Here is a 121,896-nt window from a genome sequence, read left to right on the forward strand (position 1 = left end):
CAGATACACTGCCCAGCCCTACAACCAAGGATTATAATGTTGTTTATAATACAGAAGGCAAATAGTTAATTCACAGGATTTCATTTCCTCCAGTGCAATATTATGAATCTCTGCAATTCCTCTAAATAAGCTTGATGTAGCAGTTTTCAAAGAATCACTTGTGCTCAGGTGCATGATGTAGTCTTGTGGGACTTAAAGTCCTTGAGTTGTATGTGACCCAGTACTATAAGACAGAAAAATATTATACGCTTATAATAAAGTAGCTGAATGTTAAAATGCATACAGTACAAAACACCAAACCATTTTTAGACACATAATTTCCCCATGATTTTTAACACCTGAGATGTTTCTGCGGCGTTCTCTCACATCTTTGCACTTAGTACTCGGCGATGCTGGTATAAGCAGTGGGCGCTCATGTCCTCTAAAATCAAGTTTCTACAGCCATTGCTTTTCTCTTTGCTGCTCAGGTCCACTGTGTGTGGAAGCAAGGGACGCTAACTGAATGTCCACTGTGGGATTTCCAATGTGGCCCTACCTCAACATGCAGGAGCTGTTTTCTTTTTCCTCATAATTGTTCTGTGTTTTCTCCTTGATGAAGCAACTATACCAGTTGAACAGGATGTTCCAGAGCAAAAGTCAGACTGTGTATTTGTACGATGATTGCTACCAAGCCACTGTGATATCTCTATTATCTGTTAATGAACCAAATGTCACTTAGACTCCAAAATCAAATTTGGCAGATCCAGTTGGCTGCCCACAGTTGTTAACGCTGTGCCATAAAATACTATGAAGACAGTCATTAAGCTTTTTTCTTTCCTTTTTTTAAGGCAATGGCTTCAACTTCCTGGGGCCAGATTCACAAAGATATTTTACAATGGTCTGTGGTTATAGACCGTTGTTCATTTGTTAACTTGTTGTCACATTTATAAGTTTCTCAAAAGTAAAGACTGACTTTTTTTAATCATAAAAGGTTAACCAAAACACCCCCAGGCTAACTTAGAACTAAGAGCCACATTTCAGTGGTAACAATCAGTGACAACTGCTGAGTAGTGGCACCAAATGACAAAGGGTTTTAGAGACCACAGTAACTCATTGGAAACATACTGCAGATTTTGGTTTTATTTGCCCAAGGAAGCTACCCTGAACCTGACTGATGAGTTAATAAAACTACTGAGTCAAGATACATTGAGAAGCTACAGCGTCTCAGCTCTGTTACAGGCCTACACTGTGCAGAAGTTTTCAGTATCTCGGGGCGTCGGTAGCGTAGTGGATAGTGCTGGCGCCCCATGTACAGAGGCATTGCCTTGCTGCAGCGACCGCGGGTTTGAATCCGGCTCATGGCCCTTTGTTGCATGTCAGTCCCCACTCTCTCTCTCTGTCTTCCCATTTCACCCTCTGCCCTGTCAATAAAGCCAAAAAGCCAATAAAAATAATCTTAAAAAAAAAAAGAAGTTTCTGGTATCTGGGGCGTCGGTGGCTTAGTGGTAGAGCAGGCGTCCCATGTACAAGGCTGTTGCCGCAGCGGCCCGGGTTTGACTCCAGCCTGCAAGCCCTTTGCTGCATGCCACTCCCTCTCTCTCTCCCCCTTTCACGCTTGTCTGTCCTATCAAATAAAGGCTAAAAGTTTGGCGCACACACACACTACAGATGTGTTTTTACGTGTGCAATGCCACGAAACTGACTTGAGGGCTCCTAGCTTTGTGGCACTGTTGACTGTTACGGTGATGCTAATGTGTAGCCACGGGTTAGGAGTTTTTAATGTCTTTATTGCCTCCCACATTGTCAGTGGCAGCACATTACAGCTTAACAATGTCCGTTCTTACCTTTCACAATAAAAGCTCTTACATATAGGCTACACTGCATCACTGCTCACCAGACAGAACTTATTCACATGCTGAGGCTGTGGTGATGAATGGTTCGATATATTGAAAAGATTTTGCTTCAAATTTTGCTCTGGCCTCTGGACTCAGTGTCTGAAAAGGGAAGAGGTGTGGGACAGACCAGCGGCTTGTGACAGTTGAAGAGACAGGGTCCTTACAGCCTGGTCCTCATGACAGAATTAGTGGGAAGTTTCAGTAATCAAAGATACAACTTTTTGAGGCCGAGTTTGACTAACGTCAGGCTACTTAACGCACTGTCAAGCATTGAGGCTGATTAGCCAACACTTAGTCTTCAAATTCACATTGATGTAAGTTAAAACTTAGACACTCGGGCTGCCTGTTGAAAGACTGAGATTCAAATTATCAATTGACTGAGGTTGCTTCAAGTTGAGCAGTTGGGGTTGCACTGTACTTTTGCTGCCGAGTGAATGCTCTTGACTTTCACGCTACTCTTTGGTACAGACAGCTGCAGACACAATGCAGCGGCATGGAGGAGGAGAGACTTTGCTTTAACAGCAAAAAATATTGCTGCACAGTTATGATGCCGCTGTCACACTGTACCTCCTGCTGAACCCTGCTCAAAGTTTAAAACTCTGTATGAAAAAAAAAATTGTTTTAAACAGCCAAATCTGATTTGACGGACATAATTCTGAGTAGGGAACAGCCCCTAATAGACACTTTGGTTTTTATTATCAGTGTCTTTTGTTTAAATGTTTTATTCTATGTTCACACTACGAGCAACAGAATTACAAAACACCCAAGCATGGCCAGATAAATTGTCGCTGATTTGCTGTTGAAGTGTGCTGCAGGTCAGTCAGTTGGGTTGAAGTTGGTAATGCTAACGGGCTTAAGATTGTGTTTAATAATCTTCTGCAGTACACAGTGCATAAAATAAGCACAGCAGACACGTTGGATTGGTCAGACAACTGGTATATATCTTTAAACACTACAGTTAGAGCTGAAAATGACAGATATAAACAAGTTAGCAGATTTCAGGAATCTATGCAATTGAAGTCAGTTGCCAGTTGTCTACAAAGAAGTGATTGTTTTTGTTAGCGTGCAGCACGGTGATTTGGCTTGTTGGTTAGACCAGTGGTCGGCAAAGAGCCATTTTTGGTCAAAAATAATTTAAATTGTCTGGAGCTGCAAAACATATAAAGGGAACACAGCCTTTTGAGTCGAATGTAGCCTATCATCACTCCCAATACATCTAGTAGCATTCATTATTTGTCTTAGCACAAGGTGGCTATTCCTCAATGGGCTGTTTATGATTATTTGATACTTTAACTTTGCTGCGTTGCCAGTGAAAGCAAACAAATTTGTCCAAGTGCTATTAAATTCTCTATTTTCCCCTGAGACTTTTCCCTTTTTGGATTTTGAATCAACAGTGCTAAGATGACTCAAGACTACTGCAGCCATTGCTTGTGATCTTTTTAGAGGACAAGGCGCCAGGCCACAGACATATGATGCACATTTTGGTTGACGAAATGTTAAAACATGTTTTTTAATCGGTGTATAGGCTACACATCTTCACAGTTGAACAATGAAGGCATCACTTCAGGCCTACAACAATAAATGAATTATATTTATTATATTTCCATATAATTTTCTGTCCAAAGCCACAGAGAGTCACTGAAGAGGGGCCAAAGAGCCGCATGTGGTCTGGAGCTGCAGGATGCCTACCCCTGGGTTAGATTTAAGCCATAGTCGAAGTCTGTCTTTGTGAATCTGGATCCTGGAGCTCCTGTTGGAAGACAGGCAGGAAATGCAGCTTTGTAAGGCCTGTTGCCCTCAGTGTCCTGTGTTCATCGTTGCTGGTTTCCCCCCAAAAATACCCACTGGAACAGATAACTACAGCTTACACTCACCAAATTTGTAGATGACATGAAAATCCCACTCAGGAGCAGACAACAGTGAAAGGCACAGGAAGAAAAAGCTGTCAGCTAATGAGTTCTATTATCACTGAGTGAAAACAGTAACAGTAGCACCTGTGCTGTTACTGCTGCCATGTTTATGCTGGCTATGCTGATGACAGTATGACAACAGAGTGAAAATTAGCTTGATGCTTTGTTACGTAACAGTTTTGTGTCAAAATCTCTTGCACATTTCTATACAAGTGTAAAGAAAGAGAGTACAATTACATGCTTACTTGTACCTCCGTGGCACACAGGGGGTTTAGTATTGTAGTGTCCAGTTCATAAGACAAACCTATAGGGAACAGTCCTCATTATTTGTGCTTTAAAGCTTTATGATGACGTCTCATGAAGAAGCTGAGGTTCTGCTCCTCTCAGAGTCCACTTTTAAAAGGAGGATGTACTTGATTACAACCCTGGTTTTTCATTTGTGTCCATGGAAATGGCTCAAATGCAAAAATTTACAACCTATTTCTGTGGTCATTTTGTGGGTGGGTGTGGCTGCATCTCAGCACAAGCAAGGAAAAAAGCATGCCACTTGAAGTAATGGGCACTTTTTAAACTCTGCACCATTCAGCAAAATCCATAGAGAGAGCTATAGGAGGTTGGGTGGTTTAGGTTGTGAAGTGAGTACACTTATATTCTCTGTGCATGCTTTATTTTCACCCCTAAATACTTGACATGTACTGTAAAACAGGCACGAGTGAATGAAAGCCTTTTCATAGTCTAAAATGCATTACAGTACATCATACAAATGTGTTTAAATGCATTATGTTGTACTGATTGTTTTAGGACTACTGTAAGTGCATTTTACCCCCTCTGTTTAAATCAATTCACGATTTAATGCTTTATGTCACACACATTTATTTAGATATACTATACAGTACATCATACACACAGTCTTCAGAGTGTACTGTACAATTCCCAGATGAAGCATTGGAATTTTAATTGTGAACAGTCACACTCCAGGTGAGAAGACAACAAAGGAAGAGCTGAAGCTTTGAACACGTACAGTACCTTGTAACCAGAATCAGTCCAGAACTCATTAGATGATCCATGCATAAAGCAGCAGAGACATTAATTCTTCTGCAGAGCCAGTCTAGGGACCTGGACCAGCACAGCATCACTACATCCTGCCAGTCTGTCTCCTCTGATGATCAATAGCGGTGAACAGAAGGCAGCTGGAAGCTCGCTTCTCAAAACTTCTGTAGTGTGCCAACTCATTTTGGTTGGCACTCCTCGATTAGTCTTTAATCTTACTGGCCTTTGCTAAATCCTATTCATCATTGATAAAATAAACTGTCAGCTGAGAAATCGTAAGCCTGCACAATAAAATCAGGACACTTTGGATACCTCTGCAGGTTATTTATGTTTAAGTGCAAAAAGAAATCACTGAGTTAAAACAGTTGGGGTAGTGTGAATGGTGGTATGTGTTGTAGGGCACATTCGTTTTGGTTGGTGTTTTTTTAAAAGGCTTCATTTATTGTTGTTTATTTTGAGTGTCAGTGTTGAGATTGTCTGCAAGACAACAATTCAACATTACATGCACAACGTTATGTTTTCATGCCTTAGTGCTGGTGATAGCTGTGGCCAGAGGCATTATGTTTTCAGGTTGTCAGTCTGTCCGTCCATCTGTCCCATCTGTCCCATTCTTGTGAACATGATATCTCAAGAATGTCTTGAGGGAATTTCCTCCAATTTGGCACAAACGGCCACTTGGGTTCAATAATAAACCTATTACATTTTGGTGGTAATAGGCCAAAGGTCAAACTCACTGCAACCTTGTCTGTCACATTCTTGTGAACACAATATCTCAGTAACATCATGAGGAATTTGGGACAAACGTTCATTTGGAATCAACAATGAACTGATTAGATTTTAGTGGTCAAAGGTCAAGGTCACTGTGATCTTGCATCCATCTTATTTTTGTGAATGCAAAATCTCAATAAGGCCAGAAAGGATTTTTCTCAAATTTGGTACAAATGGCCACTCAGACTCAAAAATGAACTGATTAGATTTTGGTGGTCAAAGGTCAAGGTCACTGTGACCTCATAAAACATGTTTTTGGGTCAGGCACTTAAAGTTAAGTTACATACTTATGGTAGAGATATGTAGGTTAAGAAACTTGGTGACGACGTACCTTAAAACACCTCAGTGTTCACTTGGTCTTACACAGGACATGAACACCAATCTCATTGGTTTGTGTGTTTGTTTGGCCCATTCACCATCAGAAAAAGATAATGTTTTGGCTTAAAAAAAACCATCATTTGGTGGCACAAAAATTGCTAAAAATGAAGGGACGGGTCTGTGAAAAACACCCAGGGTCGGTGGCTCAAACGCCGCTGTGAACGCCGTCAAGGGTTGGTAGAAACAACTGGGATCCATAGCTCACTTCTTTCGGTCTTTCATTTTGTTCAGTCATTTGTTCACAGATTCTAATTCTGTGGGAAACACTGGACATTTTTCAGAATAGCAGGGCTACGGAGTTTTAGGCCGTAAGATCAATGGCATGGCACTGCTTTTTGTGGTTCTCAACAAAATAGTCTAAGTGCATGAGAACCGCCTGTTTGCATAACCAGCAGCTTTATGTCTCTCCTCCCCCATTTTCTGAATTGTCTGAGACTGACTCTGTATCACAACAGTTATTGGTTAGCATGCTCGTGTTGCTTAGACTCAACAGACTCAGCTAAAAACACAACATAGCCTAAGTGGAGCTTGATGTTGCTTTGAGCAAAAGTTGAGCTAAAAATGACAATCATAGCTGAGTTAGATGTCCTAAATTTGCAACCACACAGGCAATAAAAAGTTCATTTTGGTAACAGACTTCCACTGGTGCCTAACCATATTTTTTATTCCCCTACTTGCAGTGAGAGCATAGCAGAGCAATCGCCCCATTTTTCAACCATCCAACCATATTATTGTCTGATGTGTAATGAGCATTAAAGAGCTCATGAGGCTGTTAGTGTGGCTATAGACCTTTCATCCTGCTTCTATGTAATGGACAGTTATAATGAGCATTTCAGGTGCACTCACTTTCAGTTCCAGATATGTGGTTTAGCTAATGACTTACGTAACCGCTTGTGTCTGCTGTTAAATTGTTGAGTAAAATGTTACCATAACAGATAGGAAGGATGGCGGAAACTACAAATATAAGACTCAACTTATAACCATTAACAAAGATAAAAAGCATTTACCTAAGATTGTAGGAGCTTCAGTGACCGAACTTTACCCATATTTTAGCAGCATTTCACACTGATATTGTTGTCAGTGTGTTATATATTCAATACAAAGATATACTGACGGCAAACATAATCTGTTTAATCAGTTTCTCCCCAAAATTCGCTTGTGTACAAACATAAAGCACAGGACATAAAGCTGCAGTGCCTCTCCTGGTCACCTCTCTGTTCCCAGCTTCACAATCATCGTGTCTTTTATGTTACTGATGCTTTTGCCCTTGTGCACGGATTCATAAAAGATAAGATGAGATGAAACTTTATTGATCCCTGTGGGGAAATTCTGTCACTGCAGCAGCAGAGAATTGGGGTTCAGCGGGAAGAAAAGAGGAAACGGAACACAAGAACACAACTAGAATATATAAAAAAAAAACAACTAAAAAATAAAATATTAAAAAAAACAAAGCAATTTATAAAGAGTATAAACATTTGTGGGGTTTTGCAATTTTAACAGTAGATTGTTAAAGTGGGAAATGCGGGAGAGAGATAGATTTACCAACATTAATGGATTAATTTGCACTTGTTACAGCTGTCTTGACTGCTTACATAAATATTGATTTGTTGATTTGGAGTAAAAGTTGTATATAAAAGCAATTTATCTGAAATGTTTGTTCCCATTGTTAAATCAAGTCCAATTTTTCCTCCATATAAAGAGCTTTTAATAGAGTTTGTCAGCCTTGTAGAAAAAAAGGGCACAAATGTGAAAGGAAATAAAGAATAATAAAAAAGAAAGGCTATATGTGCACACTGCAAGAAGAGCTGAGCATTGCCAAACAACCAGTGAATGCCTTGTTTTGTTTATGTGCATGATTTCAAGCTTCCAGCCAGCGGGGACTTGGTGTGTATTGGTGTTTGGTTTTGTCTAGACGGGGAGGGTCATGTTCGCTGCAGGCGTACAGCTCACTGCATCACCCCCCTCCCTGCTCTCTCTGCCTGTCTCACTGTTTCTGTCTCCCTCTGTCTTTGTCTCACTGTCTCTCTCAGTGTCTCTGTATCACCACATTCTGTCTGAACAAGGGGAGGATGACTGGGAATATGTCATCCTCTCTCTGTCTCTGTTATCTCTGCAGGGGGGTGTCAGTATGAACAGGGGGGAGTTCTGTCCCTCACAGCTCCTGAGCTGGCAGAGTTTGACACTGTTGGAAAGAAAGCTCTGTATTACACCTATACTGAAGTGTCACACATGTGCTTTATGAGAAGTTTGAAGGAGACAAAGTGGTTTTTTGGTAGAGTTCGTTCTGCAGGAGGCTGCTGGTGGAAGCTGGTGCTGGTGTACGAACAGGTGACCTGCAGAGAAATGTGCATCTGGCTATCTGGCACAGCTGTATCCTCATCCTATAAAGGCCTGTCTTTTTTGAAAACAAAGCTCTGTTTTTCCACATGTTTGTGTAGTGTTACTGTACGTTCACACCAACAGCGACCAGAGCTTCCAAAATGGCGGAAGTTATTCATTTTCAATGAGAGCCCAGTGACTTGGGTGACTCGGGCGACCTGGTCGTCAGCCGCACTTCTTGGGCGACCAAAGCGTCCGGAGTTAAAACTCATTCAACTTTACGGTAATGAGCTCTGACGCGGTTCTGCAGCAACCACTTGGAATGCTGACGTGCTTCGATGAAGATGGTCCTAGAGAACAAGCCATGTAACTTTGGTTCCTACAGCACACTTGTTCCGACAATGGATATCGAGAAGTTTATTAATTGTGTTCGCGCCCACTCAGTCCTTTATAATGTGTCGCTGTTCGGTTACAGAGACCAAAATAAAAAGAATGAGGCTTGGGACCGCGTCGTAGAGGTAGTTGGTTGGTCTGGTGAGTTTTAAAGTGTGTAATGTTACTAACAGAGGAGAGAATTGCAGGCTAATGTTGTGACGTAGCATACAAGTCTTCCTTGCTCGGTTTGAATGGGATGACATACGTTTTCTGTTTTCATTGAACAAACATAGCTTTCTGTAGGCCAACTATGAGCTTTTTAACTGGACAACAGCAAGCAGCAACTACGCTGCTTTCAAGCCAGTAGTCCGCTTTGCGGCTCCTTTAAATTGACAGGCACGATCGTTCAATGATTCACGTGATGAGCGACTAGAGCGACCAAATACAAATATTTTTGATAGTCGTGCTTCTTGGGCATCCGCGACAAACTTTGCCTCTTTGGAAGCTTCTGGTTTGAACATATAGTTACAGTTTGGGGGGTATAGCCTGACTGATAAAAGATTTTTGAAGCTGTTACTGATGTTGGTGTGTAGGAGTTTTAAAAAATTTTTGTGCATTTGAACACAATTGTAAAAGTCGAATTACATTTAATATAGACCCTTTTAGGGCCAACGTCACAATATCATTTCATTAGCTGGAGGCAAAACAGGACTCTCCATCACACGGCTGTAGGCTACATAGGAGTCTTAAAATGTGGTCTTGTTGTGTTATTGGGAGCCAGAATAGAAGGAGTCATGGCTCAAAACTTAAACTTTATCACATACCAGCCGCCACTGCCCATCAGCAAAGACAAAGACAACTATGATTAAATGTGATAAGACCAAAGGACTGGATGGAGAAAATCGTGAAAAAATGCTCACATGTGCAGTGCACACTTCAAGGGTTATCATGTCCACCTCATCAGAAACTGGGGAGGTATTGATTTTGACTGATATCTCCGTAACGCTAACTTTTTGGTGCATTAGCTAATGTTAGCTTCGATAGCAAATCGTTCAAGTGTCGTCCTCCTTTGTAAGATTGGCAGAGTAATCACCCACAAAGCTTCCTGTGACATCATCTATCCACTGAGTGAGAGCATATGGGTCGACCAGTCTGGTCCTGTTGGTCTGTGTTTACTTATCCCAGTAACACTCACGGTCCCAGATATATCTGCTTTGATCTGATATCGGCCTGGTCAGTTATCAGTCAGCTCTAACTAGTAGGGTTGGGTAGGTATGATAAAAAAAAAAAAAAAAAAAACGGTCTGGTTTTTGTAAAAAACAGCATCAAGTCTGTAATACCGGATTTCCGCCACTTGGGGGCGCAATTGACTCATTTAAAATATAAAACGACCTTGGGACAACAGAGTGACAGTAACAAGATGTTTCTTTTATTCCTTACAAATAAATTTTGCAGCTTACTCAATCAGTGCAGACAAGGGTTGCCTCCTTCGTCTGGCTCAAAGCCAAAGTGTTGCCACAGTGGCGCATTCAGCTCAGTCCCCGCCCCACCCCCACCCCCTCTCTCTCCTGCTCGCTGTGCACTTGGCGAAGAGGCAGACACAGGTGCTCACAGACTTGGCGGAGCGGACTCAGTGTAAAAATGTCCTTGAAAAATCCCCGCAATGTGAAAAATACATGCCAAACAGTCTTTTGTGTGAAACTGGTGCGCGGAGCGGAGTCTGCTCAGTCGTGCTTTGCGCGCGCAGGGCTTGCGGACGTCCACTTTTACCAGGCGGACCTCCGCGGTGTCCGCTCCACCTACGTTCCGCCCGAGTATGCGGTCCGGTCGGTATCAAAAAAAAAACAAAACAAAAAAAAAACGGTCCAAGACAGAGTACCGAACCGAATTGGTATTACCGAGAACCGACCCAGCCCTACTAACTAATAGGGATGTTGACACTTGATTCATCATTGAAGGTGTTCACGTTCTCACCAAAGTACAGTACAAAGGAAACACCCTCAGTGCTGATTAAATTGCTGTCTGCTAAACTGAAGGAGGAATCATACCAGGGGACACAAAGGTCAGATGACCCAAAATCAGTGTTTGTATCAGGATGGCTTTATGTTGAACTGACAAACAGTTTGGATGTTTTAGGGACAGGTTGTGCATTGAACAAGTACTGTGTTCTGTTTCTCCCTCCGCCTGTTTCTCTCTCCCTAAAACCTCTCAGCATTCATACATTTCACTGTCAGCCTTTCATCTACATTCTGCAGCTCCTTCTGCATTAGTAATTCAGTACACAGTAGATCATTTATAAACATTAAAATTTCAGAACCTCTAACTTTTTGCCCAAGCTGGTCTTGGCAAATATTTGGATGCATGTGCACAGGAAAAAATGCTGTACATAGGTTTGGAAAAAGCATGAATTTTTTTTACAGGAGAGTGTTTAACAGCATGTTAAGTAGTTTTCTAACAGGAATCAGATCTCAAGACTGTTGAGACAATACTGCATGAAAAGAGACGGATTTAGCAGTTGTGCATTTTTAAAAGTGATCTGTAAGATCTTGGCTGAACTACGACATTCACCTCAGTAATTCATTCAAAAATAGTATTTATAATGCCTCATGAATTTAACAACATCTCATAAAGCACTGAAATCGTAATCCAATTTAAAACTGTTTCCCCAAGATGGATGACAACATAAGTCGTTTCAGCAAGAAGACGCCAGTAAATGTTTAGTTACAAAGCCCTCTAGTGGCCGTGATGGTTGAAAAGGAGGGTGACGTTATTATAGAGTGACAAAATCTGCTTAGGGAAGAGGTTGGGATGAATGGGTTAAACAAAACATTAGAGTTTTGAGGAGTTAGCTGTCCTCTCTTTCTGTACCCTTAACCACATGTTTGATTGTAACCATGACGATTAATGTCCCCGATTAATGAAATTATTTTACCTTAAACCATGATGTTTTCCTAACCTTTACAGTCGTGTTTGTGCCTGAACCAAGGTCTAGTAGTGTCACAAAATAACGCTATCAGAAAACGCTACAATGTGTTGTTCTATAGAGCGAGAAAAAACTGGGTTCTTTGTTGTTTACTTTGAAGGACTTGTTGTAAATGATCATTTCTAGCTGACTGGCAATTCTCTTTAAAAACAGTATAGAAATACAGATAGTTCTAATGCACTGTTTGTATGTTTTCCTGCGAAAAGTAATGCACCAGAGTTCAAACATATCCTGTGTAGGTCAGATGTCGGGGTGGTGGATGGGTCAAAAAAACACAGGACTTTCCACAGGAGACTGATGTTCGGAACTGGGTGAACTTCAAGTCATTTTAAAGTATATTGTCATCGTGTTTCTTTTCCCTCAACCTAAACACAGTAACTTGACTTGCCTAAACCTAAAGACGCCCACCCATATTTCGTTTATTAAACCTAGCCACTGTAACTTTATTTGCCTGAACTTTTCGTTAAGTACAGAACGTCATTCGTGGGGTGCTAATTCTTAGGATATCAAACGGACCGTTATAAATGAGACACAAACATAGTTTACATAAACTACAGTTTAATTAGAGTACTTTAAACTGCAAGAAACCATGGCAACAGTAACTGTTACAATTTATTCGCTAACAGTTAAGCTAACACTTCCTTGTGAAAAGAATCCAACCATTGGTTTAGCTGACTAAAAACTTTAAAGGGGACCCATAATGCTTTTCCTTATTTTCTGTCATTTATGTAACGTAACTATTACAAATGTTAATATTAAACATGGCCAAAGTCTTAAATAATGAGGCAAATGTATGTAAGAGTAATCTCTGTTAGCAAAAAGCTCAGGCTTCACACTGTTCTGAGCGCTATTTCTAATGTTGTTTTTTCAACTTTAGGACAAGTAGATGTCAGTTCATCATGGATTTCTTGATATGCTCATCTGCTCTATAGGCACACTATTGCAAGTTTTTACATTATGTACACTGCTACATGTAGCTACATGCTAACGTTAGGGAAGCATGTAATCTTGGTTGCTGATATTGATAATTTCTCCCTGATTTTGGCTCATGTTCCTGCCGAAAAATGTCCTGTTGTTGTCCTGTTTAGAAGCTTTTATTGATGATTTTTCATGGTTGAAAGTGCCGCTAACTCAGTTACAGTCATGGCCTGGCTGCAAGTACACTGCTACATGTGGCTACATGCTAACATTAGGGAAGCATGTAATCTTTGAGCTGATTTTGGCTCATATTTCTGCTGGGAAATGTCTTGTCGTGAAAATTTTGGTTGACACGGTTTTCCCTGCCTAGCTAAGACAAAGGCGGGCCACCTGGGTGATTTTGGCTGCCGCCTTGGTTAAAGCGTGTGTGTGTGTGTGTGCATGGGGGGCGTTTGGATGTAGCATCTTTTGTGCGCACAAACCCATTACTTTCAATGTAGACGTGCCTCATGCTCGCTCTCAACCCAACGCGATGCCGTAGCGGCGCGCATTCGGTGCGACCGCTTGTTTTTTCATCTAGCGCACAACTCCACGGACCTGCTCCTCCCTATGGTGTTGTGTCAGATCCCAGTTCTGCATCGGGCTGTATCTCTCTTACTGTTTCCCATGGAGCTCTGCCCCATTTGAAAGATGAAGGAAGCGCGTATGTGGAAAGACGTCGCCTCTGAGATGTAGAATGTGTATCATAGAAGAGAAACACACATTTCAGGACTGCTGACTTGTATCATCAGAACAGACATGTCCTGGGATTTTCAGCCTCCTTTCATATTTAATAGAGGGGGGGCAATATCTGACAGTAATATTCTCAGCTGTCAGGATGTGCCTGCTGTAAAAGGTAAATATAATCATAGAAGGCTGAAAATCACAGGACATGTCTCTTCTGATTATACAAGTCAGCAGTGTAAAGCTCAAGCATGTGGGGCCCTCCTTTCATATTTAATAGGGGAGGGGGGCGTATCTAAAAGTACAGCTGTCAAAATGCCCCCCACCACAGGCCTGTGCCACCTTGGTCTTGAAAAAAAACAGGGAAAACCCTGGATTAGAGGAATAAAAGGTCTTCCAGCACAGACAGTATGAGAAAATTTAAGGGTTTTTTGACCATTGACATGTAAGCATGCTCTAGTTGAGTATGAGCACAACATGTTGCGAATGTGATACAAAACATAACAGACAAATAGGCGAATTTGGAGGATGCACTGATGGCAGTGTGCCAGTGTTTTCTCTGTTGTATATTCCCATTTCTTAGTTTTCTTTAAATAATGTCACTAATATTCCTCAACACAGAAACAAAGGGGTTTTCCTGGACTACAGGTTTATGTTGTGGGCATCAGTTATAATTATTTTAATCTTTTCTCTGTGAAATCATCTTTTTCTCCATCAGTTTGTTATGGCAGATGGGTCTAAATACTATGATGCCCTTGAACTTCAGCCAGTGTTGCTGTGGAGAAGAGGCCTGTCAGAAGCGAGAATCAGAAATGGAGCAAATTCAAAACTCTTTGTTGTTGCTTTTGGGGGGGAAAAAACACAGAGCCATAGTTACCAAATTCATCCAAAAGTGACCCAGAATCTGAAAGTGAACTGATTTTAAACTACTGAATGTTTAATCAGGTTTCCACAAAGCATAATCTTTAGTTTCCATTATAACAACAGAATTTAATGCTTAGTGATTGTGTTCAGAAGCCGTGTTCGCTCCTCTCCTTCTTTTATTGTACCTTTTGACTTTTAATCAAAGATACTTTTTAATGCAGTTGCTCATCTTGTGTAGCTTCATACTATGCAAGCCCTCAAAGTACTACTCTACAATCTCAGTGGAGGAAATGCCACTTGTCACCTCCATCTGGTCTGTTATTATTGTATATGAAGACATCTTGCTGTGTGTTGTTGCACACTTAACCCACCTAATCTCTTGAGCATGAAGCTGTTCTATTCCCTGTATTTTTAGAGTATGTCATATTGTTTTTAAAACACGACGAGGCGTGAGAACGGCGTCGTCTTCAGACTTGTACCCAGTTATTAAATAAATCCATGAAAATTGTGTATCAGATAAACCACTTGACTTTGAACCATGTAAACATCAGAATCGATAAACGCTGATTTAGGTGATTTCTCCTGGTAATTGGCGCCATGGTGTGCATGTAAATATGCTCAGTGTTGGGAAAAAAGCCCTTCTCAAACCCATACCACGTCAAGTGTGTCAGGAAAAAGGCCTGTTGACATTTTATATTTGCAAGAGCAATGTGATAACAGAAGAAGAGTTGGACTGGATCGCTGTAAGTGCAGATGGAACATTGACTACCCATCTACAGTGTAAAGCTGAGGGCAAGTGTTCATTTAAATTCTCTCCGTTGTCTACATGCAGCAAGTAAACAGCGCAAAAGGCCATCTTGTGTCGTTTGGAAACAGCATCTGTGGAAGCCAGAGGTCAGGAGTCTTATGTACCCAAACATGTGGTGAAAAATAGCTAGGGGAGGCGATTTTAACATCACATATCATTAGACCTTAATTAGTAAAGTGGGCTTTAGGGACCGCGCTTCCCATCTGCCTCGGTTTGACATACCTCGTCCTTCACATCTCAGCCAGCAGAAGAAAGTTGGAGTGGCTGCCTGTCACTGAATTACCGCATGGAATCAAGTTTATCTGGCTCATTGGGGCCGGTGAGTGTATTAATAATGCAATTTGTGTTAACTGCATAACATCTGTCCCGGGTTGCTGTACGGTTGGCTCCAGGTGCACCTGCTGTCTTTCATCATTTATTCCTCTTATCAGCTCTGCTGACGTCAGAGTTTAGCTGCCCAGAGGGAAACAAAAGCACAGTTCTTTTTAAAAAAAGGAGTGAATAGGTTTTTTATTTGAAGTAAATACTTTATTTGAATAATCTGTGACTTGTTTGTGAGGCTGGTTTTAAGTGTTTGTGTGGTTTTTGTTTATATTCTATTATCTTGTGGACTTTATTTTGGGGTTTTCTGCTTGTGTCCTTCCTTGTTTCATGTTATTCATTCATGTTTATTGTGTTTCCTGTTTTATTTTGTAGATTATCTGTGCCATGTCTGGATTTACTTCCTGTCTTCAGGTAACCATCACACACACCATCACACCTGTCTTCCTTCAGTCTCGTTAGTCCCTTCTCTGTTCCCACAGTCTTCCCTTCACACCAGTTCTGTATTAGTCTTGTTTGCTCCACCCTAGTGTTTCCCACCACGCCCTTGTTGTTAGTCAATCCCCATTTCCCTCCTTTTGCCTGTACCGATATCTACCTGTGTGTTTCCTTTGTTCCTTGTCAGTTCGTCTGTGTTCATGGTGGCATTCCTTGCTCCATTTCCTGCCTGGTGTCTTGCGTTCTGTTTTGGATTTCATAAGTTTCGTAAGTGTTGCTTTTCCTGGTTTTAATAACTTTGTTACAGTAAAGTGATGTCATTTTCTGGACTTATTGGACTGTTGTAGCCGATCTGTTATTAGCCTTTACCCACTTAGTCATTATATCCACATTACTGATTTTTTTAAATAAAAAAAATCTCATTGTGTATAAGTATTATGTGAAAGCATTACAATATAGTCTCTTTGTCTCTGTTCAAAAGACACGGTGCATGTAATTAGTGTAAATTGACACACTGTCCCTGAACATTGAAAAGTGATGCAAGAGCGGTACCTAGCACGTCATATGGTCGCAGGCCACTGACCAAACATTGGTATTCAACAAGTTGGGAGTGACAGTGTGTTAGCGTTGAGCACCCCAAGTGAACTGCCATCTAGTTTCTTTATATTCGAGGAAAGGTAGACATCTCTACACCTCATTTCTCCAACATTCACCCAAACAGTCTAGATTGATAAATAGCACTACAAGTAAGAGGGGAAAATAGGTATTTTTGATTTGGGGGTGAATGGCCCTTTAAATTAATCAAACAATGCCTTATTCGCGTGTATATAGACAAAATGAAATATGATTCAGAAAGTTCAATCAGCACAAACTCATTTGTGTTAATCGCTTTGGCTACGTTTTTAGAAGCTGTCTGATTATATATTTATAAGAATGTATTTACAAACAGGATTACCTGTGTCGCTGTATAGCTCCACTGTATTTTAAATCATTTTCCCGCCAAAGTGTCCTCCACAGCTTGAAGAACAAGCTCTACTTTGCTGCTGTGCTGCTCTGCTGCTGTTGCATCATCAGAAGTAGCGGTGGAGAAACAGTCCTATCCACCTAGTACTCAGCGGGCCTACCACCATCACAGTGTCTGCTCATGTTGAACAAAATGGACAGAGGAGTATCTAAAGGCTTATCACTGGCATTGTATTACCCAGAATTCCTTTTGCCTGTGTTATGCTCATCTCTCTTGCTCCTGATCCACATTTGGCATGGCTGGATGGTCATTTTGCCAGGGGAGAATTGGAAGAGATTGTGTGCAGGCCTTCAGTATGTTCTCCCTTCAAGTCCTCTGGATGTGTCTGTGGAGCAGGGAAGCAGCTAAACAACAGTCCAGCAAGAGGTAATTGCTTCCCGGTGATGAGATGAATTGACATTCGCTTTGCCGCCGTGCTGTTTATTTCCCCATCTGCCCTCTCCGCCGAACACAGAAGCCAAGTCAGGAGTGTGTGTGTGTGACTGAAATGCATCACCTCTTTTTTGAATTAATACAATAGATGGATCTGTGACTAGGCTATTCAAATAGATACAGAATTGTCCATCCAAAGTGAAGGAGAGTGGTTTCTCCTTGGTTAACGCACTCTTTGATGGTATCTCTTACCATCATGCTTCGGTGCGTCTGAGCGTTCCTTGCCTCCAGACGCAGTGAAGAGAAAAGAACACGTCCTGCACAACTGACAGGGTTTATTCTTTTTACTGTCAGAGCTATTTGTAAAACAACTCCTTTTTGGTGACAATTCTTTGAATATTAACAATGTGCACTTCATTTTACACTTCCCTTTTTTTTTTTTAAATCTCCACCAGAAGTTTTTACTCTATATAGTGAAAGCTGAATGCAGGCAACACCAAAATAGACTGACAGCTTCTCTGAGGTTTACAGATGTGGAGGCTGCAGGTTGGGGAGGAAGAGGACGATGAGGAGGAGAAAGTGGGGGAAACTTCTGACAAACATTTCTCTAACATTACCTTCACAGTGTGGCATTCGTCAGCTCAATGACTCCTCGTGCCTGCTTCTTGTCAAGCGCTGCCGTCACTGCTGTTGCATGTTTGCGGCTTTACCGCAAAAATTCATTAGCAGGGTGGGAAGCTGAAATGAAATAAACGTCTTTTCCTGCCTCATCAGTAAGATTCAAACTGAGCGTGAGTTACGTAAGCACTGCTAAATTTATCAATGCTCATTTTATGCAAAGCCTGAGCTCCCAGGCGCAGACTGTGTGATGTTCAGAATGGGGGAAGGCTTTTGTTTCCCTGCGAGCCATTTGATTTCTATTTTTGTGCCTGGAAAAACAAGATTTTAAAAAGGTCATGCTAATTTTAGCTCTGTTTTCTTGAAGGAAAGGAAGATGTGTGGCTTTACGCTCAAACGCGCACAGACAATCAAAGCAGACTTCTGACAGTTTACAGCTGCGGTTGCGCAGGGGATTACAGTCAGGAGTGAATGGCAGGCACATGCTATGTCTGCATGCTGCTTTCTTCAGTCACTCTCTTCTTAAGCGCGCGTGTGTGAATGAGGCAGAGAAGAAGAGTGTGTTTTTCTGGTGTGTACCAGGTGTCTCTCAGTGTCTCCACATTCGCAGTGAAGTCTGAAAGTTGTCAGATCCAAAAGTGGAGAGTCCCAGATCTCACACAGGATCTTTGTAGACAAACAAGGCGGCTTTCCTGCTTTTTGATATGCTGTCTCTTCCTCCTCCGTGAAACACACAAACACACACATTTGTCTCACTACACTTCTGGCGACCTCCACTGACAGCATTCACTCTTTAAACCGTAACCTAAACCCTGCCTGTTCCTAATTCCATGCTTTAATCCCCATCCTAACCTAAAGTTAATCCTAATTCTGTCAGTTGGCAGGTTATTTTCCATTTCAAGCCTTAAACTTCAGGATTTTATATGCGTCACTTGTGTGAGGTTTGTTTAATTTTTTTTCATCCATCCATCCATCAGTCATTTCTATCCACTTATCCAGTTCAGGGTCATGGGGAGCTCGCACAGGGCAAGAGGTGGAGTAAACTCTGGAGATGGCCTATCTATCAAAAACATATATACAGACGATCAGTCACACTCACATTTGCATCACCGAGCAATTTAGAGTTTCCATTTCACTTCACCTGCATGTCTGTGGGCTGTTGGAGGACATCCACACAAACAAAGGAAAACAAGCAAATTCCCCATTTTCATTGCTGTAATTTAATGCTAGCAACCGAGCCATTGTGTCACTCTTAATTTAAGTTTTGGACTTTTCTATTTAATTTGAAAATAATAATGAGTATCAGAGAAGTAAAACAAACCTGGTCATCATTTACTACCCACGTGGAAATCTTATCTCTAACATAAATTGTGGTATTCTCATGACTGTTGACAGGTGCACTCGCTGATAAAGGGAAACACAAATAACATTTATTATCTTAAATTAGTCATGGAATTCTATTAATATTTGTCATTATTTATTACAAGCTGTGTATTGATTTAACCTTGTGAGTGCGTGTGTGTGTCATCATGGGAAAATGTGGTCCCGGTGACACTAGTTGTAGCGGAAACTACCACAGTAGCTATTGTGAATATTTTGCCAGGTGTTTATACTGTTTGTCTGTCTGTCTGTAGACAGATTTTGTCAATACGATAATGTTGCACTCGTGCAACATAGGGCCCAGTTCAGACCGAAGATTCGTGACAAGACAAGTTGAAACATGCAACTACTTGCAACAGGCCAATCTGCAATGTTCTTAAAACCTGCCGGTTCACACCAATGCAACTAGATGAGAAGGTGTATCATCTCTATGCAACAACTCTCTGTACTTCAGTTCTGATTTCCAGTTTTTCAGGTTTATTTTGTGGCTGAATATAATTTGTTGCTTCTTATATTATGAATGAGGATAGTGATAGTGAGATACCGACTACAGTTGCATTTGTAGTAGTGATGAAATGGCGAAAAACATGAGCATCAGATGGACTGCATTCATAATAATTACACCACAATAATATAAGTAAGTAGCGTGAATTAGTTAGTCAGTGAGAATGTATGTGAGGGGGCATAAGCACATACAGTGAGCAGCAGCAGCGACCCACCGTCTGACACCAGCACACTCTGAGGATGGAAACAGAGGGCTCGGCTGGGATGGAGCACCTGCCACAGCAAGCGAACACCCCGTCTGCCGTCATTCTGACTTGACCAGTGGACTTAACAAAAAGTTGATTGGCTGTAAAAACAGGTCACGTGCTTTACGTTCTAAAACCAGCCACCGGCGATTTGTCCAGCTGAGTTGCAGGTGACACCATCGGCAAGCTTGAGTCTAGCTCAAATCAGCTAGTTCACATCTCACAACTTTTCTCTGCAACGTTCTTAAAAGGTTTCATCATGAATCATTGGTCCGAACTGGGCTTTAAAGTTAAATGATGAAATTTTCTGAATTCTGAATGCTGTTCTATTATTTGTGGTTTCGTCTCATCACGAGTCATTGGTCTGAACTATAGATTGGTCTGGACTATAGAGTCACAAAACTTTACAGGTGTGTAGTTGAGGTCAAAACAAAGGCTGAGTTCAAAGATGGCTGTGGTCTGAGAAAGGGATCAGGAAGTGAGGAGCAGCCCCCAACCACCACCCACCCCAACTTTACACCCTTGGCCAACAGTTGCTTTTACTCACAGATCACTACATCCTGGCTAGAGGCTAGTCTAGGTTTGTTTTTCTTGTTTTGAGTATGTATCCATGTTTGTAGTTCTTTTTTTTTTTTTTTTTTTTTAACATATTCTCTCATTTTTACTTTTGTAGTCTAATTGAAACCCTGATAATGGTCACCTGAAAGAAAGGTGGGGGTGGAGTACAATCACGTCATGTCTACTCTACTTTCTGAATTCTTCTGATGGAAAACTTATATTGTTAAAAAAAAAAAAAGTTGAAAAATACAAAATAAAAATAATTTAATTCAACATGGATAAAACCAAGCACTAATAATCCCTAATAAAATCGCTTTTGGAGTCCATTTAACTTATGCAATTTGATGTAGATACTGGCTTGGGAAATAGATGGTTTTTTTTTTTACTTGTGGCAGTATAAAAGTATTTATATTTTAAACTTGGTGATGAGCAAAGCTCATCTTTTATCCAGGACTATAAAAAAAGACATTTGACATTTACAGAAAATGAGTAATATGGCAAAATACCCAATAAGTTGTCCTTTTAAATATCACTCCAACTTTCAGACCATTGCTAGGTAGCCTCTTTATTAAAATGAATAAAAAATAAGTCATGCAGTCAAGATTACTTAAAGGGACGGTATGCAAAAACCTGTCAGTTGTACAGACATGGCTCTTAACATAGTGATGGCCGAGCTGGCGGCTAGCAGCTAACAGTGCTAACTCCATGAACAACGCTAAAAACAAGCAACACTGCTAACAGAGCTACCAGTGCTTCTGCAATGACGTCATCCAGGTTTACCACAACAAATCACAGAGAAGTGAAATTTTAACACACACAGAGGTTGCGTGAGTTCATTCTCTGCTCAGGACGCCTTTACTCCACTATTCTTTACACAGCAAATAGCAGTTTGCTGCTGTATTAATGCTCTGCATGTCATATACAGAACCTTTTAATAAGGGTATGCCTTCACACTTAATAACTGCCTCTCAGTCTGTTAAGGAGTTTCCCCACCCATTGATATATTCTGATTATAAAACAACCCCAAAGTGGCAAGTTTAAAAGATAATATAATGTAAATGCCACCGATATTTCTTTATACTTCTCTTGTCCTTACAGCACATGTTATGAGACCCTGCAAAAAGCAGGAATAAGCAGGATAAAGGTTCAGATCCTGCTGATTTTAGTCCTCCAGGTACCAGCCAGCCCTGCAGAGACACAGTGTTAATTCTGCAGAACTGCCCACTGTTTAAATGGGCTGAGAAAATATTTCTGTAATCCAAATACATAATTGCAGTAATCATGACAAGTTAAGCATTCACAAGTCACTGAAAATATTTGGGTACCACCCAACACTGTTTATAATGGTATTTATGTGGTTCTATTCCTCAGACTGTCAGAATCTGACGTTGTTGGGTATCACCCTTACAGTAAATGTTTCTGTTGTTGACATGTTTCTTCTCACACCTTTACGCATGGTCGCACTGAAATCCCACACACCATAAAAAGAAACATCTTCCTCACGCTCCCCACAACAATTCAGTGACTCACCTCCCATTTATGAAGCCTACATCCACCCTGATAGTACTACAGCCCAGTCTTACATATGAAACTCTCCCTGCTCCTCTTCAGCTCTGCTGATCTGTATATCTCATATGATTCGAAGCATCACGAATCATTAAACATTTGCAACACAATCAGTGTTCCCACGTTCAAAATGGAGGAGGGGAGCTGTGCTGCGAGGAGCCGCTGGATCCTGATCAAGCCTCTATGCTAGGGATATGTTTTTGCTACAGACCACACTGCCTGTTACCATGACAACAAACAGAAATTTCCCTTCGTACACTTCACCCAAGTGCTTCTCAACACTGAAACCATCCTCCCCTCGCCTCCCTCCCCACTCCCTCGAAGTTACTACCCGCATCTCTGCTCCCAGCATCCTCGGGAGTTTGGGGAATACACTTCAATTGATCTCCTGCAGACGAGCGGAGCGAGACCGATCACATGACTAATTCAGATGTCAGTGAGATCACTGCCTCATTTCTTCTCTCTTTTCAGGCGGCATTAATTTGAGGGCGAGCTGCTGTGGCGGTGACTGAATCGCACAATCTGCAACAGAATGAATTGAGCCACTATTCACAAACGTGTCGTAGCATTAAGGTGCTCAGCGGTGACCCAGCTGTGCGACCACTTCGGGCTATCATGCATCACGTTCTGGGGAAGCTGTGCGGGGAAACGGAGGTATGAGTGATGTGGAAAAGGATACACTCGGTCACCTGTTTGGTCTCTTCCACCACACGAGCAGAGAAAACACTTTTTTTTTTGGGTCTCCACACAGAAATAGACTCTCCTCCACCTTACCTTGGAGACAGCGGCAGTGATGGGTTTTTAGGATTCACTTACACACTGTGGGAGGCCCCGACACTGGGATGCCAGACCTGATGAGTGCAGATGCCACACCAGACCTGGGCCTGTTTTGAACACTTCGACCCTTGACCCTGCTTCCATTCTCACACCTTGAAGTGTCAGAGATGGATGAAGATCTGTCAGAGGCTCTATTCTGGGTGGAACACAGCGCTGTGCATCTCAGATTTGACATTTTGACAACGGCTGGCACTTTTACCTTGGAAGGTTCTTTCACAGAAAAAAAAAAGAAGTAGAAAACATAAACATTGAAGCACCATGAATATGTGGATGACACAGTTCTTAATAAACACACCAAAGAAACGTCTGACAGCATCCACTTCCTCACTGTTTGTAAGAGAGCTGCAAGAAGTACATTTGGATTGGATTCACACTTAGGACAGTCTTATCAGATTAATAACACCTTATCCTGACAACCCAAACTGTGATTCCTTCTCACTTTGTGTGCTGAAAGATTTGAAAACTAACAAGCTGCTTAAGCCTCTCAACTTCAAAGCAGCTGTTGGGCTGTGAGATAAATCCAATGGAAATCACTGATGGTTCGATGCAGCTTGGCTGGTTTGAGATTCTGCTGCTGTTTCTTGTCCGTTTCCGCAGCTCACTTTTCCTGAGAGTTGAGGTTATACTGCAGTTTGACAGGATGTTTGCATTTAGTTATGTTTTTGTATTGATCTGTCTCAGTGGTTCTCAACCTTTTTGTGTCAAGGACCCCTAAACTGATACACATCACGTCACAGACCCCCATTTGTGAGACTTTGCTTCAGGGACCTCCATCTGAATATATGTTGGTTGTTAGATATGATTAAGACCAGGATCCTACAGTTGTCAACTACAGTTGAGGAGGTAACAGGGGAGGAAGAGAACCTATGATCAGACTAGTCACACTAATGTGACTTATGATGTGTTCACTCTGAATAAAACAGTTTGCGTGAGTGAATTACATGTAATGTGAACTCAGTGTAAATTCGTGATGAATTCTTGCCGGGCGGTGCGATGGACGTGCTGTGAATGACATGAAATATGCAAATTAAATGGCATGAATGAAGCGAGTAGTGCAATTTCGCGTCATACACTTACTTGCAAGTTGAAAAATCGGAACTTCAGTGACCAATTTGTGCCACGATCGCCAAACAGCGATCCTCGTGGGACATATGATGCCGAGGATGTACTGGCATCAGTTCTGTCATCAGTTCAGTGATTTCATGGCGTATGATGCGAGTCAACACAAAATATTCTAGCGTTCAAACTCGTGTAAGTAACACGACATGAAAATTCGCATCGTGTTTGGTGTGAACACGACATTAGGCTCTGTTTTCACCTTGTATTAACATCGTTGTCTTGGGTGATTAGATCACAAGTAGACAACTCTAAGTACAGGTGTTCACGCAATGTGTTCCCAGTGCTTTTTGGGATCAGATTGCTCAGACCAGATTCAGAGGTGGTCTTGGCTGCATGGCTGCAACCTCTCAGCAGTGTGTATGCTAATGTGTCCTGGGTCACATTGAAGGACCAACTATTAAGCTGACACTGTCGGATAAGCAAACTGTTGGTGCTGTTATATGTGAGACCAGCAGGATTTCTGTGGATCCTTAAAAAGTCTTAAAAGGCACTGATTTCATTATCTTAAAAAAGGCCTCAATTGGTATTAATATGTCTTAAGTTAATCTTTCAAAAATCTTAAAAATACAAGCAAATGGGAAGTAGAATTTTTAGGCATCGTTTTCTGACGTATTGTAAAATCTCAAAATAAAGGGTAACTTTAAAATAGCAAAACAGTATAAAGCCATGTGATATGTTATAATTAATATCTGAGCAAAATCCTCCCCAACCGTAAGTTAATGATGTTGGTTAATGTTTTTTCCTTTAATGGTTTTTGTGAAATTATTCTTCAGTTTAATTCCAGGCCATTAAAAACACCGTAAAAACTTTAATATCTAACTTGTCTTCAGCTGTGGGAACCCTGGCCAGGCTGCCAGTAAAAATGTTAATTATTATAACTTCATATAGCACAATTCATGCACAAAATGCAACACAAAGTACAGAACATAAAAGACAAAAAAAGATGATAAAATACATAATAAAATAACAATAATAATAAATAAACAAAAAATACAAGATAAAGTAAGTATTAAGTTAAAACTATAGACTCGGTTAAGATAAATTTCAAGCAAGTGCACTGGGCTTTGAAGCCAATTTACCTAGTGGCCAAATAGTAGATTTACAACTTCCAAGTCATTGCGTGACACCATTGGGCCCATGAAGACTTTGGCCTCTAGTTTCGCAGACCGGGCGAGGCAGAGGTGCACCTGCGCTTCGCCAGCTGGGTGTGGCCAGGCTGATTTTGCAAGTTGAGCACACCGTGCGTGCTGGTGCAGCTACTCCTCTTTCCCACCTCCGTCCCTCCTACCTGCGCAAGGATTTTACACACATCACACCAATCAAATGAGCCCCTCTCCTCGCCTTTAAATGCGCCGCGCGAAGGCGTAATGAGAGTTTACTCAATTCGCCATGGCGGAAGAGAGCAGCAGCGTCAGACGGCCAAACTTCTCCCAGGAGGAAACTGATGTTTTGGTCCGGGAGGTCTGCTCGCAGTGTCCGAATATACGGAACTGCGAGCAGACCTCCACGGGCTGATGATGCAAAGGTAGCCTGGGAGGAGGTCACCACAATTGTAAATTAATGTTGCGTTTCTCTCGTGCACGCGCGCGCTCTCTTTCTCTCTCGCAGTCTCACTCTGTTTCTTTTCTTTTGACTTTTCTAAGATGACAGATGCTGAATATATACTCCCTGTCTGATGCTGTGGCTGTTTGTGGTTGGCTGAGAGGGATGTGAGCTCATTAGTTTGCAGCTGTGTTAATCAAATCAGGTTGGATTTCCATTACGCGTGCCAAACATGCCAAACGGTGCCAATCCCCTTTGATCTGACATCAGATGTGACGGGACAGTCGATATAGAGATACATTTATGTGCTGATTGCAGATAGTTGCATTGAATAGTGGTTTTTGAGTGTTTATTGCATTGTTAATGTGCCTGACACTCTGGAAACCTGCCTGTGAGGTTTTGGTGACGTGTGCGCACTGTCCACCGGTCGGCCAAACTTCGGCTTACACCGGCTGCGCTCCACCTGCACTGACAGTAGACCTAGTCTGCCAAACTACCAAACTGAGCACGCCTCGGGTTGCGCTGCTCGAAACTAGCTCTGCGCGGAGTTTGCCACCCTGCACCACCCTGCGCTGCGCCGGGAAACTAGAGCCCATGGTCCCATAGACTTACATGTCAAAAAAGATGTCTGTATATAAGTGGATACATTTTTTGAACATCACAACCCCCCCCAAAAAAACCTCGTTTTAATTTGATTAATTCCGATTCAAGGACTTGTGTTAGTACCAGGTGTGAACAGGCTCGTAGTCACATTGGGTCCACTTCTGTAGTGAATTGAATTGAGAAAATAAACTATTCCCCATTTTTCTTAAAACCCAATGGACGTCCCCAAAGGACCCCTGGAAGTCCCTGGACCCCTGGTTGTGAACCGTTTATCTATCTGTCTGTCCTTTATCTATCTATCTATCTATCTATCTATCTATCTCTCTCTACCTCTCAATTTAGATGTCTCTGTCTCCATAAATCATCTCAGACGTAGATAAATACTGCGGCAATACTGTAAAATGCTGTATCTATCCTTGACAACACATCTATCCAATGTCGTTGACTGTCAAATTTAATAAATTGAGAGTGAAAGGAGAATGCCAGGGGAGTAAGTCCAAGGTCAGCGCCACTGGATCTAAGTGCAGAAGCTGGTAAATGTTCCCCTGGGGAGGTCACTGGCCTGAGTCATGCTGTATTTGTCTGGCAGAAGGCCTACTGACATTTGCTGGATGTAAAAGAACAGTTTGTCTATAGCAGCAGGCTCAATTGTGGCTGACAACTTTTCCATCCGCAGCCCTGCGACAGGAGCGTTGTTTGTAAAGGAGCAGGCAGGTAGCTTTTGGGATTTGGGCGATTGGGTTTCAGGGGCCAGGAGCATACAGTACGAGCGGCGTTGGGTTTCTTTGCAGAGGGGAAACGGTGAATGCCAAATTCACTGGCATGAATGTATGAGAGCAGCCTCAGACCATGTGGTGAGATATTGTTCCCTGTCAGGTGTTGTCTTACACCTCTGAGTGATGGGGTCTTTTCCTGGAAGACAGCAGCAGACACTGACGGAAGCAACAGAAGCTGTGACGTGAAGTGAAGTGTGAAGCCGAGACGGAGCTGTGGCAGCACTCTGACATGTTTTCTTCTGTCTGTCTGTAGTTTATAATTATACCAAGAATATTATGCTTTTCCGCTCAGCCCCAAATACACTGAAACAAGCCCAATGATGACTCAACATAAAAAAACAAAACAAAACTGAGGTCACTTTACTCTGAATAAGCATCTGTCAACATAATCAGTCGAGACATTTGTAACAGACCTGATTTATGATAGGTGCAGCAACACTCCCACATAGAAAATAAAATTACAGTGCAGGTTTTAGAAATTGCTGAGATAATGTTAAACTAAATAAAACACAGGTAAAACAAAATGACTTTGCGAAGACACAACATAGTACACATTTTTCTGAAAAATGGATGATTGTTTTTTAAGTTGAATCAACATAATTCCATTCAAACACACCAGTATTCCACTATTATTCCAAATATGACAATATTCTGAATTTGATATGGTCATGTAAACAACATTTTCTTTCTTAATATTCCAAATTAGGTCTTTTTTTGCACGCCCAAAGAGAAAAGCCCTCATTTTTGGTCAGAGGGAGATAAGAAGGTGGTTGAAGTGATGAAAGAGGAAGGCTGTGTTTGGACAACGTGTGCACCAGAAGGAATCTTTGAAAAAATCCTGGCATACGCGAAAGCTGTTTAACTTTCAATGTTTTGACATGATAAAGGACATGTTAGGGTCGCATGCATGGCTGCATGTAAATGAGATATTAGTGGAACATTAATTTACATTAGCCATTTACACAACTGTTGTCTTAATTGGAAAAAGGGCAAAAGCAGGATTATTTTGTGTCACTGAAACTGGTATTTTCACCATACTCTGCTTTACAACAGTGGTTCCCAACTGGGTCCAGATTTCTACGAAGTCAATAGTTCAAGGTCCACACAGTTTAATACATTCAGCATCATACTTGTGTTTGGCCATGTCGTCTAGCTAGTTCGCTGTGTTTGTCCAGTGTCCGTTAGTCACTCACTCTACAGCAGGAAACAGCACTTTAAAATAAAAGGTCTTTGCCGAAAATTCATTGTACTTTTACACAAAAATACTTGACAAACTTAACACATTTGAGAGTCACTCGCGGTCCATTCAGAATGAACCAGTGACCCACTTTTGGACCCCGACCCATCAGTTGGGCACCACTGTTGTACAATGCTTTTAATTAAGTGCCATATTATGTGTCAGCTTCCTGACTGAGGGTAGAGCAGGAGCTTTTTGGATTTGTGGCGAATATAGTCTCGAATCTGAGACAGCCATCTATATGCACTTATACTGTGGAGAACAATGTAGCAGTTGGGTACACAACACTCATCTCATCACATTTGTTCTTAGTAAATCTTTCAAAATAATACATGTTTTCAGCATTGTAGAATGAATGTAAATCACAGTAGCAGCAGTAACAATGCAAGAACACACATAACATGAGATTAATGTTCAGTAGTCTGCCCCTGTGCATGCTGGGAGCCTTGTTTTTGTGCCAGCTTCAGGATGATACAGTATAAACTCATGCAAACCACATTCAATTTAATTTAATCCAGGTTAGAAAGAAAACTTTGGTCAAACACTGAAATTTAAAATCTTAAAATACAAGAAGAAATCATCTTAGATTGTTGGATTTACAAAATATGCATTTGAAGAACAACAGCAAAAAGAAAAAGTGCCAAAAAAAAGAAACAAACAAACCCAGAAAGTCCAAGAAGTAACAAATGTTGTGCAACCACCTCAGCCTGGCTTATTTGTACACATTCATAGTTTATGCAAGTACAACCACGAGAGCAAAAGGCCAATGACACGTTCTGCATCGCTGCTTTTTCAGGTTCGCTCACGATGACGAAGCAGTCATCTGAATGAGTCGGTCTGGGTGTGTGGCGAACATTTAGAGCTTGTTAGTGTTTGTTGTTGCTGCTTTGTGCATGCGTGTGTGCGCACGTGTACCTGTGATTGTGAAGGATGGACCTTGTGTACCTTGTTTTGTGGAGACAGCTGTAAAGGGTGAGCTGCTATATATATCTCTTCAACGCTGGTCTAATTTCCTTCACCATGACCTGATCCCAGAGTCATACATCGACCTTTCAGGGTCGCTGTCATGCACAAATAACTCATGACAAACTCCTTTAGTCTCTCAAAGGTTTGTGGAGCATTAAAGATAATAAATAATGTTTACTATTTCTTGCTTTTGCCCGGTCTGTGGAGGTTTTGTTGAAGGTGAACGGGCAGCAGCCTTGCAGCACGTTGTGTGTTTTGCAGCGAGGAGGCAAAGCACAACCCGGCTGCTGTGTGTCCATCACCAGCTTGATAGATGAACTGGTGTTTGTCCAAGAGTCAAGTAATTGCACCACATCGGACCCATTTAAAATATTTAAACAGTGTCGAACATGAACGGCTCGGGCATCGGGTTTCAAAAGCAACCACCGTAAAAGGCCACTGTGGATGAAAACGTTCTGCCACTGTGATACTTGGCCCCCGCTGACAGAGCTGATTCTGTCTGAGGGACACAAGTGATGTACATAAACATGTCCCAGCAGTTCAGCCAGCAGCAAACAAAATGGTGAACCACAAGCACATGACGAATAAGCACACACGTGAGATGCCGTTGTAGTAATGGCTTTCAGATTGGATTTATGTATAACAGCAAAAGCATCAGCAGCTCACCCCTGACAAAAAAGCACATCTTAAAACACTTTTTCTGTTTCTGAATTTTTATTGAATATATTATATTTTTCTTTAATCAACATTGCACATATTCCATTTTCAATCACATCTCATATTGCTGTCTACAAAATGTTATGAATGTAGAAAATCCAGAAGTTGGAAGGTTTACCAAAAAATAAAACAAAGAAGAAAACAAAAAACAAAAAAAGGAGAATTAAGGTCAGAAGTGACAAGCTCCAAAGATACAGAGAGAGAGAGTGAAGGAGAAGGAGAAGGAGAGGAGCACCCTCGGGAAAAGAATACAAACATACCTTGGGTTCGGATGCATTTTTCTCAAAACAAAGCATCATGCAGAATAAAAGCAAGGCTGGCCAAAAACTCACATGGATATTTCTCAACACCTGAACTGTAGAAATATTTTACATGTTCATTAATAGTTACCGTCAGTTTTCCTTTGCTGATCGTTAATGATTCCCCTCTTTTAGATATGAGCGACGAGGCAGTGGCAAATGAACAGTTTAAATATCACACAAACGTGAAGCAATAACATTAAAACAAATGCACCCCGGCCGCCGCCGTCATTGTCCCCAAAAAAACAATTATGTGGTCGCTGCTATCCACACTGCATCTGTACAGCACAGCAGCAGTGCAGCGACATCTCTGCTGGCTGCGTGTTGATCGTTTACCTCTCTGCAGGTGAGATGACGTGAGAATCATAATGACTAGTGTTGATGTACTGGATAATAACCGCCGTATAAATGTGACCGTGGCCTTGGCTGACCAAACTGCACCAGCTTGCATAGACACCTGATTTTTATGGGTTTGAGTCCCATCCTTGTTTTGTCAAATTCATATCTGAATATATTCATTTGCATGTGTTTTTGTGTACTTCCTTCTTTTATTCGACACACAGTGACCCTCCTTCATCGAGCTCTCGAGGAGTAAAGTTCAGAAAATACAACAAAATGACTCAAAGACAGTTTGATGAATTGATATTGATTCAAACAAAAAAAGAAGACCACTTACACATAGTATGACAGTCAAAATTACACACGCTTAATGATTCTTGGCCTATATATTTGGAGGCTTGTTTGTGCCATGCCTCATGTATAGTCTGATGAACGTAACATGACAAAAGAGCCGCTGAGGTTACCAAGTGTCACCATAGTAACTGGTCTATACAGGCTAAAGCACACAATGTTTACTCATCCCTTTATGTTCTGTGATTTCCAGAAAGAGCATCTTAAAACTGATATGAGGATGTTAGATCACACTTTAGACGCAAGAATTACAGCAACCCAGAAAGCTGAACACACTGCAGTTAAAGGAACACTGAACCCCCCCACATGACCATTTGTATATCAGTGACTCAGCCTGTGTTACTTTTAATTCAGGTAGAGAACTTTGTGTTTCTTGCATGCCTCCACGTTGAACGAAGAATCCAAAAACAGGAAATTCAGGATGAATTGAAGTCATAGGGGTCCGAGTTTAATAACAGCAAAACTGTATCAAAACATTAGTTTAAAAACTCTCAGACACCTTGTGCAAAATAATCCAAGTCTCATTTATCTAGTCATATGGATCTATCCATTAGTCACTCACTCTACAGCAGGAAACAGCACTTCAAAATAAAAGCTCTGTGCCGGAAATTCACTGTACTTCAAAATAAAGTGTGTTTATTACAAAACTTGACACATTTGCAAGTCCAGGACCCACCTGTTGGGTAACACTGGTTTACAGTGCTTCATACCACATGGAAAAACAATTACTACGATAATTCTGTATTCTTTACTTTACTCCCATGATGCTTTGCATCAGGATAACCTGCCTGCTTCCAGCTGGCTACCTCAGGCTGTGTGCACATCGAAATCATGACAGGAAAAAGAAAGTCATTTTGGCGCCTGCTAGCTCACGTGGTAGAGCGCGTGTCCCATGTACAAAGCCTGCGTCCTTGCTGCAGTGGCAACAGGTTCAATTCCACCCAACGGCCCTTTGCTGCAGGCCATCCCCACCTCTTTCTCACCCATTCATGCTATATCTGTCCGATTAAATAAAGGCAAAAAAGCCCCAAAAACATAGTCTCCCCGAAGCTTGTGGCTGCTAGTCATTGCCGCTAGTAATGGAGACAGAGAGCAAATGTGCACATGGAAAGAACCTGTGGTTGAAGCTGCGCTCGTCACTGAAAATAGATAATACCTGGTCACATAATAACCCTGTAATGAAACAGCTGTACCTGCTATTTTGAAACAGTCAATAAATTGAATAAATTCAGTCTATATAATTAATTTATATCCATGTAATAAATAGAAAAATGTCAAGTAGATGGTAACTGCATCAGAAATGAGAAAAAGAAAAATGGGTTGTAATAATCATCTGCTTATAGTGTCCAACTGAGACAGACATCATCACTGTAAGCATTTTCCACTCTAGTAACTTTTTAGTGAAACTTCATGTGTTTTGGGAGTACTGAGCATACAACTAGATAAATGAGACTTGGATTATATTAGCTGGATATTAACTATATGAGCTGTGTGACAGTTTTTTAACAGATGTTTCCATATAGGGTGCTTTCAGACCTAAAGTTGTCTCCTTTGGTCTGAATCAGGGACTAATTTTGTTCCAAAGTTGCATAATTGCAGTTGGTTCGGATCAAGGTCGGAACACATTCTCACCACAAACGAACTGCACCACAGTTTGTTTGAAACCAGACTGAGACCACCTCTTCAAGAACGTCATGGTCCAGTTGTTTTGGCGTGCATCTGAGTGCGATTTCTGAATTTACCCCTGCCCAAACGAGATGCATTTAGAGGGCAAACGAACTTGAGCTCGGTTGAACCGAACAAAACCGGGCGGGTGTGAAAGCACCCATAGTTTTGCTGCTGTTAAACACAGACCCCGATGACTTCAATCTATCACAAATTTTGTCAGTGTTCTTTCTTCACTGCGGAGGAATGCGAGAAAAACAATATTTTTGCCATATATGAGTCTCAGCCTGTTACTCAGATTAGACAAGCAGTCTTAATACGTCTCCATGGGCTGCTGTAATCAGGAGTGTATTCACATTCCCCTCAAAGACACCCAGAGAGGACGGCAGCAGCCAGGAGACGCAGTCCTGATGCAGGCAGAGGTTGTTTTGCTCAAGGAAACTCTGGCAGCCCTGAACTCAATGGCTGTTGTGACTCTATGAGGACAGGCGCTCTCACCACAAAGGATGTGTGCGTCTGTAACTGTTTGTGTATTCAGACCTGCACTACACTGTGTCAACTTTGTAGTCGTCATTAAATAGGTGAAAATGCTAATTCCCTCCTAGCGATTAGCACTTCAGCAAATAATTCCCCTTCATGATTTAGCATAACACAGTCTGCCTCCTCACTGCTCTGCTACACTGTGAGCCAGGAGTGAAAGGTGTTTCTTCATAACAAAGTTAAAGCTAGATTGTGTTTAAGATAATGAAGGCTATTATCATTTAATCAATATTATAATCTCTGAAAGAACATCTTTTAATTCATACCACAATGACAGCTTTAAGTAGTGACCACTGAGTGTGTCTCTGATAAAGTGCTGTGTGGTAACCCTGTTATTAACCCAGTAATTTGAGCCGACACTAGCTGTGTGGACCGAGGCCTTTCACTAAAGCGCGTATGAATTCTGCAAGTCAATGTATTTGTCTCCTATCTGAGACAATTTCTTGAATACAGATGTGACCGGGCAAACACTGTAATCATCGTATTTGCACCAAAGAGCACTAATACTGTTCTGCTGGAGGCAGATGGTGCAAAACAACCCCAAAATCCAGTCAGTCACATAATATCCAGCAAGAGAACTAAACAAATACGAACTGCGTCACCGTTCAACAGTTTTGCAGTGCTCCTCATAAGCCACCTTGTTTATAAGAAGATTAAGACATAAAACGGGTTCCTGGTGTTATCTAACACTGTGCATGTTACAGTAAACACTCTAGTTCTCATCCTCAGGCTAATGCATTACTTTTCTTTATGTATGTGTCCGGGGTACGTGATATCAAACTGAGCCGTATGGAGACGTCTACAGTGCTGCCTGTGTGCAGTGTGAAGATACTGGGCTCAGTCAGGTTGTCTTTTTAAAGATGTCCTCCAGCTCTCAGAGACAATAAACACACTTAAAAGTGAGATTTTTAAAACCAAATTCAACAAATAACCTCAGACGTCTTAATGGTAGTTTTGGTGTCATCATTTATCCATTCTGATCTCTTGAGGCGAAAGCAGTCAGTGTTGCCAGATTGGGTGGTGCTCCATCCAGTTTGGCTACTTTTTATTTGGGCAGATGAATAGCTTTGGGCAATGTGCGATGATTTGGGGTACTTTTTGTACCATTTGTTTGGTTTCCTCCAATAAAAAAAGGCTATTTTCCAGTGAACGTGGAGCAGTTTCCTCTGAGTAATATGATTGATTGAGACTGAGACGCCCCATGTTCAGTAGGCAATGACTAATAACAGATGATCAATAAAAACAAATGACATTTCAGTTTATTACAGCCAGCTTGAAACTTTTTTATTATTCAAAGGGCAACCTGGACCCTATTTCCCAATGTTTTCTTTTTAAGTGACTAATGGGAACAACAATTTTTGAAATTGGTCCAGTATTGAGTGAGAGGGGGCTGCAGCTGTGAAACAGATTGCAATGTAATCACCTGGGGCAATTATATACTGCCACTTTACATCAATTAAAAGTGCTTGTTTTGCCACTGACAGGCTCAGATTGTTATTATAAGTGTCTTACAGCATTATGGAAAGGACCCCTACAGAGAGTGACCTTTTTGCTGCTGAGCAAGATCCTTTGTCTTCAACAAGAAAAACAGCCCCAAGATTGCTACTGTAAACTCACCAAACTACATTGAAATAATTGGTATTTTATCACTGTAACACACACTTCATTCAAAGTCAGCAGAAACAAAATAAAACTCACAAAAGCTGCCTTCGTTTGTCCCTCCACTATTCCAATAATCACCAACTCTGTCTTATTTCATCCACTTAGATGTGACGATATGCTGCCTCTATGCATGCTAAAAGTTTTTTTTAACGGAGTTTGGTGGGTTTGGTGATTTCAGGGCTGTTTCTGGTTAAACAAAAAGACCTTGCTCTGTAACAAAAAGGTTTATCTTTGTAGGAATCTTCTCCATAATGTTGTCAGACACTTGAAATAATAATCTGAGCCTGTCAGTGGCAAAAAAAGCACTTTTAAGCCCCGTTTCCACCAAACACTTTCGGTATGGTACCTTTGGACCCAAAAGTAACCCTTCAGACATGGTACCTAGACCCTAGCGTTTCCACCACAAACAGTACCCTTAAATGTGGGCGTGGTGGTTGTCACTCACTGCTCCATCCAGCACTCACTATATTTCCTCATTACTGGAGACTAGGGCTGTCAACGAATATTCTAAATTCGAATTTAAATTCGAAATTACCGTCTGTCCTGCATCTCTCTCTGTCTCCCCTTCTGTCTCATTGGGTTAGGGTTAGAATTTAAATTCAAATTTGAAAAAAAAAAAATGGACCTTCGAATGTGAAAATTGATATTCAGTTGTGGAGAGAAAAAAAACACCACCACAGCTGTCCTCTTTGCGAGTGGGCGTTGGCATCAGACGCGCATTTCTCCACGCTGGTCGACAAGCGGTTCTGCTCCCAGCTGTTGTCTCCGTCACCCGGCTTGACACATTCCCTTGCGGCTCGTGCAGAAAATAGACCAGACGCCGAAACGATCGCTGCAGGGCGAGAGCCAGTCACGGTCCGGCGCTTCGAGGCTCTTCGCAGTGCTTCCGCGGGCGGTGTGGCCACGGGTCAGAGGGGGGGCGAGCGAGAGGTCCGCGGTCGTTTATAACATAATGTTATAGATAATTGTTTTATGTGTTTTAATGTGTAGGTATGTAAATGTTTTCAAAGACGTTTATGTTGAAATAAAAATACCTACAGGTAGTTATGTTTCCTTGTATTAATACATATACAAGTATGTTTCCTTGTATTAGTTTGCCCTCTTGTGGAATTATTATTATTATTTTTTTTTCGAGTGGTTCAAACCTATGAGTTATTTTTAGAAGGAATATTCAAATGTCATTTTTGAGCAATTTTGACAGCCCTACTGGAGACACAGATGGAAGTCTGCGCCTTGTTTATCGTCCACAGAACAAGGCTGCACGCCAACATTTTCAGAACAAAACAGAACAGGCTGCAGTGAGAGTCTCTCTCCATGGGATATTTAAAAATAGCAGGTTTGTACATTTAGTCCTTCTCAGGCAAGCTCAGGGGTTTAGTGTTGCTGGAGGCCACAGGAACAACGCTTTGTGACAATTTTTTTTTCCCCAAGTAAGGATTAGAATATATGCAGTTCACATAACCCGGTCAAAATAAATATATAAATTCCTGAAGATCCACTCATTACTAAAAATGTATGTTATATAAAAATGAAAGTAATGGTCAACGTCATCTCATTGAAATTTAAGGTGTGCTCATGGATTCATGTCGCCAACTCATGCATTGCTTAACATTAGAAGTTAACGTTCCACCTAAAAAATCATCGACAGTCAGCCCAGTGAATTAAGTTATTTTTTCTCAGACTCCAGCTGCTGCAAGAGGCAGCAAAACATCCTTTCATTTTATAGTTAAAGTAATAAAACTCTCCACGGTATGAACAGTGGTTACATGAGTTTCAAACTCTAACTCAACTCTCAAACTCAAACTTTGCTACTGACCAATGAATGGACTGCAGTGTTCACAGCTCCACCTTTTAGTACCAGATCTGTGTGCTAGGTACCCCAACAGAGGGGGGACCAAACATGGGGACGGTATGGAACAGTTCCATTGGTACCATCCACAACTTTTCACAGTGGAAACGGAAAAAAAAGCGTACTGAACTGAACCGCACTGCTCGGTGGAAACGGGGCTTTAGTGGACAAAAAGTGACACAGCATATTGCCCTGAGTGGTTACATTGCAGCTGCAGCACTCGCTCAATACTGGACCAATTTCAAAAACTGTTACTACCATTAGTCACTTAGACACATAAACATTGGATCCAGTTAGAAAAATACCAAAGGAACCCTCTATTATCTGGATACAGTTCTGTCATGAAAGACTGTTCTTATGAGTTCAGATTTTAACATTCAGTTGCTACTTTTTCATAATCTGAACCTCGTTTTCGGTGGTTTGAGGTTTGCCTAATTGTACAAATAGTACAGAACTCCCTGAGGCTCCTTCACAGAACCCATGTTAAACCTGAATATTAAAAATGTGATCACATTTATGAAGATTGGGCCAAAGTGAGAATCCGATTGAGCTGTTTTTGTCAAATCTGGCAACACTGAAAGCAGAGCAAGATTTAGTATTTTACTAAACCACACTGGGCTGATGTTCTGCATGGTTTAGAGCTGTGATTTCTTGTTGGTTTTATTTTGGGGGGAAAGAATCTTTTATTATTGATTCGAGGAGGCATTCATCTTAAAGTTAATCTTTCTAGTCGCTCTGTGGAAAGCACAGAGGATTTGAGCCTGTGAGTCGTTTAGGCCTCAGAAATATACGTGAGTCTCACCAGGAAGGCTGTTTCTCACAACATAAACACCGAGATAACCCTTCTCAACATGAAATCAATCCCCAGTAAGAATTTTGTTTTAAATGAGTTCAGTTTTTCAGTCTTTTTAACATCATAACTGAAAATGAGTTAAGCTGTGTTGGGTGAATCTCCTTCTTTCCCTCCTCCAGCTATGACAGTGACTTATGCTCGTGTTCAGAAACATTTTAAACGCAGCCCCGGTGAGTTTTCCAGCTCGGAGCTGATCATAATTAAAACGCTCTCCTCTCACCTTGTTTTGTTTGTTACCTAACGTCCCCACACAACTGTTAACCTCCCTAACAGCTCATTGTTTGTGCTGAATCACAGCAGCATCACAGAAGTTATTACTGCAGGTGTATTTAGCGGCACTGAATCAAAGAAAAATCTGATTTGTTGTTTAGTCTTATATTAGATATTTTCTCCACTAATCCTTTCCCACTCATGATATGACCCCTTGATAAATATCCGTGTGGATAACTGTGGATTATGACCTTTTTATTCAGTGCATGAGTCTCATTCAGCTCACACACGAGGATTAATGATTTTTCTTCCTGTAATATTCAATCGGCTTCAGAATCTGCCTATCTACCTTCATTATCTTCTTGCTCCGTATATTACAGTGCACTGCCCGTCTCTGGCTTACTCCTGATCTCCTGATGAAAGCAGATTTAAGTGAACTCGAACTTGACATAATTGCAGCCGCTAACCAAATGAATTAATTTAATTCATAGATTGAGGGAATGGGTTAGAGACTGTCCAGTTAAACAGATTTCTTTCAGCCTCCTTTGGTGCTTGTTTGTTCTGCTTGATTGGATGTGTTGCCCTCGAGGATCAATCAGGCTGATCCTGTTCCTGTTCTCTCTGGTGACCGGTGGGCATACATTACTCTTTGGCTCAGCGCCTTTTTGTGCTGCTATGTGATAACACCGAGCTGTAGCTGAACATATCACTACATAGATGAACTTGTCTCTTACACATTTATCAGTATTGTTGCAGTGCAGCTTCTGGCCACTGCCGCCTGTTGGTGTGATAGTTTGTGCATTTGGGCTTCATCTCAGATCTTTATGTGAGCCAACATTCAGCCTGAAATAGTCAAACTCTTTGGCCTCTGCCGGCCCGAGCCCCTCTGGTACAGGAACAGCTTGTGCTTGAGGCACGTAATCTGACAAGATTAGTGTAATAAAATCATTTCCAAAAAAATATCTCTACAGGCAGGTTAGATTTTCATTTAATTTAGAAGGAATAGCTCCACATTTTGGGAGATATGCTGGGTTTTTTTGGAACAGTTGGCTGAGAAGATCCACACCACTCTAATGTCTGTGCAGTAAATATGCAGCTACAGCCATTCTTATCTTAGCTTAGCATTAAGACTGAAAATGGGCCCAAAGTTGGGCTGCACCTTAATCACAATGTCAGTTTGCGCGATAAAGATATTGCAGAAGACTGCAATACTGCACCTAGTTGAAAGAGTATCTATAGAAACCTACACTTAAAAATGTAACTGTCATTCAATTTCATTGGTGCCTTTTGTATTCAGTTCAATACTCACTTTGTTTCATGAAAGAATGTTGTAAATAGTTCTATTTGCACCCAGGTGAAAATAGTCACATCGCAGCTATTCGGCTATTTACACCCATCCCTATGACGTGTTATTCTGGATCCTACTGCATGCTGTAATTAGCTAGTACTCGTCATGAAGACGCATCAAGGTAGGAAGCGGTCAGTATTAGGGCAAAGAGGCCATGGTTAGAGCGAGTATTAGCCAGTCTTAGATATGTTCTCAAGATTGAAGTGGTAAATTTACAAGATAAAACAAATGTAGTGCCAGAAAGACAGATGATTTAGTTTACATAGTGACACAGTCCATGGAAGGAGTAAGATGTTGCAGTTATGGCTGCCCCCTGATAGTCGACTAAAGGTAAGTCGACCAGAAAAGTCATTAGTTGGCAAGATTTCATTGGTTGCTTAGTTGCAGAAAAACAAACGAACCAACAAACGTGAAACTCTATTAGGAGCTGTGCCTTGTCAAAATAAATCTAAACCTATATGACTGGACCATGTGGTAATTTAATTTAAAAGTCAGGTTAATTTCCAGGGCTGGTATCTGCGGTTATTCCACAGGCTAGTTAATAACATGTCGGGCAGGAAATCCAAAGTGTGGGATCATTTTGAGAAGGTGAAGGACGAACCCAAGGTGATATGTAAACTCATCTTCATTGGTCGACTACAAACATGACGTATCATCTGAAACATGGAAGTAGCTACATGCCCATTAGCCCACAGCGTCATTAACAGGCGGCTCGCTCAGTGTGTGACGTGCACTTGGAGATAAAATATAGGCCTATATTAATGAAGGTTCATTAGTACGGTTTGTATTTCTCTGTAATGTAGCACAGTGTTAACAATGTTACTGATACTATTCTTTCTCACACCTTCAACTCAAACCATTGTGTTGCCCTGCCCAAAATATATCATTTTATAATTAAATTAATATCGTAACCATGTGGGCGACTAATGGCCCTAAGTGACGACTTTTGGTCAACTATGGAAAATTCTTAGTCGGGGGCAGCCTTAGTGGCACTGGGGTCATGCACAAGACTTTCACACAGGAGACTGGCGTTTGTGTCCTGTATGAGTCTACGCTGGCTTATTACTTTTAAATGTAGTGACGTATTATTCCGGGATGTATAAAGCTGCTAAATGCACACTATGACATAAACTTTAGCAGAATAGCTGAACAGACCTGTTTGTGTATGTACGCTATATTCTAACTTTATTAAACCAACCACAAACAAACACCTGGGTGTAAATAGCATTGTTGGCTACAGACACTGGGGTGCTTGCTTCTGCTGCTATATTTATCTGGTTGTAAATGGCCCTATTGAAATAGCACTACTGGCAAAGACACCTTGGTGCAAATAGCATCTGCCTTTTTTAATTCAACAAGCATTGTAGTGAAAGTAGCAAAAGGGCAGAACTGAGCTCATATGAATATCTGTTAATTTATCCCAAGAACTGTTGTTGTCGCCATATTCAGCAACGTCATCAGATATTTTCCTCATATCGTGCAGCCTTTGCTTGCTGGCAACTTTAAAGCTCAACAATTCACATCTCGATTGTTTAATTCCTACAACAGCCAAAGTGTGAAGACAAAGTTCTTGAGGTCTTGTCGTCACCCTGAGCCTGCCAGGTACCCAACAGGTACCGCACTACATGATCCAAATGCTGGAGGTCGTAATCCAGAATTATCAGATGGATAAATTTAAAATTCTGATATGTCTTTATGCTAAGCTAACTGGTTCCTGGCTGTAGCTTCATGTTTATACTACTCATCGAAGTCTTGGCAACCTTAAAGATTCATTTCATGCCTGCTGGTTTGTAGTGGAAAGTATTAATGACAGAGCTATACTGTGTTTGTATTTAATCTCATAGTGGTGATTCAGTTCATCTGCCAAATCACCAAAACAAAAACAAAACAAACAAAAACATACATTGCTGTAAAATTTGTTTTGCTGTTATTACTTTTCTATTCCCTGACTAATGGGACTGATACTTCATCTTTACATTAACTTGATTTTTAAAGAGTTGTTCTCCCATTGACATTTTCTTCTTTATTTCAATCCGACTTTTATTTTCATGTAACTTTTTAAGAGGCAAAAACTTTGCACATTTAAAAATCCTGAAGCTCTGCTGGAGTATTCTGGTATTCCGTAAACCTTTGATATGCAGAGATGAAAACCTCAAAAGAATAAAAAACATCCTCCCCGTAAGGATTCCCTAAAGAAACTATTGACATCTATTTAAAACTACTGTGGCTATTCTGTGGTTACAGGTTTTCTTGTGACACTACGGAAACATCTGGAACATTCAGTAAACAGCTGGTCTGAGGGATACTATTATTGAGGTAATTACAGATACGAAATTTTGGGAAAGGAGCAAGAACGTGAACTTTGGATTTTCTTTAGGAGTAGAGGAAAAAGACACTAGGACCAAGAGCTTTAATTCAAGTGCCCATATAGTTAACACAGTATGTCAAAGGATGATTTCTGAAGGGAAATATAGGAAAATAAAACACTATTTTTATTAGGATGTGTCATCTATCTCACAACTACTGCCAAAAACCTGGCAATGTGTAATCATTTCATTCATGGGCAACATCGCAGGTCTTAGAGAGGTAACTGTGTCCAATGCTTCTCTGACAAAGCTCCACAAACAACATCAGCAACCTCGTGTTTTAGTCTGCCAAATGAATGAGAAGGTGAATTAAAAAAAAGAAAATAAAGAAGAAAATAAATGGCCAAAAACAACAAAGAATGTTGGAGCAGCATTTGCAACAATATGAGGAACATGATTGTATCAGCGAGGACAAACCAAACACAGATGAGCATGGTCGATGGTCATAACAGTCAAAGAAAGTAAAAAGTCTCAAATTACTCTATCTGCAACACATCTTAGGACACACAAGTATAAATGTCTGCTATTTACATTTTTTTATCCTATTCAGTGTGCATCTATATCACGACATTTTCCAGAAGTCCACAACATACAATAAATTCAGGGTTTCACCTTTGGTTATGTAATTATCAAGGCTAGGTTTAAAAAAATATATAACACACGTCCATGTTACTTTTGCATACAGTTAAAGTGAAAACATATCAACAAAGCAGCTGGTCAGCTCTAAATTTGCATCTGAGAAAAAAACCTAAGGTATTTCGTCTTTACGGTGAAAGCCCCTGCGAGTTTCACCCGCTGTTTTTCTGTGATAGAAAGTGAGTGTGGCAGATATTTATGATGGTGTTTATGTGCCTGACATCTTTGCTTTAGTGTAAGTGGATCGTAATGTGAGAGGATGTTCTTGTGATGTGTTTCAGTGTGTCGCATTGAGCCAGTCAATATATGTCTTCTCTCTCGACCCTCTATACACTTTCTGAATGAGGAGTTTCATGTGTTATGACACGATGTGAATTAAGAGTTTGTCGCCAGCGTTTGAGTGAGCAACTCAGGCCAGCCTTGTTTGGTTGACAATATGAAACAAGATAAAAATAGATTAAGTTGTAGTGCTGACTGCACATAAGCAGAGAGCAAACTCACCATTTAGTAACCAATGACACCTACGAAGCCGACCCAACTAAAACATTATGTCGACATTACAACCAAACATTATCTCTATCATATTAAAATATTCACATCTGTTCCTTACAAGACACTTTTTTTTCACATGTAAAGAAAACATCTTTAAACTTTGAACTATAAGTCTCTTAGTTTCATTACTTCATACATCTGTATATGTGTAGTAATTAAGGCAATCATTTTGGGCCACGACTTACTCATTTGCCAACTCCAGTCTCAACCCTCAAGGGTTTGTTTACTGATGTCACACAGCAGCTTTCATCCCCACTTGTTCAAGTGCCGAGTCCCGAGTCCAGTTGTTGCTTTTTCAGTCTCTGCTCGTGCTCGAGATGACCAGTCCCAATGTTTTGCTTGTTCTCTGCAATTTCCAGAGATGTGGGGGATACTCCCTCTCCCTGTAGCTGGCAGCGCTGCAACACAGACAGAAACAGGAAACGGATGTAGGTCTATCATCATTCTTGAGAAAATGGCACCCTGAAGAAGGAACAATTTGACCCAAACTCCTAACTGATCCTGCGCATATTTTCCTTTCCCACCCAGGTTGGGCAAGATGCATCACACTTAAGATAATCATCAGGGTCATTAGGCAGCGACTCCCTCTCAAGCTCTCAGAGAGGGGGGTTAGGTCTGCAGCCCAGTCGTCAGTCATCAGGAGAAAATGTTGGCATTGTACATTTCATCACACTGAGAACATGTTACATTTGTATGTTTCATATGTATCATATCAACATTTAAGTGATGTAGTGTATTAGCTTACTTTGTCATTGGGAGGTGCAGGGGTGCACCTGCCAAGCTGCAGACCACTGTTCAAGACCAACAAATAGAAAAAAAACAGTTGTTTTTTAATGAGTCATATTTTTTAGCCACCAAGTGTGGATATTTTTAGCAACCCATGGCTCTGTTTCTACCGGAATTACAACACATTGTCACTCTGACCTGGTCACAAATTGACATTTGGTCACGGACTTTCCATGTACAGATATGATGTGAAAGGTACCCTGGGTGCGTTGGTTGTTGACGTTCTGGGACGCCGTCTCAAGTTCTGCCTGTTACATGCATTGTCTTCTTCCAAGATACACTTCTGTTTTCACAGGAAATTTAATTTAAGCCAAAACATGATATTTTCCTAACCATAACCAAGTGGTTGTGTGCCTAAACCTAACAATATAAACCACAGTATTTTGAAACATAGAAAAAAAAAAGTTTCAATAGCCCCTTTTACACTGCCTCTTCAAGACGGGAATTTCACGCCGTTGTACCACCTCACCGTTCTGTATAATAGGTACAAATGCAGACTGGGTGGACAGAGTTGTCTCACTGAGCTGGAAAAGAAGTCTTGTACAAGCAGGACAGCTGGTAGGACGGGATCATGGGTGGCACGGCTGTGACGTTTTGACGATGTGTTATCTCTACGACAACCCACCACGGGTGATTTAAAAAGTAGCTATTAGCGGTAAGCAGCTGACTCAAAGAAGAACACCGGCTGTAAATGTCCGCAAAATGAAAAAACAATGAGATTCGGGAGCTTCTTACTCTCCGAGCAGAGGACGAAATCAGCCGCTGTATAACAGAGAAGGTAAATAATTACTATTGCCATGTTACGCCATTGTTATTGTTATTGTTTGGTTCTGTGTAAAAATGCAAAGGCTGCATGAAGAGGGGACTTTGTAGCAGCCCTGTAGCCCAGTAAAGGGCTACAGTATCTGCCACATAATACCATACAAATGTAACATATCTCTGGTTTGCAGAAATGTATAATACCAACATTTATTCTGGCAACTGGGTAGAGGTCTGAGTTTTGTTGTCACAGAATATTACTTACTTGCAGGTGTAGTTACATACAAAAGTAATTCATCAACATTTACCCCCTTACATACAGTTTTCTCTGCTGTTCTGCCTTTAAGTAGCTCCAAGGTCGTCAACATCATCATATCCATCTAACAGCTTGTTCAAGTTCTGTGTTGATGATATATGATGTTTACACTGAGTGAAATATTCAAGCCAAAGGCTCCATATTTCTTTATGGCTACACTAATCTTTCAGATGTAAATATTCCAGATGTCGAAGCACTTGCATAATATCACTGAACATGCTCTTTATGTTTGTTTGGGCACTTACAAGTTTTGATTACTTTTAGTTCTTGTTCCAGTGGAAGTCTGGAGCACTTATTGTAAGTCGAATTGGAACAAAATGACTGTGTAAGGAATGTAAAGTAATGTCTTGTACATCATTTTACACACATCTTTGGAGTCTTTGAGAAACGTTGGGATCTCCACTAGAATTCAAATGAGGCAGTGTTGGTTTGAACAAAGTTTTGTTGTAGAGCACAAGTTTGTAGTGAATGCGTCAGGTTGCCTTTTAGGTCAAGAGATAATACACGGAAGAAGAAAATAAACCCCACTGTTATCACAAACTTAAAACAATCCAATGCTACAATCTTAAGAACGTGTGTAGAATGGGTAATATATATATAAATAAGTAATAGAAATTATTATCTCCAAAAAATCCTTAACTGTTGTCATGCACTGTTTGTACATGCCCACAAAAAGTAATGCCCCAGATTTTGCATATAACCTACATAATCATGAGCCAGTAATCTATATATAATCCACGCAATCTAGAAGGCTGCTATCAGGTGACCAGTGTGCTGTCAGGAGTAAAGAAAGTAGTAGTATAAAGACCAAAAGTCTGCGTCAGGAGGCAAGTTGGAGTCGTGGATGGGTCAAGCAAACGGAGGACTTTTCCCAGGAGACTGGTGTTTGTGTCCCATGTAAAATCAAGTGAACTAAAAGTTTTTTAAGGTATGTTGCCACCATGTTTTTTTTCCCTAAACCTAACCTATGTAACTTTACTTTCCCAAACTTAATCTTTGTAATTTTACCGTAAGTATGTAATGTTAAGTACGCAAGTTTACACTGATTGTGTAATGTGATGACGCTCAACCATGTTTCTTGTCTTAAACCTAAACTACATAGCTTTACTTGCCTAAACCTAGCCTCCAAAAATTTATGTTAAGTACGTAACTTGACGTTAAGTGCATAATGTGACAACACACAAATATGTTTTTTTTCCTAAACCTAACCTACGTTACTCTCCCTTTTTACACCTTACCTTTGTAATTTAAGTATGTAATGTTAAGTATGCAAATTTACATTAAATATGTAATGTGACAACACTCAACCCTGTTTCTTTGTTAAACCTAACCTTCGCAACTTAACTTGCCTGAACCTAGCCTACAGAACTTAACGGTAAGTACCTACCTTGATGTTAAGTGCATAATGTGTTTTTTCCCCCCTAAACCTAACCTACATAACTTTACGTTAAGTATTTAACGTGACAAAGCCCAACCATTTTTTTTTTCTTTTTTTTTTTTTTACTAAACCTAACCTACGTAACTTTAATTTCTTAAACCTAACCTTTAAGTTGCAAAAGGATTCCCACACTCTGTCTAACTTGCAATAAATAATTTATTTACAATGTTTCGGCACCAGACCTCGGCAACTTTTTGGTCTTCTCTCTCCAACGCACCTGTCTTTTTTAATAGATGTGCGAAGTGTTTCCTTTGCTTTAAACCTAACCTTTGAAATTTCACGTTACCTATGTAATGTTAAGTATGTAAGTTTACATTAAATACTTTCTTTTCTTAAACCTAAACTACATAACTTGCCTAAACCTAGCCTACCTAACGAAACTTGACATTAACACCCAACTGATTCTTTTTTCACCTAACATAACCTATGTAACTTTACATTAAGTATTTAACGTCACCACGCCGAAACATGTTTTCCCCCCTTAACCTAACCTACTTAACTTTACGTTAAGTATTCGATGTGACTATGCTCAACAGTATTTTTTCCCCTAAACCTAACCTACATAACTTTACGTTAAGTCTCTAACATGATTGCGCTCAACCATGAATTTTCCCTTAAACCTAACCTATGTAACTTTACATTAAGTATTTAACGTGACAACACTTAATCGTGTTATTTTTTCCTAAAACTAAGCTACGTAACTTCATGTGAAGTATTTAACATGACAGTCCCCAACCATGTTTTTTTTTACGTGAAGTATGTTTAATATTACATATAATATACTTAACGTTACCTTACATATGTAATATAACATTCAGTATATTATGTGACAATGCCCAAACATGTTTCCTAACCTTGCCTAAAATTTACTTGTCTCAACTTAGCCTACATAACTTTACACTAAGTACGCAACTTTACACTAAGTGCATAGTGTGACAACACCATTCGTAGGGCACTTCTTCATTAGATAGAATACGAACTGTTGTATGCACAATTATTGAAGCTATACAAAATCATAAAAATTACCTATGAAGCACGATGGGTGACAGGTGGGATAAAAGACTTAACTTTAGGTTTAATTGTTTATTACTTCCACCATGACAACAGAGTTCCCCTTACCTTATTGTAGTAGTTATTTTTACCCAAACCACAGTGTTTCCCTTAATTTAACCAAGTTGTTTTTGTTCCTTAACTTAACCAAACCTTTGACCTTTGACCGTTTTAACAGTGATTCCTAAGTGGTTTTCAAAATGGTGTCATCAGATCAGACAGTGCGTCTATGTGTCGTTCTAGAGAATAGTCACAGGTGATGTATTTTGTAGTTAAGTCCTGAGAGCAGCAACAAGAATTCACTTGTAAAATGTGGTCTTGCAGGATTCAATATGCTCAGCCATGTTTATGTTTATGGAGCAAATCAACCATCATCATCAAAGATTTGCATAAACTGTACAAGAGGCAGATCATAAAACTAACTTCAGATTTTAAATTTAATGATGGTTGCAATCAGTGCTACAAAGGTGAATTACATTTGGGTAAGTACAAATTAGCAGCATATGTCGGCTGTAAAAGCAGAGCTCCAAGCATGCACGCCAAACCATCTGTGCCCAAAAAGTGAAAAGAATGATTTAATTTGTCAGTAGGTAAAGCCTGGGGAGATATGAACGACTTTGCCAAACACAGGCACACTGCAGGTGTACTGGTCCAAATGAGAAAAAAAGAAGGCAAACTGCAGTGACAAAGAGAAACTGGTCAAGTTAGGAACAAACCAACACGACACAAACTGCTGCTAAGTGGCATTCAGCCCAATATTACCCTCCTCTGAAGCTGTGTTTGTAATTCCGATTTAGCCCAAATTAAAATTCCTTCCTTCTGTTTATGTTATTCTGGCTCCCCCCTGTAGGGCGGAACACGTCACAGAATAACTGTTCTGTGTCATCGCTATTTGTGCTTATTAAGATGCAGACTATTAGAGACAAGTGTCCTCTTTTAACAGAGCAGCTGTTGTATAATTCTCCACCTCAATAATTTGAGGATTTCCACAAAGTCTCCCAGGAGTTGGAGACATTCTGTATGCAATCATAGTTGCGGCAGGCACAAGGCAATTACAACAAACATACTGAGTGTTTTATTGTGCCCTTATTAAGACTTTAGAGCTAAACCTGTGGTTGTTTACATTGTAACACCCTGTAGAATACTCTGTACCTGTAATGATAAGAGGACAAATATAGAATCCAATATTCAAGTCATTATTAACACTGAATATACAGTGTGTAGAGTGCAGTGTAGCCATGAGGGGAAATTATTTGAGATCAGAGGATATCCTTCATAGTATTCAGTGTCTGTGACCCCACATTTATTTAATTCTGAGGCCGATACGTCAACAAAATAAAGCTGTTTACAGCAGAGCATAGTGGTGTTCACTAAAGTCCTTTTTCTCAGGTGTTTGTGTTGACATAAAAGCAGCTCCTGTGTGTGTACACTTTAAAGTGGGCAACCTACAGCTGCAGGGAAACAGGGCCATACCTGGCGATATACAAGAACACCAAAGTACACACTGAATAAATTGTTCTTTGAAACGTGCTGTCTGCCGTCTCGTGAGGACAGCTGACCCATGCTGTGATCTCTGCCGAGGTTCAAAGTCGATATTGCTGTGCGGTAAATTGTAAAGACATAAAAACACACCTTCATGTGATTTTACGAGGAGATATTACAGGAGTAGATGAAGCTTCATTTCTTTCTAACGAGAGGCTGTAATATTAGAGTGAGTCATTTGTTGTGCGAGGAACTTTGTTGCGATGAGTTTACTGAGGATGAATGATGGAAAAAGAGCGAGGCCTGACAGCCCCACGAGTTTTAGAAATGGTTAGCGGAATTACGAGACAGTTTTAATAGTTTATAACCACAGAATTAATTGTCCTGTGTGTGATAATTAGGGACGGGCATTTTAAGTAATTTTCGTATTCGAGAACTCACAATACACTATCATTAAGTACTGGAGGACTTGCAAAACAAACCCCAAAATCTAACGAAAGAATAGAGTCCAGAATGAACAACAAAGTGAAAATGCAGGTGGGGGTTAGGGGTCACTCTGAAGACCCTACATGCCAAGCCGTTGGTCGGCCGTCCGTCAATGTTGGGCTGTAGGTCAGCATCTGCAGCACTAGTTTTTGCAGTATATCCTGCACTGCTGGCACTAGTCAGCCCTTGTCACCTTTTCACATTTTTGGCCATTCAGCGTGTTGAATTAGTGAATTTTTATCAAACATAACCAAATCTTTCCCGAACCTTGAAGTGTTTCAGCTGTCTAACGCTGACTATAATTTAAAGGTTCATATACTATATAAACGTTGAAACTGCCACTACAGTGCTGTTACAGTAATTCTCCTGGCTGCAATGATGGTGCAGAAATGCTGAAAGTGCAGATGCTGAAGTCCTGGAAACAATGACCAATCAGAGCAGGTTTAGATTTTTCGGGATGGGGGCTTAAAGAGACAGGCGCTAAAACTGTGTTTGAGACAGAAGATGAATACAGGTATATTCAAGAAGACGGTATGAGAAAAATAAGATGTTTTTTAAACTATAAAGTAGGGCTGCCTACAGTCAACCAAACATTAGTCGACCAGAAAGGTCAACAGTCAGCAAGATTTCATTGGTCGCTTATTCGCAGAAAAAACAAACCAAGCCTATATGACTGGACCATGTGGGAATTTACTTTGAAAGGACCGACACAGGAAGTGTCCACGCTCAGCAGTCAGACAGGAGTCAGGTTAATCTCCAGGGCTGGTACCTGCGGTTATTCCACAGGCTAGTTAATAACATGTCGGGCAGGAAATCCAAAGTGTGGGATCATTTTGAGAAGGTGAAGGACGAACCCAAGGTGATATGTAAACTCATCTTCACTGGTCGACTACAAACATGACGTATCATCTGAAACATGGAAGTAGCTACATGCCCATTAGCCCACAGTGTCATTAACAGGCGGCTCGCTCAGTGTGTGATGTGCACTTGGAGATAAAATATAGGCCTATATTAATGAAGGTTCATTAGTACGGTTTGTATTTCTCTGTAATGTAGCACAGTGTTAACAATGTTACTGATACTATTCTTTCTCACACCTTCAACTCAAATCATTGTGTTGCCCCACCCACAATATATCATTTAATAATTAAATTAATATCATAAACATGCGGGTGACTAGTCGACTAATGGCCCTAAATGACGACTATTGGTCGACTTGGAAAATTCTTAGACGGAGGCAGCCCTACACTAAAGCATGTGAACATGCTCTAGTAGAAACCCCTAAATATGAACCTGAAAATGGCATAGCATGGGACCTTTACAGGATAATTCCAGTTTATTTCAGCCTGGCATATTTCCCATGACTATTGTGGCTCTGTGGTTCAAGCTAACTTTGCACTCACTACTTTTGTTGTAGAGATTGCAGTGGGAACGAGGACTCATGCAGGACCATGTATATAGGGGCGAGCTGCAGGGGCCTCCTACAGCTTTCCAAAAAAACATTGTTTAAATGCATCACTTCAAACTCTTGTCTCTAATCTGACCCTGAACGTAAACACAGAGAGGAGAAGCCTGAATCTATGGCAGTTACGGCCAACTGCATAGAGATGTACAGTAGTAGAATTTTATTTCTGGGTCACAAAGGCTCACAGTGGAGCCAATGCACACATTGAACAGCTCACAGCAGTGTGTTGTGTTGCCCTGCTCATCAAACAAACTGAGTGGTTGATAAAGCTTCCTGTCAAGAGACTGATTGAAAACGGACCTCTATGTACCCAAAATACAGGCTCTCATTTGACTGTTTGTAGCCACACTAAATGCCACTTTTTTGACATTCACTTTGACGTTTCTGCATTCATAGATGGGGGAGAAATAGAAACAATTCCCTAAAGATTCTCTTTGTTGGACATCCCAACCCTCATGCTTATTCTGCCTAACTCAGTCCTGGTAAATAGTAGGAACTGATGGAGAGGCCCAGTGAGCTAAGATATTCAGATAATTCAGAGAAAGAGCAGCTCATTTTCGGCTTCTAAGATGAAAACAGGAGGATCCATGGAATTATCACTTGTGCCATATCTGTCTATTTGTAAGTCATGTAGCGGCCCTGCCAGCTGCATGCACACCTGGATGCTTTCACTTCTGTGGCCCAGCAGGAGGCAGACTGCTTTCAGTGCCACATGCAGATCTCCATTCATCTCACGCCCCGTCACTTTGGGGCCCTGCCTCCTCAAGGCAAAGCCAAGAGCGCCAGGTTGAACCTGTTCAGATCTACAAAACCATCTGCCGCCCAGAAAACTATCACCATTCACTATTTAAAAGCCCAGGAGCTGTTTTTTTTCCCCTTCTGTCGGATTGGATTTAAAATCATAATGAAATTATTACGGTGTTTGCAGAAAGCGTCCAGTTGAGACTGGCAGAGACAGAACCTGCAGGTGTATATGATATTATGTGTGGAAAGATTTTTACAGCCCCAAAGCTTCAAATGAAAACAGCAGGGGGTTGATAGAGTTAATAAATCCAAATGACTCAACAGTTATTTCACCTGCTTTCTGAAACTCACTTTATTGTTACTGGAACAAACACTTTGCTTCTGTAGATTTCAGTTAGGTCAGCTTGTAACTAACTAACCACTAGATATTGCCTCCTCCATGCAGTATGAGTTTAGCCTCGTCCAGACTTTTGACTACCATCTTAGATTTGTTCAACAATTCATGTAGATCTGTTTTTGTGCCCCTTAACAGCTGTTTTCAGAAAACAACTGACCAATCAGAGCTGAGTAGGGTGCGATTAAAAAAAAAATATATATCAGCCCTCTTAAAGAGCCAGTGTGTAAAATGGGTTGAAAACAGTGACATCAGTGGTCAAATTCTAGATTGCAGGGCTCACTCGCTCACCCCTCCCGTCGGGTAAATGACGGTGGCCTCGTAGGGACAAAAAGCCTTGCTCACAAGTTTTTCAGGAGTAGTTCTATCTAGCAACGAGGTGAATGTTTATTTAGAAATCTAAACCATGTTACGATATTGTAATGAATCCCTCACAAGCAGGAGACCAGAGGAGCGTTCGGGAAAAAGGCCCGTTTATTTGAGCACTCCAGAAACTCCGGTAACACTCCACTCCGTCCCAAACTCTGACTCTTCTGGCATAACACACACACTTCATAACTTTACACACATACTTGTTTACCATACTGAGCAGAGAGTGCATCACAAGGAGTGAAGTTACGTCTTCTTTTCCTCGCAGATGACGGTTCGGGTTCATTCTCTCCTGTTGCGTGGTAAGTGTGGTCCATTCGCAAACTTTACAACTAAAAAAACTTTTCACTACTCTCTATCGACGAACTACTAACACTCTCTGCTGTTTCCTCCTCCTTCTTCCTTCCTTCCGCTGTCTTTGTTGGTTCATTTCCACGCAAAACACATTCTCTGGCTGGCTGGATTGTCCACTCGGTCTGCCGTACATACATGGCGGCGCAAGATGGCGATCTCTCTAAAGCAAGGCCCTTGCTATATATATATATATATATATATATATATATATATATATAACAGCATAATTATAAGGCTACGAAAACCAAACGAATTTTATTTTCTAGCGATCATACACTTGTATAAACATATTAATGGGTAGAATATTCAGATTCAGATTCAGATTGACAATAAACCATGCCACATATTACACACTGGCCCTTTAAAGGTGTACTATGCAGGATTTTCCTAACAACATCAACAACATCAACAACAACAACAACAGCATATAGACTCATACAGAAGTAATCCCTCTCTCAATCATCTCTTATGACTCACTAAAGTGTATGCTGGTGTATTTATGTGCAGAGACCCGGCCCTCTGCCTGTATTTTCTTCTTATTTTACTGTGTTCAGGATGTTTATGGGCGTGTTGCCCCCAGCCAAATACAGCGGGCAGGTGAGGTTGGGACTTTATTAAAACGTAGAGCCTAGCAAAAAAGAAATTGTAACCAGGTATGCTTCCAAGATGAAGATACGAAATTTGAAAAGTTGCAGACACAGTGCTGAAAAACAACATATAGGAAGGCTTAGCAAGCATACCTGAACCACCCAAGCTAGCTAGTCGGACTCAGTCACTGATGGTAATCACCTCATTGCTCCTTCTTTTATTATGCTCCTAAACTAGAGCAGGTTTTCTGAGGGGTGCAGGCTGAGCTGATAGTGGTCAACACAAGATTACCAGATTATTCATAGCTCCTTTACAGGACACATACAACAGTTAATAATAAGATCACAAGCATGACTGCAGAGATCCACCAGGCTGAAGGAGTAGACACATTATAGTGTGTCTGTAGGAACAAACTCTGTGTCTGTGTACTGCCTTTTCATCACCTTTCCGACATTCGATGGTGACGATGAAGATATCCCTGCCGCCGATGGTACATGTGTGATAAATCAATGGCAATATAGCTGCTATAAATAGCCCCGGCCGAGCATAATGTCAGTGAATAAGGACAGCTGCTCTTGGAGGACCTCTGTGATGCAGACAATAGATGGAATTGTGCTACTTTTTGTGCCATCTCACTGTTAGGCCTAAAGACCACAGGCAGAGCGTGTCCACAGTATATCTACAGTATCAGTGGTTGAATGTGAGTGGAAATCAGGCTCCTGCATCTGTGCCTCGTTTCACAATGATTTAGATTCGTTCACCAGAACCACGCCTATGCACAGCTCTTAGTCATGAACCTGCAGAGTTTCATCCCTCCGGCCCCTCCAGAGACGCATGAAGCTAAAAAGTTTTCCACACGGACAGAGCAGTAATGTCTGTACCTCAGACTGAGGGCGAAAAGGTGAGGACATTGGCTGTAAATACTATTACAGCTGAATCAAGCTGGGAAATGAGACATAACAGCTTCTCATTACTTGTTACCGTTGCCTGCACATCAACCCTGCAGCCTCCTGCAACCTCTGAGGTGGTAAATCTTTGCTGCGAGGCTGTTAAAGGACAAATCTGTTTTTATACATCACGGGTCTCACTGGCCATGTTCATCTAACATCTCTCAGCAGTATGTGTGACGTTAATGTGTTGTTGTCAAGGAGAAAATTTTCCATGTTGACAGAATTGTTCTACAGCAGAAATTATATATATTTTTAATTAAAATATTTCTGGTTTTATATATAATGGGGTGTTTTACTTATATAACAGTGTTTGGACCATGCCTCCTGTGGCAACATGGAGGCAATGAGTGCTGTCAGCCAATATTCATATCAGTTATAGCATTTTAATAGCACATCTGAACATACAGAGACACCACCGCCATCATAGACACCAAGAATGGCGTCTTAGACCCTGAAAATTAGGTTGTAAATTCTCTTTAAATGACAGAAGGGGAAATGCTTTTCCTTGAAGACATACTGGTGCAATGAGGCATGGTCTTTGTCAATGGCCCCTGACTATAAGCTCATGATTTCAGCAGTGTGTCAGTTGTGCTTTGCTTTCAATTTCACGTCCGCCTTGTTATTCGCTTTGGCACCAAACAACTCCAAACCCCTGTTTCTGCTACAGGTAGAAAACTGTCAACTCACCCTTCACCCTCTTTAACTAAAACTGCCTGATTATGACAGTTTGCACTTAAGCTCTTCCTCTCAGGAGAATATCCTCTCTGACACTGAAGTGTTTTTGTTAATACTCTCATCTAAATCTTCCTCTGATCTGTGTGTCACAAGAACTTTAAACTACTATCATCAAAGCACCAGTGAGAGCCTCATAGGCAAATCACCTGTTAGAGGTTTTTCAAAAGGAGCCTTAATGCTGTCCAAGAAACAGAGTATGTCTCTTAGATGTTTTTATAACAGAAGCTAAGGATTTGAGATGTTCTTTATTATCATGGAAATGTTTGTGTGGCTCACAACTGCTGTATTTCGGTAGTCCTAGTCAATTAATCTTGGAGATAAAGCATGTGCTTTTTCTCGCCAAAAAGGTCTCATATACAACCAGTTAAGGGGTTAACTAATGTAGGCGGGACCCATCTTGGGGGTAGGTGAAATAGCAGAGTCCGTAACTGGCTGTTTACAAATGAGCTGTGATCTGATTGGACCAAACCCCCAACAGGCTTGTTTGAGCTGGAGATACTGTGTGTAATGCAGTTAACGCGGAAGTCAGAGGTCAGAACTGGGAATGACGCCACACCCGAGTTGACCACCACAACAGCACATTACACTGCATTTTATCCACACAAACACTGTAGCAACATGCACACAGATAGAAGTTGGACAGGACTGACTGTTTCAGTGAGACACAAATAAGAGAGAAGTGCTTATAAACAGCATATTACTACATCTTTCACTAATTTTGATGTGTGTAGCAGCCATCTTGGATTTTGAGGCCAGGATTGGTTAGGTTGCTCCAACTCCCAAGTCAGAAATTTGACTTCAGGGTTGTTCCAGGTGTAATTTCTGACTTGGAACTCAAGATTCCGACTTCCCGGTACAAATGTAACACACTAAAACAACACAACTGCTTTCTTGCAGGGACAGCTGGACTCTTTCCTTCACTCAGTACCTTACATTCTCTTTCACTTGGCATAACATAGAAGATGATCATACAAACAAATTTATATTCAACAACCATCAAAGTTATGTCCATCTTCAGTCGTAAAAGGGCCATCTCGACTCACAACGATGACTCGTCAACAACAACTACCCACAGCGCCCCCATCTGCACATCCGCTGTAGATGCATTGCCAATGCTTTATTACTGCACAGTGCTGAAACCACACATGAACGATTAGGGCACGGTCAAACATGAGCGATGCAGGCAAGTGACCATTGCTTGCCGAGGTGATACTGTAGATGTTTATGGACAGTGTCAGGTGTGATGCACACGGAAAGCAAGCTTGCTGTTAGATACTGCAAAATATGATTTTTATTGGCTTCAACCTCCCATCCAAATATGGTCACTTCTAGCTTCAAAAAATCAAGAAACATGGTTTGGCCCCCAGTTATATCACTGAGCTTTAGATGTCCTACAGTCCAAGTTGTAACCTGAAATCCTTAAGCCTACCCCTCATTAGTTGTCTCCAGGTTAAGGCTGGTGCCCGAAGGCGACTGTTTTTTTGCCATCAGCGCTCTTATAGGCTCTGAAGTTCTCTGCCTGAAGAATTTAGGATTGCAAGAGCTTTTTTGTTTTTAAATCATTGCTTGAAATAAATTTTTATAGGGAAACTTATTTTAATGCCAAATTTATAACTTTACTTTTTCTTCTGTTTGTCTCTCTGTGCACTATTTTCCTTAGATCCTATCATCAGCTATCTTTATTTTGTCGTCTTGCAGAACACTTTGTAACCTTGTTTAGATAAACACTATAAAAATAAAGCTATTATTATAACAATGCACAGTGTTGACGAATGGTTTTGATAGTCGACTAGTCAGCCATTCTGTGAATCCTCTTATGGCTTGTTGGAGAACAAGAGGTCAGATGATGAACAATCATGACCCCCAAACAGCCCACAGGCAACAAAAATATACATATGTTTACAGGCCACTAAAATCACCATATGCAGATTTTTTCAGTACAACAAAACCCTACTGAATTTGAACCTTGACAAATGCAACATGTTGCATGTCTGCCACATGAGGAAAGGAATTCAATTTCAAGTGCTGTAGGTGTTTCATTAATTATCACTGATGTAAAAATAAAAAAATCAAGCAGAAAAAAGCTGAAAAGTTGCCTCTAATTGAGGGGGAGTTATGTTCCAAACCTGGACAGAAAAATGAAATGAAATAAATAAAATAATCCTGCAGGGACTGACTTTAGGAGAGTGCACATGCACATGTAGCACGATGCCTGGCTTCCTGCTTGCTGACACTAATCCAAAGGCAGCGGGGATTTTCTGCCTCTTGCTGCTTCTTGCCTCACACCCCTGCAGGGCTCTCAGATCCACACTGGCTTTCCCAGCCACACACACGCACACAAACATACACCGATGAACACACGATAGACTATAAATATTCAGGCCAGGATCGGCAGTACGTGCAGCACAATATACGCCGGGGACATAACACACACTGTGCTCATTTCAACCCTGCCACCGAGCTCTCTGTCAGCACTTTTCTGTGGGAAAAAACTCGCACATCTGCTCATCTGATGCTGTTCATTTAGCCAGACTTGCCCGTGAATGCGCTCAAACTCGAGCGGTCCCATCACTGTTTTCTTGTCGGCTCGCGCAGCACTCATTAGATGTGTTAGCTGCTGCATGACAAGCCAAGCTTCAGGTGTTGTGTGTTTGTTTATGTTTGTGTCTGAGGGTGAGAGGTGCTGTTTGGAAAGCACATGTGCAACACAGCGAGTCACATTACACCATGACAGACTGCCACGGTGAATTAAAGGCAGGACACAAATGGAGGCAGTGGTCAGGAAGCATCATTAATGCTGCGATGCTCTGGTCCACTATAAATGAGACGTGTAGAAGACAGTTCTGCCAAAATCAGAGGTATAATAAACACAGCAAAACATTTACCTTCCAAGTTGTTCTCAGCTAGTCCCTTAAGGAGAAGTTATCTATTCTCTAAATGCCCTGGTGAGTTACATAACCAATGTACAGTGTATGTAGCATGATACGAGACATAGAAGCAGCCGAAAACTGGGCCAATTACTTCCATGCCAGCAGCCAAATAATCTATAAGTTTGGATGTTTTCTTTTCAGTGACACTGATAAAAACAGACAGCAGCTCTTATCTAATCTTTTAGCCCCGCAACTTACTGACAGAACGAAGGGTTTCGAGTCCAAAATGTCAAAGTTAGGACTGTTTGCAGTCTCGGAAACACATCTTGACTGCTGAGATTAATAGGCTGGAAACAGAGGAAAAATAAAATGCAAATGAAGTTGAAATACAATGCTGGTTGAACATTTTGTGTCTGTGTAACTGTATGTGTCAATCCTGATTAATAGTGTTCTGTATTTGCATTTTAATTGAGAGTATTTAGTGAATCTCTATCAATGTAGAGTAGTGTATTTTTAGCCTTGTGGTGCGTCTCTGGGGGATGGTAATATCGGTCGGTCCACCTCTTGAGTCCAGGCTGAAATATCTCAACAAGTATAAGATGGATTGCCATGAAGTTTTGTACAGATACTCACTGTCCCCGGAGGATCAATTATAATCTCTCTGATGATCCATAAATGTTCATCTAGTGCCATCATCAGGTTAACTTTTTTATTTGTCCTTTATTTTGGTTTATGATCAACTATCTGCAAAACTAATGACATCTCCATCAGCCTTAGCTTTTGTTTAGTTCTAATTTGTAAATGCTAGCATGCTAACATGCTAAACTAAGATAGTTTACATTGAAAACATTACACCCACTATGGTTAACATCAGCCTGTTAGCACTGTCATGTTAGCATATTAGCATTTAGCTCAAAGCAATGCTGTGCTTCATTTCGCATTTCCAAACCTATCGCCACACTTGGTTTTAACGCTGCACCAGTGCTGGGGAGAGGTCAGTTAGGGTTAGAGTGTTAGGGGTTGTAGAGTTATACCTTGTTGTCTTGGGAGGCGCTAAGCCCAGAGTGCCGTGCCCGTGCCTTTGCAAAATAAGGTCTGAGATTGCAGAAGGGAAGGAGAATTCCGTCTGAAATAGCTGGCCAGTGGCAGTCTGGCATGGCTGTAGACACTGTACCATACAAATCGAGCATGGTTCATGTGTATTAGATTCAGTTCCCATCAGATGTGAAAACAAACTGTATCAAAACACAGAAGCAGACTGCTTTTCAACATGAGAAGCAGTTGGTGAGTAGAGTTGCAAAGGCATTCCTCAACGCTGCTGGTCTCCTGCGAAATCTAGGTATGCTTGCAGTGCTTTCTGATAACAGCTTCTGAACTGCACGGTTATGGGTGATAGATTAGAAAGGCAAGCGAGAGGGTTGTTCTTGACATTGTCTCCAAAATATAAACCACATTAAGCCCAGTTCAAACCAAAGAGTCGCGACGAGATGAAACAGTTTTAGAACGTTGCAGAGACAAGTTGCAGCAGTGTGACCTGGCCGGTCTGAGCTTGACTCAAGCTGGTTGATCGGTGTCACCTGCAACTACGCTGGTCAAATTGCCAGCAGCTGATTTTAGAACGTAGAGGTCGTCACCTGTTTCAACAGCCAATCAGCTTGTAGTGAAGTCCGCTGGTCGAGTCAAAATGACTGCAGATGACGTGGTAGCACTATCACTATCCTCATTCATATTTTAAGAAGCTACAAATTATATTCAGCCACAAAATAAACCTGAAAAGCTGAAAACCAGAACAGAAGAGTTGTTGCATAGAGATGATACACCATCTCATCTAGTTGCATTGGTGTGAACTGGCAGGTTTTTACAATGACACATTGCAGGTATTTTTCCTGTTTCAACTTGTCTTGTCGCAAATCTGTGGTCTGAAGTGGACTTTCGGCATAATGTGAAGGTTGACCCCATTGAATGGGCTCGGGATTTTGTGATTGCCGTTCTTGCCTACACCGTGCCAACAACAAAACATCACGTAGATGATGACGCAAGTGTACTCCAGTATAGAACAGAATTACTTATGTGAAAATTGAGCAGCAGGGGAGGGGAGGCAATCGTACTCGAGCATGGTACGAATCAGTCGAACCTAATATGAAACCCTTAGTCTCTAATAGTTAAATGCGACCTATCAGTGGTTCCAAGCCTTTTTTGTTGGATGTGCCCACAGTCTTGTGAGATAAACCTGAGAATTTGAACTGAACGTTTACACTGTTGATTATATCAAATTGAATAGTTTCACAATAATGTTTTAAAAAAAAAAACAGTTATGTTTACGCCATTTAGGTTTTACTGTTCTCATACTACCAGATCAAGTGGCAGAAGCTGAACATTTGAACCATTTATCTGCTATTTTTAGCGAAGTTTTGGACCTCCCTGCTCACATGTTAACTGGTTTTACATGCTCATAACAACACATAGTTTCAGGGGTAACAGCTGACTCAATATGTATATGTTTTTGTCAAACTAGAACTTTTATTTATTCATTTTTTTTGGAATCGATTGAGTCACTCTACAGTCACGAAACTATAGATAAGAAACCCTAGTAGGGAATCACTGCTACTTCATGTACTTTTTCCCCCCCGCTGCTTTCTTGAGGTTTGCAGTTTGTGTATCATCAGGCTTCCGTAATTTTAATCCATAACTCTTTATCTGTTATTTATTTCTTGTAAAGATTTTAACTGTGGTCATGGTACATTAAGCACAATTTCATAATTTGTGTGAACAAAAGCACAGAGCCGTTTACCCAAAATGAAAACTGTCATTATCTGCTCATCCCCGTCAGTCACGTCGTACCACCTCCAAACCAGCCTCCTCTATCTCGTGCCCCCGCAGGCAATTCTCACATGTGCACTTCAGCAGTGACTTAATGAAACGCCTACAATCACTTACCAACAGCAGATGTAGATGCCTGCCAGTTGTGCTGCCAAGCATAAAAATTACCATGTTGTTTCCCTTGATAATAGCAGTTTGGAAGATATCCTAGAACTCATTTTGCGCAACTGACCCATTGTAATTGTATTCGGGATATTTTATTATACATGTAAGCCTCAAAAAAAAAAAAAAAATGGTGGGGCATGAGATGGGTGCTAATTTACTGCAACAACTTCAAAATTTCTGTGGAGTCAAAACTTGCTGAAATATTTCTAACCATCAAGCTCACTTTTTATGGTGGCGGTAATTTGATGCCCAGTGCCATGTTTGAGGTGACGAGCTACCGACAAGCTAATTTCATTGACAATTTGCAACCTACCAATGTTGGGAAAATGTGGATTTGACAGATACAAAACATGTTTCTCATGTTTATGTCAGAAACCACAAAACCACACATATAAGCACATGTGATTTTAAATATTTTACAGCTGACACGTGGGACATGGCATGTAAAACAACATTGAACACATGTCACATGAATCCACGTGGGGACACGATTTTCTGACATTTAACATCAATGATGACATTTCATTTTCCCTAACCGCGTACCCTGTTGGGGGTCGCGGGGGGCTGGAGCCTATCCCAGCTGACATTGGCCGAGAGGCAGGGTACACCCTGGACAGGTTGCCAGAATATCACAGGGCTGACACATAGAGACAGACAACCATTCACACTCACACGCTCGCTTTGAAGCATTTCATTCATTTTTTTCTCGGGTAGAGTTTCCATGGTTACTTTCTGCTAATGGGATAGTAAGTGACTTGCAAATAGCGTACACTGATACTCTTTGGTAACTTGGGACAGCTATTATTGACTGTATGAAAATAATGGACGTAGCAACTGTAATACACATTAGTTTGTGGACTCCAGTTTTGAAGCCTCGAGTTTGGCATTTCTAAATTTAAGCCTTAATAAAATGTAAACATGATAGTTATATAAAGTCCAGGCTGTAAATGTGTTTATTTCTGCTGTAAATTTGGGCATTTTAACATGGGGGTCTATGGGGATTGATTTGCTTTTAGAGCCAGCTCAAGTGGCCATTAGAGGAACTGCAGTTTTTGGCTTTGGCTCCTTTTTTTTTTTTTTGCTCAGAGGCTGCTGATTGATAGCTACGAGGGAAAACAGAACGCTATCTTGTTCCTGTTTGGGTTCCGCTGTAGTTGATGCACTTCCTTTATGCCTTAAATGGAGCCTTTATTTTTGCAGATAGTACTCAGTGGCAAACAGAATTGCACCGTGAAAGAGAGACTTATAAGGAACCAATCTACAGACAATACACTGTGCAATCAGCATTTACTTCATGATGACAAGTTAAAGGGCTAGTGTAATGGAGAAATGGAATATAATATTGTATACGTTTTCATTACTGTGTAATAAATAAACTAAATCCTACACAGTCGACTTTTACAGCAAAAAAATGTGTCTATTTCTACTTTAAGATAAAAAAGGTTCCCAAAAATTTTGCTTTTTGACCCCATAAAACAAAGTTTACTTGTGATCCTTCATTACATTATCTCTTTACTTTGGTTAATTAAATTAAGAGGGCTGAAGAGGTAAAACTAACTATACATAACAAAACAAAACAGAACAATCTAAAAAGAAAAACTAATTTAGTTTTGTGTAGCAGAAATGTGCCCTCCCCTTGTTGTGAACTGTATTAAATGAGGAGTTGAAGGATTTAGTTGGATTAATTAGACTTATAACTTCTCCCAGGTTCATCAAGTCAATTCTTTATTCCTAATTTAGAATTTGATCAGCTCTGAATTTGTTTGCTCCCCATCTTGCTAAATGAAACTGCGCTGAATATAAAATGAATAAAAACGTTGAACTAAGACTTTGCAGCATTTTGTCAGAAGTTTGGCCAAAACACCAGTAACAAGCAATTAGTTTGAGAAGTGCTGCTGAACAGTGTGTTTATCAACAGCCTGTCTGATCAGTTTGATTTATCAAGCATGGCTAACAGCCTGAAACCTACTGCAGGGGAGAGACAAATCCGCTTTATTACGACAGCGTTGCTTTGTTTTCTGTAAAAAAAAAAAAACTGGGTGAATTAAACATAAATATTGAATATGTATTTTTATATTAAACAATTTTACTGACAGCATACATAACAACAATAAAATATGTGACAGTGATGCTCATACATCTTTTCAGCAGTCATGGGCTGGCTTGGCTTGGTTTGGGCCGTCAGCCCAGCACAGCAGGGATTTGCATTCCCATTACGACAAGTGAAGGTGTGTCTTTAACTGATGACGGCTTGTCTTGAGTGTTGATGCTAAGAAGCAGAGTACTGATCCACGGCTAAAGTCCCCTGTTATTTTTGCTGCGTGTGTTTTTCCACAGCAGGGCAGGTAAAAGAAGTTTACCTGTTGGAGGTGAGCTGTTTGCAGAGCTGCAGTAAGAGCCTGTTGTCTGCAGCTCTTCATCATCATCATCTCACTGTGGCTGTTTCTACTTTTACTCTTCCTCCCTGCAGCATTATTAGACCTGCCACAAACAAAATTGTGCTAATTCTTTTGATTCTTCACAATAAAAGTCCCCGGTTATTTTGTTATATAAAACTTTTATTGTGAAGCAGCGAAATAAGGAAATGTTGAGTTTTCGAGCAGCAACTTCACACAACTTCTAATACGGCTGATAGCGAACATTAAACAGTAAAATAAAGCAGATATATAAAGTAAAAGCAGGACGCAGGAGAGAAACTAAACTCCAAACCACAAAGATTCAGTTAGAAGCTACAGACGTACTGAGAGCTGAACACACAGAGACTTAAAAACACCTTTCTCCCTGGTCTCCTGCAGACTACTCTGGAGAACGTCAGTCTCTGGCATCTAAACTGATAATAGAAAAGCAAATCAGTGCATCATGGCTTGACTCGGCGTGGCCAAAAGTGACCGTGCAGAAGGCCCATATGTATTTAGTCAAACAGGTCGCAACATTTCTAAGAGCTCTAACAGCTGATGTTTTGTTAAATATTTTTCTGCTTTATATTTATTTTCATCAAGCCTCAATAAACAGTGAGATTTATTAGGTGATTTTGGTGCAATGGTGCGGGACAAAGAAAGGCGTGTAACAGCACAACCATATCACCAGAACAAATTCTCAGCAAAGCTGTGGTTAACATGTGGTTAGTTCAAGTTAAAAAAAATCACTTGGTAATGGTAAGGAAAAGATCAGTTTTGTCTTACAACACCCAAGTTCAGTGGGTCAAACACTGCTGGGAAATGCTGCAATGTGCTGCTAAGAACACCCAGGTTCAGTAATAAAATATCCAGGTTTGGTGCCACAAAAGCCGCTGAGAAACACTGCTATATGCCGCTAAAAAACATCCAGATTCAGGAAGAAGATACCCAGGTTTGGTGCCACAAATGCTATTGGGAAAAGCTGCAGTGTGTCAGTAAAAAATATCAGGTTTGGTGCCACAAATGCTCCTGGGAAATGCCGTGACGTGCTGCTAAAAACACCCAGGTTCATTAAGAAAACATCCAGGTTTGGTGCCACAAACACTGCTGAGAAACACTGTGATATGCTGCTAAAAATCACTGAGATCTGGTAAGAAAATAACCAGGTTTGGTGCCACAAATGCTCCTGGGAAATGCTGTGATGTGCTGCTAAAGACACCCAGGTTCATTACGAAAACATCCAGGTTTGGTGCCACAAACACTGCTGAGAAACACTGTGATATGCTGGTAAAAATCACTGAGATCTGGTAAGAAAATAACCAGGTTTGGTGCCACAAATGCTCCTGGGAAAAGCTGTAATGTGTTGGTAAAAAATGTCAGTCTTGGTGCCACAAATACCGCTGAGATATGCTGCTAAAAACACCCAGGTTTAGTGCCATTAACACTGGTGTAAACGTTGCAAATGGTCCCTACAAAAACAGCCGGTGCAGCTTTGCAGCTATCTTGCCTAGATGTCACACCTTCCACCGTCCCCTCCACCACCAGATTACAAAGTCAGCTCATATATATATGTATAATCAGAACTACATCAGAAATCTGTGGTTTACAGAAACATATAATGCAGAAATGTAAAATGTACTTCTGGCGATTGGGCCGAATAGCACTAGAGGAGAAGCAGAGGTCAGTGGAGAAAGCGTGTACCAAGCAGCTTTTCAACTCAAGATTTGTTTTTAATACGACACTTCTCAGCTTTCCATGACCTTTTAATGCACCCTGCAAAAATAGTTCCCCTCCCCCGCCATTCTTCCCAAATTAAATGTTGCAAAATTCACAATTTTTGTTGACCTGGGGAGACAGACGATCATGTGCCTCCTCTCATACACATGGAGCTGCCAGCCGCCTGCCTGCGAGAACTGCCAAAGAAGCAACACAGACACAATCCCCAACCATCATCCTACCTGTGAACGCTGCCAAACGTGTTGGAGTGATTAAAGTAGTGAATACATCCATGTAAAGCAAACTGTGGGAGTAGAAACCATGTTCTCCCACCTCTGACCACTTTCACAGTGATTGAGAAAAAATCATCTGCATGCACAGCCTTATAAATCTGAAGCTTAGTGTGTGTGTGTGTGTGTACTTCTGTCTGCGTGAAGAGTTTTATGTGAACTTTTATGCTTCAGGTCTTAGTTTTCTGCAGCGGTGGACAAATGTTTAACCAGTACAGCTGAGTGTCAGAAAAAGTCATACTTGGATAACTCTAGCTGCACCATTGAGTGCCAGTGCTGAGCTTTGCCTAAACACGATTTGATGGTTTTGCCCTTGTTTTGCAACCAGCCTCCCAGTCGTCTTGGCATGAGCAGAGGTGTGTGGCTTTATGAGACCAGACATCACATTACTGCCCACTCAACATCTGCTCTTGCACAGACATTTTTGAGAGGCATGCAGCAGCTCAACTAAACAGACAAACAAACTGCTGGAGAAGAACCCTTCAGCCAAAAAGGGCAGCGGGACCTGAGCCACTATAGACACTCAGCTCTGGACATTAAACTTCACTACACATTTGACTGACTTCCAGGTAATTACCAGCCATTAGCAAAAACAAACGTTGATTTGACAGCTGCTTTTTTTACAGACATAAACTGCTGTAATGGTCCACTAAGTGGTTCAGAAAGTGCATTTTACCAACAATTGTAGTTGTCAAATATGTTGGAAAGCACCGAGGTTAAAAAGGCCCGCACGAGCCCAAACAACAAACTGTACGATAAGGGATGGGCACTGATGAGATTTTATTAATATAAAGGCCATTATTGATTCTGTTCATCAGTCTGATTCTTTGTCAGTTGCATTACTGGTTCCTGATTTTTCACATTGATGTTTTTTCTTGCACAGATTTTCTGTGTGCAAAAAATCTTGGCCTACACAGGCTGAAATGAGAGAATATTTGTACAGCATTCATTCTTAGTTTTGTTAGTCAAAGAAATAATCTGCTAACCCTGCCTGTATGGCACTAATGTCACTACAACATAGGATATTTAACGGACGTGCTGCTTGGTTGGGATGTCGTGGTACCTGTTTGTCTACACTCGTAAAGTAGGGCTGTCAAAGTTAACACGTTAATAACGAGTTTACATACTTTTTTTTGACGTACGATTAACACAGGTGTGTTCTGTAATTATGACCCTCTGTCGACCCCTGAGTTTGGGCAATCAGGAAGTGATGCAGCAGTAACATTTTGGATGGCGAGCAGAATTGGATAAAGAAAGAGTTCTTTTGAATGGCAGGTTCAGCGTCAAAGCTCTGCCACATGGGTTTTCTCGACAAGACCGAAGTTATTTGCATTTACTGTCGATGTGAACTGAGTTACCACTGGAGTACTTCAAGCTGCTTAAAAAAGGGGATATTTAGTTAATCCTTCAAATCTTGAAAAATATCCCTTTAAGGTAAATTTAGAACAGATAAGAGTTAACTACTGACAATCATGTGATAAATTATGATTAAATATTCTAATGGAGTAACAGCCCTAGTAGAAAGATGTTTCAGAATATTGCTGGTGTTTCTCTCCTCATATGACATTATTATTTTATAGACACTACAAACAGCACTGTTGTCATCGTTCTTCGAGAAATAAAGCCCCACTTCAGAATGTTTCTTTCTTCCCAGCATGACTCCTTGTTGCAGGTTTTCAGCAGGGTATCCTACGGATGTGTGATTTTCCAAAAAAGTCACATTGCAATTATTTTGATGGACGTTACCATTGGGATATATGTCAAGATTTTAATAGGAATGGTAATTTTTGCGTTTCATTTTCACTGAAAAAAATAAATAAAATGATGTTGATTTTTTCTGTGGTCCGTACCAAACAAGAATGCTCACTTATGTCTGGAATATGATTTGTAGCATCACAACGCTTCATTTATGATGGTATGTTGTACACATTTTAACTGTATCAAAAAACTGAAGCTCCTGCAATTTGGATATTCCACTTGGCCCTATCTGATAATACTCGATAATAATCCGATTAATTGTGCAACCCTTGCATAGCTGCATGAGTCTGACGTCATCGTTTTGCAACATGCAACTGTCAAAAAAAAAAGACATGCCAGCTTCAATAAAAGAAATTGATAAGCTTGGAGTCATACAATTCCAGTGGATTGGACTGTTTGGAACCGGTTCTCAACTGGAACAGGTTCTGGATACCCATCTCTACATATGAGCCAAACTAAACTCTGAAGCTGCATCAGTGTGAAAAACCACAACACAACAGGCTGACTCTTAAGGGATAAATCAGGAGATGTAACAACCAACTTTAATGTGGTTACTTTGGCACTGCAGCCTGACAACATATCCTCAGACCACAGTTTGTATGACATCCTACAACTTAGCACCCCACATATGTCATTACTTCCTTACTGTAAAGTAGGGCTGGGCGATATGGACTAATAAAAAAAAAATCTCCAATTTTTTCACAAAAAATCCGATTCACGATTTAAATCGATTTTTTTCCCCTCCTAGTTAAAAAAAAATATTTGCGGCCTGGTAGCACATACCTGGGGTCCAAAGCTTTCAGCATGTGAATAAACCCCAGCTTTTCCATGGTAGCCTATATATGGGCACCATAGCTCTTGCAATATACATTGCGACTGCATCAGTGATCGCTTTCCACCGGACCCCTTTCTTATCATATGGCAGTGTTTCCCCTACCATCATATTGGATCACAACAGAAGTCATTTAAGGTTACCTTTACTGTAGAACAGGTCTATACCTTGTCCTTTTATTAAACAAACTAAATAGCCTTATGTTACAGGCTGAGCCTGATGTGTGTGACGTGTGTGTGTGGAGTTGTGTATGTGTGTAGTTGATGTAGGAGGTATGAGACGTTAGTGCGCCGGGTGTGGTGTGTGATGTCAGACAGATGCACCCCAGGAAGAAAGTGAGGCACGTGCTCTGTTGTTTACACAGCACACAACAGCGCTGAAGAACTCGTTCCCTTTCTTGAGTTCTTCAGCGCTCGCTGCCATGTTGTTTGTGTATCAAGCGCGCGGGGGGGATGGATGAGCCCACTCTGAACTACGGGAGCCCAGCATGGAGCGGCGGTGGCGGATTTTACATAGAAACTCGATTTTCATTAAAACAAATCAGCCTAAACTACAAATTTGAATTAATCGATAAAATCGATTTATCGCCCAGCCCTACTGTAAAGTTACATAATTAACATAAAGTTACAGAGGTAAGTTTCAGGCAAGTAAAGTTAGGTTTAGAAAAAGAAACATGGTGACGATGTACCTTAAAATGACTAAGGCCCTGATCACACAAAGTGTTTTAGAAGCATGTTGTAATTGTTTTTGAGAGATGAGAATGAAGCTTTTTGCGCGCCGGTTTTGCAACGTGCCCCCATTTCTGTTCTTAAAGCGGCTGCTGTTTTTGCCGGAGCAGTCCGAACTCCTCGAGTTGAAAAAACTCTAACTCAAACTAGAAAAACGCTCCACGTCATCTCTTTTCCCATTGTCCAATCGGATGATTTGAGAGGCGGGCCCTCTGTGGTGGTCACGACAAGTGTACAGTTGGTAAACAATGGAGGAGAAACTGGCGGTAGCAGTTGCTGGATACCCAGAGCTATACGGGCCGACGATAGACAGCAGGTTATCAAACTGCCCCCGAGTCATCCTGAAATATGCCTGAAAATGGCCATCATGGAAGAGAAGCTCCTGGACCAACTGGTGGCACTCCCTGTAATCCAGCCTCTATTTTAGGGTCTCATTTACCCACAGGCTGGAATTGAACCTGCGGCCGCTGTGTCAAGGACATGGCCTTCATATAGGGGATGCCCACACTTCCCACTAATCCACCAGGCACCCAAGAGAGTCCTGTGTTTTGTGACCTATTCACTACCCCAACCTGGCTCCTAAATGGCCCACTTGGGACCACCTCCTTCTTCACTCCTGTCAGCACCTTGGTCATATAATGGCAGCCATCCAAATATGTGGGTTATGCACACGTTACTGGCTCATACGTGGGATATGTACGAATTCTGATGCATTAATTTAGCCGGAAAAAGTATTAACGGTGCATGAGAACAGCCCGAGCCTGCCAGTGTGCTCTGTGGAGTCTTCCATGGCTGGACCACAGTACAGTGTCCTGTCAAACTGAATTGATTCGTCTGTCACAGCTCCCACAGCGTCTCCTGTCTGCTCTACGTCATGCCTTCCTCAGAAATCTTTATTTCCTGTCTTTCACAGGAAAATCTTAATGAGCAATGAAACCCTGAAGTCTTCACTTAACAGGAATACTAAGTAAAATAATACTAAGTCTCTCCGCTTCTTCATTTGCTCCAAATGGAAAATGTTAAAAAATTGCAACCTGGAAATATAATTTAGGGACACAGTCTGACATCTTGAGAGGAAACATGGCAACCCCACTCTTTCTCTCGCAAAAATCAAATCCCTTACACAAGTCTTTCCCACAACTGCTGGCTCCTCCCCAGATGGCCGGCTTCTTAATGTCTCCTCTCCAACTGGCTACTTTTGTGCCTGTAATTTATTTATTTTCTGAATGGTCACGCATCAGACGGATCTATCCATCCCTAGCAGTTGGCTGGCACAGAGAAGGGGGGACATTTCCACTTTCTTAACCCTCCCAGTTTGAAAATATATGTGCAAACACAACCCCAGTGTATAGCAGTATGTGCAGAGCTGACATATTTCAGTTATTATGAATCTGTAAAACTGCCCGACATGAACATGAGTGCAGTGACTCACGCGTTGGCCCTGTTCACCTGTTTGGGTTGACTCAGCTCACCTCAACTCTGCACTTGGCAATTTGTGAGGATAAATAATGAAGCAATAATCCACAGCAGGCCACAGTGCAGTGATATTAAATCTGTAGTGGAGTAACATGCACACAGTCAGTTGTTTAGCTGTTGAATATTGTGTTGCAGTTGCATTTTGAGGGTAAAATTAGAATGAGTCACATCAGTAACCTGGTGAAAGAGGTGTTATTCATCTGGAAGTGATTGCAGCTGGTATTTCTAACCTTTTTGGGCTCCTGACCCTTTAACTAAAGCAATGTCTGATTGTGATCCGTACAGAACCAGAATCAGTTTATTGGCAGGGTCAGATTTCTTTTATTTGTACGTGGGTTGCATCCGTTTTCACAGTACAAAAATCTCATAAAAATTGAGTTACACAGTATAATAATTAATTAATAACTAGTCCATATCCATTGGTAGCTTTGTCACCTTCTACTTATGCCAATGCCCAATGCCTATGTGCAGTTTCACATAGATTGACCACGTCAGTGAGTAGAAAAACGTGGGACAGACAGAATGACTGACTGACAGTTTCTGTGATTGTACAGCATACCATACCATGACTTAGTCATACCAAAAATTAGAAAAAAAAACCCCACACATTGGTCCACAGGGGGCGCCACAGCGATCAGTCGCATTTTAGCCATTTTGAAGCATTTTTCTGTTGTTATAGCGCCACCCAGTTGCCAATTAGAGTTAAATTTCTCCAGTCACCTTGAGGCGTCCTGTTCTACATATCTACCACGTTTAGTAAAAATCCATATGGCAGTTAGGCCTAGATAACAAATTAGCTCTCTAGCGCCCCCATTGTGTTTGATGGGGTCAATAATGGAGGGGTCCCCTCAGATTATGTGTGGTCATATGCCTACAAAGTTGCGTGGTGATGGGTGAAACCCTTGAGATGTTATACACCTTTATGTGATGAGCCACGCCCTCCGCAATATTCATTGCCTTATAGAAGCTCAGTTTTAGGAAGTTTTCCAACTTTTGCCAAGAGGGAACTTTAGATATTGGTCCCTAGATTATGTTCACCCAGTTTCATGCAGATCGCTCAAACTTCCTAGGAAGAGATCCATTTGAAGTGTTTTTTAAAAAATTCAAAATGGCGGAAAATCTATATAAGCGGAAGTTATGGGTTCTTGAGGCAAATGTGTTCCTCATGAGGAGAGGCATCTCTGTGCAAAGTTTCATGTCTCTACGATATACGGGGCATGAGATATGCCCATTCAAAGTTTGCAATTTCATTCGGTTGCTATAGCGCCCCCCTTTGGCCAATTGATGTAATATTGTTTCATCATTCGCATCCTCCCATGACCCTCTACCACTGTGCCAAATTTCACATGGATTGACCAAGTCAGTGAGAAGAAAAACGTGGAACAGATACACACATAGACAGAGTTTTCGTCATTATATAGTAAGATTACACTATTATTATTATTATTCTTATCATTATTATTATTATCAGTTACAATGACCCTTAAAGGAATTAAAACAGAAGAGTTTTTTAAAATGATAAAACAAACTTAAATCTATTTTTAATGGAAGTTAGAATTGTACAAACAATTAATGTAAAAAGACAAGGTGCAACAAGCTAAGGCTTAGGCTTACACTTTTTTGCTTGAGGGCACCTTGGCAGTGCCCAGGAGGCAGACTGGCACCTCTCCAGCCACCAGTCCACAGCGCATGCTTGTTCGCTTGGGGACTTAAGCCGATGACCCTCTGGTTCCCAACCCAGGTCCCTATGGACTGAGCTACTGCTGCCCCCATTCATCATTGTTATCTTTATTATATCATCGTTATTTATTATTTTTGTCTTGAGTGTATTTGTGTTATGTAAGTTGGAAAATGACCAAAGTAAATACAATTAATTAAAACTAAACTGTGTATGAAAAGTCTGACAGGCAGTGGAGGAGAAAAGACATGCACAAATATAATATAAATATACATGATATGATAACCATCAATTTTCATACCACAGTACATGGTTTCACCGGATACTGCTGCAGCCCTAATGTGTGCACATACTTGGCCAAAAAATGTGATTCTGAAGTAGGTTTCCACGTACAGGGAGTGTGCCTTGATTGCATTGTGCCTCTTGCTGCACAGCTATAACATCATAGTGACATAATGAGAGAACATAGAAATAAAAAGCAAGCACTGCAAAAGTCAAGGATCATAAATAATAATAATAAAAAAATTCTGACCGACCGACCGACTGACATCATCATCTGAAACAAGTAGCTACATGCCCATTAGCCCACAGCGTCATTAACAGGTGGCTCGCTCAGTGTGTGACGTGCACTTGTAGATAAAATATAGGCCTATATTAATGAAGGTTCATTAGTACGGTTTTGTATTTCTCTGTAATGTAGCACAGTGTTAACAATGTTACTGATACTATTCTTTCTCACACCTTCAACTCAAACCATTGTGTTCCCCCCCAAAATATATCATTTAATAATCAAATTAATATCATAAACATGCGGGCGACTAGTCGACTTACGGCCCTAAATGATGACTGTTGGTCAACTAGGAAAATTCTTATCTTCTTGACAGTGATTCAGTTTAGTTGTGTCGTGTCAATTAAGAGACAAGCTGCCATTTTGATTTCAGCCTCTTTTTTGGTTTTGCTTAAAAGTTCAGATAAGGACAGCCCACTGTGTCAGCTGGGAACAGGTCCTTCATTGAGCAGAGGACAGTCAATTACCCTGCAGTTTTTTTCATCACACTCTTTCAATGTCAAACCTCTGTGTCTTTCTAGTCGTGCCTCCTCGGCATAATCCTTTCATGGTTTAGAATAAAGTGTTTTCTGACTTTTGGTACACAGAGCACATACTGTATGTTTGCACTTAAGGCATTGTGCTGCTTTCATGAAAGTAAGGGAGATGCAGCTCCTCGCAAACACCTCAGTCTCTTTGAACACTTTCCTTGTAGATCTCCTTCTGCTCTCATTTCAAAAAGCCTTTTTGATTTGAATGTGCAGGTTTATTTTCTCCACAGCCCCTCCTGCTTCTTTTACTACTTACACCTCTTTCTCTACTGTACACTTTATAATTGCTACCAACGCTTCAAGGGACTCTGACTGCCTGAGACATTACCTGCACCAGTAAGCCAGACTACTATAATCCAATTGTATGGATCCAATCAGTTTTGTAATAACAATACTCAACAGCTCCGTTCATGATTAGAAAAGCTCTCTTTTCTATTAATTTTGATGCTGCTGGGCCCTTTTTTAAACTTATATTCATTTAGCCATTCAGCATATTTACATTCTGTATTTAGGTCTCTTTAAATAGGAGTTATTCTTTGCGTCATCCCCTCACAGGATTCTGATAGCCTTCACACGCTTCAGGGATTACAGGAAACTATGCATGCATGTAATTAGTGTTTCTAATTTGATCTCATTGATATTAGCCCCACTGTTTACTGTAGGCGTATCAATACTGTTACTGCTAATGCAAATCCAACTGGTGAAACACACAGGAAACGAGGGATGCGAGGATCCTGTTTTTTCAGTCCCAATACTAACACCAATTCCTGGGCTAGATACTGAGTACCGATCCAATACCAGCGTTTAATCAAAAAGCTGTATGCTCACAGTATGCACGTGACCGAGATAAAAGGCAATATCAGGCTTGACTTATAGGAAAACTACGCCCATTTTCAAAATTCACGTGTTATTCCTATAGTCTGAGACAGGTGTCGGCAACCTGTACTATCAGAAGAACCATTTTTTTGACCAAAATAATACTAAAATTAAAACTGTCTGGAGCCACAAAACATATTTGAACCTTAGAATGAAGGTAACACAGCCTATCAAGTCTAAATAAGCCAATCAACATCACTAATAGGTCAAAATGAGCATTCATTCAAACAACACTTGCAAAACAAAATGTAACTAATAAATACATGAGTATAAACTTACTGAAGTGTTACTTGTTATTAAGATAATGAATTGTGCACCAGCAACTTGGTAAAAAAAAATCTTTGAAATTAACAGGATTTACGATTCAAGTGTAAACCTTTTAAATTCAGCAACAAATCTGTCAAACTTTAAACCAAAGTGCGCACATGAATGTGTAATCAGATGTAAACACAGAGTTTAACTGAATATGTCAGCCCCTTTGTCAGCGATGTGCAAGCAAGCTATTTGAGTCAGTGTCGGAAGATGCATCTATAAAACAAAACAACAGTATTTTGTTGGGCATTTTTCATCAATAAATAAGTAGTAATGAATAGTAGGGTGGTGCGTTTGTTGCCTAAACCCAACCACGTGCGTTTGTTGCCTAAACCTGACCATGTGCGTTTGTTGCCTAAACCTAACCATGTACGTTTGTTGCCTAAACCTAACCATGTACGTTTGTTGCCTGAACCTAACCATGTGCGTTTGTTGCCTAAACCTAACCATGTACGTTTGTTGCCTAAACCTAACCATGTGCGTTTGTTGCCTGAACCTAACCACGTGCGTTTGCTGCCTAAACCTAACCACGTGCATTTGCTGCCTAAACCTAGCCACGTGCGTTTGCTGCCTAAACCTAGCCACGTGCGTTTGTTGCCTAAACCTAACCATGTGCGTTTGTTGCCTAAACCTAACCACGTGCGTTTGTTGCCTAAACCTAACAACAGTATTTTGTTGGGCATTTTCATCAATAACCATGTGTGTAGTAACCTGAACCTAACCACGTGCTTTTGTTACCTAAACCTTACCATGTGCGTTTGTTGCCTAAACCCAACCAGGTGCGTTTGTTGCCTAAACCTAACCACGTGCTTTTGCTGCCTAACCCTTACCATGTGCGTTTGTTGCCTAAACCTAACCATGTACATTTGTTGCCTAAACCTAACCACGTGCGTTTGTTGCCTAAACCTAACCATGTGCGTTTGTTGCCTAAACCTAACCACGTGCGTTTGTTGCCTAAACCTAACCACATGCGTTTGTTGCCTAAACCTAACCATGTGTGTTTGTTGCCTGAACCTAACCACGTGCGTTTGTTGCCTAAACCTAACCACATGCGTTTGTTGCCTAAACCTAACCACATGCGTTTGTTGCCTAAACCTAACCATGTGTGTTTGTTGCCTAAACCTAACCATGTGTGTTTGTTGCCTGAACCTAACCACGTGCTTTTGTTACCTAAACCTTACCATGTGCGTTTGTTGCCTAAACCTAACCACATGCGTTTGTTGCCTAAACCCAACCAGGTGCGTTTGTTGCCTAAACCTAACCACGTGCTTTTGCTGCCTAACCCTTACCACGTGCGTTTGTTGCCTAAACCTAACCACGTGCGTTTGTTGCCTGAACCTAACCACGTGCGTTTGTTGCCTAAACCTAACCACGTCCGTTTGTTGCCTAAACCTAGCCACGTGCGTTTGTTGCCTAAACCTAACCACGTGCGTTTGTTGCCTAAACCTAGCCACGTGCGTTTGTTGCCTAAACCTAACCATGTGCGTTTGTTGCCTAAACCTAACCACGTGCATTTATTTTTGACGTAAAAAAACCAAACCCATCAATTCACAGTGTTGTATTGATGGAGCACGTTTAATTTTATGTAAACAATGCATGTAACAGGCAGAACTTGACACGGTGTTCCAGAACGTCCACAAACAAAGCACCCGTGTTACATTGCACGTCATATCTGGACATAGACGGTCCATGACCAAACGTCCATATGTGACGAGGTCAGAGTGAGAATGTGTTGGGCATGATGGAAAAAAAGACAGTTAGCCTATTGACTGACTTCGTGATTAAAGGAAGATTTTGTTTGGTTGTACTGTCGACAGACACCCCAGCTACTCTTCTGTTGTGTTTCTGACAGCTCAACAAGTGTTTGCTGTTATCACTGCTAAACACGGGAGTTACTAAATCAACCAGGACTGGTATTTTAGGGGTTAAAACTTTAAAATAGGGTAAAAAGTAAGGTATTAATTTGCAAATATTTGCAAAAAAGCCCAGCATCAACTCTGTATATGCATTCACAGCATATACAGAGCCCCTGATCAGACTTTTGGTTATCTATATACTGTACTGCAGCATTTGCTGGATCTTTACCCTGAACGGCAGAAATTGCAGTGAAAGCAGAAAAGGGAAGAATTGCTTGACATCTGGTCAAGACAGCTGATTCAAACATTTGGACTTCATTAACAAAAGAGAAAAGGTGAAAGAGGTGGGAGGGAGACGAGCTGTGTGAACAGCTGATGAGGGTGACTGAAAAAGGTCTTTTTCTCTCTGTGCTCAAATATTGCTTGATTGGACACTTGAGGTTAATTGCAGTGGTATAAAGGTAAGCGTGATTACTTGATTGATTACGGGCCAGCTTCCCAGACTGTCATTAAGCCTCACTCTGGGCTCAAATGTGAATCCGTCAGTGGAGAGTTTCTGTTAGACTTATCTCTGTACTGCAGTGTTTTCAGATGGAGCGAGACCTATAGGGACTTTGTCAGTGTGTCTTGTATGTTTTCATGCCTGTCTACCTTTTATTTCCTGTCTTGTTTTTATGATTATGAAATTCAGAGTTATCTCACGGTTGGACCCATTGTTTTCTACATAAGCTCGCACAGTCGTTTCCAAGACAGGTTACACCACTGTCCTATTTTCCAGTGTCAGTGCATGTCAACTCTCCAGAATAGCTGCGATTTTACCACATTCGCTCCTGGATGACCACCATTACATGTCTGCTTCTTCTGACTGGAACAGGGCTTTCACACCAAAAGTGCAAGTTTGACTCATGCAGAATAATTACATGACTTCCAATGAACTGAGTGGCTGTGTGGTCTCTCACACCTGTGCAAGTCATAGCAGTGCATGTGACGCTGACTTTTTTTTTTTTTTTTACATTGAATTTTGACCTCAACAGCTTGTTTCCAAAAAGAATCTGACATTGATAAGAGGCAGAAGTTACCATGGCAATTTTACTGCAAAGGCAAGAGATGAAAAAGTTGATTTTATTGGTTGGATTCAGACCCTACTGGGCCTTATATACTGTAAAACTAAAATTAAAAGCCTAGTCCCAATTAAATGCCCAGTCCCTTTTACTAGCCCAATGTGGCTACACATTTTGACAAATAAACGCCTGTCTCACGCCTGGTCTGGTTGTCAAGCAGTTCATTTTTTATAGAAGTTTTATAGAAGTTAAAGGCCTGTCCCAAATATAGGCCTGTTGATTTCAGTGATTTAAGCATATATTAGCTAGGGCTATTAATTGAAGTTTTATATCAGAGAGGACGTTGATACCTGCTAAAAAAGTTAGTATTGTGATTCTGTACACTCTGATTAATTACAGTATGTAAACCACAGATACGTTACATTTGCACGTAATTATGAAGCAGATATGTTTTAACAACGCTGTGGTTAATGTGTGGTCAGGTTTAGGCACAGAACCAACTTGCTTATGGTTAGGGTAGGACCATGTTTGGCTTAAAATATCTGGGTTTTGGGGGCACAATCCAGACAGGAAATGCAGTGATGTCCTGGTAAAAAATAACTCTTTTTGTGGCAGTATGCCGCTGGGAAAAGAACCATAGGTTGTTGAAAAAGCGCCCAAGTTTGGTGCCAAAATAGCTGCTGGATCACAGTAGTGAGTCCCTACCAAACAACCAGTTTTTTGTTTATATGTCCCGAATAGTGGTCTGCAGCTTGGCAGACAGCTTCTCGCCTAGGTGACATGCCATCCACGTGTAAAAGTTTAGTGTGTAGGATTTAGTGGCATCTAGTAGTAAGGTTACACATTGCAACCAACTGAAACTTCTCCCATGCGCCAAGCTTAAAAAACAGGGCGGACTCCACAGAGGAGGACCCTCTACATATGTAGATGTAAATGGCTTATTCCAAGGTTATGAAAACACAACAACTCGTAGTTTCAGGTGCTTTTACATAAATGAAAACACAGCTATGAACATTAGATTCCATCTCTGCCAATATATCCTCGTAAATCCTACACACTGGAGGTTTAGGTGAAATGTTTTTATTCGCACACCTTGACTAAGACCTTACATCAGCTGGTTTCTCCCTGGCTTCATACATTTGATCTGTAATTCGATAACTTTTCAGATAAACACCTCCGATTACACAAACACTCCCGGCATTGACTCTGAGCTCTTGTTATCTGCCTTCTGTGGACATGTAATCAAACCTCACTGTAGAATTGAAGTGGATAGCAGGTTGGATAACATTATACTTTACAAACGATCTAAAGCTGTCCTCAGCTCGTCACTTGACACTGTAACTAAACCAACATATATTCGTATCAACAGCAGACAAAAAGCCGTTGTCTTGTATTGTTGTAATCTTGCAGAGGGACAATACTGACACGGTGCTAATTACAAGCTGCACAGAGCAACAAATGACTCAGATGTGCTACAATATCAATGTCTAAAAATATACTGCAGCCATTTACAATGAGATTAAAATCATCCTGATCTTCATCTATCAAGGGCAGAGACATTTTATATTAGTTTACATCTTCTTTAGTAGATCAACATTCGGGAAGTCAGTTTCACTTAATTTTGCTTTAGATTGCTCAACACTCATCAGCCAGTACCAGTTTGTTTTTAAGGAGCAAAAGCGTGAAATGACATGAAATACAAGGGGTCTTTCCTGACGGCCTGGCACTCCACTGACTCAGTGAGCTTGAGCACTATATTTCAAAGCACTATCCAGTTAGAGGTGGTATAATCCTCATGTTTTTTGATGTAAATGCCTTTTATTTTATTTTATTTTCTGTTGGCTCTGCTGACAGACAGCCGGAGAGCCGCGTTAGCATGCGGAAACAGTGTCCACTGCCCACCCTCCAGTCTTTACTGGGCAGCTAACTTAGTCAATCTGCACTGCACTAGGCCTGGCTATTAGCTAGCTGACAACACCACTTATTTGCAGTTACAACTGGTAACATTAGTGGTCAGACAGCGTTGCTGCAGAAACATAGTGGCCACCCTCCAGTCTCGCCCAGGTAGCCCCAGTAAGTGGCTTCATTTTGAGGCGCAAAACACATTTAGTATGTTTAACTGTGTTAGCACCACTAACCATGCTGACACTGCTGTTGGTGCTAACGGAGCTAACAGTAGTTAGCAATGCTAAAGGAGGTTTGGGGCTCAGAGTAAAGCCACTTACTCACTGGGGTGACCTGATGGGACACTGGAGGGTGGGCACAATGTTTCCACAGTAATGCTGCTAGGTTTGAACCCCAGTGAACTCAAGTTAGTAGGTATAAAGCACACACACACAAACAGAGTTTTAGGCGTATATATATTTTACCAACAGTGTGTCTTACTGCTGCTTATATGTTATATCTGCTTTAGATGTGGCCAGCTTGTCAGACTTGAGAGATTTGGCACCTAACTAGCTGCTGTAAATCGTAACGTCTCGTTACATGATTAAACGGAGACTTGATATTGGACAAAATCAACATACATATTACCCAGCTATCATCATTACATATCTGTATATGACAAAAACTGCAAAAGACAGTTTATAATTTGTTATAGGTTGATACTGTTTTACAAAAACAGAATACCATGATAAAGATGGGTTTGCCTTCTTGAGGGCATATATAGAAAATCGCACCGTTTTTGATTTAATGTAAGTTCTTCTTTCTTCTGTATTTCCAGGTGGCAGTCACCCCCCCCCCCCCACCCCCCCCCTCCCCACCCCATGGGCCCCACTGCAAACGCACTGCCTGCTCTGTCTATATTAACACCCCTGGTTGGAACGTCGTTACGAGTTGTAATCACCGAATGAGTGGTGCCTCCAGCATGCTCCCACAAGATCTGGTTGGTGCTCAGTACAGTTAAATGAAGTGTGGCAAAATTAACCTGTAGACCGACATTCTTGCAGTTAACCGATTAACAGTTAAACACTAACATTCCCTATCAATACATAGACTTAACAACAAAAGAAAAACAGTGAAGGTTAGGAAAAGATGGACCTATTTTCTAGTGCTCACCCAGCACAAAGTCCTTGGTTATGAAACTAAATGTATGACCACAAAGAGCACACAGACCTGGATGTATGAATGGAGGAATGAAGAAATTAAAATCTCAAAATCTGCAAAGATATGCACATCGCCAACCAAACACTACACATAAAATAACCTGAGCCTCAGAGTAACAAAGGCTAAAGAGTACAGCACATTACTGTTACCATACAGTAAAGACTCACTATGGAGGCGCACATAAAAATCTACATTTAATCCTGAAGTAGCTGCTGTTGTTTCCCTTCATGTGGCATCCACAGCTGAGTAGCTGCAGAAACAGTGCAGGCCGAGGAGACAGGGCAAGCACTGCATTTAAATAGACATGGTGTAATATTCACAGTATAATGCATAATTCAGCCCCGCACTGTGGATTAAACCCTGCTCCCCAGCTGTTACACAGAGCCACTTAAAAACAGCATGTTGCACGACAGCCAGGACCCTGAACTGTTACTGATATCACGAGGTTCCTTGTTGCTGTTTAGCAGTTGAATTTCTCTGCAGAATGTGCACCAGATTGAGCCACATAAGAAAGTCATTCATATATCCGTGCTTTTTTAAGGCCCTCCTGTTTGCCAGTTTCTCTGTTTGGAAAAACTCTGCTCTCCAAAACACACATTTTCCAAACTGAGGGTGAGACATGGAAAAAAAAGTACAGAATTACAGAAAGTGCAAATGTTCACACACAGATGTTTTTTTTTTTTTTAACACTCACGCTTACCAAACACATGGCCACACAAGGAAACACACACACACACACACATACACACTTGAGGATAGTGTTTTCCATCGACAAATAGCCCCTATCAGAGATTCCAGTCCTTGTTGCCATGACAATGATTACATTTACCCAAACACAGGTTTCTTTCTTATGACTTATGGTGCCCTCCACCCCATCCTTAGGGAGAGTGTTTTCAACATAATGCATGGGAATGCAACCCTGGAACAACATCACATGGAGCCAATTGATCAAGTCTGACACACGGGGAGAGGCTGGTGTGCACAGGGAGAGCACTTTGACAACAATAAACACCAAAAAAGAAGAGAAACCTCTGCCGATGCTGAACAAAGTCTCCAACTGGCAGTCTCATCTGAAGACATCATATCTGTCACTTACATCTTCACATCCCCTGAACCTGCATTCATCTTAGTTTGATATTTGATCACCTCTAAAATCGAATTAATTCCTTGTTTAACAAAAGGAAAGCCTCTATGTTGGATTGATTTAAAGGAAATCATTTTTTTGGTTGAGAAACAGCTGATGCTGAGTCAGAGGGCTCCTGCAAAAAACTGCTTAACGTGATCTGATGTCATCCAACAGTAAAGATGAGATGTAAAATCCTTCTTCATAGTGTTATACACCACTGTCAGTGTTTCGGTGTGTGATAGACCTTCCATCTCATGGAGCTATTAGTAAAACTGGACCTCCTGGATTGTATTGTACACAATGACCAATGGAATGGAATAGCCCCTTTCTAGTCTTCCAGTCAGTCAAAGCGCTTTTTACTTGACGAGTCGCATTCACCCATTCATATACCACATACACTGGTGGAGGAGGTTACCATACAAGGTGCCACCCGCTACTCAGTTTAACACATTCACACATAGCCATTGGAAGCAATTTGGGCTTCAGTATCTTGCTCAAAGACACTTCGACATTTGGACTAGAGGAGCCAAACAGTGGACAACCTGCTCTACCTTCTTAGCTACAGCTGCCATGCTGCCCTTTTACATTTCAGTCCAGATGCCCAGGACAAAATATAGAATACTGGATCAAATTAAAAATAACTGATTATATTCAGTAATGTCCAGTTTGACTAATAGCTCCATGAGATGGAAGGTCTATCAAACACCAAAACACCGACAGTGGAGTATAACACTATGAGGGATTTTACAAAAGATACACAAAGCAAGCAGATTATTAAGAGATCTATGCATTCCTGAAATTGTGTCCTTTAAGATGACATTTGTAACGTCAAAGGCTGCGTCACTGCTTCAGTTTTCCAGCGGACCGTTCGAGCAAGTCCAGCTTCTCTGCTGCTAACGCTGCTGCCGGGATACAGCTGAGGAGACTGCTAATGCTATGTACTGGGACACTGCTAATGCTGCTTGCCGTGCTGCTGTAGCTCAGTCGTAACTGTAATTGATGCTGAGACTCTACTGACTGTGTGACTGCGTGACTGGTAGACAGCGGTGGGTGGCGCAACAGGCCAAAACACAAATTCAAAACATAAACGTGATTTGCGGACCGTAAAATTTTTTTTAAATGCGAATATTCTGGCTGTACTATTGTTGTCGGTGAGATCAGTATGTTATATGAACATTATTCCTTAGTCTCTGTGACATATTAGGAGGATTTTACGACTATTTGCTTTAGATTTCTTACATATAGCTCCTTTAACGGGAAAGAATTGTAGACAAGTTTGTAAAAATCTAGGGATGCATAATATTGGATTTTTTGCCAATATGCTGTTATGTAACAACTTGGTCGACTGATAACCAATATCAATATATCCACTTTTTTCCCTACCTAATTTTAGTAATCAGTAATCATCAAGTCTCTTCTGTAATGGATTAACATCAAATTATACATGCACGCTCTCTTCATGATGGCCCACCAGCAGAATGGAGACATGAAATACAATTCTTTTTTATTCATTCATTGTGCATATCAAAAAAAGCTTGTTGGCCGATTCTGAAAGTTCATTTTAAAGCTGATATTGGCCGATACAGATGCCATGCCGATATTAGCGTGCATCTGTATTAAAATCTGATGCTAAAACTTGTAAAACTTAAACTGAATGCCACTATTTTTTTTTAAATGCTTGTTGCCCCTTTTTATTGTTGCCAAGCCCCTCCGTAGCCTGACCCTCCTTTGAAATCCATCTGCAGTTTATGTTATTTTATTTATTTCACAGTAAAAAGTAGCTAAAATGTTGAGGCAGAGGGTACTTGCTGTAGCTCTGGTTGAGGGTGAGAGGCTGTCAGCAAATAGTTTGTTGAGCACTGGGAAACGGAGATCGTCCAGAGACTCATCCAAATCAAGTCTGCCATCCCTGTTGACCTTGGCCAACATCAGTTTGCATACCGAACTAATAGGTCGACAGAGGATGCTGTCATGATGGCGCTCCACACAGCCCTCACTCACCTGGACCAGAGCAACACCTCTGTAAGGATGCTGTTTGTGGATTTCAGCTCCGCATTCAACACAGTCATCCCCCAAAAACTGGTCCTGAAACTGAGCAACCTGGGCTTAGGCAGTTCACTGTGCGCATGGATATTGGACTTCCTCAGGAACGGACCTCAGCACGTCAGGATGGGAGATCGCACTTCCTCCGCACTCATCCTGAACACTGGAACACCACAGGGGTGTGTCCTCAGCCCCCTCCTCTTCTCCCTCTTCACCCATGACTGTTCCCCCATCCACCCTACAAATACCATCGTCAAGTTCGCTGATGACACCACCATTGTAGGACTGATTAGGAACAATGACGGGTCAGCCTCCATAACAACCTGGACCTCAACACAGCCAAAAGCAAGGAAATTATTGTGGATTTCAGAAAATCCAAAAAGACTGAGCCCCCCACCCTCTCCATCAAAGGAGAGGAAGTGGAGAGGGTGGAGAGCTTTAAAGTCCTTGGTCTCCACATTTCGGCCAACCTCACCTGGTCCGTCCACACCTCTTATCAGGTGAGGAAGGCCAACCAGCGACTTTACTTTACTACTTAGATCATCGGGACCACCTGTTGTTGTGACCACCACAGAAGGCCCGCCTCTCAAGTCAACCGATTGGACTATGGGAAAAAAGAGATTACGTGGGACGCTTTTTCACTCTGACTTAATGTCTCTTCAACTCAAGGAGGTCAGAGCGCTCTGACAAAAACGCCAGGTGCGTAGAGCGCAGAAATCTGAGGCAGAAAGCAACGCAAAAACAGCGAGCAAAAAGCTTAATTCTCATAAAAAACAATTACAGAAAGCCGCCTCCAGCTGCTGAAACGCTTTCTGTGTGATCAGGGCCTTCGTCAGTTTTCCATGATTAGCATGTAGCTTCTCTGGAGGACAACAGGAGCCGAGGCTAAAATAGTCTGCAGTGGAAAAGCTTTTATCAGTGGTTCATATCAGCACAGCCACAGAGCCTGCTCCCTGACTGTATTCTGAATAGATATCTACATTTCCCAACAGAATGTAGAGAACGTCCGGTTGCAGTATCTGTGCCAGTTTACATGTACCAGGATATGCTGCTATTAGTGACTCATGGTACCATGTAGCAGGTGCATCACTCACTGTAAGACTGTAAGACAACATGATGTGTAAAGTCTGGTTTGTATTCATAGTAATTTTTCAGTCTCTGAACATAAAGTCTCAGTGTAAGGCACTGGAATTAAAATGACTCCTCAGTCAACAGATTTTTGTTTTGTTGTTATTTTACTATACCTCCCTTTTTTAATATTACAGTGCATAATGTATTTTGTTCGCATTTGTACACGATTGCACCATTTTAGCTGCAGCAGCCACCACCAGAATTAACAAGCAGAACCAAGGTGGGGTCTTTTTTGAAACAAATCCCGTCCCTGGCACAGCAGGAAATGCTGTACCTATTTTTAACCACAAACATGCAGTTTTTCAGCTGGGACACATGGGAGGGCTCCAATTAGCTCACAGGAAACCCACAGAGGCAAACACTGAGATAACTAATAATATGTCTTTCCCCGCATGCTGACACACTGCACCAGAAGGAAGGAAAGAAAAAACAACTCATCATGTCTCGAAAGATCTCGGTTCGGGAGGATTCCTGATTATAAAATGTTGAAGTAATGAAAACTGACATTTTAGTAACAGTTTGACAGGAAAGAAACAGCTTCTTGTTGTTGTGCGTTCACACTCTTCTGCAGCTGATATGAATTTATTCATTTTGAATAATTTCGGATAAACTGCTACTCAAATCTGTTGAGATACAAAACGCCTGATGAATGAATGCATCAAGTATTTCACTCACATTGTCTTTCATTCATTGTTTAACTCACCCATCATTAGTTGACGCTGTTTTTCTCATTCATTCGTCCACCTCTTCTTTCTTTCACACTCTGTCATCCATTCATTTATTCCCTTTCCTTTCATTCACAAACTCATCTACTGACTGATCTGCTGATTCATTCACTCATCCCTTTATTCTTACCCAATAATTCTTTCTTTAAATTATCAGTCATTCTTTAGCTACTTTATTCATTCATTCAGTCATTCATTATTACCTTATTCTCTCCATACACTGTCTCTCACTTACTAAATTAATCAATTACTTCATTCATTCATTGATTCAATCAGTCATTCTTAAATTCATTTGCTTTATTCATTCATGCATTTAGTCATTCATTCACTGATGGGCTGGTTGACTAATTATTGCTGATTGATTGATTTACAGACATAATTTACTCACTCACTCATAATTTATTTTTTATTTTATGCACATCCATCCATCCATCCATCATCCATCCATCCACTCAATCAGTTATGCAGCTGTTGATTACTGACAAATGTATTTACTTCATTCACTCATTCATTACCTTCCTCCCTCCATACACTCACACCTCCTTCCTTCCTTCCTTCCTTCCTTCCTTCCTTTCTTCCTTCCTTCCTTCATTCATTCATTCAATCAGTTATGCAGGTGTTGATTATTGACTACTTTATTCACCTCATTCACTTATTCATTAGTGTTATCTTCCCTCCACACCTCCACACATTGGCAACGAACTTTGTTTGTTCGTTCGTTCATTCATTCATTCATTCATTCATTCATTCAATCAGTTATGCAGTTGTTGGTTACTAATTTAATCACTTCATTCACTGATTAATTATTACCTTCTTCCCGCCATAAACTCTCACACTTCCTTCCTTCCTTCCTCCCTCCCTTCCTTCCTTCCTTCCTTCCTTCCTTCCTTCCTTCCTTCATTCATTCATTCATCAGCTCCTTTATTCATTCATTCATTCATTCATTCAGTTATGCTTTTGTTGATTATTGACCACCTTATTTACCTCATTCACTCATTCATTATTACCTTCTTCCCTCCACACACTGTCTCATACTTTATTAATTAATCACTTCATTCATTCATTCTTAAATTTATTTAATTTATTAGTTCATGCATTTGGTCATTAATGCACTGATTGGCCACTTACCTAATTATTGCTAATTTATTTATAAACATAATTTACTCACTCATTCACTCAGCAACTGATAAGTTGGACCAGATTAATGATCTCACCATTCTTTAACTCTTCTGAAGTGTGAGGAGAGTTTTAGTGTGTGTGAATCCTGATAATCCAGAGTTTACTCATAGTGGTTAAAATAAAACATCTGAGCTCTCTGAGTGTTTGAACGTTTCACAAAGGTTTCGTCTGAATAAATAACCGCTGCGTCACGAGCTGCTAGTTAGCTCAAATGTCTTCAGCTAAATCAATAATAGCCTCAGTATTGGAATCTGCAGCTTCGTAACCTCACCCTCAAAAATCAATCCTGCCCGAGCTCGATGCTCGATACAGATACAGATTGTTGCATTCAAGTTCAGATGAATTAAATGTGGTGCAAAATGTCAGTATCATAAACACTGCCAGGTAAAACAGCTAAGATTATTAATTAGCGAATATGGTCTGAAAGAAGAGATTAAAGATGATTTTATCTGCACTGATGACAGATTTACCTAATTGTCTTCGTCACAGTTAAACAGGCTGTAAGAAGACGGTTCACACCTTGTGCAGTTAAAGACTATAAAATGTAATGTAATCTAAAGTATAGATGCTGTCCTGAGATGTCATAAAAACGTGGGCCTGTGGAGACATCTGAATTATGTTAAAATGACAGGAATGGTATAAAATTTAATTCACTGTAACTTGTTCTGTGTTGTCTAACATTTAGGCCAAACAACACTCTGCAGTCTATTTTCATTCAGTCGTCTAAAGCCTCATTTTGAGACATTCTCTGTGCAGCAGATATGATTTACAGAAGATCTCTGGCCCACACAAAGAGATACTGTGGCTGCAGGAAAAATCAACAAATCAACCATTTGTTAACAGTGAAAAATTAAATGGAATTTTCCATCAGTGCTGTGGTAGCAATTTAAATCTGCCAACTGCAGAGTCTAATGAAGAGGCAGAAAACCATGACTGTATAAAACCAGAAGTTGGCTGTAGGGAGAAAGGATTTACTGTTAGTGGCCTGAGAAGTAAAACAAAAATCCTAAAAGAGGACGTTGTGGTTTCTCTGCGAAATCCAACAGACGTCAGTGAAAGGCTTCCAAAATAGCTGCGTGGACCTGGCCCAAGGAAAATGAAACTGCAAAGTCCCTTGAACATAAAGACGTTTTTTACCCTGGGAGGTACGAGCGAAGCCAAAACTGGTAACAGTTGTCCACCGGGAGAATTATTTCCATATCCTGTTTTTAATAACATGTCAAAGCATTCGCAAAATTAACCACCAAATATATGAAAACATAACTCTTCAGAAAAGCAGGCCTGGCAGTGTTGTATTGGCACCCTGCCTCATCATTAACTGATGTCAGATCCATGAGAGGATAAACAAATGAACAGGATGAAAGTTCAGACAGTTTATTATTCAGGCCACTGAAAATAGCTGTTAACCCATTTTACATTCACACTATCTGTGTCCAACTACTTCCAGCACTTTTAGGTCATAGGTTAGAATATTTTTGACTGGTTACACATGTCAGTCTGGAGGTAAATTTTGTCACTCTTCAGTTTGCTGCACTGAGCACCACCCAGATCTGGTGGCAGACAGACAGCTGGCAAACCATGTAAACATGCCAAAATATACAGCCTCCAGTCTACACTGGTTAGTTACCTTTTACATATTAAAATAGATACATCCGTTTCAAATGTTGTAAACGCCACTGCCCTCAAACTTCCATTTGTACTTTATGATGCACACATACAGCCAGTAGGTGGCACTAAAGTGCAGAGTCAAAAGTTTAACACAACAACAAACAAGGCGACAGTAGAGGAGGTCGTAATATTGTACTTTTAAATAGACGGAGTGTTACAGAGCTACGAAAAATTCGGGACTGTCCCGAAATCTAAGCAGTTGTCCCGAATCCTGCCCTAATTGTTGCGAAAATTACACTAGAGCAGAGTCTGGAGTAGTTACTGCCTGATAAAACATTAAAAACTGACCGAAGTGGTTGAGTCGTCCTGCAGCTCCCGTCAGCGGCAGCCGTTCCTACATGAATTATGGGTGTTGTAGTTTTTAAAGTGTGTACAGCAGTGGCGATGAAGTAGATGAAGAGAGCGCAAGTTGCAGCCGCGAGGACAGGGAAAGCGCAGACAGCCACGAGAAGGAGTAATTTGCAAGTTGCAGTGCAGCCTCTTGTTCTAACTGTTCAAAACTGTTCTACAAACTGATACGCCTGTAACGAATGTACCATACATCTTTTATTTTGTTAGCTTTTATTTTTTATTGAGTTTAAAGAACAAGTGGACTTACATTGGTCAATGACATGTCATGATAGTCAAGCAGTATGTGTAAGCTTTAGAAAACGTGCAAGGTAAAATTAACCCAGAGTATGGACAGGAGGCCCCGTACATCTTCGTTTCTAACATTGAGTATAAATGAGCCTATAGCTAGTCATGACCGCTTTGCACTGTGCACTAGCTGAGTCAGGTTGGAGCTTGCTAGCAGCGCCGCTCATTTGATAATTACTGTTAGCAACGCCCTCCTGTCCCAACAAAAAATTGGAAACATTGTGTCCAATGCCGCTCTACCCCCAGGTCACCTCGGTGAGAAAGGGGCCTAATTTTGAGGCACGAACATCTTTATCTTTAACTATCACTGTTAGCTCTGTTAGCACTGTTAGTATTGTCAGCACAGCTAGTGGTGCTAACAGAGTTAACATCGCTAAAGGGTTTTGTGACTCAAAATGAAGCCACTTACCCACCTGGGCTACCTTCGGGAGGAGACCGGGGGGTGGAAACCATATTTCCATAGCAAGGTCGTCCCACCATCAAGAAGGCAATAACAGGAGTAATCGTGAATGAGCAGCATGCTAGCTAGCTAGCTCCCGCCCCACCCAGCTAAGAATTTGAATTTCCAAGGATAGCAAAGGAATGAACTGCCTTACACTGCCGCTGATGAGCTTCCCCTGACATTCTTGCCCTAATCTCACTCCTCTTGCCCAATCTAACCAATCCAACCATCGAGGGGAACGAGTACTAGCCAGTCATAATGGGAGTAGGGTGGGTCATTCCTTTGCTACCCTAGGAAACACAAAGTCGCAACCCAGTTGGTGCACAGTGCAGAGCGACCAAGATTAACATTAGTTTAACAGTGGAGACTAGAGCAAAGCTAACAGTAAAATAAAAAGGCAAAACATGTACAGCACAAAACATTAAAATTTCACCACCTCCTCATGGATAGCGCTTTGAAATTTGGAGCTAAAGCTCACTGAGTCAATGGAGCTCAAGACCAAAAGGAAAGGCCTCTTGTATTTTACTTTGGGTGGGTTTTTTTTCTTAAAAATGAACAGGTTAATTTACGGTTAATGGGTGTCAAGCCATCGAAAGCAAAATTAACCAAAACTGACGTCCTTAGTTTGAAGGGCTGAAATGAAAAGACCACAACTATTCACCTGCGGCAGAGCATGATGCTAGACCCACACTCATCCATTTACAATATGCCTGGTCCACACGGGCTTATGCGGTGCCCACTAAATCTAATTTAGAGGTAATTACTTTATTTATACCAGGACAGAAAATAAAAATTAACCACAGCTTTCACCTCAAAAGAAGCCATCGAGAGCAGACTAATTGGAGAGGATCAGCAGAGAGACGAGGAGCAGAAAGCCATGATAACAAATTATCTGAATGAGAGGTGAAGGAGCATAAATAAATTTAAGACCGACCTACTGCAGTGAATGAAATCAAAAGGAAAACAGAAACTGTGGAAGCCAGTGGGAGGGTGTGTGTTGTGTGTAAGAGTGTGCGTATGATCAAAGAGGGAAGCGGGAGGGAGGGGGAGGCCGGGATGTGCCACTGAGGGAAACAGCCGAGTGGTTTGGTTAATCACGCAGGTCTCCAGTTTACATTCAACAGATATTTGCAGAAGACAGACAGAGAGGTTATTTGAGCAAACGTGGCAGCTAAAGTGAAAATTTGCACGAACATGTAAAGACCAGTGACTCAGTTCAACCACCATCTCACTGTTTTACTGTCCAGATGCTTCATCTTAAAGGGCCAGTGTGTAATATTTGGCATGGTTTATTGTCAATCTGAATCTGAATCTGAATATTCTACCCATTAATATGTTTATATAAGTGTATAATCGCTATAAAATAAAATTCGTTTGGTTTTCGTAGCCTTATAATTATGCTTTTACATATATATATATAGCAAGGGCCCTGCTTTAGAGAGGTTGCCATCTTGCGCCGCCATGTATGTACAGCAGACCGAGTGGACAATCCAGCCAGCCAGAGAACGCGTTTCGCCTGTATAAATGAACCAGTGAAGATAGCGGAAGGAAGGAAGAAGGAGGAGGAAACACCAGAGAGTGTTAGTAGTTCGTTGACAGAGAGTAGTGAAAAGTTTTTTTAGTTATAAAGTTTGCGAATGGACCACACTTACCACGCAACAGGAGAGAATGAACCCGAACCATCATCTGCGAGAAAAAGAAGACGCAACTTCACTCCTTGTGATGCACTCTCTGCAGCGCTTTTCCTCCTGATGATATATCTCTCCAATGATGGTAGCACCGAATCCCATTCTGTGCATTCAGCCTCTCTTCTCGCCCGCTCAGCACCCAACACATGGAGTTCCTCATCTGTATGCTCCGGCTCAAACAGGTATGGCTCTGGGTCTGTGTCCGCTACAAGAAACTCTTCAAAATCGCGTTCAAAGTCGTCCATTGCAGCTACTATAGTCCGGAGATATCACTAGGCTAAATAAACAGCTGAGCTCTGTTTACAGGCTACGCTGTCAGTCAGTGTGCGGGCTGGAGATTGAGCAGAGAGGGGAGGGGGGTCCCCACTTGGTATTGTAAACGAGAATGTGTGTATGGAGTGTGTGTGTTATGCCAGAAGAGTCAGAGTTTGGGACGGAGTCTTTTACCCCCTGGAGTGTTACCGGAGTTTTTGGAGTGCTCAAATAAACGGGCCTTTTTCCTGAACGCTCCTCTGGTCTCCTGCTCGTGAGGGATTCATTACAATATCGTAACATGGTTTAGATTTCTAAATAAACATTCACCTCGTCGCTAGATAGACCTACTCCTGAAAAACTCGTGCGCAAGGCTTTTTGTCCCTACGAGGCCACCGTCATTTACCCAACGGGAGGGGTGAGCGAGTGAGCCCTGCAATCTAGAATTTGACCACTGATGTCACTGTTTTCAACGGTTTTCAACCCATTTTACACACTGGCCCTTTAACACCACTAAAAAGTAAATTTTCTTATCAAACAGCATGTCTCTAATGGTGTGTCCACTCTAGAAATACATCCTCGTCTCCCACAAGTTACATTTATGTACATCTATTTGGTAACAAACCAGTTAATACTAACGGGAAAAAAATCACACAGGATGATGATGAGGTGAAATATGAGAGGCGGCAGAATGGCGTTGCTACATAAACGTTGTAACCACCCTCCGGTCTCCTACCAGGTAGCCCTGGTGAGTAAAGCCCCGTTTCCACCAAACACTTTCGGTATGGTACCTTTGGAACCAGCAGTAACCCTTCAGACTCTAGTGTTTCCACCGCAAACAGTACCCTTAAATGTGGGCGGGGTTGTTGTCACTCGCTGCTCCGTCCAGCACTCACTGTATTTCCTCATTACCGGTGACATAATTGAAAGTCTGCACCTTGTTTATCGTCCACAGAACGAGGCTGCATACAGATATTTTCAGAACAAAATAGAACAGGCTGCAGTGAGAGTCTCTCTCCATGGGATATTTAAAAATAGCTGGTTTGTGCATTAATCCTTCTCAGGCAAGCTCAGGGGTTTAGTGTTGCTGGAGCCCACAGGAACAACGCTCCGCTGCGCTCTTTCTTCTCCGAGTGAGGATTAGAATATATGCAGCTCACATAACTCGGTCGAAATTAATATATATAAACACTTGAACGCTCATTACTAAAAGTTTGTGTCATATAAAAACTAAAGTGATGGTCCAAGTTGTCACAGCAAAATTTAAGGTGTGTTGATTGACTGACGTTGTGAACTCATGCATTGAGTAAAATTACAAGTTAATGTTCCACCTTAAAAGTTACCAGCAGTTGGAAAAACAGCACCCTCAAAACCAGCCACAACTCAGCCCTGAGCAGAGTGACCGTCCTCTACTGACCAATCAGACTGCAGTGTTCACAGCTCCACCTTTTAGTACCAGATCTGTGTGCTAGGTACCCCAACAGAGGGGGACCAAAATTGTGGCGGTACCATCCACAACTTTTCACAGTGGAAACTGAAAAAATTGTACCGAACTAAACTGTAACGTACTGCTCGGTTGAAACGGGGCTTAAGTTGCTTCATTTTGAGCTGCAAAACCTTTTAGCATTGTTAACTAAGTCAACAGCACCAGCCATGCTGCTATGCTAACAGAACAAAAAATGCTAAAGGGGTTTGTGGCTCAATTTATGCAACAGTACCTATTGGGTCAGGGCAACATTACTAGCGGTAATCACCAAATGAGTCAAAGATGTTCTATAGCTATTTATCAATGGTCTCTGGCAGCACTGCTGGCTAGCGTTAGCTCCCACCAGAGCAGGTTGGTGTGCAGTGCAGTAAACTGAAGAGTAGCTAAATCAACCAAAAATTTTGTCTGCGGTTTACCAATTAACGGTTAACCTTTGACATCCCGAGCTGTAACCAATGATTATTTTCAATAAAGGCTAACCTGCTAGTTATTTTCTTGATTAATTGGCTCATCATGTAGTCAATAAAACATCAGATAACAGCGAACATTGTTCATCATAGGAACCTAGAACATGAGGCAATTGTCTGGCCAACAGTCTGAAAATCCAAAATATTAAATTCACTATAATGTAAGACCAAGAAAGCAGTTAAATTTTAGATTTGAAAACTCATTAGGGAGGTTAAGGGAAAGATTTTGGTCTTGAATTATTACAGAAACAGTGACTTGAAACATGAGACAAATGGGGTTTAACTTTTAACTGAAACCACAATCTTCCTGACTTTAACCAAAGTGCTCGAGTCAAAGTGATTTGAAAATGTAGTGCTTCCTGCACTACAAAAAAGGTGTCACTGAACATCATCTAGGCAGCAGTTATGTTTCCTGTCACGTTATTTGAAAAACAAATTAGTAGTATATAAACACAATCTCTCCTTCACAGTGTTAAAAACAGGAATGGAGATACAAATTATGGATAAACTGTGTAAGAATTGTTTGGTAGATATTTGAGTTGCAATGATTCCTCCGTTGGCCAGCTGCTGCTGCTTTGAATTAATTTCTGTAAAATGCTCTTCCCTCCCCTCAGCTCTCTATTTCTGTTTTCAGTGTCAAAGCTCTGCAGAGAGAGGCGACAGGGACAATGTGCAACACCCACTGTGATGTTCCTTTTATGAAGCTCCTTTAACCTTAACTAACCAGCAAACAATTACCTCATTATGGTGTTAAGCAAATAAGAGGTCTAAGATATCTAATGCAACATGATGAAATCAGGGAGAAACAGCAAAGGCACTGAAAGAGTCCCCACATACACATTACCTCAAAACCAACACAAATATAGCCACCATGCTGCGCTTCATGATAAAATACACTTTTCAAGCAGATCAATAACTGCAGAGTAAATCACCTGCATAAGCCATCAAGCCATTTATTATCTATACTCAAACCAAGGACCTTCTTGCTGTGAGATGATAGTGCTAAACACTGAGCCTCTGTGCCATCCCACATGACAACTATAATGTACTGACGCACAAAGAAGAAGATGTACTGTAGACCGAAAGAAAGTGAGGAGTTCCTCCAGTCGCTGACAGAAATGAGTTCTGACACTGAAGCTGAACATCAGCGCTCACTGAGCGGGTGCTTGGCTGGCTTCCTTAGAATAATAATTAACAGAATAACAGAAGCTAAGGCAGTGAAAATAAAACCAGTAATCTTGGTAATACTTAAAACTTCTTTAATTTATCCAGCCAGAAAAAAATGTGAAGTTACATTTTTGACACTGTGAGATGTTTTCAGTCATAAGAGATTTTTTTTCTGCACCTGGCAGTGTCCTGTCGTTCTCAAGGATAGCAAAGGAATAAGCCGTCCTTAATCGCTCTGTGATTGGCCAGTACTCGTTGTCTTCGTTGGTTTGATCGGTTAGGTGTAGGTAAGAGAAGTGAAATTGGTTAGGGTAAGAATGTCAGGGTAACCAAATCAGAGGCAGAGTAAAGCAAGGTAAGGCAGGTCATTCTTTTGCTATCCTAGGAGACACATATTTGCATCCTTGGGACAATTGAAAATTGTTTGGGATGAAAAGAGATCTTCCCAGGATGCCTCTGGGACAAATGTGTTTTTATATGTATGTATAACTACTGCTTAGCAAATGATAAACTGAACTGAACGACTACAATGCAGTGCTTCTTCGTGCTGTTATACTAGGAAGAGAGGTTAGCTGTTAGCCGTTAGCAGCCGGTGGACAGCAGAGTTCTGCGGTGTGACCGGCTATGAGAGCTAACAGCTAAAATAGATACCCAAGCTGACAGAGCTAGTAGCTAACGGCGCAAAACACAGCAGGACTTTGAGTTTCTGTTCAGAGGAACATGAAGCGGTTAACAATGTACTGCAGTTAATTGTGACAACACAACAAGTGTACAATAAATAAATGTGCTGAAGTACTTCAGCTGAGTACAGTGTGGGGGTGAAGGTACTTTGAGTTTGGAGTCACAGACACTTCACATTAGTTTTTACATTCTGTCAAACTTCTCTCAGGGATGAAAGTAAGCAACTAGATCAATTTACTCTACTGTGTACTCAAGTACACTGCCAAAGTACTTGTACTTTGATAACAAAAGTGCTTTATATAAAGTGATACAAACCAATAATTATCTGCAGTTAACACAGATATAATCAAGATTATATTATTTTAACTTTTCAATATAGAGATAGTAAAATAAATATAATTATTTATTTCATGAAACATTTTAATGGTATTTTCATTTTGCCAACATAACCTATAGATGATGATAACAACGTAAAGAAAGAAAGGACTGTGATCTGAGAGACTGTAAGAGAATGTATGTTTTCATTCTGTTAATATCTTTTCATTAATTGAAGTGTCACAGTTAGTGCAGGCTGTGTTAAGTTGCCTTTTCTATCGGCTATTGTTTTGATATAAGTAGATTTAGGCTATCAAAAATGTGCTTTGGCCAACAGATTGTAGTGGCTTGGTGACGACTGGGGCCAGTACTTAAAGATATTAGCGTCTATCTGTGGCTAGTGTGACGAGACAAACACTAATCATGGACGTAAATAAATGTGATGAATGAATGGAGCACACATGAACGTACTGATGTGTATCTGCCTGCAAGCAGCCAAACTCTTACTGTTGTTTATTCTCTTTTCACAAACAACATAATTTCCCAACTGTGTTAGAATAAAACAGGCACAGGGTGAAAGTTATTGTTTGTGGCAATTTGCACTCATCAGTCTCACCTCCAGCCTCCTCCTCTCACTGTAACTCTCATCCCAGTGTCCTTACATGCGTATGAATAAGCACTACGGCATTATGGTACACAGTAGCCCTTGTGCACAATTACAAATCAAACCATTTACATGGATCGAGCTGAAGTGTGTGTGGGGGATCACGGTCTTTGCAGACCATGAAACTGACTCATCTTCATGTAAGCGAGTCAAGCCCCGGCATGCTGATTGGTTGCGTACAGCATTCGCATGTGCACACACACACAGAAATGAGTGCACACACACACAATGCACATACCCGCACACATGAACACACAGTGAGATACACCCCAGGCTCTTTAGAGCGAGCATTAGTCACTCCACATAAAAGCATCTAGTCACTCCAAAGCAGGAGAGCAGAGAGAACGAGTGGGAGACAAGGTCTGTAGAGGTCTGGTCATGGCAGCCATTTTCCAGCATGTACAATCGCTGCTCGGGCAGGACAAAAGCCGAGAACGCATTAATGTTGGAGAGTCAGGCTCAAGTTTACATAACTGTGATCGATACAGGAGGAGACGCCCCCCTGATCCAGGCTCATCTAGGATTTGCATTTTCCATGTCCACGCCGGCCTAGACTGACCATGGGGTGAAACTTGAGGTCGCCTGACTGTAATAGATGTTGACTGCACACGTGGCACTTACATAACTGGATATTAAATATCAGCATGTAACATTAACGGTTGTCTGACTGTCCAGAACAAGAGGAAAAAATACTTCTGCTGTACATGGCACTGAATAAGTCTGTGATTTGATCTGAATCTTGAAGTTGTCTCTAGTTAAAAAGCACCACAAGTGAGTACCGTGCGTCTGTAATGTCTGTTAGATAATGGTGATTTACTGCTCACTGACAGTGCTATCAAACTGTGTAAGATGTAATCACTGAAACATTTTGTCAAGCTGCTCTTATCTGACAGACCAAGAAGAAATGCAATAAAACCAAACAAGTTTTGGAGAAAAAAGATAGAAGCAGTGGAGGGACTGTTACTAATGTTCTCGACTGTGCAGCATGATATAATGGGTGATGAAGAATCAGTGTTCTGTTCAGTGCATTGAGATTTCCGTCTTCCTGCAGACACACAGCTTCTGGAAGAAAAGTTAGTAAATTGTAATAAACTGAGAACAAAGATTTCCAGTTAACGTACAGTTTATGTGACACCCATAGGCGAGATAGCTGCGGACCACTGTTGAGACCAAAAAAGTGAGGATTTTTAAAGTCACTTAGGGTGCTTTCAGACCTAGAGTTCACTTACTTTGGTCTGAATCAGGGACTAATTTTGTTCCAAAGTTGTATAATTGTCTAGAGTTGGTTTGTGTTCTGTTGAGCTGCTGTGAGTGAAGCCGACCCCACAGTGAGCCATCTGCACTTCGAAGAACATTTTTCTGGAAAGATCCTCAGTTGAAAATGTGTCTGCCAGCTCGTTTGATTGGTGTGAAAGGTGGTGGAAAATAGTTTGTCTCATGTCCATCGTCTTGCATGAATCGCCCAGTCAAAGAGAGATGATGAGCACTGAATGATTAATTTGCTGACATACAGTAAGCAGCGCATGTCAACATCCCAACAAGTCAACTGCTGTACCTTCAAGGGGAATTAACTTAAAGCTGCTCTAGTGGAGCTGTGAAGGACTCCTAAACAAGTTGACAGATAGATCACAGACCCGACATATTATTGAGCCTGACATTATCAGGCTGCTATAGCTGATGGGTTAGCAATCAGTTGCCTATTTACACATCCAGGAGACAAGGAGCAACATGAGCTTCCCATCTGAGTTGTGTATCTGTCCACCTGATGAATTCAGGTCTGATGTTGACTATAGCTGCATGATATGAGGAAGTACACAACAGTGTCTCTGAATATTGTGATAATGCAGGTCGTTCTCATTCCTAGGTTGTTAAATCTTGATGCTTTGACATGGCACCAAAGGCACCCTATAAGACCCTGACACTCTAAGCCGATGGTCTGCCGTACATAACAAACGTAATGTCTTTTACCCAGAACATGATCTTTTATCTTAATTAAGTTAGCCTAAGTTTTGTTCCCTATCAGATGCCAGGGGGCATGACTTAGGCCCAGTCCCATTTCTACCCCTTAAATCTTCCACTTGGTATTGAGTGCCATTGTTTGTGAGATATCCCTTGATGAGGGAAGTGAGAAATATTAGGGTAGAGATCTTTCCCTATGAAATGAGACACCACTTCATGCAAATCGGCATGGCCGACGTGCAGGCATACGTCACGCGTAGTAGCGACACAAGATACCGGTAGTCATTCAGGTTTAAAAACGGCTCCAGCGCTTGTGTTGCCTGTGCTATGTTTATTCTTCTCCATCTGATGAATCAACGGAGAAGAAATGCTGAAAACAGGAGGTGCCTACGACGTCTTCTAGTTCTGATTGATTTTGTTCGGGTAAGTCGATTTGTTTAAATATTCTGACTAGGGATGGGTCACGATTTTCGAATTTCTAATAGTCGTTTTATTTTTGAAAAATCGATTTTTTGAATGCGTCTATTACTATTCGCCGTCTTATTTCCCCCCTTTATTTGACATGCAATTCAGCTCCTAACCACACGAGGGCAGTCTAGGATTGCTACAGCGGTGTGAGATGGGCTACCAGCTAGTTTGATGCTCTTCTACAAACAGGAGAAACATGCAGAGACTACTACTCCGTGAGGAATGTCCGCAGTCATTCGGGCTTTCATAGTTGAGCGCACTTCCACGTTGTGGTTTCCTGTAAAAATGTCCGTGAAAAATCCCCGCGATGTGGAAAATACATGCCAAGCAGTCATCGGTGTGTGCGGACGTCCGTTCGTGCGGAGTCCGTTCCGCCCGAGTATGTTCGGGCCCTTAAAGATGAATGGATCTCTGTGTGTGTGTGTGGCTCCGGGGGGGGGGGGGGGGGTGTTATTCGAAAAATTGTCGAATAGTTGCCACGATTTTCTAATAGTGTTTTTGCTTGTGTTGCCCATCCCTAATTCTGACGTTGTGTTCAACCGAGTTGCTGATGAGTTTACGCTAGTCCAACCATCTGTTGTTTGTAAAGCCTATATTCCATCGTACAGTAACAAATTGTTTTCCAGAACTTGCTGAATTTGCTGACTTCGCAAGGTGTTCTGGGAGATTTCATCTTTCACTTCGTTGTAAGTGTGGGCCAGGGCTCCCTTGGAATCTATGGCAGGTTTTAAGTGTTGGAAACCACTTCCACTACCTCAGTTCTGTTTTGAGACACCACTAGCCTAAACGTGAACGCGCACAACCAAGTGCAAGTGGGTATTTCTAGGGGAAGTGTGGTATTTGACGACCTGGGAATACTTGCAGTAAAAAAACATGAAAGTGTACTCAGTTCTGTCTTTTGCTGCTTTCAGTTTACTGCTAAAATACAAGTTGCATGTTGTATTAAAAAATGAAAGGAAATTATTTCTAACATTCTTTTATTGATGAAACTGACTTGTACACAAAAGGTGCCAATAAAAAAAAGAATAATAGTCACATTTTAAAGTGCCATTTTCTACCTTGAACTAACTCAAAAAAATCCCTGAGTGCAGTATCGTAGTCTTTTGCAGTGTGTTTATGGCCCAGGTTGATATCACGATGACGCTAACAAAACCATATATTGTGCAGTGCTAATTTTACTATCCTTAGCTCTGTTTTAGTTTCCACTAACTCCAGAGAAATAACTGAGCCTTTGATTTTAACTTTCTCTGCCTGCTGTTTGTTGCAGGACAGGTTGTGTACAGTGGGTTTATAAAGTCGAGTCAGTTTTATTTATATGGCGCCAATTCACAACAGAAGTTAATGCAAGACGCGTATAGAGCAGGTCAAGATCACACACTATAATTTACAGAGACCCAACATTCCCCCATGAGCGAGCAAGGCGACGGAAGCAAGAAAAAAATTTCCCTTTAACGGGAAGAAACCTTGAGCAGCACCGGGCTCTGGGTGGGCGGCCATCTGCCTCGCCTCTATTAGAGCTTGTTTGCTGTAAATGGGATTGATGAGAGCAGTAAGATGGAACCATATAGTCAATTTTCAGTCTGTGCATCCAAAAAAAAAATCAGCTGACAGAAGCTGTAAAGCTCTGTAGAGATGCAGAGTTGGTTTTAATTCTCTCCCATTTGAATCAATACAAATAGCTTTTATTAATAAAGCTTTACTTTTGGTAGTATTCCTTATCATTACATGGAAAAATCTAAAAGTGGACGGACCAGTAGGCTCCTCCACAATGCTGCTTTGAAACATTTCAGTCTGGTGTTCAGGAAAAACTATATAACATGAAGTTAGTTACAATGTAGGATGTTGTCTAAGTTCAGGCTGCATGAGACGTACGTACGCTGTAGCCTAATATAGCAGGCCTACATTATTAATGTAATTTGACTCATCATTAGTCAGGGCCTCTCTAAAGCCTGTTATTTGGGTTACATTATTCAGCACCGTACGCTCAAAGACCTGATGTGTTGATTGAAAAACGCTCTGCAGTTGTTACAAACCTACAAGTTCTCTCCTGTTTCAAAATGTGACAGAGAGACTGAAGCATACATGCACTTTGCACAACAATTAGCAGCAGCACAAGTGTTACATCACATCCAGCCTGATGTAATATCATGCAGACAATGACAGCACATTAATGTGACGCGCCGCCAGACCCCGCCATCCCAATGTCATAGGCTTTGGTTCGTCCTACATGAGTCCTTGGTGCACAGGAAAAGGAGCATTTGTCTGTTGTCTAATCTAATCATGAGCATCCCGAGGTATTTTTAGACAAATTGTTTAACTGCACGTGGTCGGCATTTAACTGCAGGACTGATCCAACGACAGATTATGAAAACAAACTGTAAAATCAGATAAATCAATAATGGGTTGAGCCTTTTGACAAAGACGCCGTCCTGACTGTTAAGGTTTAAGAAAATCAAGAATATATTCAAACAACCTTCACAAAAAGAACGTCCTAAATAATTGTAAGCCATTTTTCACAAAGTAATTTCAGCTTTGACTCCATTGGCCCTCAGGTAACATGACGTAAAAAGAAACAAGATATTACCACATCTTTTAGCATACAGACAGTATCATGCCTAAACCCACGACTTCCGCTCCAAAAAGTGCTTTTCAGTGCTACAACCATGGATGTATAAAGAGAACTGGATGCACTGTTGGAGGTGGGGGTCCGTTCATTCCTATGAAACTTGTGCAGTGCCACAAAATTTCAACTTCCCACTTATAAAATTACCGTAATCTTCTGCATAAATGGGCCCACAGAGCAAGTGCACCTGAGATTTTGACGGCCCAGCCACCAGCTTCCAGTTTAGCTCGTTTAGCTAACTTGAATGGGATAAAATTATCTATTCGTGCAGCTCTTCTAGACTTTCGAAATGTTACTGGACTGTTGGATCATATCCCGATAGAAATTAGTCCTTTCACAGGGGTTGTGGCACAAAAATGTATTCAATGTAAGGCTGCCCCCGACTAAGAATTTTCCTTGTTGACCATTAGTCGTCATTTCGGCTCATTAGTCGACTAGTCACCCGCATGGTTACGATATTAATTTAATTATTAAATGATATATTGTGGGCAGGGTAACACAATGGTTTGAGTTGAAGGTGTGAGAAAGAATAGTATCAATAACACTGTTAACACTGTGCTACATTACAGAGAAATACAAAACTGTACCAATGAACCTTCATTAATATAGGCCTATATTTTATCTCCAAGTGCACATCACACACTGAGCGAGCCGCCTGTTAATCACGCTGTGGGCTAATGGGCATGTAGCTACTTCCATGTTTCACATGATACGTCATGTTTGTAGTCGACCAATGAAGATGAGTTTACATATCACCTTGGGTTCGTCCTTCACCTTCTCAAAATGATCCCACACTTTGGATTTCCTGCCCGACATGTTATTAACTAGCCTGTGGAATAACCGCAGGCACCAGCCCTGGAAATGAACCTGACTCCTGTCTGACTGCTGAGCGTGGACACTTCCTGTGTCTGTCCTTTCAAATTAAAGTCCCACATGGTCCAGTCATATAGGTTTGGATTTAAGGCGCAGCTCCCATGTTTATTTGTTTGTTTATTTTCCCTTTGACTAAGCGACCAATGAAATCTTGGCGACTAATGACCTTTCTGGTCGACTAACGTTTGGTCTGCTGTTGGGGGAAAGCCCTGATTCACTGATTTACAGACATCAGAGCATGTGGACAACTTAAAGGGAAACTATTTTTCAACCTGGACCCTATTTTATCATGTTTTTGTGCCTAAGTGACTCATGGGAAAAACAATTTATGATATTGGTCCATTATTGAGAGAAAGTGCTGTAATCCCTGTGGACAATTGTGCACCCTCAATACACTTCAATTATATGTTCTTGTTTTTGTCACTGACATGCTCACATTGTCATTATAAGTGTAGAGACTTTTAACAAAAGGTCTAAACAAGCCACTGAGGAGCAAACAGATGGTCTTGTTCCTGAGATGTGTTGTGTGCTAACAATACACCAATGTCCAGTGTGCTTTATCTCTCTGGATGTGCCGATCCATTTATTCTCAATACAGTGCTTCCCATTCCACACACCTGATTCTCATTACCTGGAGCTCACCTATATCCGCTTCACACATGAATGCTCCACCCTGTGTTCAGTTCAATAACTGCATGTGTATATTTATATTTACCTTGTTTAGTTAAGGACAGAATAAATGAATAAAACTAGATTTTTGCTCCAACAATAAGTGTCTGACAACATAACGGAAAACACCCTACAGAGAAATGAAATGTTTCTTGAATAAAGAGAAGTCTTGTTCTGAAATGTCGTGAGAGATGACTTGTTGGAGGAAAAACAATGGTGGAAATGTTAGTGAAAGTTGGAGAGAGGAGTGCTGGGATGAATTTGTTGTGCTGGAGTGCAGAAAGTGTAAAACTGTCAGTACCGTAGCTGCATTTTTAGCAGATTTTAACAATGTAGAAAAGTCTGAGATTTCAGAACAAGATTTCTCCTTGAGCGGGACTTACACACAATAACAAACAGTCTGCATCAGCGAAAGGTAAGGAAAACATTTTATTTGTTTTCCTTAATGTTGTCTTTAAATAACAATCTGAGCCTGTCAGTGACAAAAACAAGCACTTTTAGTGGACGTGAATTGACGGTGCACAGATGCCCACAGAGATTACAATGCAGCCTGTTTGCCTGCTGCTGCTGCTGCTGCTGCTGCTGCTGCAGAGGTCTCTCTTAATACTGGACCAGTTTTTAAGAATGTCTCCATGAGTCACTTAGACACAAAAACATGGGAATTAGAGTCCAGGTTAAAAAATACCAGTGTTTCCTTCTGATTATGTCTCAGCATCGGGCAAACTTTCCTAACATTAATGCTGACTAATGCCATCCATAAAGATTATCTGCTTTCCTCTGCACTCTGATTCACCTGCAGTGACCAGTATCAGAGTCAGGGAAGCTGCACTGTTAATTTTATTGCTCTGTCATTTTCCATAATCCTTTTTTCAAAGCATCATTCTTTAAGACTGGGTTTAATTTGAATAAACACCTCCTCAGCATGAGACTGCAATCCGAAAGCTCAGGGACTTCAAACGTACACAAATCAGCTTCATGTATATATTCCCGAGCAGCTGCAGATCAGCGATAGGCTTTCTAAATGGTATTCATGAAGCTTGTATCTGCAAAAGCCAAATAAAAAAAAAGAAATGTATGCTAATTTGTGCGAGCTGATGCAGACACTGACACTCTACAGGCACAGAGTAACCTGGAGGAAACCCACAATCAGAGCATGCAAACTCAGCCCATATGTCTCATATACCTGACGCTCAGAGAGCTAAATGTTTACATTTTACAGCAGATGACTCCTGAAGCGTGAGTTCACACTCCGATGATTTTGCCGACACATACTGATGTGTGTGTGTGTGTGTGCTTTTTGATTCCCACAGCGCGATCAGCATCTGCGGCCCCTCAAAAGTTTACAGGACCAGCAGGGCGCCGGTCCTCTGCTCACCAGCTCATCTTCACAGGGAGCGGCAGAGAAAACTTTTTTATGGTTGAGCAGCTGCTCCATTTAATCAAATCTCAAGCTTGTTCATAAAAAGCTGCCGCGCTGTGGGGTTTTAGGTAGCACTCTGGAAAATGAGGGGGAAAAAAAGCCTAAACTTGATATGACAAATCTTTGAAATGCTTACCTTTCCCAATGCCATAACAAATCTGTAATCCTCTGTTGCCCCAGATTGTCTGTGTGTGACAGCAAACTTAATCAACATTTTGACCACACATACCTCCGTGTACACTGCAGGTAAACAGACGGAGCGGTATACCTCATTATATTGTAAATATTGATCTGTGTTTTATTCTATATTTGCCACATTTTTGGAACCTATAGAACCAAATCAGCACTTCTCTTTTAAACATGCAACAACTGCTGTTTTTCTAATAACTGTAAGGTAATAGCGTCAGCATACAAAGCAGCTGATTTTTCTGTGGGTGGAGAAACCTAACACGGAGGCATATGTGTAATTAGCAATACAATCTACACGTCTAAGAATGAAGTAACATAATAAAGCCTGGGACGCTGTCAGACAGAGGGGATACAGTGGAGGGTACAAAGAATCAGGTTGCTTTCCTTCAATAGGGAGACATTATGTAACTGCTACATGGAAACCGCAAGATGGTTTAAACTTACACCGGGGCTGTAATCCCAAGTGTGCTTTATTAACGGCTTTCATTAGACTCGGCTGTGAACGTCTTGTTTACGTGGAAAATGTGAGGTGACAAACAGTCTTTGTCAACCACATGATGGCCCGGAGCAATTAAAGGGAAACTTTGCTATTTTCAACCCAGACCCTTTCCCCGTGTTTTTGTGTCTAGGTGACTAACTGAGGCAACGATTTTCAAAATTGGTCCAGTATTGAGCAAGAGCAAGCTGCAACATAATTTTGTGGGCAACAGCGTGCTGTTAAATAATGTTTTGCCACTGACGGGCTCAGGTTGTTATTCTAAGTGTTTGACATAGAAATAAAACAGCTTTCTTTGGTATTTTTCTACCTGGACCCTATTTTACTATGTTTTTGACCTGAGTGACTCATGGGAGCAATGATTTTTCAGCACTGCAGCTAGCAGCAGCGAAACAGGCTGCAATATAACCACTCGGATCAAATTACAGGCTTAAGCTGGATTTATAGTCGTGCGGCAGACCCTACGCCGTAGCCTACGAACGTCACCTACGACGTTGTGAGCTTTTATACTTGTGCAGTGGTGTGTCTGCGTCACTCTGCAGTTACACCTCCAAAACACTAGTCGGCGGTGGGGCTTCTGTGAAGTGCTGTAAAGTGTAATTGATTCAAAACACACATTAAACACACATTGAACACACATTAAACACACATTGAACATGGCTTAATAGAGACAATGTCAAACACAAGTACACAAATCGGCTTCACTATAACTCGCAGCATTCACAGACAAACACTTGGACACATTTTCCCCACAAATACAACATGCTAATGTTTTTAGCACAAGCCTATGGCATTTTACATTATATAAATTAGCCTAGCCGCTATCAGACTTTTCCTCTACTCATATGAAGCCAGGGACAACAGCGACATTTAACAAAGGTAACGTAACAAAATTCAGCTCCATTACAACTCACAAGGTTCACTGACAAAACAACTGTCTTATAATAAACATGTTTTCCAAACAAGTACAACATGCTAACATTATTAGCACAAGCCTGTGGCATTTTACATTGTATAAATTAGCCTAGCCGCTATCAGACTTTTCCTCTACTCATATGAAGCCAGGGACAACAGCAACATTTAACAAAGGTAACGTTTCAAAATTTGTCTCCATTACAGCTCACAAGATTCACCGACAAAACAACTGTCTTATAATAAACTTGTTTTCCAAACAAATACAACATGCTAACATTATTAGCACATTTTGTGATGGCTTAATTGTCTTCGCAATTTACTGTTTCTTATCTGTGAATTGAACGTAAATAGAAGCCTCATTTCCACCGAGGGAAATGGTTTCAACTTACAAAAATAGACAGGAGGTCTGCATTGCTGCGACGTGTTGTTACATTTCTGGAGAGGCACATGTCAGGCTACGGCATAGGCTCTACGTCAACGCAAAAACATCATACTATTTACTAACAGTTAAAGGGTCTAGGTTAGTTAGCTGGACATGCTAACAATTGCAGCCTTATTTAGAATATATAAACACACTATTTAATGCATTCCTAACAATTTTACCTGATGTGTTTTTTGGTTTTAGAGAGGCCATAGACTCAGTTATGTAAACTCTTTAAATCCAAAGCTTGACATGCCTGCAGTGCCCACTTACTACGCAGTGATTGGATAATCTTTGGTCAGGGGAGGGTCATGCTGGTCGTTCTTTCTCACCTGGTTAAAAGCTTATCTTCTTCTTACTCCTCACTGCCTCAGGCTCTTTCTCAGCTGCCTTTCACCTTAGGTTTGGACTGGAGCTCCGCAATAATCAGAGTCAAACTTCCTTCTTGAGTTGAAATTGATAAATTAATCCCGTCCTCTTTGAACCATTGGCTAATAATTTTACAAAAAGGTGGCTCGAGCCGCCTGTTTTAAAAAGGGACGACAATTATTGTAAATAGCCTACTAACAGGGTGAGAGCAGCTGGGATCATGAATTGTGTGTGCTGGTCAGCACAACTAGCTGACAGCCTTTTATCAGGCCTGATTAATGTATTGGCAGGACAGAGGAATGGAGAGACGTTACAGCCTCATGAAATTCCAGTCTGGGTTTTTTTTTTGTTTTGTTTTGGGGTTTTTTTGGTTTTGTTTTCTTTTCATGTTGCTCTGTAACTTCCAAGGAAGAGATTTTATCAGAGAGGCATGACTGCTCATCTAGATTATTTACAATAATTACTTAAAAATGGTACATGAGTCTTTTCTCAACAAACAAGCATTAATATGTTTTTCCAGTCTATGTAATTTTGCTTGATTAATGATTTTTCCACAAAATCATTACAGTTATTAAACAAAAAAAACCTGCTTGATGAGTCAAATTACTGTGAGAGCAAGAAGAACTTCGCTGCTCAAATTCTTAACATTTAACCTTTTTTTGTAAGCAGCAATGTGCTGACACAACGTTTAAATCTCCTACACACCGTTTGTAATTTCACTTATTTTGGCTGATTAGATCTGACTGTGAGTGGGCAAGAACACATTGTCTGCCTTCTATCTCTCCTGTTAGAGAGGCACACTTTACACCTTGATGATACTGTTAAGTACTGAGGGAATGCACATGATATGACTCTGTTGGGGTGGAGCTGCGAACACTGCAGTCTGATTGGTCAGTAGAGGATGGTCACTCTGCTCAGGGCTGAGTTGTGGCTGGTTTTGAGGCTCATGTAACCACTGTTCATACCGTGGAGAGTTTTATTAGTAAACTTTTAAGGTGGAACATTACTCAGTGCATGAGTTGACAACATGCAACCATCAGCACACCTTAAATATTCCATATTTGACCATCACTTTAGTTTTTATGTGACATACACTTTTAGTAATGAGTCAATCTTCAAGCGTTTATATTAATTAATTTCAACCAGGACTGCATATATTCTAATCCTCAATCGGAGATTTTTTTTTTTTAAAAGCGCCACAGACCGTCGTTCCTGTGGGCTCCAGCAACACTAAACCCCTGAGCTTGCCTGAGAAGGACTAAATGCACAAACCTGCTATTTTTAAACTTCTCATGGAGAGAGACTCTCACTGCAGCCTGTTCTATTTGGTTCTGAAAATGTCGGTGTGCAGCCTCGTTCTGTGGACGATAAACGAGGTGCAAACTTGCCTCTGTGTCACTAGTAATGAGGAAATACAGTGAGTGCTGGACGGAGCAGCGAGTGACAACAACCCCGCCCACATTTAAGAGGACTGTTTGCGGTGGAAACGCTAGGGTCTAGGTACCATATCTGAAGGGCTACTGCTGGTTTACTGTATTTGCGATCTTTGCTGGTTAGTGCCCTTGCACAGCTTGACAAGCTGTTGTGGTCCCCCATACTTCCTTTGCCAAAATGCACACGCTCCTTGTCTACATCATCACTGTTTACGAACTATAGAAGTGTCTATTGGCAAGATAAATGAAGGTGCGCACACGAGCGTGCACACCAGCGCACAACCACGGGAGTGACACATTACACATCCCTGTCAATAGTTTCACATTATTCCAGTGATCGACAGGTCATTGTGGTTGTGTGGCTTCACTTTGCAGTCACTCCTCATTTTTGATTTTTAAAACTGATCTCAGACAATTTCTCGTGACAGAGAACAGTATTATGCAAATGAGTTATGACACAGTGTGTGTAAGCAGTGCAAATATATGTTATTGTAATCTTTGTTTTTATTTACCTTTACCTTCTTATTTTTATAATCTTTAGTATTTCTTTTTGGGAACTTGTATTTTGTTTTCTTGTTTCTTCCTTCATCTGTTTAATCTCTTGTTTTGTAATTGTTCTTTTCTGCCTTTGGATATTTTTAAAAAATATTTGTTTGTTTGGAAATTGGTGGCAAGCAAATGCAGCTGTCTTTAATTTCAGTGTTAGGTGGGTTCCTTTTACAAGCCCTCAGGGTTTTTCATCCCACCTTTGCATTTTCTGAAGTTATTGTATATTTTCTTTTGTTTTAATTTATTATATGCACAAATAATAAACTAAAGTACCAATGCAGAAACAAAGGCAGAAAAGAAGAGCTCGCAAACTTGGAAACAATGCAGGTTTCAAATGTTAAGAAAAAGAAGCAGAAGAAAATTAATCTAATAGCGATAACTGTAAAACTATTTTAGTTGGCGTACAGTACACTGCATTTAAGAGTTCAAAATTCACACTGAGGCGTCTGCCCACGATGCACTATTATTACAGTAATAACCTGCCATTAAATTTAACCTTCAGTTCTCCCCTCTGTAAATAGAGTAACACTTTCACAACATCCACAACCACATCTGCAACCAGTGTCATGAACTATATAAAAACCTATGTGTGGTTTAAATGGCTGTGCTGTCTCGTCATCAACAAGTTGCTTTCAGTTTTGAGTACGTTAAGAAAAAGAGGACATCTCAAAACCTTAAATTTTAGACAGGATGAGGGGAACAGTGAAGTAAAATGATTTATCTCATGGCTTATACATTCAGTCGCAAGTTTAATAAATAAACTCAGATAAAGCAAATGCAATAATTTCTAAAACATCGCAGAGCACAGAAAAGCAGTCAGAGCTACAGGCTACAGTGAGGCTAAAAACAGAGTTCATGTGACGTTTTCCGAAACAGCTTTTTATGTCGGGGCTTCAGGACACTTGGATCACTACGGATGAGCAGTATGGAGATATTTTGTGCATTCAATTTTGTGTTCTTGGACATTAGTCTGGGGTGCCGTCTGCCATTAGGTGTGCTAGCCGCTCCCCCTGCTGATCTCCGCAAGAGATGTGAGGACTCTAAAACTTCACCAGAGCCTTCCTCAGCATATGGGTGAGTAGATAATGGCTGAATTTTCATTTTTGGGTGCACTATCCCTTTAATGTGTTTGTTTGTGTTTATTCTAGCTCTGTGAAAAGCTGGCAGTCCATCCAGTGTGTTCCCTGCCTCTATGCCTCTATGGACTGGTTCCAGCCGCCTGTGACCCTGAACAGGTATAAGCAGATGTAGAAGATGGATGGATGTCTTGGCTGCAGGTAGAAGTCATTTTCTGAACAGCTCAATGAGCCATTTGTCAGCAGGGTCAGTTGTGACTTTGACCTCTGGTTGTCAGCACAAATTTTGCTTCTGTTATGCAGAGCAGGTTGTTTCAATATAGAGGAGTCGACTGTCACATAAAATGTGGGGTGCGGGCTGTGAGGTGCCTAATCCAATAAAACATTTGTAAATGTAGATGCCAGTGTGATCACTGCACTGGAAACCCTGAATACTGGCCTGTTACGTTTAATCGACACAGTCTGAGAGGATCTGATAAAGTCGGAGACATTTTAGCTCTGGAGCTGTTCTGCCTTTTAGTCGTCAAACCTTTTTCCAGCTTCATGACCGTTACAGCCATGTGACAGAGTGTTGATTATTGTTTTTTATATTTTAGTAATTGATGTTTTCATCTTCATTTACTGATATCATGATGTATCACGAGCTATCACAGTGGACACTGCAGAGAGGCTGCACTCTATGGTTGCCACAGCCACGTCTTTATGAGTCCGTGCCTGCAACAGCCGTGGCTGCAGGCATTATGATTTCAGGTTGTCTGTCCATTCTGTGAATGCAATATCTTAAGAAGACCTTGAGGGAATTTCTTCAAATTAGGCACAAACGTCCACTTGGACTCAAGGATGAACTGATTAGAATTTGGTGGTCAAAGGTCAAAGGTCAAGGTCACTGTGACATCGCAAATCATGTTTTTAGCCAGAAGTTACTAATTCATATGCTAATTGTGACAAAGTTTCACACAAATGTCTGATAGCATATCCTCCTGAGACCCAAACTATTGTTTTGTATACATTTTTAATTTCTCCTCGCTATTTGGGATCAGTAGGACCTGATAAGTATAAAAATCTAAACATTGTCAACGATAATAAAGTCCAAATATCCTCAAACTAGTACTTCCTAGCTTGTTACTGTTGCTAAAATTGGTCTAATTTGTTGCCGTATCAAGCTACAAACACTATGAATCATAAATAAACACGTTTCAATAATAAAATGTGATCAGGTTTTGGACCTTGTCCACTTTTGTCTCAGGATCAGCTGTAGATCGACTTAGCAGAGATGGCTGCCATCTTGTTTTTACATGTTTTAGTGTATTGTGGTCTCACTACCACTAGATGGCACAAAAATGTGTCCACAAACAAAAACAACAGGTCTTAGTTAAGTAGAATGAAGCATAAGGTCAAGTAAACCCAAAATGTGGTCTCAGGAGGATATAATAATTAAGTAATGACATTTTATATCCAAAAGGTCAAAGGTCAACTTCACTGTGACATCATCAGAGTGTTTTCTGGCCATTATTCAACATCATAACTCAGGAACAGAAAGGGATTCTGAACTGGTGACACTAATTTTGGGTCTCCACCTTGAAACTGTGCTGATTGTACAGATCTTCTGTGCTGCCGTGTTGAAGACGTGTGCAGCATTCACGTTTGTGAGGCTTCTTTGCAGCAAAATCCATGTTTGAAGCATTGTTTACTCATACGAGTCTGGACAGATATGGATGTAAACTGCAGCTCGTTTGCAGAGGCATACAACCATGAGGCAGTAATTCTTCACAATAGTTTAAGGTAAATTTGTTCCTGTTGTACTGGTAAAAGTCGACATTCTTCAGAAACACATTCCCCCAAATACATTTTTCCCAGGATCCAATAAACCAGCTGCCATTTCTCACCTAGAATATGACCCTCCGCCAGGTCTGCTGTATCTCAGTTAGTTCATGTTATTAACTGAAATATTAAAGATACCCTTAATGCCCCTCATGTCTATACCCTGCACTGCCATTTGATCCCAACTCTCTCAAAGAAGAGGCAATATATTTCAACAGACTTCCTGGTTAAATAATAAATAAACAAATAAAAGTAATAATCGGTTTGACAGTGGCTCTGTCTTTGAGACACAGCCTTTGGGGTCCTTACATGTGTAGTTTTTAATTGTGCTTTAAACTTGAATATTATCAAACAAATGTCTTATTCATTTAAGAACATCAAAGTAGAAAACCCGGGCAGATTCCCACTTTGCCTGACTGGTAATCCAGCTTTGGATCTGCTCAGTTGCCAGAAGAAAATGCTGGCATTGTATATTTCTGCAAAACACAAATACATACAGTACGTTTAATACATATCATATTAGCGTTTCTAAAGTGATGTAGCACGTGAGCCAACTTTGCCATCCAGAGGTAGAGGGATGGTGAATGTTTTGTCACCTGGGCCAGATACAGACCAGATTCACAATGAGACGACTTGAAACTTGCAACTACCCTGCCAAATCACACCAATGAAACAAGACAAGATGGTGTACCATCTCCACAGCAGTGACTCTCTGTACTTCCGTTATAATTTCTTTGCGGTATATTTTTGTAGCTGGATATATTTTGTAGCTTCTTAAAATATGAATGGGGATAGTGATAGTTAGATACTGGCTGCAGTTGCATTTGTAGTTGTGATGAAACGACGAACACAAAGAAAACGAGAGATTACACTAGATTAGATTTCATCCTACAAGAAAACCTGAATCACTGTTGTTCACTGTTTGTACTGTGTGGTAGAATGGAGCGCTGTAAATTTATCAATGAGATGTCCGTCCACAACAACTGCACTGTTTCTTTCATTATCAGTAAATCTGTCAGTTCAAGTTAAATTAATAATCGTCTAAACTAAAATCTCCAAACTGTTCATTTTGGCTGAGCAACAGGACAAAGCACCCAGAAGTCTTCATGTTACGATGGTATAAAGCAGCAAATTGTCACACTGCAGAAGCTACAACAGCAAACGTTTGGTGTCTTTGTGACTCAAACTCTTCACTTCCTTTGCAAAACTGGCGATAAACTTTCTGTTGATCAACTCGACTCATTTGTTCTGTTATTACATAACCTGTTCTGACATTATGTCCCACGCGCTCACTTTCTTTCCACCTCTCCTCTGTGTCCTTTGACAGTCATGGAATACCTTTTGAGAAATAACCATAAATAACTCTCACTTTGTCACATGGCCCGACCATATGGTCTAAATCTGCACTACAAAGGCTCACCGCGCACGTGACAATGGGACTCTACGAAGAGTCAGAACCATTCAGCTCAGTCCTGTGGCTCAGGATGATACAGGCGGTTTTCACAGTCAGCTCAGCAGCTACAGGCCTAAGAATATGCCTGACCCACACACTTCGCTTGAAAAATGTTTTGGATTGCGCCTCTTGCCATAAGCCACATTATGTAAGTGCTAAGTGTGAGGTATCAAGAGGAGCTGGCACCATACCAGGATGGTGTGTGTGTGGCGTGTATATGTGTGTGTGTGGTTGTGGGTGCAGGTGTTGAAAATATCTTGTATGAATAGTTCCTCTGAGGATATAAACACACAGTGCAATAAATTAGCTGATGCAGTGATTATGTGCTGAGGAATGTTGAGGAGCTCTGATGGAGGCAGTGACAGAGGGCAGGAATGTAAGTGTCTGCTGATTGTGACAAAACTGGAATATTTCTAAGCACAGTATTTTGTTTCTTGATGTTTTTATTAATACTCACAGCACTGCGAAGTACTGCAAAGTTACATTTTGGCTTTTTAATTTTTTCTGGGAGCAACAATATTCATAACTTTTTTTCAAACATATGAGTTTTTACAGAGAACTCTCATGACCCCAAAAGTTCAGAAACTTTCTGTGGATTATAAACAAATGCTGACAAATCAACCTGGTCTCACTCCCAACTCGTCAACTACCAATGTTTGGTCAGTGGCCCTTGGAATCAGATACTAACGCGCCCTTTAGCGGCGGTATGAGACACGCTGGGTGCAGCATTTTTTGATGCTCCAAGCAACTGCTGTAGTATCAAGAGCAGGAGAGTTTGCACAGTGGACTAGAGGGGAGGTGAATGGGTCAAACAAGGTCCAACACATTCTCACTCCGATCTCGTCACATATTGACATTTTGGTCGTGGACTTTCAATGTCCACATACAACGTGCAAGGTGCCCTGGGTGCGTTGGTTGTTGACGTTGTGGGACATTGTGTCAACTTCTCTTCTTTCAAGATAAACTTTTGTTTTCACAGGAAATTTAACTTTAACATACAGTTTCTGTCAAAATAAAATAAATCGGTACAACACCGCAAATTAACGTTTTTTTTTTCCTTCAACAACAAACACGTGATTGGGTTTAGGAAAAAAAGAACAGGGTTTGCCTTTAGAATCTCACGGGATGCGAACACCGTTTTCCCAGGTGAAAGTCTGTGGTCTGTGTTTGTTGGACCCATCCACCAGACTCCCCACCCGCCCCATTCAGATTTTCGCCGCCTTAACTTTTGTCCTTGTCCCGCCGCGTTTTCCCCTGATGCCACCAGCCACAGTTAAACTGTAATGGTAAACTGCTGCGTATCATGTCGACGTTCAAGGACGCCTTTTTCATTGGTTTCTGACGCCTTAAGCCACTGCCCAAACGCCAGATTTTGATGACTTCGGAGTGAGACCGTGCTCCAAGGTCAGACAAACTCCTGATTTTCACCCTGGAGGCCGCTCTTTTTCCTTCCTGAGTAAAATATAGAAGTAACGCACACCATGAATTATAATGAGGCGCTGATCACTGTCAGTAGACTTGACTATAGAAAACAAGTGTTTCACTCTCCGGCTCCACGTGCATTTCTTTTATTTTGATGTTTCAGCCTTTGGGCCTTTTTCAAAATCATGATCAACACTTGATCTTGAAGAGGCTGAAATGCATATGGAGCCAGAGTGTGCTATACTTATTTTTGGCAATAATGTTTTCTGTGTAAAAACAAGTCAGTCATCTTATTTTAATGACAACGTAGTGTGCTAGCATGTGTAGCATGCTACGCTAGTGTTGCATGTGACGATAACAAACTTATTTGAGCCAAACCATGATGTTGTTTTCTGAACCTGATCACATACTTTTGCTGACTCAACTGAAGTAAACCAGTATTCAGTATTATAATTGTACAAAATTAGTTTCAGTTGTTATTACCTGACACACTTAGGCCTCCATAGTCAATATGTGGCACGTTTGTTACTCAGTTTCTGTACCCCTACATTCACCTTTGAAGGCACCCCACCTATAAAGGGGTGTGTCCCACCTTGCCTCCCCCTTCTGCTGTTGTGCTCCATGGGAGAGGTAAGAGATATTGGTCTTGTAGAAATTTCTGTTTTAGTGCTGTTATGCTGTTTATAAGTTCATTCCTCAGCCTAAACGTATTGTATTACATGCTAACTTATTCTTGTGTCACTTAACTTGTGCAGGGGCTCGAGTTATATGGTCATAATTGACGAAGATTTTGTTTTACCGCTTGCTGTCAGAGTTGTCAGGAATAAATGGAGATCGCCTCTAAAGATATCCACGGTCTGGGCCTGTTTGTGCTAACGTAGTGTGTTTATTTTGAAAGAGACTGTATGTAAACATTAAATTTCCTGTGAAAACTGAAATGTGTCTTGAAGGGAGACAATGCATGTAACAGGCAGAACTTGACACGGCATCCCAGAACATCAACAACCAACGCACCCAGGGTACCTTGCACTTTGCATGTGGACGTAGATAGTCCATGACCAAATGTCAATATGTGACGAGGTCGGAGTGAGAATGTGTTGGTTTATTCAATAAAAAACTCAATTACTTATCTTGAAACAACATCTCTTTCCTCACTAAAAAATCCAGAATCAATAAAGATGCAAATATATTACATTTCAGAAGTTTAACTGCTGGACACAATTAGTCTCTTACTCCCCTTTAAAGCCCACTCTCAGGCCTCCATTTTCCACAGATCACACTTGTGTAAGTTTCATATTTCAAATGACTTGTCCTGTTGCTGCTCAGATTTACTGTGTGGTGAGACACAGAGAAACCTGAATATGGAAACAGCCTTTAGTGTAAAACTCTGCAGGGTGAGGCTAAAACATCCAGTTGAAGTTGCAAAATTGACCGAGATGGGGTCTTTAAAATTTGTATGGACGTTTAATACCTGAAGAATGACATGTAAAGATTCAGGCAACAAAAAATTAACTTTGAAATCATAAAAATGATGGTGCTAGGAGGATAACTGCAGTGAAACAATACACTCTGGCTCCATATCATGTCACACCTGCTGTGGAAGGTGGTGATATTATCAATAAGACAACTGGAGAGCAGAAACAAAACAAGGAAACTGTTGATATGAGTGCAATGAAGACAGTCCAGAAAACAGAAGTAAACTCTGCAGCACTTTCAGAGATGTATAAAATTGACTACTGCATCTTTTCAGACACTAATAAGGAGCCACATTGTCCTTCATGGTAAACCTCCCTTTGTCCTCAGCAGGCTGACCTGATGTCACATTAAATAAATAATTACAGTTATTATGAATGAGAAGGTGTTTGTAATGTTGTCGGATAGTAGCCCTGAGTGTAACATAAAGGTTGTGCAGGAGAAACATTACCGACCACATGGTGACTAGAATGTGCGCCATATTCGGCCAGCGTCCAGTATTTTACGCACGCGTCGTCATGCGTCATTTCTTTGGTCTCGGGGTCAACCAAGTGTTGAAAATGAATATTAAAATGAGGCATGATTAAATGTGCTGTGTGTCGCGAGGGATGCATTTGTTGTGTTTGTCATCCCTTGGATATTTCTCCACATTTGTCAGGAGCATTACTGGCTCCTCTCCCGTGACACCGGGAGTTGTTTTCATCATGACTGGATAAAAATCACTGTCACACACAGGCTACATACCTTGGAAGACATCCACATCCCGGAGATCCTCTGAGCTCGGAGATAATCATAGTCCTCTTGAGAAAAAAAGAAATTTTGTGCACGAAGTCCAGCGGACAGGAGAGGAAGTTGCTCGCAAGCTCCCCTCCGAGGAGTTTTCCACAACAGAGTCGTTTTTGCTATAGCTTTCCATCTGCGTCCGTGTAAAGGGATATTGTCATTTTGAGGTGGTTTAAATGAAACTGGGGAGACTGTTGTCGCCAAGGCTCCAAGCCTGTCCATACAAAACCTGGCGGGGCAAGTCATTTCTCCAGCCATTTTTTTTTTAACTCTGATGTTTCCTGTGCTTAGCTCTCATAGTGGGTCAACAACACAAGGCTTTTGTGTGGAAAAGCATATTTGTGTAGATGTAATAGAAATAATTCTAGCCCTGGTTTATTTGATGACTGCTAAATGCTGTGTCTTATCAATGAGCTCTTTGTTCATATTAAGTGTTGGAACAGTAACAAAAGTCTTTTATCTGTCTCAGGCTTTTCCTTTATTGGACTCCAATTTTTTATTTTTTTTTTTTACTGGCAGCGCATGAAAGAGGTTATTAATATCATTAGGTTGCTCTCTTTGAGGAAGTTCCTCAAACATTCTTCAGCTAAGTGGTCAGAGGATGACTTAATTATTGCCATTTGCATGGCCTACAGTTTCTGTCTCTGAAATAAAAATCAGCCGAACCCAGCGCAAATTCTACATTAGTGCAAACAATTTTTTTTAACTTTATTGCATAACAGCAAAACCATCGTCCCCACCCCCTCTCTGTTATTGACAGATGAAACTCATAAAGTGCGAATGCATAGCCTGTCATGTAGACTTTAAATTTGATGTCAGATTTGGAAGCCCGCACAGGTTAGACAAATTCATTAATAAACTCATTGATGATATTTTTATTTCTCTAAAAGTTGTGGGAGATACTAGTCTGAGATGGAGTGAATGAAACATTTCAACCTGCCAATTGGTGGCCTGTGAGTGTGTGTGTTTGTGCGTGTGTGTGGGGCTCTGTGGCGTGCGTAAAACTTGTGTCATGGGGACCACCTGCTCTTGGGCATACAGTGTCTTTATAGGGTGTATTCTTCTTTAGGGAAAAAAAGAAAAAAGGGAAACTCTACTTGTAATCACACGTCAGTCTGAATGGATTTGGAGTTAGTACTGTTTTTCCTGCCTATGTCTGTGCCGTTTCCTTTACTGGGGCTCTTGTCCAGCCCGCAAAGCGACTCCGTCACCCCCTCCTCCATCTCCATATACTCCGCTTTGTCACCCAGAGAGGAGCCCGAGGGCGAGCCTTTGAATTTCCTTAAAAAGTCTGGGAAATACGGGCACCCCGGGGGCATGCTCTCCACCACCGGCGTCTGGTCCTCGTTGTCGGTCTCCCTGTGGTAAAAGTAGTTGAAGTTGGACACTATGACCGGCACCGGGAGCGCGATGGTTAACACGCCCGCGATGGCGCACAGGGAGCCCACTATCTTCCCCCCCACGGTGATGGGCTTCATGTCACCGTAGCCCACCGTCGTCATGGTCACCACGGCCCACCAAAACGCGTCGGGGATGCTCGTGAACTGCGACGTGGGCTCGTCCGCCTCGGCGAAGTACACCGCGCTGGAGAACAAGATGACACCGATGACCAGGAAGAATATGAGGAGGGCCAGCTCCCTCATGCTGGCGCGCAGGGTATGACCCAGGATCTGCAGCCCCTTGGAGTGCCTGGACAGCTTGAAGATGCGAAACACCCTGACAAGGCGGATTATTCTCAGGATGGCAAAGCTCATCGCCTGCTGCCCGTTGCCTTGGTGCTGCGCCAGGTCCGTGCCGAGAGTTATGAAATAAGGCAAAATGGATACAATGTCTATTGAGTTCATAATGTTTTTAAAGAAAGCCGGTTTGCTCGGACTCGCAAAGAAGCGGACTATAATCTCAAAGGAGAACCAGATGATGCAAACCGTCTCCACGATGAAAAACGGGTCGTTGAAAGGAGTAAATCCGTGGTCAGGTTGAGTGGAGTTGTGTCGTGGCTGTAGATACTCTTTTTCATCCCTGAACTCTGGCAGCGTCTCCAGGCAGAAAATGACAATAGAAATTACTATAACAAGGACGGACACGACCGCGATGCCCCGGGCAGGGCTCGAGCTCTCCGGATACTCAAAAAGCAGCCAAATTTGGCGCTTGAACTCGTCCTCCGGGAGAGGCTTCTCCTCCTCTTTGACAAAACCCTCATCTTCCCGAAACTTGAGGATCGCCTCTTCCCCGAGTTCATAAAACTTCACCTCCTCGGAGAAGATGTCAAACGGGACGTTGACGGGTCTTTTCAACCGCCCCCCTGACTGGTAATAGTAAAGAATGGCGTCAAAGCTCGGTCGGTTCCGATCGAAGAAGTATTCGTTCCTCAGCGGGTCGAAGTACCTGATTCGCTTGTCGGGGTCTCCCAGGAGAGTGTCCGGGAACTGAGTGAGAGTCTTGAGCTGAGTTTCAAACTTGAGTCCCGACACGTTGATGACAACTCTCTCGCAGCAGCCGCACTCGCTGTAAACATTTTCGTATCCGGACTGAGGGCGCCTGTCAGTGAGCGACACGGTCTCCTCCTCATCATCCATGTTACACAGAAAACTCGACCTCTTGCTTCCCCGGTCCCCCTCCTCCTCCTCCTCCTCTTCCTCCGCTCCCTCGGCCTCTTCCTCCTCTATCATGATGTCCTCCTCGGATCCGAGCAGCGCCAGCTCCGAGTGGCGCAGGTCCCCGCCGAGAGTCGTCCGGTTGCGTCTCCACCGTCCGACGCCGCGCTGCTTTTTCCGCTCTCTGACAACTCTCTGCTGCTGCTGCTGCTGCTCGGGCTCCTGCTGGTGCTGTGGCGGCTGCGAGGAGGAGGTGGAGGAGGAGGAGGGGCGCGAGGCGGTACCGCCGCTGCTGATGTTGGCGTTCGCTGAGGAGGCGGCGCGAGACTGATGCTGGCGGTTGTTAAGGAGATGAGCGCTCGAGGAGGAGGTGGAGGTGGAGCCCCCCACGCCGCCGCCGCAGCCGCCGCCACCACTGCCGCTGCCGCTGCCACCACCGCCGCTACCGCTGCCGCCTCCTCCTCCTCCCTCCGCACCGGACCCACCTTCGGCAGCGGCCGCGGCAGCCGCCGCTCTCGAATGGGCAGCCTGGCGCTCCCTCTCGCGCTCCCTCTCCCGTGCGCGAGCTTGGGCATATCCGTACGGCAGGTGACTATTGCACCCGCCGTCCGCACCCACCATGGCAAACTCCATTTTAAGTCAGTGAGAGGTTCGGTCCGTGAGCGCTACAGTAACCGCCTCAGGGCGACGTGGATGCAGGCCAGAGGATAAAAGTTGCAGCTCGGCGCGCGCACACAGAGAAAATGAGGCATCAACCAATCAGTTGTGAATATGAGAATGTCAGAGCAACAAACGCACCTCAATTAGGTCCATGCTGAGAGCAGTCCATGTGGCTACTTACATGATAGGAGATATTGATCAGCCTGTCTTCCCGCTCAGGCACAGGCCTCCAAATATTTTATGACATCATTACCATAACCAAAAAATGTGAGGGCCGGTGGCATAGCCTGTTACGCAGGCGCTCTGTGTCAAACTTGCAGCGCCCTTTATTTGTTCAGCATTATAAATCACCAAGTCAACAAGCTACAACTGAAACAGTCTCTCCTCGGTGTCTCCGGTGCCCATCAGGTGGTTAAATCCTCCACGACCGCGGCTTCTTGCGCCCAAATGCGTCTTTTGATCCTCCGTGGTCACTCCTGGTTGCCATTTTATGTGATGAGAGGAAAAAAAACTGGATCTTTTGCTGTTATATTTCGGAGCTCCGGTGAATGTGAAGGACTTTACCCCGCTGACGCTCTCTGGAGCTGCGAGGAAAACACAAGAGAAGAGACAACAGCAGTTGGTTTAGGCAGAAAAAATATTCATATTGATGTCCGTTGTTTTGGCGACTGCATAGTCCAGGATAATACGCATCTTTTGCGATATAAGGGCGGTAAAACTTCACAGGCATATTATTATTGTTGTTGTTGTTATTATCAGGCCTACTATTATTATTATTATGTAGTGAAGGTGGAGGTAGACTCACGGAAACGAATGCAGGAAGACATTTATGTTCACAACAGACATTACGCATGAAATTTCCTGCCCATTAAAACAGCCTCGCTTCATTCTGACATTCATACTTACATGTGAAAAGGGGCCAAACGAGATCGCCTCAGCCCCCCTACAAATAAATCTGCTGGAGGATGAGGGGGAGGTAGGCTAGGTGAGGATGCAGCTCTTCGCTTCTGCCCAAATTTCCGTATTGATTTAGGGGGGTAATATCACAAATCCCTCGTCGTATCCAACCAGCGAGCATATCATCCACTATATACATCCGTGCTCTGACGCACTCCGAGGAGGACACTTTTTGGCTGCGTCTCGACGTCTTGTCTCAATTCAACAGGATCTATCGCCACTTCAGCCCCCGTTTCTGCTGCATCGCTCCTGCTATACTGGCAGCAATTATCACTGAAGAGAAAAAAGAAAAAGAGAAGCAGGTGTGCGAGCGGCGAGTTGGCATCAATGACAGCTCCGCACGGTCACGGCGAGAAGACGCGATGGTGGGTAAAAGTTTACCTTCACGCAGGCGAGGGGAAATGGCCCCATGGTTCAGTCTGAGCATCACACATCTGTCTGTCTGCCGCTGTAGCCCTACCTATACTCCGGTATCCCTCCCATTGTGTGTGTGTGTGTGTGCGCGCGTGTGTGTGTGTGATGATGGAGAGCCTCGGTGAGAAAGTCGTTCATGTACCGCAGCGCGTGCAGGCGGTGCTCGGTCCTCCCCCAGTGGATGCAGCCGGTCACTGCGCACCGTGCTGCAGTCTCACACCCGAGCCTCCTCTGCCCTTCATCACCACTGCTGGGTGGCAACCGGTGTCCTTACCCCCGAAAAAGTAACGCATTACTCTCCATGCATTCCTCAAGTAACGTAGATACATATAACTCGCTGAGGCTGGAGCTTTAAACGCAGCTGCACTTGCAGTTTTCAGTTGAATCCGCCCTCCAGCCCACCATAACACAGCTTTTTTTGTCCTGCTTTATCTTTAGAAATGATTTTGGAAGGAGATGCATGCACATTTTAGTAATGCACAGAGATTTCATTATTCATCAGGCATCATTAAAACTGTTTGCGATTAATTCATTTTTTGTTTTATTCTGACAACAGGTACATCTCCGCTACAAACAAACAGTTGCTGTTTTTTTCTAGAACTCTTTCTGCTACAGTTGTACTGAGAGGTGGTGGAAGTGAAATGTTACAGCGTAGCCCATGGGTGGGGTTAGAGAGTGAGTGATAACACTTCCTGGAAAAGTCTGTTTAACACATTTAATTCAATACAATTCTATCTATATACCAAAGGTCTCCATCCACCTGTTAGTCTACCATCCATATTCAATGGTTGGACTGATAGATGTACATAGATTTAGTAACCTAGATCCACATGTCAAAATATTAGTATTGAATGTATGAATATTGACGAGACTGTAAAATTGTGTCAATAAGAGACCTACAAATTAGATTTCAAAGTATATCTTATCTAATTAAGGACATTAGCTCAAACTTAAAATAATTTTGAAAGGCAAAAATAGAGAAACTGTGCTATAGGCAGTGTTGGACTTGTTACTCTGAAAATGTAATATATTACTCATTAGTTTTTACCCTTTTCAAAAGTAATTATATTACTTTACTTATTACTCCCTGCCAACAGTGATTCCTTACACTACTCGTTATATTGCATTTCCGTTACCCCATGAATTCAGTAATTGTGCATCTGCCCAAAATTCAAGTGTGTGCCTCTGTGTGAATGTCAGGGTAATTGCCAGTAAGTGTAGCTAAAGATAGAGAGCTTCTATTTACCTGGGGGTCTTCAGTTGCCTGTGACCAGTATTTTCCCAAAGTTCTGCCTGAAAGATGGAGAGTCACTGATAAAGCAACATTTCATCCACAAAATATCCAGCCACAAGTTTCAGTACTTCTTTATAGCTGCAGCTGTACACACGTAAAATCCAGTTTTGGTTGTCTAGCCAGTGCAGGGCTACAGCTGACCTCTGCGAGCAAGGAGGGCTCACCTTTGGTGGGGTGTATATCCTGGAGCTTCACGTTGTTGTGTTGTCGGTCGTAGTAGCCAAGGTGTTTCAGACCGGAGGTTTGAGGACGTGTTTTTCACACGAGTTTTAGTCTTGTCATCTTTCCTCCCGACAAAATTACAGTAATGGGAATATTTCCAACTGCTAAGGTTAACGTTTCCAACTAATTTGCTGCTGTAGACGTGCATACACAGCGCGACTATTACTAAAATGAGTCCGCTGATGTGACTGTTCTATTTCAAGTCCGTGGCAATGTCATAACAAAAGTAACGTTGTAACGAGTTGTTTGGTTTTAGA

At 41.4% G+C, this 121,896-nt stretch overlaps 1 protein-coding gene and 1 long non-coding RNA gene across 5 annotated transcripts; one reads left to right on the forward strand and one right to left on the reverse strand.

Annotated features, from left to right (window-relative positions):
- Positions 1-39,310: 39,310 nt before the first annotated feature.
- Positions 39,311-71,854, forward strand: LOC125902471 (uncharacterized). The gene is made up of 3 exons (XR_007451098.1): positions 39,311-39,404; positions 49,529-49,800; positions 71,772-71,854. It is a non-coding gene; the product is annotated as an uncharacterized LOC125902471 (long non-coding RNA).
- Positions 39,387-121,631, reverse strand: kcna4 (potassium voltage-gated channel, shaker-related subfamily, member 4). Of its 4 annotated transcripts, none has more exons than XM_049598682.1 (4): positions 121,582-121,631; positions 121,370-121,416; positions 115,460-119,336; positions 39,387-42,861 (listed from the first exon to the last, which is right to left on the reverse strand). In XM_049598682.1, the coding sequence occupies exon 3, from the start codon at positions 118,723-118,725 to the stop codon at positions 116,602-116,604; it is 2,124 nt and encodes a 707-aa protein (XP_049454639.1). In that variant the 5' UTR covers positions 118,726-119,336; positions 121,370-121,416; positions 121,582-121,631; the 3' UTR covers positions 39,387-42,861; positions 115,460-116,601. The 4 variants fall into 4 exon arrangements, with proteins under 4 accessions (XP_049454639.1, XP_049454648.1, XP_049454656.1 ...); XM_049598691.1 differs by lacking the exons at positions 121,370-121,416; positions 121,582-121,631 and adding exons at positions 43,209-43,254; positions 119,659-120,231; XM_049598699.1 differs by lacking the exons at positions 121,370-121,416; positions 121,582-121,631 and adding exons at positions 103,235-103,283; positions 119,659-120,231.
- Between the last annotated feature and the right edge of the window lie 265 nt (positions 121,632-121,896).

The sequence above is a fragment of the Epinephelus fuscoguttatus genome, linkage group LG2 (assembly GCF_011397635.1).
Source record: "Epinephelus fuscoguttatus linkage group LG2, E.fuscoguttatus.final_Chr_v1".
In the NCBI taxonomy this organism is placed as follows: domain Eukaryota; kingdom Metazoa; phylum Chordata; class Actinopteri; order Perciformes; family Serranidae; genus Epinephelus; species Epinephelus fuscoguttatus.

Excerpts from the sequence above, each read along its gene's own strand:
- kcna4 (XM_049598682.1), bottom strand. The coding sequence starts at position 118,725 with ATGGAGTTTGCCATGGTGGGTGCGGACGGCGGGTGCAATAGTCACCTG.